At 45.8% G+C, this 127,825-nt stretch overlaps 2 protein-coding genes and 1 long non-coding RNA gene across 5 annotated transcripts; 1 reads left to right on the top strand and 2 right to left on the bottom strand.

Moving 5' to 3' along the window:
- Nucleotides 1-6,245: 6,245 nt before the first annotated feature.
- Nucleotides 6,246-40,821, bottom strand: LOC8030095 (UBX domain-containing protein 1). 2 transcript variants are annotated; one of them, XM_042287389.1, is made up of 10 exons: nucleotides 40,587-40,821; nucleotides 40,428-40,481; nucleotides 40,233-40,327; nucleotides 35,460-35,598; nucleotides 33,012-33,143; nucleotides 26,086-26,205; nucleotides 19,227-19,298; nucleotides 17,154-17,304; nucleotides 10,658-10,838; nucleotides 6,246-6,442 (listed from the first exon to the last, which is right to left on the bottom strand). In XM_042287389.1, the coding sequence occupies exons 1-10, from the start codon at nucleotides 40,637-40,639 to the stop codon at nucleotides 6,399-6,401; spliced, it is 1,041 nt and encodes a 346-aa protein (XP_042143323.1). In that variant the 5' UTR covers nucleotides 40,640-40,821; the 3' UTR covers nucleotides 6,246-6,398. The 2 variants fall into 2 exon arrangements, with proteins under 2 accessions (XP_042143323.1, XP_042143325.1); XM_042287391.1 differs by having other exon boundaries at nucleotides 35,460-35,574.
- A 633-nt stretch (nucleotides 40,822-41,454) lies between these two features.
- On the top strand, nucleotides 41,455-109,500 carry LOC8030094 (two pore calcium channel protein 1). Of its 2 annotated transcripts, none has more exons than XM_029976976.3 (19): nucleotides 41,455-41,730; nucleotides 44,998-45,292; nucleotides 53,021-53,103; nucleotides 58,856-58,976; nucleotides 63,425-63,676; nucleotides 67,458-67,576; nucleotides 70,832-70,933; nucleotides 71,030-71,156; nucleotides 82,773-82,974; nucleotides 86,098-86,242; nucleotides 90,663-90,827; nucleotides 92,086-92,153; nucleotides 95,690-95,771; nucleotides 95,875-95,944; nucleotides 98,155-98,368; nucleotides 99,552-99,642; nucleotides 102,066-102,179; nucleotides 106,187-106,365; nucleotides 108,521-109,500. In XM_029976976.3, the coding sequence occupies exons 1-19, from the start codon at nucleotides 41,651-41,653 to the stop codon at nucleotides 108,649-108,651; spliced, it is 2,640 nt and encodes an 879-aa protein (XP_029832836.2). In that variant the 5' UTR covers nucleotides 41,455-41,650; the 3' UTR covers nucleotides 108,652-109,500. The 2 variants fall into 2 exon arrangements, with proteins under 2 accessions (XP_029832836.2, XP_040354932.1); XM_040498998.2 differs by having other exon boundaries at nucleotides 41,679-41,730; nucleotides 44,831-45,292.
- Nucleotides 63,238-99,676, bottom strand: LOC121833771. Its single transcript, XR_006076859.1, has 3 exons — nucleotides 99,535-99,676; nucleotides 99,135-99,166; nucleotides 63,238-63,510 (listed from the first exon to the last, which is right to left on the bottom strand). It is a non-coding gene; the product is annotated as an uncharacterized LOC121833771 (long non-coding RNA).
- Nucleotides 109,501-127,825: the final 18,325 nt, after the last annotated feature.

Genomic DNA, 127,825 nt, shown 5'->3' with positions numbered 1-127,825 from the left:
CGTTTGCTGGAAGACACCCGCGTTAGACTCACTTTCTATTCTAATCATTTTGGCAATTACTTTTATTTGTTTCAACACATGACATGGTGGACTCATAAGCTTAGGTGGACTGAAACCACAGATTGTACGGTCTTCAGATTACTTGCTTCGTGCATGTAATGAAATAACTGCTGCGTCTTTTTTTATTTGACGCCATAACAACCGTAATGCGAAAAGAAAAAAAACAAAAAACATATGAACCAGGAAAGATCAGGATACGAGGTGCCACGATGTTATAGAAGTAATGAATATACGACGGATGCCATAATAATAATAATAATAATCCTTTATTTGTACACTTTTCACTTGTTCGTACACTTTTCAGTTGTTGGACGTTTTACATGTTGAACTTCGCGTTTATATGCGTTTGAAAATAATATAACATAGACAAGGCTTCTACATCTATTGAAGGAGCTTTTTCAGAAGTACCGATGCTCCAACTTTGTTCGTGGTATTTGACGAGCTCGGTTGTTTTACAGAGCCGAGCGGGAGAGAAAGGCAGGACTTTGCATTGATGGCTCTTAGGAGCATCGCGATGGTCTACATCGAACATAAGAGATCATATAATAATATCGAGGAAAAGGCCCATCATCTTTTTGTGCTTTGCAGTCGCCTCGAAATGGCAATACACGGAAGCAGACATCGTCGGTCCCGGTGAAACAAAATAGCAAGTTTTGTCTGTCATCAACGCAAAAGCTGGTAAAACATCATTTGCAATGAGTCAATCAGTCAGTCGGAGTCTTGAGAGCAAGGACAATATTTAGTGTCCTTCTGCTTCATTTCCACAGAAACAACCGGCGAAAGTCACTGTATCAGAAACAACTCACTCTGACAAACAGTTGAACAAAGGCAAAGCGTAGATGCAAAGAGAGTGCGTTTCGCCTCGTTCTGTATCTCGGGACCGACGATGTCAGCGTCCGCAATTCCCCACTCTTCGCAGCGAATCCCGGAGAAAAGCTCACCGGAGAAAAGCTCACCGGAGAAAAGCTCACCGGAGATAAGCTCACCGGAGAAAAGCTCACCGCAAAACCGGCGGATGCAGAGAAAAGCTCACCGGCCATTGAGCGTATGCGGAGAAAATTTGCTCACAGATATTTTTGCTTCTTTTTATGTGGAGGCTGTTGGATCGAGCGTAACATATATCAATTTGTTATCATTAAAATTCGTCAGCTTTGTAAAAAAGAAAATGTCCTCTTTTGTAATATTTGTTAAGCTTATTGGGTATATTGCTCCCAAATTAATAATTGCGGGAGAGTGTTTTTTGTGGCTTTCTATGCAACGAAAGCCTAACTAAAATCTTTATGAACTTAAAAACAGAAAAAAGATAAAAAAAAAACAAAAAAAAACGTAATGATGACTGCCTAAAACCTAAAAATCAAAGGTGTAAATGCCGAAAATCCAAAAGTGCATGCGCAACAACACGGTGCCTGAAATTCTCTTTGAAGCTTTTGTTAACATTTGAAAGCAGGATAAAGCTGTCAATAGGATATCGAGGCTTCTTTTTTTCCACGGACATGCACGCTTTCTAGCCGTTCGTGCTTCCACGGACATGCACGCTTTCTAGCCGTTCGTGCTGCATGGTGTTTCCACACGCTCCCTTTGTGTGATAGCGCCTTCTACGGTGAGCCACCCATGACCCTCAGAGCTGCGCACTGTCACCGTTGTTACTCGTGAGCTATATAAGAACTATTTTGTTTGTAAGGTAGGTAGCGAATTGGGCGAGTTGGTAAACGTTATACATGATGCAAACCGCGCAAACGACGACGACGGAGTGAAGACAACAAACACGACACGACGAAGCTGTTCTTGCAGCTAAAGTTTTGTCAGTGAAATTAACAGAAAGAAAACAGCGTAGCCGACACTGATGACATCAACAAACATCTACTTATCTATTAGGCACTACACAATATTTGGACCTCAAGCGATTCACACACCGCTATTCATATTGGCTCGCAAAAGCAAACCTCTTTATCTGACAGAAGTACCGACGGCGCACCCTCAGCTGTCAATAAATTGTTGCCTTTTTTACCGGTGTACGATGTTCTGATTTTATACTTGCGGCTTCAATAATTTACAGAATAGGTGATTACTAATTTCTGAGGAAATAGTAAATATGCCCGTGAACCTCAAGAATATTACAAAAACGAGGACATATGTTTAATGAAGTGACGAATTCGAATTGTGTTAAATTGCCAAGTTTGACGCAGAATCAAGCTAAGCTAAGAAAATATCGGTGAGCTTTTCTCCGCATCTGCCGGTTTTGCGGTGAGCTTTTCTCCGGTGAGCTTATCTCCGGTGAGCTTATCTCCGGTGAGCTTTTCTCCGGTGAGCTTTTCTCCGGTGAGCTTTTCTCCGCCGCCCCTTCGCAGCTGCCTGCCCCGCTGACCTCGAACTAGACGTGGTAACCGAAGTCACACTTTCCCTCACTGCATGACAGCCTTCCAAATACACCACGGCTGGAGAACTGCGGTGGGTTGCTAACTCCACAGAACAAATCTTTTTATTATATAAAACATAAATCTCGGGACGCACTGCAATATCCTGAGTCATTACCCACCCCAATTTTTGGGTCTCTGCTCTCAGCTAACGTTCAAAATCGAGAGTGAAGTCGCACCTGTCGCCATAAAAACCATAACGCACAGAAAGAAATATGAACGAGGAAAATACGAGGTACCCTGGTGTTGTGAAAATGACGAATGTACAAATTATATTACGGAATATTTTTGTGTTGCCGCAAGAGACCGGTTTCTTGTGCTTCGCTGGGGTTATTTGACGAGCTCGGCGGTCCTACGAGAGAGGTAGAAATTTATTATGACTCTTGTTACGAAAGGGGTTGGGTGTGTCTCCCAGGTCTAGAGTGCCTTCATGTGCGCTTTGCATAGAGTGATGCCAACTGCCTGTTTCCCTTTCCCACACCCTCTTCCACCGCCATTTTGTTCCTCTCAATATTTCCCCGTGCGCCGGAAAGTGGCCTTTGTGTCAATCGGTAATCCCATCCGAGGGGGAAAATGCTAATCCTCCCTCCGTGGGTTCTACAACGCTGCTCCGAACTTCTGAGATAAGGTGCTTGATTCCGGGAGGGTTATAAGCCCCACGGATTATCGCCGAGGAACAAAATGGCTGCTGGTTTGTCGGCGAGTGGTAATACAAAGGGTGGCATCACCCTAGCAAAGCGCACATGAAGGCTCCCTACCCAGGTCGAAACAAAAACGTTCAAGAGTTTTTTTTCTTTTTTTTTTTTCTTCAGAACAACTAGGCACGAGACCCCAAGGATTAGTAGGCCACTTCACTAAGCGAAGCTATAGAATGTTAAGAGTGCTTCGTTTTCTGTTAGGCGCACAGAAACTTCCCACTTTTAGCTTCTTTGTGCTGGGGAAACCGATAATCCGCAGTGCGAACAAAAACGACTTATCGGGGTGCCCAAGACATCGCTTTTGACCGCGTTGTAGATTATCATTTGCGTGGGTCAGGGTTTGAAAGGAATCGCGATCGTTGAGGCGTTTGCTATGCGTCGCTGCAAACATGCAGCACCTTCATGAGCGTATCTCGAAGGGAAATTGATTTTCTACGCCCGGAACGTTTGGCCGCCGTTTCCTCTGCGTGACGTTACCGGCGGGGATTTCGGAAGTAGATTTTGAGTTGGGGGGGGGGGGGGGGGGGGGGGGGGGCTGAAGTCAAGCATTTTGTTTTTATATATTTTATTATAAGAGAGAAGGACTGGAGCCGAATTTTGTTATTTTATTTTTACTTATTGTTTATTAAAAAAAATAAAATATTATTTGCATGAAGTTCCTTACGTAGCATGTGCAGTCACTTTTCCTTCCTCCTTTTAAGCAACAGTAGAGAGTTTTAGTGGCTCGTACGCAAGAGCCTTGCGTAATTGCGGGTCGGAAATGCACACGCGTAGGACGCAATATACTGCGTTTTGCACATGCACCTTCCGATCCTCAAAGCCTTTACGTACGATCCAAACTCTCTAACATCGCGAAAACGCTTATGCATAGTGCTTCAGACAATTTCAAAATCCCTACAAGGATACACAGCATTGCAAAATTGAGTTTGCAGAGAGTCACGTTTATTATTCTTCAAATGCTCATCCCAAAAAGACATTCACGCTATGAAATAAACGAGTAAGCCAAGAGAATTACATACTGTAAACGACTTATATATAGGCCCCAAGGCAATGTGTGTTGGTCGTCTCAAGGAAGACCAAAGGTCGCCGCTCGCTCAGCAGTCCTGGAGACAAATTCCTTGGTGATGTCGCCCAGGTTGAGCGCGTAAAAGTAAAAGCTGCGCAGAGAGTCGGGCCAGATCAAAATCACATGCATGCGCTCCTAGGGCCTCTTTCAGATCATCTGTTGTGAACTGTCTTCCCCCGGCGGCGCTATTCAAGGTGCTCTCTAGTTTTACTAGCTGCTTCCTACCAGGCTGTTCAAACCGCCGTTGAGTTTCGCTCATAATGCAGTCTACAGCCGCCAAGTATACTCCTTCCGTAACGCTGCCTTGCAATCAAGTAGAACTGGCGGAGAAAGTTTGTTGCTCATTTCAAACCTTCTTGGCAGTTTTGTCGGCCTTGCGCTGCAAGGGTCCTTCAAATCTAGTCACATTGCAGTTGAGCTCGTGCAGTCCTACAACTCTTCAAACGCGACTTCAGATCGAAGACGGGACATTGCCTCGCAGAGAGTCTCTGCAGCCTCTTTGATACCTGCGGTGTGAAACGTTGAACGTTGCAGCAGCCCTGCAAGTTCTTTGCAGAAGCGTTTCAAACCTTTCCAAAAGCCTCTTATAACGCTTCAAAATGGCCCTGCTGTTGTCTGCAATCGAATATTCTCCTTGTAGCAGCTCATTCAGTGTCTCCTGAACTCTAGCATAGTTTTGAAAGAACCCTTTCATTGACTTCACTCCGACAGTCTACCTTGTTGGGCAAAGCGGAAGAAGGTTATTTAGCGTTGATCCGGCCTCTTTCGCTGCCTCGCTGACTGGAGGAGATACAATAGATCAGTGGTTCTCAAATGGGGGTCCACAAGTCCCTCAACAAAATTTTTTTTTTTTTTAGTTGGCACGTTTTGATGAATTTACCAAAATGAAGTGATGTGGCACCTTTGTTTTATGTTTTTCTGCTACGTAGCAATAGAAGGCACCTGTTCCATGCTCCAGATGTGTTAATTAACTTACTAACGGCGGTTCGTCTGCTTTCTAATCCGCTCCGGCGTGTGCATCACGAGGCCAGCTTTCGATGCGGTCGGCGTCCGCCGTGTGCGTCCACGATGCAAATGCTTTGCAGCGTGAGTGTTTATACTTAGTTCCACATTATGTGCGAGCGAAGTCAGAACTGGAAGCGCGAGCCCGTTGTTCTGTGCGCTCCTGGCTTGCATGCGCGCTCGTGCGATCTGCTGCTGCTGTTTATTAAAAAATGCGTTGCGCACCGCCAAGTCCTTCACGGTGCGTCGTCTAGAGCGTCTAAATTCTAGTCACTTATTTTCTGCTGGGCAACCAGGCGTTCGTTTATAATAATCTCATTCAATTCCGACCATACCGGTTTAAAAGTCTCCCGTTAAGCGCTGTTTCAAATAACAGTGGGTGCCGCCATTACTTTCGGTGCACACAATCGCGTTGCCACGGAAATGTAATCGCAACGCGGTTGTTTGCACCGAAATTAATGGCGGCGCCTACTCACTAGGCTTCCCATTGGTCAAGAAGTGCTCGTTGCGGCTCGTGGCCACGCCTACTTCCGTTACACTTCGCTCCATGCATTAGGGATAGGGACGCCACCTCCTGCCCATTATAACCTCCTTGGCGGCTCTCCCATTTGTTGCTAAATCTAGTAGCTGTAACTGGATCTAGCCTGTCATGCCCTCAATCTAATCCAATTCAATCCAAGGCTTGGACTGGATTTGTTGGCTGGTTCCCTTTTCATCGGGTAGCACACTCTACATCGGCCGAGCAGAGCCCGCGCTTCGCTCTAAGCAGAATTTATTGCGTATATTTCTGCCCAAGTCCTCAAGTCTTTACTCAGGGCACTCAATGGCGCTCCAGGATCATTTTCCCTGACTGGGCCCGTTTTTTGAGAATATCCCTGACAATTCCCCGATTTTTCTTGGCAATTAAAATTTCCCTGACAATTCCCAGTTTTCCCGGTAACTAAACACCCTGTCAATACTAAACTGCTATCTGTAGATGGACAAAAGACAAGAAGCTCGAGCCAGTTTTGAAAACAAAGAGTGGTGTTTGCTTGAACACCACAAAGAATTTATTAAAACACTTTTTTTTTATATACCAAAGTATGATACAGGTGGGCAGATTTTGCACAGCAGATCCCTCTGATGGCAATGAGCGGCTCCCCGTGCCTTTCCAGCTGGTCACTTTGCTTTGGTCAGAAATATGACAGCTGATGGTACCAGTCCTGGAAAATGTTACAACATACATTGATTCAAAATCAAACTTCCAACAACACAAAAGAGAAGACTGTACAGTCTGCAACACAGCCTAGGACCTCTGAAAAGAAAAAAAAAGTGTTTTTTAAACAGCCTGGTGTCAAAAAAATAATTTTACGCAAACCTTTTTTTAGAGCAATATTTATTTTAAGTGTCCTGCACGCAAAATCCATGATGTCACGGAATGGTCATGCACTCTTTCCACCTTAACGAGATGGTCATACCCTCTCTCCACCTCAACGTGATGGCCAAAAGGATCCACCTTTCCTCCAATCACCCGAAAGGCCGAGAGAGAACAAGTGGCAAGGAGGTGACTACCAACTAATCGCATCTTGCACCGTAAATATTGCAATTTCTTTTTAGTGTGTGTCCCAACCAGACTAAAAAAAAACACTTTTTTTTTCTTTTCGGCTTGAAACCAAAATTTTGAGCTCACAAAACAAGGCTGGATGGATAGGCGGGACGCTGCAAAACCCAAAAACATCACTCGTACAGAAATATAGTTGAATTTCGTTAATTCAAACTCTCTTAATTCAAATTTGAGGATAATCGCATCAAACATGCAGGTCCCATCCTATGAGTCTCTATGGGAGGAAACTGCCAATTTTCTTGACACAGGTGTCCCAACCAGACTGTTTAAAAAGGAGAAACCTTTTTTTTCTTCAGGGGCCCTTTAACACTGCGCATGTGTAGGAAAGCAAAAGCTACTCTACACGTAAGAAGTGTTCTTCAGTTGCTAGTTTTTCGGGGTCACAAACAACGCCAGCGGTGCTTCATGGGACAGCTAATGCTTTTGCATTAAGAAAACAAAGAAAACCTACAGCATGTTTTAAAATGGCCCCAGACAGTCCAGAAAACAATTAATATTTTTCACATAGTCACGAAGAGTGTTCCTGATAACCATCTTGAAAGTTGCCTTAAAACCGGCGCCTCTATCACCATTTCGGTCGTCATAAAAGTGACATTTCATTAAATCTGATATTTTTACGTGTGAAGATGGGCCAAGGACAGTTTGTTACTTCTCAAATGTTCGGAGTTTTGCGTCGTCATCGTGCGCAGGAATCGGAAAGAACCGCACAATTGCCCACTCAATATCTGGAGATTTGTATTGAAAAACTAGGGTCCGGTTAGGTCTGGGTGCAAAAATGGAGAAGAGGCACATAACAGGGTGGGCTTCACTGCCCAGCAGTGGCACGCTAGGAGAGGGCGGCCACCATGAACAAGCTTTCCAATTAGCTAGGTGGGCCTAGAAGTCCAGGGTAGATGCTTACCGTAGTGTCGTGATGTTGCACGACACAAAGATGCCACGTGACATGACATTGCACGACTGGGACATCAAGTGACGCCATGATGTGCAACATCAGTTATGTTACATCACATACACACGGCACATGCCCAGCTCATACTGTGCTCTTTGTCAGCATGATCGAGCTAGTGTAAATTAATTGTTCTTCTTGTACACCATTAGTGATACGATTCATCATAACCATACCCTGACCAATGTTACTAGATCAAGGTTGGTCGACAAGCTTCCCAGAACGCCCGGCGCCCTTTCGCGGTGCGCCCGCACAGGTGGAACCGGGGGAACGCCGGATGCACGTTGCATGTGGAGGAAGGCGATTCCGTTGTGGTTTTTATGGTGAACAATGTTTGCACAAGAAGAGCGTCGTACGATAAAGGTCCTTCTTTGTCGCTCGGTAGAGCGGTGCCACCGGTGGCGCTAGGATCGTTATCTGCATGTACCTGCGTGCGCGTGGGCTATTGAGAAGGGCTGCTTTCGAACGACACTTTTCAGTGGAGCTTGTCAACCGATAGATCTGAGAATATCTACCCTGACGTTGGGTTCCGACTAGTAAAGAGTCCCATTCAAACACTTGTGTTTGCTTACAAGCAAGCTTTTGTGATCCTTTACGACCAAGAACACGCTGGAGTCATCTATGAGGCGACCCTGAAACTGCATTTCACTAGCAAAGGTTTTGCAGTATTTGCAGGATCAAATGTACTGTGTCTACACAAAGGTAACAGAATGTTTTTTATCGAAATCACGCGCTCCAAGAAACATTTTGCATTATATTCGGAATCGAGCTCGCCCACAAGGAGCGCGAGTCGGCAGAAAGCCATCCATCTTCCGACCGAATGCATGGGTGCAAAGAGAAACGGTGCGGGGAGGAAAGGCATTAGTTGTTGCGGCGGCACGTAAAGGGAGGAACAGGGAACGTCGAAAGCGTTCTCTGTCCTTTACACGAATGTACAATGCACGCGACCGCAACAACACGACTCTCTGCGTGGGATTGCAGGACACTGGCCAGTTCGAGCCAAGCCGAGCCTAGCGACGCCGAATCGGGACACAAGCCAAGCCAATGCAAGCCGGGTTTATGCTATTACGAAACACGAGGCGGGTGTTTATGCAGAGGGAGTGTAACGAGGGCGAGAACGATCGATCGTGTACCTCTTCCAGCGGTCTACGTTCCGTCTGCATTTTTTGGTTTCTGCTTAAGCGTGCTTCAGGCCTTGTGTTTGTGCTTCGTAAGACAACCGACTTGACACGGTGTGCCATGGTTCAAGAGCTTGTCAACAAAGAGCTCACCTCGAAGCAAAGGAAGCTACGAGATATCTCCGAAGTCACGACAATGAGAAGGTCAATTCCCGTCCCCTTGCCGCCTTTGCGATGCCCTCGAGTGCAGTAACTTTATGTTCCGATCATAATAGCAATAGTCTTTTGAGGGGGGGTGAAGAGGGTTTAAAATTTGTTTTGCATTACAGTAAAACCTCGTTAATTCGGATCTCATGGAACCGGCAAAAATGTCCGAATTATCCGAAAGTCGAAATATCGAAAGCACAAAGAAAACTGTGCAAAAGCGTTTCCCTGTGACATACCTTTATTTTGAGAAGAAATCCGTTATTACCGCCTGCTTTCTGGACGACACTTGGGCGGAGAGGGCAACTTTCCTTAGCGCGGTCGAGTGCTCCACCGCACTCGCACTGCCGGAGCTCCCGTGCGCGGACAATATAGCACAGCAAGGCCTCTTCTAGTTTCGGGTGCACCACCTTCCAAGGCCGCTTTCTTTTCGTGCTGAACTTCTCGCTCTCAAAAGCCCGTAGGATATCGACCTCAATTTTTCACGTACGTGGCCAAACTGCTTCTCTTGACGTCGTAACCTTCCGTCACTTGTCGAGAGACGCCGTCCTTCAAGGCCCTCAGTATTTCCCCTTTCGTCGCTAAATTCTCAGCCTAGTACAGCTGCAAAGGAAAAAGAGTAGCACAACTGACCAATAACCGGAATGGCGAAATCACGACACCCGGTGCTATTTTTCCCGAGCGCACCGATAGCGAGTGTGTCAGTCACGTTGCATTTTTCAATGCGGGGGTGGCCGACGAAAAATTGAGGGACAAGATAGCTGTTAAAATAGCGGGCTTTAGGATCCCCAGCATAAAACGTGACTGTCACTCTCGTTATCGGCACGCTCGGGAGCAATAGCCCCGCGTGTCGAGATTTTGCCATTCCGGTCGTCGGTCACTTGTGCTACCCTTTTTTCGTTGCAGCAATGCTTCTGCCGCTTCCGTGCCAGGAGAGTAACGCGCTGAAGCACGGCAATCCAGAGAAAAACTGGTGCCAAACACGGAGAACCGGAAAAGCGAGGAACCATGGGAAAACCGGAAAAACTATGTGTGCACCTCGGATGGATAGCGGTCATACCCTTTGGAACGGACGGTAGCTAGCGCCACCTGCCGAATTCGTCCGAATTAATCGTACTGCGCCGCGTTCCCTTCGAATTAATGAGCGTTTGCTGCCATTGACTAATACACACGTTTGACGGCACCGGATCGGCAGTTCAAATTATCCGAATTTCCGAATTAGCGGTGGCTGAATTAACGAGGTTTTACTGTATATTGGTGCAAATACAGTAGATACTTTCTATGAGAAACAGTCATTTATACGTGTCAGAAGCCTACAAAAAAAAAAAAAAAAAAAAAGTTGAAATTTTACGGAAATGCATCTGAAGGGATGGGAGGCCAGAATCTATTAGAACGCCCAAGGCACCGCGAGACGTCCAACGGTCACCCAACAGATGGCGCTGGCCCGTCCTCCCGTCGTAAGTGATCCCAAAAGGTTTTAGGCTCTCGGTCATAAGTAGTCGCAAGTGAGCGAACGAGCCCAAAGGGGCGAGAGTGTCCAACCCACCTAGTGCGCTGAGGGGCTTGACGTAGTCCTCCTCCACAAAGACCTTCCGGGGAAAGTTAGTCATGAGGCAGAAGGGAAGCTCCCCGTCCGTCCGGTTCAGCTCTATGTACAGCCGCACCGCCGCAAGCTCCTCGTGTGCGTTGAATGTCTGCGTCAGTGTCTGGCCATTGGTCAGCCGGATCTGAAGGGATGGGAGGCCAGAATCTATTAGAATGCCCAAGGCACTGTGAGACGCGCCGTATTTACCTGCGTAACAAACGCACCTTCCAACCGAAAAAGCTGACACATGTTCGAGGGGCGCGTCGATGGACGGGGTAATATTTTGTGCATTAACGTGAGGACGCTACCTGGGAGTGTCGACTCTTGAACCCCTAGCTTAAAATGAATCGAATTAACGGCACAGACTCTTAGTCACAATAAATGGAAGGAAACTTTTTACGACAGTTCCTATCAGGGGTACACCAACATTCTTCAGTCAATCTATTATTAAACAAACTAACGCAATACTCGGCAGTTTTCCCTACTAGTTACAAAGCAGAATGTCTTAAGAGTAAACCCGTGGAAATAGTTTTCTCAGTTGTAATTTATTTCTCTATAAATATTGTTTTGCAAAAGCACTCAACTTTCTTAAGCTGTTTCTAAGTGGATGTTAAACTTTTTTTTATAAAAGGCAAAATAAAAAAACAAATTCTACGGGTACATTTCTTATTAAATTTCAGTCAGGAAACACGAAGAATGAGCCTTTCCTTTAGTCCCACTAGATAAGCAGAGATTGCATATTAAATTTACACTGCAAACGGGGAATGAGTAAAAATGCATTCAAAGCGTCAAGATCTCGTATGATTTATATAGCACCGAGGCACTGAAAATAATTGATAGCCAGTTAACCATGCAGTGGAAAAATAAACCTTTGTGGAAATATTCCTCAGATTTAGGGCCACCAACATCTGAAGATTTCCACAAAGTTACATTCATTTCTGCTGCGTAGTTAAAGGGATTGTCCGGTCGAAACCGGAAGTACATGTTTTTGCCCTCGTTACGTCGAGGGAGCCTTCCTGTAGACAAACGCCAATTTTATTTTGATATATGATCCCCCGTTATTAATAAAAACTTTCATGAGCGTATGCACGAAACTGCACCCCGAATTTTGCCAGTGTCAACGGCTGACATCCGTAGCTGCTGCGTCACGTCACAAAACACAAAGGTTTGTCGGATGGTCGGGATAACAAGCGTTGGTCGATGGATGTCTTGTATTTTGTTTCAAATTATATAGTCTCCTAGGCCAGTGGTTGTCAAATGGGGGTCCGCGAAGCCCTGCCTCATCAGTCAAGCCCAACAACAAAAGTTGTATTTTTTTTTTTTTTTTAGGTCGAAAAGTAATGTTTTAGTTTTTGGGCGAGTTTTTTCACGTCAACGTTTATAAGAGAGGTCTACTTCACGCTAGCCCTTAGTTATATCCATTTATTAAATCAGTATTATATTTGACCTACACCTTTCCTCTCCTCTCACCACGAACGGGGTCCTCCATCATCTCCGCCGATCCACAAGGGGTCTGCTAAACATCGATGGTTGAGAACCACTGTCCTAGCCTGTACCCTACTGAAATACGAATCTTTTAATGCAGTTCTCAAGCGTGTGCAAAAACAGTCACGCCTTCTAGCAGAATATTACTCGAAAACAGCCATAAGCTTCGAGCAAACGTATGCCGTTTTGCGCAAACACAACCGCGACGGCCACCGATCGAATTAGGAGCGCCTGCAAAGCAAAGGATGCAGATGAAGCCTCTGAAGCGGCAACTAGGTACACGAAGCGGCATCTGGGTACATATTTCGGCGGATCAACTGGATCGGTGATGAGGCTGCAGGTCCTTCCCTCAGAGGCAATGACCAAGGGTCGAAGGCAACCGGCGAATTGTTCAAATGCATGTCGTCACTTGACTTGGACGAGCTTGGTGAATCGTAGCCACGCTCTATTTGCACATGCGGGTCAAACAGAATTTGGCTGCACGCATGCTAAATACAACTACTGGTATCATTTCCAGGTGGTCTAGCTGTTGGTTTCAGTTTCGCTGCATAAACAAATTGATTGATCCGATTTGGGTGAGGAGTGGATGGACGTAGTTTAATATCGTTGGCACCAGCATCACATCTCAGCTTACGAGCCTTCTGTCCGCTTAGAGCTCAGCTCGTAGCTCTCTTCTGTGAGATGATTGCTGCATAAGTGGGATCTCGATCTTGAAGGCAACCCAGTCGCTACGCACGAGACGTGCAGTCACTGCACGTCTCGCGGAAAAATGTGGAACATCATGTCTTGGCTCGCATGTGTTGCCCGGTGGTTGTGGCACCCAACCGCGCAACAAAAATCTCACCCAACCACGAAACAAGTTGAGCACAACAACAAAAACGAAGCACGCTGATGCGTTCACTCGCAGGTAAACAATGAGACAGAAATGCTGGCTTTGTGTTGTGTGACGTCAGAGCTCCCATGTTGCCACCGAAAACAGCGTTTATGCTAGAGTGCGATTGGAGCAGTACAGTATAGACCACCTACAACGTAACCGCTTATAGTGCAGGACTGGGTATAACGCGGCTCTTTTAAACCACCGGTTCGCCTGCCATAGAACTCCATGTAATTACATACCGCTTAAAATGCAGGGAAATACCGGTTATAGTTAGGGTGTATACTTTCCGGTGTTTATGACGAAAATCGGCGGATGTTTATCGGTGTTTATTTATTTCACCAATACCGGTTCTTTTCGGTGAATTCTCTCGTGCAGACGCTAAAAACGGTGATTATCGGGGGGAGAAATTGCAAATGTAAACCACCACTGAAGACGAAAAACAGTCCAAATTTTATTTACATCTTTTACACAACCTTTTTCACATTTGATTATTGTGGTACAGTATAGACCACTTACAACATAACCGCTTATAGTGCAGGAGCAGGTATAACGCGGCTTTTTTAAACCACCGGTTTGCCTCCCATAGAACTCCATGTAATTACATACCGCTTAAAATGCAGGCGCGTGAAAGGAAATACCGGTTATAGTGCGGTTTCTGAAACAGGGCGCCAACCGGCGCAGCGAGCACGCTTCCCTGTGCGACACTAGAAAACCAAGATAACGGCGCTAGCTGCAAGAGGCACTCGCAGCAGGGCAAGGAGGTTGCTCGAAGAAGCGGGGAGAAGCAAAGAGAGAAGCTTCAGTTGCCATAGTGACGGAGTTTGCCATAGCGACGGAGGGACACACGCACGTGTCGTTCACGTGCGTGCGTCTCTCCACTGCGTTAGAAACAAACGCAACGACAGACCAATCGCAGATCAAGGAGAAGTGTTCACGTGCGTTGCATGCCGGTCGCGGGGCAGCTGGGGCAGCTTTTCTTCAATCCGCAAACATGGCGTCGGTTGTGATCGTCGATGTAGACGGCGTGCTGAAAGCTCATCATTCCGCGTAGAAGCGCTATCCTTGGCTGTGAATTTTTGTTGTGTGTCGCTATGATAACCCAGCACGTACTAGAAGGGAAGGTCCAAATACTCGTGCGGCGATGTCGTGGCGGCATTCTCAAGACGGTAGAAACGCCCGTGTCATCGTGTTTGTTTACTTCGACTACAGTGGTGCTTTCTAAGCATTTGTGTTTTCGAACATCGCCCGGATTTCTTATTTGGAGCATTTCATGCCTGTGCTCAAATTGAAGGTATTAATGGCGCGTACCGTATAAAGAATGCGAATTTTCACGCGTTTTCATCACCAGAGAAAAGTGATTAGGGTTAGCAATCCTCAACGCTCGCAACGTTCGTTCGCAACCCGTGACGCCGTTTAAAAGGCTGCGGCAGGCAAAAGTCGCTCATTTTTTTCAAAATGTGTGACACACTTGAGAGAGAAGTGTACTAGTCAGGTGAAATAAAGACTTTCCTCAAACTAAGCTTTATTTTTCATCTAACATAAAATAAATTGTTTTACAAAGGTAAGTTGTCTCATGGCATGTATTTTGGCCTGAAAAATTGATGTTTTGGTTATAGCGCGGTACCGCTATAATTCGAATTTTCGCGACTTTCGCGACATACATTATATGCAGTCTACACTGTATAAATTCAATTACTCACACAGAGGGGCATATAAAATTCAGATATTGCATGTACAATGCCTCTTGAGGCAATAACAATGATATTACGTTTTCTCGAATACTAGATTTGACCGGACAGTCCCTTTAACTTGCTATCAATTTGCTATCTTAAAATGTTTTGTGTAAATGTAATTTTACCTAGGTCTCCTTTGTGGCATGTCTCCACTGACAGGTGCGCCACAGTAACCATGCTCTGTGCACTACGAACCCTTTTTCAAATGCCTTCGGCCTTCTTTTTGCAGTAAAAGAAAGCGCCCTACGATGCTCAAAGCAAATTCTGCATCAGCAACACTGGGCACGGAAAGCGACGCGGCCTTTGCTAGGCCTGTTTACTTTTACTGCCTGAAAGTGGACCACATGTGTCTTCGTAGGACAAGTTGAGACGCACCCTCACAGCAAAACAGGGTTGAGCCTTTTGTCAAGCAAGGCAGAAGGCCGTTGGCCCCCACTACTTAACTGAGTTACTAAACGTGAATGTATAATTTTTTTTTTTTTTTTTGCGGAATTTGGAAAAGTTGTTGTGAATAGATGAAGGGTTTCGTTCTAAGGGGAAGTGCATAAAGTAACACAAAGGGAGGAACACAAACACTACCATCTGAAGTAATTACCAACTCCATCCTTCGCACACTACAATTCGGGAAAAATGTGCAGGGTGTCACAAAAGAAAATTTACACAGTCTTTTTACCACAAAAAAAAACAACTAGGCATCGCCGAATGCTCATTCTCCGCCCAAAGGTAGCGCTAGAGGTCACAACCAGATGGCAAAGTTTCAGCCCGATCCGATAACTTAATCAAAAGTTATAACTGATTTTCTGAAAATTTCAATGGGAAGATGGCAGCCGACGGAGTTTTCGAACACTCTGGTGCTCTATGGCACCAGAAACCGAAAATGGGCAAAAATGGGCGCCATTTTCCCATTGAAATTTTCAGAAAATCAGTTATAACTTTTGATTAAGTTATTGGATCGGGCTGAAACTTTGGCATCTGGTGGTGACCTCTGGCTCTACCTTTGGGCAGAGAATGAGCGTACGGCGATGCCTAGTTTATTTTTGCGGTAAAAAAGATCATGTAAATTTTGTTTTGTGACACCCTGTATTTCTGTATATATGAGTCAGAAGGTTAAAGAAGAGCAAAGACTAATAAAAGTAAAAACTGTGCCTTGCGGGGTTCGATCCATGTCCTCCAAGCGGCAGCCGCATGCATTGCTAACTACGCCACACGTGCAGCATTTGGCAGACAAGTCTAAAACTGAAGATTAGCGTTTAGTGAGATGAGCTTGGGCCTTAAAGTAATCATGTGTCGGCGACGCAAGGCTGACTGACTTCAGCAGCGAACTAGAATTGCGTTTATGCGCACGCTATATTGAGGAAGGTTCAAACCAAAACACACAATAGCAGCCAAGAACTGGTATTTTCCATAAAAATAAACATAAAAAAAAAAAAGCAGTCTCCTCATAACCGATAGCACAGTCACAGCAATTGCTGCAACACGTCACGGCGAAGTCGTTAGGCATCGGCGTCGCAGCTATGCACCGTGGGGTGCGTGAACAAAAGCGTTTGGATCAAAATAGACATCTGTCGAGACTTCTTGTTGTTTGGTTCATTTTTTTTATTGTTCCGTGTCTCCGGCTACTATGGATGTTTCGTTCCAAACGATGCTGTGTTTTGTTCCATAATTCAAAAACCCCCAGACTGCAGGTATCGACACACACGCTCAAGTCTCAAACACAGCTGAAATTTTATTTTCCAGAACCTGGTTAAATAGGAAAATAAAACTAACAAAAAGGGGGGAAAAAAAATGTGTCGTTACCAGCAGTCTCAGGGTTTTTGAATCATGTTTAATATACACCATCTCATTTGTGCCAAAACACTTATTTTGTTGTTTCATTTTGTTGCAAACGCTCTTTTGTTCTGGAGCGTGTGAGAGAGCGTCTCCCGGCACGAGCTCTTGGCATTGAAAGTGCTACGATGGTATTTTGTTACAGGCTATTTTTTTCCCACAGAGCGCATTCAGTGAGCATCAGGTACAACAAAAACTTTAAGTATAGAGCGGGTTGTTAACGCTGTGCCATAGGTCGGTTAACACTTCTGCCACACACGCAGTAGACCCAGGTTCGATTCCCGCGGGCGACGGACAATCTTTTTCGAGGGTTCGGCAACGTCAATGAAGGACGCCCTACATCGTCAACTACAACGTTGACGACGACGACAATTTTGACAACGGACGTCATCTCCAGTGGTGGGAAGAGCCCCTAACAGCCCTCGCCGTAAACTGTGCCTGCAGTGAGGTTCGAACCCCGAACCTTTGCGCGGCAGCTGCGTGCGCTGCCCCATGCGAGCAACAGCACGATTCGTTGTTGCCCGTCGGCACCCACCTGGAGCTTGCACTGGTCGTAGTCCTTCTTGGGGGCGACTTCGACCTGTGGCGGGGGAGACGGCTGACTGGTCGTGGCGGGCAGGGGCTCCATGTCAAACTTCTGCCGCCGGGCAAGCTTGTCCCGCTCAATCTGCTCCAGGATCTTTTGCCTGCGTGTGGGAACGCAGATCCGGCCCATTTCAATTACGAGCTCAATATATGCAAGACCCTTTACGAGCACCCTGCGCATTTTCGCATCGGTATGTTAGTTTGTAACCTACGAAGCAGGCGGCACATATCCGTTATACAGGCTGTTTCACGAAAAGTGGACAAATTCAATATTGCAAAAACTACTTTTCGCAACAAAAAAAGGCTTGTGTCATTTTGGTCCTTGGCCAGGGGTCTATTTAGGAAAATTATTACTGTCCCGAATAATGAGATTGTTAAATATTTTTGCGGAATTAACTTTTTTAATACTGTGTTTAAAGGGATGCTACGAAATTTCAATGCTTATTTTATGGTCTATATATGTTCAAAGGAGCAGCATAACATCGAACACACCAATATCTTGTTAAAAAAGTCACGAAAAGGAATTTTAAAACAAATTAAACGATTATCAAAAAGCACCTGGGGGATGTCGCTAAAGCCTCGTTTGTAATGCCCGTCTGAGAACCTTGACAGCTAGTGACGGTGAGTGTCTCGCCTCCGGCCATGACGAGAGAAGAGGGGCAGGAGGAACTCCCCTCCTTCCGAGAATCCCTTTTGTGTATTCCAGAAGTAGCTATTGTCCCCCTACAAAATTACAGAAGATTAACCCGGAACTCAAAATTCGCACAAAAACAGCCGCTTCGGTGGCTGGAACGACTAGGCCATCCCCTCGACGTCAGCCTCGCCGTAGCTTTGCTCGTCCCGAGACGACCTACGTCACGATTGTGTTGGATGTCACGTGGTCTCCGCTGGGCCTTCTCCGAGCGCTTGCCAGAGTGGGCCGTTTATAACGAAAAATACAGCCACCAGGCTCAAAATACAGACGTGCGATTGTCATTTACGGATATTGTGGATCATATTCAACCTATTTTTGAACACGACGGGAATATTTCAAATTTCGATAAAGTATCCGTTTAAGGACATGGTTTCAATTAGAAAATTGCTAAGCATCGTCGAAGAACACTAAATAAAGAAATTGCAGAAGGATAAAAGGCACGCGAAGCATTTTACGGCTTTCTGAACAACCGCACAAATTCAACAGGTTTTTAAGTTTCGGTTTGCAATCGGAGCGCATCTCGGCCCCGACGGCACCGCGCCCCATGGAGAAACGGTGCAACCAGCATCCACTGCGTCGCGCGATGACAGTGCAGCAGAGGTTGGTTGCATTATTTCTCCATGGGGCGCAGTGCCGTCGGGGCCGAGATGCGCTCCGATTGCAAATCGAAACTTAAAAACCCGTCGAACTTTGTGCTCTTTCATTTTCCCGGCAGATTTCTGCGACGCACTTCCTGCAACCCCGGAGCGTCTCACACAAGCTCATCTGCGTAAAAAAGCAGCGAAGGAAGCGAGGAAGCGCCTTGCTTTGAACCGGGGTGCTCCAGTTGCAAATCCAACGCTGAACCTAGAGCCAAGTTAGGCTTCACAGTAACAACGCTTCAGCCGTCTCGGCGACTAAAACCATTATTCGATTGTCTGAAGCTTTACCTGCAATCGCAGGAAAGGCTTTTCTGCCCCCCTGAGATGTTAAAACAGTTGGTGACCGATAAGAATTATGTCGCCACGGCATCCGGATGTTGCATCTAAAGCCGACACAGTCGTATTTTCGAATTGTAAATATTGTCAATTGGGCCCGCCCTGCACAAAGCATCAAAATGGCGGCGGCGCTCACATGATAATCAAGGAATGAGGTGCTGAGTGATTAGGCGAAGCTAGATCGGCGTCTCTATCTAAACAAACTGTGCCGAGGGTGTGCGCGGGAAGAGCGAGCCTGAAGGGTCATCACGAGGCAGTAAGCGTAGTCGTACGTCCGTGGGAAAGCGCGCGGGTCGACCTAGATCAGTTGGATCACAGAGCTAATGCAAGGAAGACAGAGGCGCCGACGTACCTCGCCAGTTTGTCCTCCATCTTTTCTCTCCTCCGTTGTTCCGCAAGCTTCCGCATCTCCTCCTCTTCGATCCTACAAAAGAAAAAAAAGTTGTGGTTCTGCGAGAATCCATGGTACGGTCGGACCCAAATGTATCCGTACGTATCCTGCGCCTTACGTGGAAGAAATGTCGCCAATGCATGCTCGGAGAATGACTCGCTCGTCTATTAGCCCCGAGAAGTTCGCGTGGCGCCCCCTTACGGTGAACCGGGGTGACGTCACGGCGAGGAGAGAATTTTTCCCCGACTCGCCCCGCTCGCCTTGTGGAGACTGTGACGACGCTAGCTGTCGGCGCGCTAGTTTCGATTTAATTTCTTTTGCGAGTTTTTCTTAGGAAGTGTAGATTATTATAAGTGACTTACTGAGGTATGGCCTGTAGCTACAGGGGAAACTTCAACCAACATTTTAAGCATGGTTGACACGGCAGGCAATGCATGAACCACAGCTGGTATATGAAAATAAAGAAATATGGCCACAATTGCCGGAGCATCACTATAGATTTACATCTCGCACAATAAATGCTGCTGATGGTCTGAATGAATTGGCAGGTTATGTATACTTTTTTTGTACCTCTGTTTTTAAACAAGATCGCCGAAGCAGAAAAGCTGCATGCTGCTCAAGCAACATGCTAAATACAGCCTGGCCATGGGGAGAGAATCACAAGTAAGACAGCCCAACTGCAGGCGCAAAGTAAAAAAACAAGCAACATTTATTATATACATAGCTCGCGTTTCACCTTTGCTGGATTCAGATAGTATTTCAATGGGCTCCACTGGTTGTATCTGTACTCTTGTTTATATCATCCCTCAAGTAATCTACAACAAATGTAAGCGAAGGTGTCTATTTCGTTATTAGTCCCTTAAGCCCTAAAATTGAGATTTGACTTAAATCAAAATGTCCTGAAGCTAAAATACCAGAAGCTTTTCTCACGCAGACTGTCGCCCTTCACACGTTCTACATTTTCTGCTACTGGTGCTGCATGTACCACTGGACAGACGTTCGAATGCTTGCTTTTACTCCTGCTTTCCTCTGTTGTCCGAGTGTCCAGCTGTAGGGAGTTTGGAGGCTGAGGAAGCTTTTGGGGACCTGCAGCAGTGTCTCTTTTAATTGGAAATGACAATTCAGACTAAACGGTGTATTCTCCGAATACCCAAGGCTGGAATAAAGAATGTCAGGAAAAAGTATAAGCATACCGAATTACGGCACTATTGCTGTGCATATTTTGAGCAGTTCAATATATATCATACAGGCAACTTGGGGCGATTCGGCCCTTTTTGGAAACTAAGTTCCAGTAATTGTGCATCTTATAAGAAATATGCCTGCATTCGTGTATAAATTATATAATTAATTCAGGAAGAAGCTACATTTATGTAAAACAACCCTGTTCCACGAGCACTTCCAAGATCATCAGACACAGGGCCTTTAAAACATCTGCGAACCAGCGCATGCAGAGTGGCAGCGCAGAGTCGGCGTCGCGAGCTAATTTGCTGACCACCCAAAGGCCCATAATATAAATGCCATTTCAAATGTCTTGAAAGCGGGATGTAATATCGTCCTAAATCATGAACATGCAAGGAACAGAATTCCAGCGTCTGAAACACTTGCGCCACCGCTTCTACGACCCCTCACAAGATTGCCTTGTGTCGTGTGGACGGACGGGGAGGTTCATCGGCGGAATTGCCTACGACGATAGCTTTCGGGATTTGTAATCCAATTTCAAAGGTAAAGGGGTCAAGCAGGCTTATAAAATGTACGGAAGCACGTCAATACCGACCTAGCTAAACGTCATGTACACCGGGTAAACGAAGTCCAGCTCCTCAAAGAGCTTGCGGCATGCAACGCCAAACCAGGAAACCGGTGCTGGGAAGCGAGCCGATGCGAGATCACGGAGCGGAGTCCTCCCCCTGACGTCACGGTACACCTCACCCAATCAGGGCGCGGCGACCGCAGCGACGCTTGTGTTCGCTCTCGGGGCTAATAGCCATGAAACTATCTAGGCGACTACTAGCAGACGACACCACAATGTCCCGTCACGTGACACCCTGATCTCAAAAGACGTCACTCGACATCATGATGTCACGTGACTGTGGCACCCTGGTGTCACGGGTGGTTCTTATTTGAACCCGTTCGCATTTCTACCTTCTCGTTCTTACCTTCTCATTTCAACCCAGCGCAACACAACTTTCGCGTTTCTCCCTTTCTCATTTAAACCATTCTCAAAACAAACTTTCGGGTTTTGACCCTTCTCAAAACGACTTTTCTCATTTTAACTTTTCTCATTTCAAATTTTTTCAAAACATACTTTCTGGTTTTGACCATAGTCAGAAAGCCTTTTCTTATTTTAACCTCTCTCATTTCGAACCCAAATTAATTCAACATCATGATCTTGCAATCGTTCTGCGGTATTTATGGCGAATTCGGGTAATTAATTGGCTTCGAGCCCTTGCCTGTGGCACCGGCGACCAAAAACGCGCCAGCGGCGCATCACGTGACCCTCTCCACCCGAATGCAAAGCACAATAAACTGGCGTTTTTATTTGACTGGGTCGCGAGTGAGCTCTGTTAACTTCTTCTTCGATCATTCTATGGTACCATGAGCAAGCTGCATACGCCAACAACATAAATTACGACTCTAAGATGTGTGTAAACAGAAGCGGCTTCACAAAACTTTTCAAAATATTGGCATTACCACAGTCCGTACAGCTGACAGAATATTAAATATAAAGTCAATGAAAGGGCAAATGTATAAATCAGTGTGGTGCAGCCTGCACGCGCGTCAAATTTCAATAAACTTTGTTTGGATTTTCGATTAACTGTTGCCACGGAGGCTTGCCAGCGTCGCTTTCCATATTCTGTTTACTGTTAGTAGAGAGTTCCCATGACTCCGATAACGATACCCGATACTCCGCCACAGCCTCCCTTGCGCATGCATAGTATCGTTATCGGGGCTATCGTGGGTATCGGAACGATCTACTAAAACTCTCTAGTACCTTTTTTGGAATCCTCAGTCTTCTCATTGCATCCACCCTCCTTGAAATTGTAATGCATGTTCAAGTTTCAAACTGCATCACTATGCATACTTTTTCTTTCAGCGGTGTAATAACTTGTTATTACAGAGTTGTAAAATAAAGTGATGTATGATGCAGCCCGTGTCTCAGAGCAAACAAACCTTGCTCAGGCTGGATAAAGTCTTCCAAAAATGTTGACTTTCTATGAAACATAAATTATCTTTCTCTTCGTTGTTTTTGCTATCTTGTCTCAGAGCACAAAAAAGTGCCTGTCTCGATGCCTTCGTTTGCCACCCGAACCCGCGATTTGCCGCCTCGGCGAGCATTGTTTCGTTTGGTTCCCTATTCCGATTCGGATGTGACGATACCGGATACAGTATGGCAGACAAGCTGCCCGACCTCTTGGAGCTCGGGAAAACTTCTGCTGGTAAATTGCCGGTACACGCCTGAGAAGCGCAACCCGAAAAGCTTGCACCCGCCAGCCTTTGACCACGCGAACGCTCTTGCCAAAGATATGGGAAAACTTTTTTTCAGGGAAAATGACCACCCGAATTGGCCATTACAAGCACTAACACAAGACTAGCACAATGATCCATCCGTTCCACACGACGACATCTTAACGACATAAATGAAGTACCGAATCTGCACTAGCACTTTTGAAACTACGTCACCATGTGACCACGTAGCTACGTCAACAGACTCGGGGTGGCACGCAGGCATAAGGAAAATTGTTTCATGTGCTATGCAAGAGATGGTGCCGCTTCGCTTCATCTTCAACCTTCATCCTTCAACTGTTTTCCCTTCTTTCTATACCTCACTACGGTGTTCAAATGACAACGGGTTCAAATGAGAAAGGGTCGAAACGCAAAAGGTTAAAACGCGAAGGGCGTTTTGCGAATGGGTTCAGACGAGAAGGGTTCAAATGAGAATGGGTTCAAATGAGACGGGTATAAATAAGAAAAGGTTGAAACGCGAAAGGTTAAAACGAGAAGGGCGTTTTGCGAATGGGTTCAAACGAGAAGTGTTCAAATAAGAATGGGTAGTTTCGAGATACACCCGGTGTCACAAGACGTAATGTGAGGTGATGATTTCGGCAGTTCTGTCTAGGCCCGCTTCAGACGGGGCAACTTTTCCAGCAATTTTGAGGTTGCTGGCGGGTTGTTCCCTAGCTTTCCCTACATCGACACGAATTGCTGTGATTGGGTCTGGCTCGAACAAGCGAGCAACTCGAAGCAATTCGAAGACGGTTGAAGCGGCTGCAGCCAATCAGAGACGTGATATTTTCACGTGACACCCCTGTGGAGGTGATGATGACAGCTATAAACTTGGTTCTGGTTTGAAATGGATCGTTTTTGGAAATAAACCTTTTCACAGAAAGACGAGTTAGTATTGTCAACGCCATTCAAAGATAGATATAAAAAGACGTTTTTAGTGCATCAAAGTCAAATTTGGGCGTTTTACGTGACAAACCAACGGCGGGCATCTGGCATGCCCCAGCGGAGGACTGAGGATTAATTTCGATCACCTGGGGATCTTTTGATGTGCAACCGAAAGCTCGGTTACACGGCGTCTTCTTTGCAATAAGCCTCCGTCAGATTGCGGGCACCTAGGCCGGGATTCGAACCCGCCACATGGGGATCCGTAGGCCGACGCTCTCGCCTCGGAGCCACCGAGGTGGCTACATTTTTAGTGCGTAGCTGTGCGTCTAAATAGTGTAAGAAAAATCAAATTTCATGATGATGATGGAAAGTCATAGCAATTCGGTTGCTGCGTGTGAACGCGGACGGCCCGTGTTGCTGGAGTTGCGACGTCAAGTTGCTGGGTGAAATCGCCCCATCTCAAGCGGGCGCTATGAATTGTTATAACAGGTCCAACCCTGTTATAACGTAATTCGTTATACCAGGGTTAAACTCTACTGGCTTCCAGCAGTTCCAAACGCTGTGCGACAAGAGGGTAGTTTGAATGCAGGTGACGTGCATTTTCTATAAAAACAATTGTTGAGTCGGGCGACTTTAAGCATGCTGTTTCCTTATAAAGCTTTATTCTGTTTTCAAACATGAAGAATTTGCTTAAAATCGAAAACCACATTTTTCAAAGCACTTCTTTCACAACAAAAACTATCATTTCATAGCAACGCTGCATCAGGATGAAATACTAAAGAACCATTTAGCCCAATCAAAAGCTGCATAATTTGAAATATGAAGGAAAAAAAAATTGCCTTCTATATACTCTTGTAAAGCTTTGCTTTAGACTCTTCCATTTCAGAACCTTAGCATTACAGACAGGATGTGAACAAGTGAGGGGTTGTGGGGACTGTGGTTCCGAACGCTTGTCGTGGCACAAGCGTCTGTTCGCCACTGCAACCACGCAAAGGGCCCCAGAGAGAGAATAGCACAGTATTCCCGATGGGAAGATGGGACGGCCCTCCATCTCCCCTCGCAAATCAATATCCTTGGACCCCCGAACGAGAGCATGCCATTTTGCTCCCGTTGCCTACTTAGTCCCGGCATCCCCGCAAAACCAGCGGGAACCGCGAGAAACGGTCTTGGGTCTGGGGCTCCCACCACGGCAGCTTCGGCTCGTGGCACGGGATTCAGGAGCGCACAGGGAGAACGTCCCGGTGGAACATGACCAGCCGACGAGCGGACATCCAGTGTTCAGACTCCCTTTTGTGACTGACCGTCCGAACGTTTGACTTCAATGGCCGCCGCTACCGTAAAGTTCCATAGGAACACCCTTCTCCGAGAGATCGCCCATCCCATTTTTCTAGCTAATTATCCGCAGACTAAAAAATTCGGAAACGTCGCGCAACCTCGATTTCCGACGAATCAACTGCACAATGTGCAGCGCCGGTACATGCAATGAGCGAGCTCAGAGTGTCGCATCACAAATTCCGAGTCTGTGGTGTTCGCAAGCTTTGTCAGCGACGTCGGTCACCGCGACTGCGGGCTTATTGCACCGTAAAACACGAATCTGCGGTGCTTGCAATATGCAGCATCAGTTCCCACGCCGCCATGCGGTCGATGATCATTCCCGCGGTGTTTAACGGACACCTTTTTGTCGAATCTCGCCGTCTAATTTTCGAAGCTTAATGACCTAATATTTTCCGTTTATCTATTCAAAATGACTTTGTGCGCGTACCGAGATTTTAGGTAGTGCATAGCACTGTTTGTTACAATAAACATCCTTACTCTCGTCGAGTCCAGCGCTGGACTCGTGCTCCCGGAGTGCGGCGAGCGTCGCGACGATGAACTTGCTTTCATGGTTGAGCGTCGCCGCGTGGAGTTGGGACTCCCGAGGCGTAGGACTAATGAGAGGATCTCGCGAGGTCTTTCGGTTGCCTCGCCTTCAGCGCAAGCCCCCTACATTCAGTTAGGCCTCAGAGTCTTGTCAGCTTTGAGCGTATATATGCGGCAAAAGCATGAAAAAAAAGGAAACAAGTGCTTGCTGAAGACCAGGCAAGAGACGTTCTGCCGTCCTCATCCTGTCATCGACTATAAATGGGCACACACCCCAAGGGCATCGTGGGATGGCGGCCATGGTAGTGCGTGCACTTTGCACGCCGAGCGCAGCGAGGCAAGAGATAATGTGCGCAAGCCCCCCCGAATCTGCTTCGCGACGCTGCCACTACTGGGCAATCGACGATGACCCGTCCACCTTCCCATAGATCGTGACTGGTCCCACTCTGTTGTCACACCCGGTCCGATGATACACCGTGCGAGAGTTTATGATATCTTTCATTATTATTATTATTATTATATGGATGGGGAATGTAACTCCATCCAATCGCGAGGGAAGGTGCAAGGGGCTCACTTTTGGCGTGTGGACGAGATCTCCTGGCCCATCTTCCGGCGCATCTTCTCCCTCTCCAGCGCCTCCTTCTTCTCCTTCTCCTCCCGTTCCAGCCTCCGCAGACGGATCTTTTCCTCTAACCTGGTCCCAACAGAAAGCAAACCAGTGAGCGCCTCTTTTCTCAAACTTGAAACACGTCCAATGAGGGGCTACAAGTTGGACGCTCGGCGAGATCGCAGACTGCGGCAATTGGTAGGTGCTGCACCGCGATTAGCCAGCACCAGGGTAAAGCGTAGCGCCGTCCAATTCCGGTGATCGGCGAACTCGCCGAATTTCTCACCGGGTGTCCGACTTAGAGCCCCCGGATGCGCAACAGTGCGAGTCGCAGTGCTTCTAAATAAGCCACGCGTCCGAGTAACGACACTTCGGTTGTCTTGTTGCTTCAAATCAATGTTGCTGGTCATCCAAAGCTTCACTCAAAATCCCAGGAAACGCTTTTTCATCCTCCGGAAATCTTAGCACAGTCCTCAACGGAGCAAAAAAACGTTGCCCGAGGTTCATGACACCGCATCTAAACCTAAGAAAGTTTTGTTTTAAAAGTGCAACTTTCGCAAAAATCCCAAAATGCAGCATGAACACGCTCCTCCTTGCCGCCACAGCATCGTACACGTGCCTGCTCGCCGTCGCCGCCAAGATCGCCTCTGTTGTCTGTAGAGCCCTCCATATCCCAGATTATCCGCGGATGTCCGCAGTAAACTGGCGGATTCGGATAACAATTAGACGGATTTGGAGGGATTGCGGATCGGATGCAGATGTTAGGGGCTGCGGATGCGGATATCCGCAGATCCGGATCTATATTTTTGCCCGGAAGGCATTCAGTTCGTCGACTGATGTTTCATCTACAGATTGTTTCGTCGACATGCAACGGTTGATCGAAAGGCTTCTTGTGTTCGTTTCATAGAAAAACCTAAGACATTTCGTCGCACACAACCCTGCTATTTTCGTAACAAACTTTTTGCGTCTCGCCTGGATTACAGGGGGGAGGGAGACATGGTTTAATTAAGCACACCTTAGTGAATCGCGCGCTAGCTTTTAGTGGCTTAGTGAAGAAATACGTTGTCGACAAAACGTCGCAGGGGCATGTGCCCACAAAGCGTACAGCGTCGACGAACCGTGTGTCCATGAAATGTATGTCCACGAAATACATTTCCACAAAACGCGTTTCGAAGAAACAATAGGGATCCTAAGAAAGATCTGATTCTTACTGAAGATCGCTTCAGTTAGTGCATTTCATTTCGTCAAAAATGTTATCTATAGGAAAAGTAAAAGTAAAGAATGCAAAGCATGAATCGTCCCGAGAAAGCTAGTTCTTTAGCAGGGAAAGAGCGGAAAAATTTCTTGGTCAAAGAAAACCTCAAACGAAAAAGTTACAAGAAAGTAAAGGAAACCTCCCCTCTCTGCAGAGAGTGGTGTGGTGATGACACCAAAAACAAAAGAAATGCTTCGACAGCAAGCGCGACCCCGTGGCGCCACGGTTTGCGAAGTTTCGGAATCAGCGGCACATGCACATAGGCAACCCTTAAATTGCCTGTTTCTTTTTTGTCTGCTTAGAGTTCTAGCCAAGAAAGTCTGGGAGTTCATATTCGTCCGGTTACAACGCCAGGGCGCCAGCAAAGCAAAAAAAGAAAAAAGTTTTCTTTCAATATATATATTTGGGCGTCTGCGGGCTGCGATCTTTCTCAAACAACACGTTAGCCAATCTGATCAGGCCTTGGACTCTGACTTAGCAGCGCATCTGCCCACTGGCTGACACGAAACACCATGGTACTCGAGGCAACCGCATACGCTCGGTAACATCACAGAAAGGATTTTGTCTTCCTACCACTGCTTATCTTCCTCTCTTTCCGAACTTTTTCTTCTTTTAATTTTTTTATGACCTTTTTTCAGGCATTCAGACTTCCGATTCCGCTGATTTTGCTAGTCGATTTTGTAATCGTAACCTCTATGGGTTAGCAAGAACATCCACATGGTTCCACATTTTGCGGATGCGGTTCAGATGCGGATACAAAGTATGCGAATGCAGATCGGATACAATAATGTAAAAAGTTTGCGGATGCGGATACAAAGTCTGCAAATGCGGATCCGACGCGGATACTTAAACTGCTATCCACGCAGGGCTCTAGTTGTCTGCTACGGCCGGTTTTACCTCACGTTCCCGGCATTCCTTTCGGCGCCGCGGAAGGCGCTACCAGCTTTGCAAAGGGCTCATTGCATCCTACTGCGCTAGGCAACGGAATGGTGGCACCCACGGAACAATTGAGAAATCAAGCGTAGGTACTTGGAGCGTGGTTTATTTAGCAGTTTTTGGTATGACTCAGAAACAGAGACGAACGGCCAGTTTTCGAACCCCCATTGCAAGTTTCTGCCATGTGGCTTCTGAAGCCGCTTGTGAAAACTGTCGCGGCTACAACATCTAATGGGTGCTGTCCCGAAAGACCTTTTGACAAGTCACCCAGTACCAGGGAGAATGCTGGGAACATAGGTACATGTGCTCGCCTTATCTGTATAGAAGACGAAGTAAATGAGGCATTGACAAATGCTTGCACAAAGTGGCGTGGCTTTAGAATAGTTACTACTGCAGATGCCAGCACGTGCAGCACAGGTAGCTACGCTCTCCACGTGCTCCTTAGGGTTTTATCGCAGTAACTGCCATAAAACCAGAGTCAACTGTTCCCGTTTTTCATCCTGTCGACTGTCGCAAGAAATTTATTAGGGGTGGAACTCGCGAAATGTACTTGGGAGCAGCCACGGGAGCAGCTAAAACTGCATTCTGGAGGGAGCAGCTCAGATCAGTTTATATTGCACTTCAGCTTGTGTCTTAGACAAGCACGGGAGCAATTTCAATTGTGCTTAGCAGCACAGATGAACATGAGTTGTTAGGAACCTAAGTAAATGGGATAACAGTGTAACAGATGCGAAAACTTGAAACTTTGTGAGCCCTAATGAAAACCAAAAATCAAGTACCATGTGTTTCTGAAGATAGTGTCTAAAATTTTCTGAGTAGCTTCACCTGCTCAATATGCAAACCAGAATTGCTTATCGCACAACCCACACGTGCTCGACATAATAATTATATGTGCGGACCATGTGACGTGTGTAAGCAAAGGGCGTGCAGTTGCGCGGAGGAAAAAGGTAACAAATGTTGAGTTTATCCTATTGTGCAACTCAATATCGAAGCAGCAGACTACGATTAACAGAGTTATCATATACTAAGCGATAAGCAGGAGCGAGGTTGAAGTACGCCGAGCAGACTTACCGCTCGTGTGAAAGCTGCTGGCCGGCAAGGCTTCGGATCGGACCGCGTTTCAGTTCTATAAAATCACGATTTATCTTGCGGGAATGCGGTTCCAACATCTAACAATGAAGTGCTAAAAGGAATCTCTTGCTCAATTGTTTTTAACTGGCTGACGTCCGGATCCCGGGCCGCAGAGCCTCAGGCAATCAGACGCTTAACGACTCGACCTCACCTCGGCTGACTTGCTTAACCGCTGATGGTTGAAGAATAACAATCCAGTCGCAGGTGATGTAGCGCTTGGAATGTGACCCGCGAGTTTTTTCCTGCGCTTTCGACTCGGCATACACAGGGAGAATAAACAGAACAAAGGATTGTAAGGCCGACCAAGCTAAACGCGCTCATTGTTGCCAATCGGGTCGATAAAAACCGAAACCAAGACAAATCGAATTTTTTGGACGCACGTTTTGCGATTTGGTGCATAATGGCGCGAGGTATTGACTGTGGCGCAGTTTCCGCAACATGGCACAGGATGGCGCAGGCAAATGCATCAGGCGAAAGATGGTGTAAATGGTGCAGCCGTTCCACCCCCGATTTATTCTGCTACAAATTTGCAGCGAGGCTCGAGAGAACACTTAATTTTCCTGATCCTTTAGGCAAACATTAAATACAATGCAATGATTCCAGGCCCTTCCCGAAGTTCCAGGTGGCACTTATTCAAGTGCGACCTCCAGGAAAGTCTACGCTCGACGGCAGAGCTTGGGCACCGTCGGTGTTTGTGCAATGAACAATGCAACTGTTGCAATAGGATCAGTTGGCGAAAAATGCCGGCGAGGTGACGAAAACAGCAGACCACCTTTGTTTGGCGGGAGGCGTAACCATTCTAACTGAAGCTCTGCCACTTCAGCTAACACACCACATCTTTCGGTGTTCAAGTTGCAGTTCAATCCCAAAATTTCCGTTGGTGCGTTTTATGCAACAGTGCAGACCTTAACTGAGCAAATTGGCTGTGCAGGTCATATATCTTGTTTCATTCATTGATGAGAATATTGAAACTGGCTCCTGTTTCCGCACGTATCGCCATCCCAATACACCTATGTGGGTTCATCAATGCAATTTTACCGTGCCGACCATACAAATATACTAGTGAACTCATACAAATATGCAACTTATATAAAGACCTTTTTTGTAGAGGGGTGCAACTTAGTCAACTAGTGAAACTAGTTAAGCTGTTTCAACAGCATTTTTCCTAAACCCCCACAAATATTGTACTTTTTGTTGGAAAATAAACTTATTATTATTATACAGTGATGCAACTAATAGACCAGAAATTATGGTAATTCTGCCTGGATAAATGCCATCAGCAACTTCCGGAAGGAAGAGACCAAGGTTCTTCTCGTCGATTTAAGAATAAACAGCCACCAGAAACATGGCCTACAAAAAAATAAAAGACTGCACATAGGACAAGGCATTTTAGTCTGGGAGCCATTGACTGTCATAAGCAGATATGCGCAACCTTCCACAAAAACACAGAGGCCAAAATTCCAAAATTCACTCTCTCTCACTCAAGAGTAAAGATTTCATACCCTGGCATTCAATAACTTCTTGTGCATTGGTTCACAGAACGCTCCAGCCTAGTTCTCCTATATTCACCCATCTCTTCCCTTCCCACTGCTATAACTTTTCAGTCTCAAATACAACAAAACTCGATTTGAAAGACAAAAATTAAGTTTGCCTGGAAACCTTGAGCATACAGAGTAAGAGACCGCTCATAGAAATGGTGCTCCTTTTGTAATTTGGCACGCATTGGTGTGCACAGAGAAACTACTTAACTGCTGCGAGTTGTCTACTTCACCACAACCTTGAGGATCGCTACAGCCTCTAACGTGACCCGGCACTCCAACAAACGCATATCCTTTCTCGCGGTACTAGCCAGATATTGCAGGTAAATGTTGAACGGCACATGCGTACCTGCCAACCTGTGGACTTTCGAATTCGTAAAACTTCGCGCGGCCGCGAAGGGGGGGTGTTTATGAAAAGCAATGTGCAGCTTAATGTCAGCCTTGCCACCGTGCAAAACGCTTAGCCATCACACGTGCATGTGCTAGAAAATCCAAACTTCTCTCCCTTTTTGGACGACACAAAGTACGGGAATTCTGATGTGTAGGACTTCAGGAACACCTGAAAGTACATCTTTTGAGGTTTGGAGTTTGCCATTGCACCGCGAAGCTACCGCGACTAGGGGAATGCTATGATTACATGCGCAACAAACACGGACGCTTCACTTCTCGCCTCGAAACTAGCCGAAACAGAGAGGCCCAACCACGTCTGAACACGCCGAACCAATGTGCGAGATCGGTGGTGCCGTTGAACACACAAACAAAGGCTTTGGGCTTTGAATTGGTTTTGGATCCGTGGCCACCGGATAGACGGATAGTAAAAACCACGACTCTGCCGTGGAAGGTACCTACCACCCTCTTGTGGCGGTGCAAGGTATTGCCAGAAGCAGTCTCTTTTCAGCATTTCTTCGTAACTTTTTTTTAGATTTTTTTGGTAAAATTTGAGGCAATATTCGTAAAATTGTAAAATTAGTCACAATTAATACATTTTACGAAAGATTCGGAAGAGTTGGCAGGTATGCACAAGGTACCCTCGGCACCGCCTACTGAACGTTGCAGAGAGCTCGATGCGCCAACCTCTGTCTGCTCGTCGTCTGCTAGCTGGGGACTATGGCCGAACATTCGCCAGCAGACGACGGTAGTTTACTGAGCAGAAATGCAGAAAGTGGCACGCCGACGCCTCGTCCTCAGCATCCATCAAGTGTGGCCAGAGTGCTTGGCAGGTGGTATTGGTGGTACCATGCACCATTGCTCATAGTGGGCACAAGACAACACCTAGCTACCTAACTAGCTTACAGTGTTATAATTGTGCTTACTGTTCTATTTGTTTTTGTTCTATTGCCACCCCCTCGTATAATGCCCCACGGGCCCTCGAGGAAAATGAATGATGACGACGACTACATATTTGGTCAGAACCCTAGGTTGTAGCTTCCATTGGGCAGAACAAGAGCAATTGTGGGATGGTATTAAAGGCCACACACAATTACCAGAATTCAGCATCCCGGTGCGAGACTAGCAGTCTCGCATACCTAAAGAAATGCGACATTTTCTCCCAAAACGGAAGGTTATCTGTGGAGATGCAGACCCAAGTGCGGAATGAAAGTCACCCTACTGCCTGGCCCCCGAGTTGTACTGACGCCGCGGAGCGTGGAACACGTCTCCAATTGGTGCATTTACCGCATCCCCGTTTGCAGCTCCTCAATTTCCGCCCGCCGCCGCACTTGCGTCGTGCCGTCGCCTGCCACGATCCCGGCGGCGGTGGCAGACGTCCGTTCTGCCGCAGGTTCCTCCCCGGCATAACGGTCGTTAGAAGCTTAGGCAGCCATGACCAAGGTGACATTTACATTGGCCCATTCTTTTTGCTGGACCTTTTTCAAGCAACCACCGGGACCGAGACGTCTGACGTCACGACCTCAACTAGTGCCACTTCGGGACCGCTTCCGACGCGAGGGGTGCGCGGGACACCAGACGCACCGCGAGCAACGTGCTAGGGTTTCTCGAGACAGTACTTGGGTCAAATGCAAGGGAACCAGGACCTCTTCTTCTGCTCTAACTTCTCCTCCTCCGTGAGGGGCTTGAGTTCCTCAGCAGACTCCGAGAAGCTCTGGTGGCCAGACTTGACGGCGTGGAATTCCACTTCGGCCTCGGTTCGAAACCTTTTGCCACACCTTGGGGGGTCGAAAAGAAAAGGAAGTCATTGCTGGCGTCGGTACTCAACACCTCGAGGCGGGTCAAAATGCTCGCGTTTGGTTGCAACCAATTGTGTTGCAAAGCCTTGTGCAGCCTGAAAAGACACACTGACACGCTGCTGCCATCTACGAGATAACCCCACAAGGCAAGACATACATAGGTGAGTACACACAGCATGGCAAACGCTGCGACGCGATCGACCAGATAAAGTCCTATTGGTGGGAGCCTGAGGAGCCTTAGCCGATTGCGTCCAAACAATCCATCCAGACAACAAAAATTAAAAAAAAAAAAAAAAAAGTTTTGTGTTTATGGCATTTGGATGGATGCTCCCTCTGCTCCGAGCGTCTGCCCTGACCTTGACGGGCGCCGGACCGAACACCACGGCAGAAATTCCTCCGCTTCGATGCGTTCGAAAAAAAATGTTATTGCCGCCGCTAAGGCACGAAAAAGTGTCAATGACAAAGATGTGCCTAAGAAACATGTATAGGCCAAGTGCCAAAGTCTATATGACAAGGTCCACTCGGAAAACAACTTTCAAAACAAGCGTGTCCCCTTGGAGAAGCGTGCGAAACCGGGATTGCGAAAGGCTGCCAATAGCTGCATGTCGAGGAGCCACCTGGTGCCACCGCTTGCAATACGAGGCGAGGACTTCATCTGGCAGCTGCGACATGCGCGCTGTCCACACCTACATATATTTTACACCGTGGGTAGCCCTGGAACTGCACTTAACTAAAGTGAAGGTTTTACGGGATCTGTGGGATCAAATGTATATGCTATCTATAAAAAATTGCTGTTTGTAACATTGTCACGAGCTTTTCAAGCCTATGGAAGAAGGATAATGTGCAAAAGATTTAAGAAATATATGCAAACGGCAAGTGTACTCTTCGTAAGCAATCACAAGGAGGCACAAGGCTCCACAATGCACTCGGTTACAACCAAACGTTAAGTGTGAGAACCAGCCTTTACGACTCTACTTCGTTTCACCTCACGATGGCTCGCAGAAGATGCTACGAGCCATTCCAGCCAATCCAATGCTGCGAGTCACGTGACACTTCGGAAAGGGCGCAGCGACGCATGTTGCGCCTAGTCACACAATAGTTTCACGGTACTTGTTTAGCTCAGATAGCTCGTAGCGTCAACTGCCATCCATCAAATGGTGAAATAGAGTGAATCGCTTCCAGTTCTCTGCTTTACGTTTTTGTTTTTTTTTGCGACTTCAGCAGTACACGCTAGCGTTCATTCGGCGCTTATTGAAAAACATTTTGACGAGTCTCGTCGGCACGCTGAAAGTGGCCAGGAAAGCATGTCGATCCAAAGGTTTGACAAAAGTTTCCGACGTCCTTAACTGCAATAAAATTTTGAAGTTCCCTGGCTATTTGAAAGAAATTACACAACAAATTTGCAGAAAAAAAAAAATGAAAGGCAAACAATGAAGATTGCGACCTTCTTCAGACTGTGCGAGAATGCTCTACTTTCTTCGAAAACATAGAGCCGTGTAACAAAACGCCTACAGCCTTCGCAAGCAGTTTCCGAGGGAACTAGCTCATGCCATAAGCACAAACTAAAGCCGGGGCAAAACTAACGGGGCCAACAAACTATGACAAGTTCAAGATCAACAGCCGAAGTGGACAAAGCCCTCCCATCTTCAGACGGGGCAATCTTCTCCAGCGTCTCGGCTTCGCAACACCAAGACACGCCTCTCGAGTTCGGTTGTAGCAACCGCCAAAAACTCGAATTAGTCCATTTGGCAATCATGATGACGAAAACCGTAATATTCTTTAATTATTTCGACACAATGTTGTGCCTTACTAACGTGCTTTTATATATTTAAATGGCACTGATAACATAGTAAACTGCTTTGAGTTACCTCTACATCATTTCAGCCTAGAGGGATCGCTGTAGCTTCTGTGATGCAGCATTTCAAAGGATGCTTGTATTTTCTTGCGGTATTAACCGGTCTCCAAGGAACTACTTAGTTACAAGACAACACATTGCAAACCAGAACCAAGTGAAACCCTGTGTCTAGATGGCATTACCACTACCACAGGAGGCATCGCACAAAAATACTGCGTCTCCCAATGGCTGTTGTCACTGCCAATGTCTTCGAGTTATTGAAATGTCTGGCCCCTTTAGAGGCGGGATGCAGCCCTAGCAATTTGTGTTGCAGCAAGAGGAAGCAACCTCGATCTTGCTGGGAAAATCGCCCCGTCCGAAGCAGGTCCAAACATGTCCGTGAAATCACTAAACTCGAGATGAACCAAAAATGAAGGAGAGCGTGGAAGTGCGAGACTCACTCGTCACACTTGAGACTCTTGGCGGAGGCCGGCGAACCCTCGGCAGACGTCGGCTCGGGGCTGGGGGCGGCGGCGTTGGTCGGCTCCGACCCGGCCGACGAATCCTCCGTTTTCCCTGCAACCTCGTCACTACAGTCTCCTGTCGACACGCGCAGCAAACAGTGCACGCTGTTGACTCTTCGAGGCGCGACCCTGCCGCGTATCAAAATCCCAATCACCATTACGAAAAATGGTGTCGGCAGCGGCATGCACCTTTCCAGTACGAGAATCCCAGGAAGAGAATGTGTGAGCGTGACACACAGTCCTCAAATGTTCTTGGATTACAGCAGTCCAGGCAGTGCTGGAACCCAAAACATAACCCCTACCCCTCCCTACAATCACTAGACAAGCTACGCATAGAGCGCCGACAACTCTTTCTCAGATTGCCTTGTGGGCGCCACCACCTGGGGAGGTTTTCCAATCAATGCAGCTTTTACTCCCAGAGGCTAAAATAGCCCCAGAAGGAATTTTTGGGTCATGTGACCGGCTCAAAGGGCAGGAAGTAGCTAGTGTTCCAGAAGATTGCGCACAGAAGACATAAGCCTTGCCTGTCAGCTTTTTTTAATTCTCACTTAACACAACCTTCCCCGAAAATAACTTTACATGCTGCCGCTAAAGTACACAAGGGCAGTTCATTTTACATACATTACGAGCCTCCTCATCCTTTTTCTGCGCGCAGAATCCGGTTTTAACAATTGAAGCGAGGACAGAATAAAGGCAGCCACTTGCTCGTCTCGGCATCGACTATTTTGTGCTGTATAGTCGAGGTTGGCTTGGCTTCCACAGTGTTCTAACTCCATCAAAACCACTCGCACGAGCGCGTCGCTTCGCACGATAGCACGTGCGAACGAGATGCGGGACGAAGCAATGTGCTCAAGTACCAGTGTCGAGGTGCGGCACTGTGAGAGCTACGCGAAGCTTGACAATGTAGCAGAAAACAGATGACACGGAGGTTTTTTATAGGCACCTTGTCCCCGCAAAGCCAGTCATGTGACCAGAAAATTCCTCTTATAGCTATTTTAGCCGTCGGGAGAGATATACCAGCATTTAGATGAATATATGAAAATGACTGTACGCTTTATAACGGGCAGTAGCTTGCGCCACCTACAAACTGCCCCTCATTGCTTAGTGCGGAACGGGCCCAGTTGTGGTTCAAAAATGCCACTTTCCGAGCCTAAGACAGGGTGTTGGGAAGCTTGGCCGCCATTGCAATGCTCTGTCGGAGACCGATTTAGCGATTCTGAGGGACACAAGTATTTCTTGCAATTTCGGATAGAGCTTTCCGAGGACTTGCAACAATGATTTTCAACAATGAGATAGTCAAGGTGTTGTTACCACGAAGCATGGCTCGTTTAGCGGCTCTAGCAACTGGACGCTAGGAGTTCCTGCCATTACCGTTTTGCTGAATTCTCCAAGCTTTTTCTTCCCTCACAACATTTGGTTGTGAAGGAAGAAATTATTTGGGAGAATTTCGACAAAATTCTCCCAAATAATCTCGTGCATCAATGAAACACACACATAATAATCGGTAAAAATAATGCAGCATGCCAAACTCGAGAATAAGGAAGACTTGTAAATTCAATAAAAAAAAATCGGAGCCTTATCTAAAACGACCAAAAATGTTCCAAGGACTTCTGCAAAGCGGCGACGGACACCGCACAAAACTGCCTATATGGGGCATTCCAAGACTCGAGATCCGTCAACTCTTTTCACTTACAAATCCATATGCCATTTTGCCTTACAATAGACATTAGCAGGCGGCACAAGCTATACCAACCAATCCAACACTGTTCACATATCATGACACTGTGCACTGCATGTCCCAAAGGATTAGCTTAGATGGCTCGAAACATCCACCATGGTTCATCGTACGGTGAAACGGAGTATGCGGAGCGCAAGTTCGTCTGCTTGTTTAGCAAGGGTTGTGGTAACGTCAGAATGGCGAGCTCTGATTGGCTCTGATGGAAGGACAGTGGGTAGACCTCAAAGCAAGCTGCCTTGAGGTCTACCCACTATCCTTCATTCAGAAGCAATCAGGGCTCGGCGTTCTGATGCCACCACAACCCCTGCTGAAGAAGCAAATGAACTTCCGCTCCGTATAGCTGACATGTCCCCCAGTTCGTGAGAGGGTGCAGAGGTGTTTCGCGGAACAAAAAGCATCGAGATGATCGACACACAGAAAGGGTGTGCAAGTCATCTGCATTTGGTCATTTCTGAGCGATGCAAGCACTCGACCACAGTTAAATTTTGAGGTTTTACATGCCAAACCAACGAAGGGCATCTGGCACCTGGGGATCTTTTGATGTGCAACGGAAAGCTCAGTTGCCTCAAACCCACCACCTGGGATCCATAGGCATAAGGACTCAACCCTTCATTAACAAATAAAAAAGCATAAGATAAAGGCTTCTATTTGTTTTGGGGAGAAATGCTCATCGAAGCTCGCGAAAGAACTAGAAAACTCACTGCGGCACAAATACTCATTGAAGCTCGCAAAACAACTTGAAAAATGAACTACAACATGTCACTCTCCAAAAAAAAAAAATTACGAGGCTGACCATGTCTACCGGAGCTGCCCGTACCAATGAATTGGTAAGCAAGGGTTCGTGCCAAACGATTTAGTTTTTTTTTTTTTTTTTTTTGCCAAAATGCAGCACCAGCAGTCTAAATTAGATGCCAAAGTTTCAGAACTAGCCATTCTCAATAACAACTTCTAAGTGATTTTTATAAGATTTCAATGGAAAATGAATGGATGAAGAGCATGAGAGTTGAAAGATGTGGCTGTGATGTCTTCGTCCTAGATGTTTATTGTTTCCAATCTTGAATGGGAAAATCGGGCCCATCTTTGGTAACTGCCGTTATTCAGCTCCATATGTTCGAGAGCTTTGTCTAGCTGCCATTTTCCCACTGAAAACTTAAGAAAATTGCTTATAACCTTTCACTAAGGCCCGCTTCAGACGGGGCAACTTTTGCAGCAATTTTGAGGTTGCTGGCGGGTTGTTCCCTAGCTTTACCTAGATCGACGCGAATTGCTGAGATCGGGTCTGGCTCGAACAAGCGAGCAACTCGGAGCAATTCGAAGACGGTTGAAGCGGCTGCAGCTAATCCGAGACGCGATATTTTCACGTGACACCCCTGTGGTGGTGATGATGACAGCTAAAGACTTAGTTCTGGTTTGGAATGGATCGGTTTCGGAAATAAACAGTTTCAGAAAAATGAGTTAGTATTCTCAACGCCGTTCAAAGATATAAGAACGCGTTTTTAGCGCGTAGCTGAGCGTCTAACTAGTGAAAGAAGAATCAAATTTAATGATGATGATGGCAAGTCGGAGCGATTTGGTTGCTGCGTGTGAACGCGGGCGATCGTTGTTGCTGGTGTTGCGACGTCAAGTTGCTGGGTGAAATTGCTCCGTCTGAAGCGGGCCTAAGATAACGGTTAGGCCCATTTCAGATGGGGCAACTTTTCCAGCAATTTTGAGGTTGCTGGCAGGTTGTTCCCCAGCTTTCCCTAGACCGACATGAATTGCCGAGATCGGGCCCGGTTCGAAACGGACGAGCAACTCGGACAACTTGGAGACATTTGAAGTGGCAGCAGCCAATCAGGAATGCAATATTTTCACGTGACAGCCCCGTGGTGGTGATGATGACAACTGAAGAGTTGGTTCTGGTTTGAAATGGATCGTTTTTGGAAATAAACTCTTTCAGAAAGATGAGTTAGCATTCTCAGCGCAATTTAAAGATGTAAAAACAAGTTTTTAAAGATATAACTGGGCATCTAAATACTGCAAGAAAAATAAAATTTCATGATGATGATGGCAAGTCGTAGCAATTCGGTTGCTGCGTGTGAACGCAGGCGGCCCGTGTTGCTGGTGTTGCGACGCGAAGTTCTGGACAAAATTGCCCCGTCTGAAGCGGGCCTTGATTCAGAAACTTTGGCACCCGATTCTCACCGCTAGCAAAACATTTGGGTGGAGAATGAGCGCTCGTCGATGAATACTTCATTTTTGGGTGCAAAAAAAGTCGTAAATTTTTGGGGGGATGCCCTGTACAAGAAACGACGAGTAGGTCGTGGGGCAAACATGCAGAGTAATTTCGCTGATCACAAAGCGGATTCCAAATACGCATTACCCCAAGAAGTAACCGATATCGTGGTACTCCCGCGAGTTCTCGGCGCCGATAGTGACAGGAAACGCGACACCCACGAGAAGCCAGAGCACACCTCGCGATTCGGTTGGTATTCGACACTAGGTCGGACTACGTTCCACAGCGTCTCGCGAGATCTCTACGACCTACCGTAAATCATCTTTGCAATGACGCAAATGGTCGAGATCATAACTCGACAAGAACCGAGAACATGCACGTCGACGTGCGACGCTCGCTTCATCAACAGGCACGGGCTCGTACAAAAAAACAAAAAAGAAAAAAAAGCGTGCGCGAGCTTTTTAGAATTGTCTACATCGGAGCCAAGGGCACAGGCGCGTGAACATAGCTCAGCAGAACACTCTGTCTGTACGAGAATTCCCACGGCGCTTTACTAGTCTCGCGCTCGGGCCCTCCACACTGCAGATGTTTGTGAGATGGAGTAAGCTTTCTTTGGCCCGAGCGAAGTGGAAGAAAACGGACAAGCACGATCACAACAGCTACAAAAACAGCTGCTCTCCACCGAATCCTACTCTGGGATGACTTGCCCAATCTAAATGAATGACGTGTTGTTGTGATCGTGAAGTAGTGCCACTACCTCTTTCCGTGTTAGAAGGGACGTTGGTTGCCGGTGGATTTACTGCGGGGACGAGTTCGTTGGTATCCATGGCCTCATCTGCATGCGCCAAAAGCCTGTAAAAAAACACAAAACAAACAAAAACCAGCACGATGTGACCATCTTTTTCGAAACCGATTTGAATTGTTCTGCGCGTTACGAGCGGGCATTCCTTACCATTCCATAGCGGCCTCGACGCCTTGGCTGCCGCACACTTGCAGGGCTTTCTCCCTGCGGAACAAAAGAGGAAGACGGTGCATTTGAAGCGCTTTTTGTTCAGACATTCGTGGCTGACATCGTAACATGAGGCAGGCAAGGCGAGCAAGCCGAACTCACGCCCTCTGTTCCGAGAAGCCCATCTCCTTGAGGATGTCCAGTTCGGACGACATGACGGGACCGTTTCAAACGTACCCAACTTGCGAATCTGTGATCACGTAGTTCACGAAGAAGCACCGCAAACTCTACCGGCACCGGTAAGCAAGATACGCGGTCACACACACAAAAAGACGCTTTTTTTCAGCCGTACTCTCGAGTCTCGAGAAGCTTGTTTTTGCACTCAGCGCTGCCGATGCGGCTTTCGCGAAACGGCGGAGATCAAGTTTTGTTATTGTCACCCAGGGTTACGGACATATTTCGGAGCTTAAACCTTGTGCTATGATTAACCCGCGAAATGCGAACCCGGGTTTGAACCCTCACTGAGGTTTCGAGGTACAAAATCAGAGTATAACGCGAAAAATCAAGCATTTTAGTGGCTTTCCCCGGGATAACCCAGAAGGAAAAGGAGATGATCTCGAAACAATGAAGAGCCGCTCGAAACGACGCACAAAAGGAGAAAGAGGGCCAGCAAGGCCGAGATGCGTGTCGCAAATCTCAGACTCCGTGTTCGCTTCACCCTATCTCTTTTGAGCTCTTCCAATGTCCAAAAGATACAGTATTTCAGGTTACCGATGCGACGAATTTCAAGATAGGGCAACACCGAAAGGCCGAAGTGATAACCGGATAACTCGCGATAAGACACCGAAACTGAAACCTATCCTAGCGCGATGCAAATTTCCAAAGCAATGCAAATAAGGCAAAATACTAAAAATAAACAGAGAACCCAACAATTTCGAGTTTTTTCTGTAATCCGAAGGCTTATCGGGTTATACTGTAGCAGCCGTTTTAAAATGTGGTGCGTGCCGCCTCCAATGTGGGGGGTGGATCCACCTGTCATTCAAGCCACGCCGCCGCCACCATCACCGCTTCAACAACTCTTCGCGCGGCGCAGCAGCAAAAGTTCGACCATGTTTACGTCAACGTTATCATGGTTATCGTGACCCACAGCCTTTGGTGGCCCGTGTAGAAGCTTGCAGCTGAAATTGAGAGTCGTTTAAAAGAGATTCGATTAGTTGATTGCAATCATGTTCAAATCATACTCGCGGCTTGTTGAAGGTGGATCTACGAAGAGACTGGCTGGTAGGGCCGGTGGCGTCGACAACAGGTAGCCCTTTGCGGTTTGTATTTCGGAAGGAAGTTTTGCCGTTCTCCAGGGAGCCAGCTTCCCAAACGCTCTCTTTTGTGCTCGTTGGTGTCCGTTGAGCTTGACTCAACCCGAAAGGTCTCTGATGTTGTATGCCCTGGAAACGGCATAGTCGAAAGAAAAAAAGAAAAAACAAGCATCTCTTTTTGGGGTCTCCAAACTTGAATTACTCGTAACTTGTATCACTACTTCGTTGCTACCAGAAGTTTCGCGGTCGAGCTTCAGAACATGCACTGGGGTTCGCGCGAAGTTGCAACAGTTGACGCAGCGAATCCCTGTCTGGTGAATCTTCGGGGGCGTTCAGTGTCTTGGTGCATCTTTCAGAGATCATGATGTGACGGAATCTGCCGTGGTATTTTGTGCACACTTCGTTTACCAGAGGAAATTTGCATCAAATTTTGCCCTTTCTGTCTTTGTGTTCGAGATATTTCTAAAGTTCAAGCTGATATAATTACAAATTTTGCCCGTTAGATTCTAGCCGAGTCGGTTTTGCAATGTATTTTTTCCCCCTTTTGAACTATGAACGAAATTTGGATTCTACCTAACAGTTCCTACACACTTGGACTTGTGCAGCCTCCTAAAGGGAGCACTGTTTGATTGACACCCTATATATAAGGCACGCTGCAGGTGGTTTTTATATTTTTTGACACGATGAATGGCAGCTGTACGAAGCCCTTGATGGAGCTACGGACAAAGAACTTGTAACGCTGACATGTGTCCTTGCTCCTACATCTCTCCATCCACACATGTGTTGGAAAGGGGCAAGAAGAAAATAATCAAAAGAAAAAGCTCTACCTTTGCACTCTCTTTGGATGGCCATTTGAATGTCGACTTGGTTGACTTCAGTCTTCCTTCCAACGATTGCTTCTCTGCGTGTGGTTGTTTTGTTAACTGGTGTTTTTGTGTGGAATAGCAGCACCGGGCCAAATCAGCAGCCATGATGCGAAATATGATCCTGGTAGGAATTTGCTTTTCTTATGCTTACACTCCGGTTTCTTGGCTCAAGATGTTATATGGAGTAACACATCATGAACTGCAGGATTAGTGCCACACTCTTGGCAAACCTGCTCTTAGATTGTTCACTGTCAACTTTCTAGCACGAGTCAGGGCTCTTTCTTTTGTTTTATTTCCTGTATCTTGAAGTGGTTTCTATGTGCTTATCAATACATGTTCCGAATCGCCTTTCTCTAACCGCCGAATTCACAAACCTCACTTCAATTGAGGGGCCCCTCTACTTCCTCGAGGAAGTGGAGGGGCCCCGCAGTTGGAGTGACGTTTGTGAATTCGGCGGTAAGTGTAAGCTCTTTGCCAAAAAGTTCCTTGATATAACAACACTTGAGGAAGTGGAGGGGCCCCGCAGTTGGAGTGACGTTTGTGAATTCGGCGGTAAGTGTAAGCTCTTTGCCAAAAAGTTCCTTGATATAACAACACTTGAATCTTGAAAGTTTGTATGTTTAGTTGCATACATTTAAAATAAGGTAGAACTTGATTGCTAAAAGAGTTTGTAAAAGGTTTTGTTAAATGATGTTTGTTATATATTTTAATAAATGTTTGTTAACATTAAATTGGAAGCTTTTTTTTTTTTTTGCATAGCTAAGCTTCTACAGAGTTTGACACTCTTAGTGCAAACAAATGGTAGCTGGTTTCCTTTGTTTTCCTTTTAAGTTCTATAAGTGGTCATCAATGCTACTATAGTGTGGTGGAAAGTGCTCATTAGTGCACTAATCCAAGTGGTAAAATTTGATACTTGCGAATGCCATTTCAATGTAAAATGCAGAACACTGCCAATGGTGTTTGCACCAACAGTGCCATGCAGCATACAGTTGCAGCACACATTGTACAATGAAAGATACAGCTAGTGCGAAAACGACTTTGACCACTTGCCGCATATTGTACAAACAAGGTGTTGACAAGCGTACCAACCTTAACAGTTTAAATTGAACCCCAACATCACTACTTTCCACCATAATGGTATTTTTAAGTGCAGCCTTTTAATCGTAAGAGCTAAACAAGGAAGACTTGCGATCGCTTGTTTGTGCTAGCCGTGTCGTGCTTCTTACCTCTTTCAATATGATTAATGGAGCATTATCAATACTCAGAATCGTTTTACAATTGACACCTGCATGTAGAGATCTGAAGTTTTCACCAAAGGTGTATTTTAGCAGTGCCTTTTACGTCGGGGAAATTTAAAGACAGCTTCCTTTTTGCGAAAAATAGGACCAACATCCTTGCCACGGTCAACGGTGGATGACGACTCACATGACTGAGTGCTTGCTTGCTAGAAACTTTTATTTACGTGTATGGGGTTAGCGCAGAGCAGACAATAGTGTCATGTGCTTGACTGCTCTTGACTAAGTGTATTGCCTGCTCGCTGTGCTTATCGGGAAATGGCGCCACCAGCACAACCCTCCTGGGTCACCTGCATCGTCGTCTGCCATTGATCGTGGAAAGGGTGTATGTCTCATTATCCCCAGGAAGAGAGCTTTTTCTTGGAAGTTTTACAAGGTAAAACACACCACTAAAATACACCTCGGATGAAAATTTGAGATCGCTGCATCGATTGATTTTTAGAGTGAGCCTGGTATCGATAACACCCTGTACATACCGACCTTGAAAAGATACTTTTTTAATGACTACCTGAAGGCAGCTATACCCCTTCTTGAGACATCGGCTGCCACTCTAAAGCATTCGGGAGGTCTCTTCTCAAGATCTTTTGTAGCGAAAAATAACTCGTTAGCTTTGACTGAAATAGCAGTCGCACAATGCGTGAATGTGCCCAGATGAAAATTTGTTCAGTTGGCACCGGTCCCAGCTGGATCCAGCCGCAACTGCATCTGGCTTGACTAAGCTAAATTTTGGTTCAGCCTGATCCAGTTTCGTCCAGCCGGATTAAGTCTCGTTGCAATCCAGCTCGATTAAGTATAATTTCGATCCAGTTGGGACCCAGTTTTATTATCCAACTCCAGCCGGACCAATGCTTACGCACTTGCCGCCCGCCCACTTTCGCGGAACTTGGGGATTCCGCTTCGCTGCACTGAACCCACATCCACGTGTCTTGCAGTCGCAGATGATGTCTGGCTCTCGCCGGGACAGCCTAGTCCCGGAGGGCTTTGTCCGCGCACGCCGGGACAGTCTGCTGGTGGAGGCGTTTGCGGGCGGCCGTCGGGAGAGCCTGCTCCCGGTCCGGAGGGACAGCTACATTCCCCCCGAACTCTTCCTTGGCCGCAGGGTCAGCCTCTGCCCCGACACCCTGAACAGAAGACTGAGCGCGGCGACCGCTGGACTGCGGCCGACGTCCGGCGCCGCCAGTCCGGCCGAGGACAACACGCCGTCCGGAAGCTACTCCAGCTTCGACGCGGTGGTTCGCGACCGGATACTGGCCGACAAGAAGACGGAGGTGAACCTTATCGGAGAGCCCGTGGTGACGTTTCAGAAGAAGGGCGACCATGCGGGCATCGAGCTTGACGCCAAAGATACCCTCGCGGAGCTGCGCGTTGGAGACGAGGCCCCCGTCTTGGAGAGGGTGAGATACAGTTTTTTTCTTTTGATGGACCATTCCGGAAATGTGCAGCACCTCCCATCGCCTTTTTTGATGCACTAGGGCAATCTGATGAATGGCACATGAAGGAGTGCTCATAAACTGGAGCATTCAGATATAGCATTTCGCTATATCTGAATGAAAAGAAACTAGAATGATGACAAAATGGGGTATGTACCGTCTTTGTGATGTGTTCTGAACTCGCAGTGGTAAGAGAAAAATAATTCAGCCACTTCATGGGTGTATGGAGCCTACGAGCTGGCTTGACGGTACATCAGAACAGCCCCACAATTTCCCGCGCCACGCAGTGCAATGTCGGATTGACAAGAGGCCTTATTGAATTTTTTAGAAAGGCTTATTACTAGTGTTGTTTGCTCTGTTCGGGCCGGTTGTGGTAGTGAAAAACTTCCCCCCTTCCTTGCACTACCCTAGCATTCCCACAGCCCCTTGAAAACCTTAAAATACCCTCGATTTGTTTTTCGAGAGCCCTCGAAACTCCTTAAATGTTGATGCACTACTTGCATTCCTTGAGACCTTGGTAGAAGTGGTTCGGTTGACTGAAATCGAAGGGGCTCTGTGAGGAACACGGAGTGGAAAAGCTTTGGTACGGAGGAGCCGACACGGAAGGAAAATGTGGCAATAGTGCACGTCGCAGACGTTGTGGGCACTTTGCGTACCGTACAATCTTGTTGTTCGCTGTTTAAAAAGGACTATATTCACTAGTTTTGCCTTTGCATATATGGCATACCAAAGCTCGCACCTGTTAATAGTTGTCTAGTCGTACGGCAAACTGGGGCCAGGGTAGTACAAGGTAAAGCCCGTCGTAAGTGGTTCTGACTTTAGTTTGTTAAGATGCCAGCTGAACATTGGAAGGACACACACACCAGACAAACAAAAAGGCAGACACATCGCTGGCTATAACATATATATATATATATATATATATATATATGTTGTGGCCAGCGATGTGCTTATAACAAGCCTGAACCAACGAGCTCAGCTTCAAGCCATCACAATTGTTCTGACCCTACTCTTTATAAGTTGCAGATGAAGACCAAACTCCCGAATACATCAATGTGTCTGTGAGCATCTGCAGATAGCTTCTCTGGGGATGCCAAATCTAAAGATGACATCGCTGTCCTTTTTAAGGCTTAGTTTGAAATGAACAGCCAAAAAAAAAAGAGGCAGAGATTACCGCAGTGGTTAGAGAACTTGCTGCTAAAGGGGTACTCCAGCCATTTTTTGAGCTACTGAAACAAATTGCATTTTCTGACTACCTGGACTTCAGTCTTCATGGTATGCTATTTATTTTCTTGAAATATTGGAATTAAGGAAACAGTAAATGAAGATGATGCCAAAACCAACAGCTAGATTTCTGCGTGCTCTCCAATAGTGTGATGTCACAAATGGTACAGACTTTCAAATCATGCAGGTAGTCTTAAACACAGCATGTCGAGTGTTTTTTTGCATACTTTTCAGTGAATCAGCTCCCAAGTATTCTTTTCCCATCATCAAACATGTTGTAATCTGTTGGGAACATGGCTTACTGCCCTCTTTGTACCATTTCTGTTGGAACACTTTAATGTTGCCATTAGGGGCTTCCGGTTTGAGAAGCACAATGAAAATGAAATTCAAAAATTCAATAACTTCGCAAAATGTTTTTCTTTTCACACAACACTTGAGGAACTGGAAGAGCCATGTCTATGAATGTGTTGAGTCATTTTGAGGTAGGGTAACCACCCGTCCCGCGAGTCGCGGGACTGTCCCGCATTGAGAGCTCGTGTCCCGCGTCCCGCGAGAAATTTCTGAAATCTTCAAAATGTCCCGCATTTCACACTGCTGTAAAATTCACTCCGCAACTCATGGTGCTGCCAAGCAACGGGGCACAAGGAAGCGCGGAGGTCGCTGGTAATCGTGTGAATAGAAATGGTACGCCAGTTTTTATTCAATCATTGCAGGAAGCGATCGTCGTTCTTGCAGGAGAAGCAACGCTTATGCGCCGTTGGTGGCAAAATATCGCTCGAAAAATTGCTCGCCAAATGTTTAAATATAAAATATTGTAATTATTTTCAAATCGCTGTGTCAATGCGAAACGGTTGCTGTGCAGCGGTGTAATCAGGAAATATTTTCGGGTGGTGTTTTAAAGTGCTGGTACAATCACACACACACAATAAAAAAAAATTTGCGAAGGTTTTCAAAAATCCTAAAAATTAGGGCGTTTGAAAACAAAAGAAACTGTCTTCGAGAACAAACTACAAGCCACAGCGTCAGGAATTGCCAAAACACATACTAATTAGCCAGCGAATTAATTAAAATTTGTTACTTAACTTTTTAATTAGTGGAAATAGACATATGGTTCCAATTAGAAAGTTGCTGAGCGTTATCAAAAACCACTAAATCAGAGTAGCGATGTGGGCGAGTTGGTTCATGCTTAGAAATAATGGAAACAGCGCGCAAACGACAAGGACGGGAGGAAAAGGAGTACACAGGACGAGCGCTGAACTGACAACTGAATATTTATTGAAAAGGACCCAACGAAGAAAACACCCACAAAAAACACACACTCGCATCAACACGTGTCTATGAAAGTAATCTCCTTCTTATGTAAATACACAGAAGTTTGACTCACGCAGTTCTGTTCCCCCTCCTTCTTTATTCCATACGCTTCTAAAATTTCCCTGGCTGTTTTATCAGCTCCCCTCCCCATGATTGTGATCTTATTGAAATCAGGATGACACTTGCATGTTCCGCAGTGCAGGGGCAAATGCCCTCCTGCTGTTGAACTAAGCGACCAGTCATGTTCGCGAACATGACTGGTCACTTAGTTCAACAGCAGGAGGGCATTTGCCCCTGCACTGCGGAACATGCAAGTGTCATCCTGATTTCAATAAGATCACAATCATGGGGAGGGGAGCTGATAAAACAGCCAGGGAAATTTTAGAAGCGTATGGAATAAAGAAGGAGGGGGAACAGAACTGCGTGAGTCAAACTTCTGTGTATTTACATAAGAAGGAGATTACTTTCATGGACACGTGTTGATGCGAGTGTGTGTTTTTTGTGGGTGTTTTCTTCGTTGGGTCCTTTTCAATAAATATTCAGTTGTCAGTTCAGCGCTCGTCCTGTGTACTCCTTTTCCTCCCGTCCTTGTCGTTTGCGCGCTGTTTCCATTATTTCTAACCACTAAATCAGTCATTTTCAGAAAGACTTTGAGCGCTTGGGAAGAGTAGTAGCGCACTAAAGTTACCACTCGTGGAGCAGGTTTAAGGCTGGGGCTAGATAAGAGGCGAGAAAATCGCGCCGGCGCCTTACCGTAAACGCTAGCCTTGTACCTGCTCCACGAGTGGTAACTTTAGTGCACTACTACGCCTCTCACGCGCTCAAAGTCTTTCTGAAAATGACTGATTTAGTGTTTTTCGGTGACGCTCAGCAACTTTCTAATTAGAACCATATGTCTGTTTCCACTAATTAAAAAGTTAAATAACAAGTTTTAATTAATTAGTTGGCTAATTAGTGTGTTTTTGGCAAATCATGACGTCCGCCATGGTTGGTAGTGTGTTCCCAAAGACTGTTTCTTTTTTTTTTTTTTTATTTCAGACGTTTTAATTTTTAGGATTTTTGAGTCTTTGCAAAAACACCCGGTTTGGATTCAGGCAACGAGGGGCAATCATATTTTTTTTTTATTTTGTTTCAAATTTTTATTTTTCGTGGCGCATGTTCCAAGAAGAACAATCCTTTTTATTTTAATGTCCTGACATGCTTAGTTTCTGAGAAAAATATCTCAAAGAAGCGGGAAAGAACGACGAGGTTTTGACAATTGTCGTGTGTGGCGTTTTTGAATCGGGAAAGAACGACGAGGTTTTGACAATTGTCGTGTGTGGCGTTTTTGAATCACTCTCAATCTCAAAGTAGTCAAAAGAGAGCTTCCATATTTTTTTAGTGTGACATATATGCAAGTTGGTAAAACGACATTATAACTAATATTTATTATTCCTCGCTCTAATCTTTGTAAAAATCCCCAAACATGCCTCCGTGAACAACTGTGACCCAAAATTGCGGATTTTTTTTATTGACTATGTTAAGTATTGTTTTTAAAAAAATACCACGTGTGAAACCTTTCATTGCCTTCCAAATTAAACAAAGTTTGTGTTTTATCTTGTACGAGTACTGAGAAATAAATTATAAAACAAAGAGGAATTTTCCTTTCCGTTCAATTTTAACTCACTGTATGTAAAAAAATTTTTTTTTCTTTTTCTCGTGTCGCGTTTTCTTTACACATTTCTTTTAGCCAGAATTACATCCCGTTAGAGGTATTTGCCTTGGTTTTGAGTTTTAAGCCCCTAACTATGCTAAAAAAAGAGTGAATGCCGATGGTGGGTTTTGACGATTTTCGTGTATGACGTTTTTGAACCGCTCTCAATCTCAAAGTATTCAAAAGAGAGCTTCGATATGTTTTTATTGCGATATATATGCAAGTCGGTAAAACGACATTCCAACTACTATTTATTATTCGTCGATCCAATCTTTGTAAAAATCCCCTAACATGCCTCCGCAAACAACTGTGACCTAAACTGCAGATTTTTTTAGTCGACTATGTTTAGTTCTGTTTTTAAAATAATACCACGTGTAAAATTTTTCATTGCCTTCCACATTATCTAATGTTTGTGTCTTAATCTCGTACGGGTACTGAGAAATAAATTATGAAACAGAAAAGGTTTTCACTTTTCGTTCAATTTCTACCTGCTGTATTAAAAAAAAATGTTAACTTTTTTTTTGTGTTGCGTTTTTTTTTGTTTTTTTTATCCAGAATACATTCCGTTACAGGTATATGCACTGGTTTTAGTATTAAGCCTCTAAATATGCTTAAAAATGATTCTATTCTGTTATCAACATGAATTTCGCATTAAACATATAAAATTTCGCATTTAAAAATCTAGGTTTCCAATAGGAAGTGTATTTTACTCTAATGTATTACAATATTATACTTTTATATTTCTAACGTAGTATAGATTATGTAGCGCATAGGGTTTAGGTTTAAGGCCTCTCCAATCATGGCACCGGCGGAAATCGTCTGAAACCCGCTTTCGACAGGTGCGATTTTATAGTGTTTCGACGTTTGGGATTGCAAACTTGTTATTGTACGCCTAACGACATTAATATCTTTTATATTAGTATTCATTCGACGTCCCTTGGATTATTATAACAAAAAATAAAATATACAGGTATAACTGATAAACCCACCATCAGCATTTTTTTAGCATATTTAGAGGCTTAAAACTCAAAACTAGTGCATATACCTCCAACGGAATGTATGCTGGCTAAAAAAAAATGTAAAAAAAACGCGACAAAAATTTTTTTTTTTTTTGCAGCGTGTTGAAATTGAGCAGAAAGTGAAAACTTTCTCTGTTTCATAATTTATTTCTCGGAACTCGTACATGATAAAAACACAAACTTTGCTCAATTTGGAAGGCAATGAAATGTTCTACACGGTAGTATTATTCTAAAAACAAAACTAAACATAGTCGACTAAAACAAAAATCTCACAGTTGTTCACGGAGGCATGTTTGGGGATTTTTACAAAGATTGGATGAACGAATAATGAATAGTAGTTGGAATGTCATTTTACTGACTTGTATATATATCACAATAAAAAAATATAGAAGCTCTCTTTTGAATACTTTGAGATTGAGAGTGATTCAAAAACACCACACACGACAATCGTCAAAATCTCGTCATTCTTTCCCGCTTCTTTGAGATTTTTTTTCTCAGAAACTAAACATGTCAGGACATCAAAATAAAAATGATTGTTCTTCTTGGAACATGCGGCACGAAATATAAAAATTTGAAGCAAAATAAAAAATATGACTGCCCCTCGTTGCTTGAATCCAAATGAAACCGCCCATATACAGTATATAAAATAAAGAAAAATTAAATTGGAAGAGGGGATTGCTCTGACGCGGGGGGGGGGGGGGGTGTTTTGACACCTAAACATCCCCCTAACTACGAGCCTGTTGCGTTTTATATTTTTTTAGTTAAGATCATTACATTTGCAATGATCGCAAAAGATTATAATGTTAAAAATTTGTGTAGGACCATGTTGATAAAAGTAAGCATTGACAAGCAACAATAACCGGAAAAAGATTTGGAAAAAAATCCATTTTATGCATTGAGTTCTGATACAGTCGATTTTTATGCTTTCAACTTCGACACATTCAATAACATATTTGGCATTTAAAAAAAAAATATCACTGAAAGCGAAAAGTGCTTTTGCTTAATTGCTGCAATGCAAATAGCATGTGTATAAACAGCACAGGATAATAAATATGTTAACAGAGCCTCAGTTTGTTGTGTGCGTGTTAATAAATTTCGTCTACCTCCCCCTCCCCCCTCCCCCATGTGTCCTGCATTTCGCTAGCAGGAAGGTGGTCACCCTATTTTGAGGCAAATCAGCGACCATGAAAAAATCGCTGGAGTGCCCCTTGCTAAGAAAGAGTTGAAGATTTGCTGAGTCATTGAGTCAATAAATTTGTTTAAACCTTCCTTGGCTCTTGCCATTTGGTATTCTTGAAATCCTTTAATTTTTCTAGAATTTTATGTCAAATATTTGTATGGACCTTGCTATTCTGGCTAAGGCAGAAGTAAGACTTGCTTAGCGGCAATGTTTATGACGAAGGCAGTAGTAACGCTGTGATAATGACCGTAGCAGAAATGTGACAAAGGCAGTTTCAGAAACTTCATTGAACAGCCTCTGATTTGAAGAGCTTTAATCTCCCTGCCCATTGGAATCGTGTTACACTGGTGAAGTCATAAAAAAAATATATGCGAGCATGCACACCCATCAAACGTGAGATTGTTTCCTTTTGGTAATGCATGCTGCCATTATTAAACAGCAGTAACATTGTAACAAAGGCAGTAGTAACATTGTGACAAAGGCAGTTGTAACATTGTGACAAAGGCAGTAGTAACATTGTGACAAAGGCAGTAGTAACATCGTGACAAATGCACTAGTAACATTGTGACAAACACAGTAGTAACATCATGACAGAGTCAGTAGTAACATCATGACAGAGTCAGTAGTAACATCATGACAGAGTCAGTAGTAACATCATGACAGAGTGAGTAGTAACATTGTGACAGAGTCAGTAGTAACATTGTGACAAAGGCAGTAGTAACATTAAGACAAAGGCAGTGGTAATATTGGGACAAAGGTAGTAGTAACATTGTGACAAAGGCAGTGGTAACATTGTGATAAATGCAATAGTAACATTGTGATAAATGCAATAGTAACATTGTGACAAAGGCAGTAATAATATTGTGACAAAGGCAGTAGTAACATCATGACAAAGGCAGTAGTAGCATTCATGACAAAGGCAGTAGTGACATCATGACAAATGCAGTAGTGGCAGTGTCACGTCAGTAGCGACGTTGTGACATCACTAGTGATGTTATGACGTCAGTTGTAACCTTGTGACAAAGATAACAGTAACATTGTCATAAAGAGTAACATTGCGACAAAGACAATTTTCAATATGACAAAGGCAGTGCGGTAACACTGCTGCTTCGCCGTTATGTTGCATGCATCACAGCAAAGCAGCAGAAACTGCTTCTCCGATGTGTAGGTGGGCCTTTGAGCTTAGGTTGTCAAATTTTGGTTCCTCTGCTCAATGGAGTTTGCAGTGGTCGCACATTTCTTACGGCAGTACTTTCATTTTTCAGGACCTCATATTGGCCGGCGCACTGGTCCGAGATGCCATGGATAGCTATCACTCTGATTTTCAGATGACGGAGAGAGCGGTGAGGTGTGTGGACCTTACTTTGTAGGGATGACACCGAGTGCTTATGTTTTAGGGTTCTCTAACACTGCTCCTAGGGACACTGCGGTTCCCCAGAGTTCCCTCTCAGGTTCTGCGAGCTCCTCTTGACCATTCCTGCCCGTAAACAAAGTATATTTGCAGTTTAAACTTTATTTTAGCGCATCTAAGTTGCCCATCGATGCCTTACTATAAGCCAAAGACTCTTTGGTGTAGTAATTCTTGTTGGCAAGCTATGTAGGCCCCTGAACTGCTTTATTGCATGAATGCCGCGACGGGGGGGGGGGGGGGGAGGGGGAGGGGGAGGGGGAGGGGGAGGGGGAGGGGAGGGGAGGGGAGGGGAGGGGAGGGGAGGGGAGGGAGGGAGGGAGGGGGGGGGGGAGGGAGGGAGGGAGGGAGGGAGGGAGGGAGGGAGGGAGGGAGGGAGGGAGGGAGGGAGGGAGGGGAGGGAAAGGGGTTTTTGATCATTCACCATTGCATGATATGGGTCCTAGTAATATATGCTTACACTTGTTATCAGCTTCTTTCTGCCACATTCTTGAGGCTAGCCTTTCTTTCTGCAGTGCGAAAGCTACATCCTTGCTTGGGTGCATGGCCTCACTTGGTGTCTCCTTCGTACGAGAGTGCATACGAATGTGACGCAAGACGGAGCCACGCGCTCTCGTGGCTTCGTCTGCAGCGCTATGGAAGCTACTGTAGCCTCGACATTGTTGCACAAAAGAAGTGGATGCCGAGTACAGAAATAATAGCCGTCGACGATGGCTGTTGGGACAGTTTCGTCAATGTTCATTGCCCAGGCGAAAATTTTCAGCTGGGACCAATTGGTCCCAGTTGCAACTGGTTTATGGAACAATTCCCAGTTGCAACTGGTCCCAGTTGGAGTTGGTCCCAGCTGGAATTGGTCCCAGTTACAACTGGTCCCAATTGGAGTTGGTCCCAGCTGGAATTGGTCCCAGTTACAACTGGTCCCAGTTAGAGTTGGTCCCAGTTACCGCTGGTACCAACTCCAGCAACAATGAAACACTGCACAAAATGGAAGGTTGACAAGACTTTATTGTCAAAAACTTGGAGAATGAAACTAAATAATAGGTTTGGTGACGTACTCGCTCCGGGTTTAGCCACTTGCTTGCGACGGTTGAATCGCTTTTTCAGAAATAGTATTCGTGAGATGAAGGAAGATCGGCCGCTGGCACCCTGTTAGTGAAGATGTCCTCAGCTTCTCTCCCCATCGCGTGAAGAAAGGTGCTCACCCGTGATCCCGTGTTGCGCAGGTGAAGGCCTGATAGGATGCGGTAGCGCTCCCACCTTGCAATCTCTGTCACAACAGCCGAATATTTTCGAGGTACACCTCCCACCATTTTCGCCATTGTGCTCTCCGCGGCGTTTTCTTCCGTCCGGTCTATGTGCGTCCGGTCTTTCCTGGGTGCCCTCCGATCGCTGAACTGCATCTTTCCATCCTCGAGGTTCACCGCCGCCACTATGGTGTGTGTACAGTTAGGTCCAAAGGAGCGCAGCTGTAGTTTTGACATTTTCATAACGACGCCAACTCGGGCGATGGCGACCCTTCTCTACCGCGTCCGTCCGACTCTGGCATCAGCATAGGCAGAGCCATCTGTCGACAGCGCATACCACCATTCCGCACCCGCGTGCCACGGCGACCGGCTAGCTCATGGCTAGCTCTGATTGGCCAAAAGATAAATTTATTTATTAAAAGAAAAAAAAAAGTTCTGTAGGTGTTTAAATATATGTTTGAATATATTTTAATGGTGCACTAAATGTTCATTTAGGTGAACACATTTGGTCACTAATTATATTTTCCAATTAAAAAACAAAATTTAGTTAATTAAAATTTTTATATTTTTATAAATATATAAATGTACCCAGTAATTAAAAATTTCCCTACTTGTATAAATCTAAAAATTTAAGTGTTTTTAGTTTTCTTCATTAGCAAAGGTCATTACACCCCAACTTGTCAAAATTGTTGCCCCGTGTGAACTGGGAACGGGAAAGGCATTTGAAGTCCGACTGGGAATCGCTCCAACCAGTTACTTCCCTAACTGGTTTCAGTGCACTCCATTCCCAACTGGGAGTCAAACCAGTTGACTCCCAACTGGGAATGGTTCAAACTGGTTGACCCCTCAGCTGGTCCCAGTTGGACTCCTATTGGTCCCAGTTCATTCCCAGTTGGTACCAGTTAGTCCCAGTTGAAACCAGTTGAGGTGCCAACTGGTCCCAGTTAGGCCCGCTTCAGACGGAGCAATTTCACCCAGCAACTTGACGTCGCAACACCAGCAACACTGGCCGCCCGCGTTCACACGCAGCAACCGAATTGCTCCGACTTGCCATCATCATCATTAAATTTGATTCTTCTTTCACTATTTAGACGCCCAGCTATGCGCTAAAAATGCGTTCTTTTATCTTTGAACGGCGTTGATACTAACTTATTTTTCTGAAACTGTTAATTTCCGAAAACGATCCATTCCAAACCAAAACTAAGTCTTTAGCTGTCGTCATCACCACCACAGGGGTGTCACGTGAAAATATTGTGTCTCTGATTGGCCGCAGCCGCTTCAACCGTCTTCGAATTGCTCCGAGTTGCTCGCTTGTTCGAGCCGGACCCGATCTCAGCAATTCGCGGCGATCTAGGGAAGGCTGTGGAACAACCCGCCAGCAACCTCAAAATTGCTGGAAAAGTTGCCCCGTCTGAAGCGGGCCTTAGAAATTTTCGCCTGGGTGACCAACTACAGTATAGACCACTTATAGTGTTTAAGTTATAAGTATATATACAAAAAAAACGTTCAGCCTTTCCACTCTCGTGAAGAAGGAAGACCAGTGGAGCTGTACTCAATACACTGCCGCAACGCGCACGCACCCGTTTCCTGCTTCTTCTTGTCCGACACGCCGCCGATCGTGGATATGTCTCCGGCGAACCAGAGTTGGTCGCACACTCCGCACGTGACCACAAACGGGTTCGCAACAAACTCTCTGCGGAACCTCACCGTCGCACCCAGGAACTGTTCAGCCGGCGTGGACAGCTGTTGTCGCCGGGCCTCGCGCTTGTGCTTTGCCTCCATGGCACGATTGTCGTCCGTGGCTTTGGCTTGCCGGCGCCCTTTACATTGCTGGTACTGTTCTCGGCGGCGGCTTTCCAGGCGAGCAATGTGCTCTTCTTTGGCAAGGGAACCTGAAGCGCTGGATGCAGCGGATATCGAGGCAACAGCGGCTTTGCAACGGTTCCGGACGCATTTGCGCTGCTGCGTACGTCGCCGCTCCTCCCGCAGCCAGTCTCCTTTTCCCTAAAGGGTGCGCGGCCGACCCATCCCGAGTCCAAACCGAAACTGATAAGAGCGTGGAAAACAGCGCGCAAAACAGACGAAGACGAAAAAACACACGTGACGAGCGCTGCGCTCATTACGTGTGCTTCTTCATCGTCGTCTGTTTTTCGCGCTGTTTCCTGTGATAAATTTTCACCAATGCGCCCAACTATCCATTTTTCCATGATAGCTGGAAATGTTGCCGCCATTTATGAGTGACGGCGGTAACCAGACTGGTTGTGTCCTTGCCGCCACCGCTTATAGATGGCGGTAGCTGTCCAGACAGGTTTGTGTTAACATACTGGACACAATCCTGGGGAACCTAGCCCTTAACAGTTCCGCTGTAAAAGAACTCCAGACGGTCAGTATAGCTCAGCCTGTACGCCAGGTCTTCGGGGTGTGAATTCTTTTAATTGTAGTTTTGAAGCCATACCTGGAGTGGTTGAGCGCTGCCACTGGCGTTGCTGCATGTTTATCGGCTTACCTCTTTGCCAATTTTGCGTACAGAGTGGGACGAACACATTGTAGGCTTAAGGACTGTCGCACCATAGGCTTTTATTATAAAAGGTAGGCATGAGAAACGGCGGTTTGATGTTCGAACGTGTTTGCATGGCATGCGGAACCCTTGTCCGGTCTCGTGCCTCGCGTGCTTGTGTGCTTGCACCAGCACAGCGTTGGGGTCAATACGCTACACTAGCAATTTTTGGGGGGGGGGGGGGGGGGGCATGTGCTGCGGCAGATCGGCCTTCGAAAGCTTGGCAGCCCATTCAGCTCGCCGAAGAGGGATGTAGCTACATTTCGATGCTTCAGGGAGACACTGGGACACTTTCTAGTGAAGGGGGGTCTCCATCAGGGAGTAGAAAGGCTCACTCGCATCGCACATTACCATGTTAACATTGGAGGGGCTCACTTCAACGTACAACCGCCGGAGACTGGGACACATATTTGTGCTTCAAATGCTCCCAGGGTGAATTTTTTTGCGTCAAACGAAGTAACATACATTTTGAGGTATTTCCGGTCTTTTTTGTCCGTATGCCGCATCCTCATTCACGAACTAGCAGTGGATTTTTGAGAGCCACAGAAAGGCCTTCCCCAATGGCCACGGAGAACAGACAACACCGCTTTGTTTACCTCCGCCAGTCCCAGAGCTCCCGCCCGGAGCCATCCCCTAATCAGAGCGCGGCGAAGTGACGTCGCATCACGGCACCAGCCTGCACGGAAGAGTGGACGGCTTTCTTTTTGTATTTACCCTGTTTACCGGAAATGTGTTTTATATATTGGGGTATTGATATTAATGGGGTCTGTATCATCGACACATGACTGGAACTCAATCTGCAAGCTCTAAGCATTATAAAGAAAACCAAGTTTACATTGACACGTGGCCTATCATCCTATTAAACCTGGGATCAAAGATAGCGACATGCCTTTTTTCCTGCAATTCGCCACAGAAACCAGAGGGCACTGTCGAACATGAGGCAGCCAATCATGCACATTCGTAAATCAGTCCGCCTCTCGTCGGCCCCCTTGCCGCATGGGAAGTGATCATTTACGATTGGCTGTCACACATGTGGCGGCGCTGTTTAGTTTCTTCACTGAATCGCAAAAAGAAGAGTGTGTCGCAATTTTTTATTCTGTTTTCAGTCGGGAAATTGCACTCATACCAATCTACTCTTTAGTTTTAAAGTGGTAGCTTTTTAGGCCCAACCAGCCTCAGGAGCTGCTTAAGCACGAAATGTGTAGGTCGGTCAGTTCGTAATCGCTAAACGATCTTGAAAAAAATAGCAGCCGGTACCAGGGATTGAACCTTGATCATCGGCGTGGAAGCCGAGTGTGCTGCTCACTGAGCTACGAACCCAGCACGCAGGAATGCGTGGAGCAGAGGCAGGTGGTGTGAGAAAGTGCGCGGAGTGGAAAGGGCAAGAAAGAGGGGTGCAGAAACAAGTGGTTTGAAAGATTGCGTGGAACAGAGTGGAAAGGGCAGGAAAGCGCACTTCCCCTCTCTTGGTTACCCAGAAAATTCAGGGGTTGCTGAAGGGAAGTGTGCGCAGCGTCACAAAGAAACAATGGTGTGATGTAATCTGTGTTCATACTAAACCTTGCCCTAGACACCACCCGAACTAAGAGCGCCACCCGCTCTATAAAGCTACCACATTTAAATGCATATGGCAGAATGGCCAAACATGCAGTCAATTTTTTATATTGCTTTGAGCCTGTTGATTGAGTTATGACCGTAAATAGACAATCTCCGAAAACACTTTAATGTTCCCGCTATAGATTAAGCTAACAGATTAAAGCTTGGGGATTGCAACTGTGGCTCACAATTCCTGGTCACCAGAACGTCATTTACCTGAGGAAGGTTGCGAGAGCGCATATAACGAAACATTTCCCAGTTCTGTCCGCGATGTGTCCCGCTTCGTCTGCCGCAGGATCTACACTATGTACCACCACTGGGCGCTGCAGCTCCTGCTCTATGTCTTCATCATGGTCCACCATCTGCTGGCAGTCTTCGAGAGACCCGCAGTCAGCGGCTGGGAACTTCCCATTTGGGTAGGCTTTTTGTGCCCGCAACAGTAAGCAAAGGCGTGCCAACTCACCATGCCGATCATGTCGTCACTTTGAAAGTTGGGATAACCAAACGTTCATGGTGATGATGGTGAGCAGTAGCATATTTCTTAGACTCGTCCGGAAACTATACATGTTTAAAAGTTGAAATTTTACGCTGTGCAGTCTGTCCACAGGTGCGGACTTGTACAAGAATTTGTTTTTTCTGGATTGCTTATTGTGCAACCTATATTATACTTCTTCATATTACCCACCCGGTTGTACTTTGTGTCAAGTGACATACTTCACTTGAAAGGTTATAGAATGGGAGGGGGTTTAATGATGAGGGAGATCGAAAGTTGACTTGTTTTGAAGATTGTCTAAGAGCCAACTGCCTCGCACTCAAGCTCCTTGCATAATCCTTGCAGCCAAAGGTGGCTTTTCCTCTGCTTTTTAACAATATTAAGCTCATGAACAGCGTGGCTTCTCAACCTGAACTCTCGGAAATGTGGGGGTTTTACTGTAGCGTTCCCGGGAGCTTCCTCAAATGTCCAAATTTCCTCGATCGTCTCCCCGCTCATTTGAAGGGCCTTTTTCAGTTTAACTCTTCTTGCCACACCCATAGGGCATCCATCGCTTATGATTGATAACTTCTGCAGGTCGCCGAAATTTGTATTTGGCGATAATGATGATGATAATTGTAATGTGTTGGCTGGTGGCCAGGAGATGCCATTACCTAACACTTGGGCTTTCGAAGCATGGGACTGGTGCACAAGTTTGACATTTGTGGTGCCGTTAAAAGTATGGCCGGGTGCTGCCCAAGGTTGAGCTTGAGTCCGCCCGAGATATTTAATAGTGGTGATAGTGCGGCTTCTCTCCTTGTAGTGGGCGAGCTCGAATAATCTTTGTGCCCTAGCCAAAATTTAAAAGAAAAAAGATGAAAAAAAATATCCCTTATTGTCCGAGAAATTATGCCACCAGCACTCCAGCCTTGCCTTCGTTCCCTGTACGCATTGTATGCATCAACTACCGTCCTGCCACGCCCTTTGGTAGACAAATGTGGCTGCGTTACCGGGGTTGGAGTTTGTACTGGCTGCCTTGGCGCTGCCTGTATCCACTAGAGGCACCGAATAAGGTACGCTTCAGAGTAACTACACTTCAGCCGTTTCGGTGATAAAAATTATTGTTGTCAGTTGCCTGAAGCATTTTGAGACCGCAGAAAAGGGTTTTCAGTCCTTCAGAAAAGTAAAAATTAAGGTTGTGCAAATACTCGAATATACGAACTCGAATCGAATAGGAAGTTCCCAAATAATTCGATTCGCGAATCGAATTCCTAGTATTCGGTTACTCGAATATTCGACATATTCGGCCAAAGACGCGCGGTCCGCACGGAGCAAACGAAAAAGCTATTTTTTCTCCTGATGTAAGCGCCGTGATGTTAGACAGACCATGCCAGAAACATCTCTTGGTCCTACCATTCCACAAAAGTCTAATGCACATGTTGGAAAAAAGAAAAGTAACGAACGCCACAAACTTTATAGCACGCAGATTTGCTCACAATCGTGACAAAATCTAGCCTTGAATCACAACCGAAACATCCCGTTAGCGCCGCTTCCCGAGAGGAATTGTTGGGAAGCTGGAATTCCACGCCAATCTTAATTCTTTTCACGAATAAAGCCCCTTGTTTCAAATTAAAGCGCCAATGTAAAACACACTTGCCGCACTCGCAGAAATCGGCGACTGCACGATCACAGAAAGAAAACCACGTTACCATGCCAATGAAACCAGCCAAGTTATCGTCATTATTCTCTTGCTTCTCTTGGAACCAGTGCTGCCAACTCAAAAATTGAAAACCCGCAGTCGGAATCCCAAAAACCGCTAAATCCAAAACACAGCACAAAAATGACCTTTTAACAATTTTTGTTTTGCTTTATTTCTTGGCCTAAGGTATAATAACACTATAGATCATATCAATGCGATCTGAAAGGAAGCTTTCCTTTTGGTATGACTAGAAATCTGTCACGCCATGCCACAGTTCACCCAGCTGATCCGAAGCCAAAATTGCCGAGTGAGCTCATACGAACATGGCAAGGGACCCTTCAGCAGTGCGTGACTCGTCAGACTTCCGTTCAGCTCATAGTTATCTGCCTCCCTGAGGAGAAAGGTGCAGCGGCCCAAACATACTTCTTTGTTTCAGCGTGCGCGACGAAATCCACGTGCTTCGCTGATAGTTCCGTTCTGCAATAGCGGCACCTGGCTCGTCTGCTATCACCAGGAACCTCCAGCAGCCAGTCTTCTCTAAACTTTTGAGTGGACTTCACCCTGCCCATTTCACGAAGCAGTGACGAAAACGTCAAAGGAACATTGGAATATTCATGCTGTTCAAACGTGCGCACACAAAATGGAGGCATGTTCCGATATTTAACGCCTTAATGTTTCGATAGCGTCACTGACAAGAGCATTACTGATAGTGAGCAAAGACGACTGTGGCTGGTTAGGGGTATGACAGGTGCATAGTTGACAGTATATCGATATAAAACTTCTATATCTCTAAAAAACCGCCAAGATTACATACAACCGGCTAAAAAACCCGCCGCCCGCAAAACAATTATTTACCCGCTAAACAGAAGCAAAAACCGCTAAGTTTAGCGGGGAAACCGCTAAATTGGCAACACTGCTTGAAACCGCAAATTCTGATTCGGAACGAAACGGAACGGAAAAATAGTGTGCCTAGATTTGAGAGGGTTTCCAATAGTTTGATAGCCGCATTTGAATTACGAACTGCGAAAAGGTGACGAAAAGACGAAAGCGTCGATCGGGATCGGGCAGGGAGGGCAGGCATCGTCGCTCTTCTGTTTGCTCGCCTTCTTTCCACGCGAGAACACAACACATACGCACTCACGATCAATCTGCGGTGGAGCAGTCTCCGTGATTTCAGTTTCGGTTGCTCCCTCTTTTAAATCAAGGCTCTCTAAAACGGGATAGATAGACGAAAAAATGAATGCATAGCGGCAGTTGGACGGTGACTTGCGCCACCTAACCATGTTCTTTTTCTTAGTTGCGATTATACTGTTTAAGCCTGTTTACTCAGATTTAACACCTATCTGTTTATTTATGTGAAATCAAATCCCGGGCGCCAACTATCGCAAAATGCCCCTTTTCCGAGATATATAAATATGTTTAAAAAGGCGCGGTATTTTTAAAGAGAAAAAAAAGGCACGCGTGGCTGTAACTTTGGCTTTTTGTGAAGTTTAGGGTAGATAGATTAGGTTTGCATCAATAATTGGGATCTTTAGTGCCCAACGTCCAACAGCAACTGCTTTTTTTTTTTTTTTTTTTTTCTCGCCAGAAATCTTTTTAGATTTTGGCTTTTGTTTTGTACAAGACGCATATTCTGCACCAGGAGCATACTTCGCACATATAATAATCTCATTCGCATCACACTTTGAAAAATTCCTACAAATAAAATCACTATTCAATATTCTATTCGATATTCGGCTTTTTTTCTTGATTCGATTTGGTATTCGATTCGAAAACTACTATTCGGTATTTGCACACCCCTAGTAAAAATAGTTTGTGACAGAGCAGAAGAATATCGCCCGAGCTTCCCGGCATCTCATCTAAAGCTTGGAAAGTCACATTTTGTAGCCGTAACAACCGCCAGTCATGTTTCAGTCGTAATGACCGCCATTTTTCAGTCGTTACGACCGCCAGCACGAGACAGTCGGGTAATGAAGCGTCGATACTCCAAGCATTGACTACTCAGCGACTCTAGTATTATGTTGTTTGCTCCTGGTGTCATTGTGAAACCGGGAGCGTTTGCTATCGTCATCTCGGGGTAGGGCAGGCAATGTCTCGTCGTAGATGGCAGCACGTGCTCGCTTAGAAGCACCAGATGCTCCACTGTCTCAACTTTTTTGCCGCAGGTTTGACATGGCCTAGACCTCACCTTGGGGTCAGATAGTTTTCCGTAGGCCACCTTCGGTAGGCTCGAGCCTCAAATGGCTGATGACCGCCCAAACTCTTGTCCTATTTGATCGCCGAAAAGAATGTTTTTTTGGAGTTTAGTGTCTGTTTAATCGTCATCTGCACTACCGCTTCTTCGTCATGAAGGCTGATTTGCACATACAGCACTGTAGACACGGCGCTTATTTCCAGCTGTATCTGTGCTCCGCGGCATGCAACTCTGCCTTTTTCTGCATGTACATACGATGCTGTGCTAACTCTGCACTGACAGCTTTTTGTTATTTCCGCGCTATGCTGCTTGTGTGAACTGGCCTTTGTCGTCGCATGTTAACATGGCCACAACTAGGAGTAAGATCAAACTGGGTAAGAAATTGATTGCGATTAAAGCTGAAATTAATTAAATGAATAGCTAATTGATCAGTTGTACAGTCCTAGCACTGCAGTAAGCATCCCAACCAGTGTTCTCGAGTGGCGTCGCACGTGCGCAGGCCACGATGCTGGTGGAGTCCTGCTGCCTGGCCTTCTACACCTTCCGGCTGGTTCAGGCCGCCAGCTTCAGCCGCGCCGAGGTGTTCTGGAAGGACGCCAAGAACCTGGTGGTCATGGTGGTGGTGGGCGCGACCATCGTCGACATGGTCATTTTTGCGGCCATGGCCGGCAGCGGCTTTGGCATGCTGGCCCTCCGGTGTACCAGGCCACTTCGACCACTACTCATGGTCAACTTTGCCGAAAACAAGCAGGTCGGTGTCGTCTCGTCTGTTATTTTATTTCTCCACATATCAGTGTTTAGATTAAGATGCTTCCTTATCAGCTTACCTGCATACTTTTCTTTGATGTGACGCATACCTTGCCTTGAACAAGTGAAATCCTGAATCCCTTTCTAGCATAGTTCAAAAGCACGTTCATCTGGGAAAAGAGCACAGTGCAGAAATGCAAAGAGGTGAAAAGAGGGGTATTGTAGCAAATCGACGAAGGCAGAAATGGCCGGGCTGCCCGACATATTGCGTCAGTCATGTCGGGTGTCAGTTTCCGGATATAACAGGCGGGAGGCAAACTCAATAAATAAGAAATTAAGGCACATACGTCTATGGAAAGTCCGCGGGATCGGCATTAAGGAAAGTTATCTCCAGAAAAATGTACCGGCCGGAAACAATGAGATTAGGTTCTACTATGTTGTTCTCTTGTGTTGGGTTGTTTTCTAGCTGCCATTTGTTTCTTCCCTAAATGTGATAGCTTTTTTTCAAAAAGGTGCTGTTTTTCATCCCTAATGCTGGTATCTTTTTCCCTTTATTCCTGTCCTAAATGCACAATATTGTTTCTCTAAAGGTGCAATGTTTTCTAAAGATGCTATCTTGTCTCTTTCCTAAAGGTGCTATCTTGTCTTCCCTAAAGGTGCTACCTTGCTTTTTTTTCCTGAAGGCACACTGCTATCTTCCTAAAGGTTGTTTTTTCCCTAGATATGTGCTTTTGCTTTTCCCTAAAGGCACCATGTTTTGTTACTGCTGATATCACATTTCTTCCCTAAATGACTATCTTTCTGCTCTACATGCAGCATGCTCTTTCTCTAAAGGTGCCATGTTTCCCCTAAAGATGTCACCTTGTTTCTTCCCTAAAGGCACCATATTGTTTCCCTAATGGTGCTACAGTGTAGACCGCATACAACGTACCGTATTTGCACGAATATAACGCGACCACGAATATAACGCGAGGGCAGTTTTTGATGCGCCCAAAAAGAAAAAAAATATTATTACTATTATAACGCGAACCGATGCCGCGTCAATTTCTCGCACTCGGGGGCATAGCAGAAGTGAAAAGTCAATGGAAATAGAAGAAATATCAGTTTATGTTTTGACTGCACTCATCCTCACTGTTCAGGTCCTTCCGTTTACAATCCACTTGGCGACTACGCAGGTATGCAGCAGCACGGCACCTGCTTGCCTGGTAGTTCTTTTTTCTTCCGTGGGAGCTCCTCGGCAGCCCACAATCCAAACAAGGCACGGAAGCAGAAGCACCAACACACAAACACCAGACCACTCTGGAGCAGAAACTAAACAATGCGCAGGCAGAAAAAAAGACTGCTGAACCCGATACACGATCACACTTCTTGTTCTGATCCCTGTTCGTAAACAAATGCCTCGTGTTGCACGATCGCGTAAACGCGGTCGGTGGTCTTGGCTTGGCTTGTGTTGACTTGACTTGGCCCGGCTTGGCTTGGCTCGAACTGGCCGGTGCCCGCATTCCCGCATGGCGCGCGCGCGTGCGGCGTGCGCGGGTTGTAAAAACACAAAAGCGATAAAAATGCTTTTTTATGTTTTCTATTCGCCCCTTCACGTGGCCCCATGGCTAGAAAATGCCCCTCCACACCCCCACTTCTTTTTCCATTGGATCTTTTGCATTGAGCCAGAGGGATTACTTTCCCCTCTGGCTTTCTCCAGACTCGCGCGCCTCGTGGCTGAACTCGATTCCGAATATAACGCGAGGTGCGTTTTGGAGCACGTAATTTCGAAAAAAAACTCGCGTTATATTCGTGCAAATACGGTATGTCGCGGGAGTCGCGAAAATCTGCACTATAAGCGGTACCGCGCTATAACCAAAACATCAATTTTTCAGGCCAAAATACGTGCCATCAGCCAACTTACCTTTGTAAAACAATTTATTTTATGTTAGATGAAAAATAAAGCTTAGTTTGAGGAAAGTCTTTATTTCACCATACTTGTCCCTCAAGTCTGTCACACATTTTGAAAGAAATGAGCGACTTTCGCCTGGCACAGCCTTTTAACGGCGTCGCGGGTTGCGGACGGACGTTGCTAACGTCAGAATTGCTAACCCTAATCACTTTTCTCCGGCGATGAAAACACGTGAAAATTCGCATCCTTTATACGGTACGCGCCAGTAATACCTTCAACTTGAGCACAGGCACGAAATGCTCCAAATAAGAAATCCGGGCGATGTTTGAAAACACAAATGCTTAGAAAGGACCACTGTTGTCGAAGTAACAAACACGACGACACGGGCGTTTCTGCCGTTTTGAGAGTGCCGCCACAACATCGCCGCACGAGTAGGTGGATCTTCCCTTCTAGTACGTGCTAGGTTATCATAGCGACACACAACGAAAATTCACTGTCAAGGATAGCGCTTTTATGTGGAACGATGAGCGACGATCACAACCGACGCCATGTTTGCGGATAGAAGCAGCCGGCCCGTGATTGGCATGCAATGCGCGCGAACACTTCTCCTCGACCTGCGATTAATCTGTCGTTGCGGTTGTTTCCAATGCAGCGGAGGGACGCACGCTCGTTTACGACACGTCCATGCCTCCCTCAGTCGCTATGGCAACTGAAGCCTCCCTCTTCGCTTCTCCCCGCTTCTTCGAGCAACCTCCTTGCCCCGCCGAGTGCAGCTCGCGGCTAGCGCCGTTATCTAGTGTCGCGCAGAGAAGCGTGCGGTCAGCAGGCTGTTCCAGAAACTGCACTATAACCGGTATTTCCCTTCGCGCGCCTGCATTTTAGGCGGTATGTAATTACGTGGAGTTCTATGGGAGGCGAACCGGTGGTTTAAAATAGCCACGTTATACCCGGTCCTGCACTATAAGCGGTTACGTTGTAAGTGGTCTATACTGTATCCTGTTTCTTCCCTAAAGGTACCATGTTTGTTTTCTAAAGTTGTTATCTCAGTTCTTCCCTAAAAGGGCTATCTTTCTTCTCTAAATGCACCGTGTTGTTTCCCTAAAAGTGCCATGTCTCCCCTAAAAGTGCTACAGTGGAACCCCGATTACACAACTTTTACAAGACCGCATGCAATCATCGTATAATCCGTGAGTCTTATCATCCGAAAAACGTTAATTAGGGATACAGTGATCAGCCTCGCGAAAAACAGGCAAGTGTAGGTTTTGAATGATGTCTAAGCTAATAATGAAGGGATCCTTGTCGCTTTTTATGTTTTTCGAAAGCGGTAACGGCGGGAACCAGCAGAAGCGTGCTCAATCCTGGGAGAAGTAACGAGTTGGAAAAAGTGGTGCACAGAGGAGTGAGAGGGTCAACGAGAGACAAGAGAATGATGGGACGAGTATGGGATGAGCGGAGCAAGAACGCAATGTGAAAATGCTGACGCATTTCACAACCCAGGGAGGAGAAGGGAAAGTACTGTCTTCTGCTTCCTCCAGGCACTGCGGCTGTCTTGGGACCTTCTGAAACGGTGCACAGGTGGCACAAACATTACTGCACCGCCTCCCCCCTCCTCATGCAGCCGTCGAATTCGTTGCTCGTTTCCCACTGAAACATCGTATGATGCGGGATGCATAGAATCACGCGTCGTTTAAACCAAACTTTTAATACATTATTTCTACGGGGAGTTCATCGGGACCAAGCAAATTCGTCGTAAAATGTGGGGTGTTGTATAAACCGGGGATGCATAATCGAGGTTCCTCTGTATCTTGTTTGTTTCCCAAAAAGGGCTTCTTGTTTCTTCCTTAAATGTGCCATGTTTCTTCTCTAAAGGTGCCATGTTGTGTCTTTCTCAAAGGTGCGTCGGGCCGTGCGCAACATTCGCAACACGCTCAAGGAGATTGTGTATGCACTCATCCTGCTCTTCATGAGCATCGCGCTCTTCTCCCTGCTGGCGCTCAAGCTCTTTCAACGAAGGTACCTGCAGCTCTCTGCTTTTCTGGGTAAAAATGTAACCAGTTTCCTGTAGATCATCAAGCTCAGGTGTCGCACACGAAAAATGGGGTGCGCAAAATGCACACCACGGTGGCAGTGGTAACTGCAGCTGCTTTGTGCACCTTCTCTCAATTGTGAGCTCTGATGATGTATTACTGCACATCCTTGCTTTCAGGTGGCACCACATTGCTGTTCCAAGATATCTTTTTATTCCTTCTACGTGGACTTGTGTGCACTAATTTTTTCACACTTTTGGTTTGCATTTACACGCTTTGCTTCAGTGTTATTAGATAGAGAGGTATCTTTAACTTTTGTACATGTCGATAGACAGATCTCACCAGCCAGTTTGACTACGCCACCGCTGCCGCAATGCATCGAGGGAGCTTTGGTCTTTCTGCACGTGCAACAACCTCGCTGGAGCTCTGCGCGTGTGGAGCATGAGGCGGCACGAGCCGTCTTGTGCACTGCTGCCTGCCTCGTGCAAACTAAAGTTATGGCGGCGTCACGCATGCGCCAAACGCTTGGTGAGATCGGTCTATTAAAGCGGCACAACAGACAAGGACAAAAAAGGAACATACACAACAGGACATGTGGTGGCTAGCAACAATTCATTTTTTACGTACATGTGCATCTTCTTTTATATAAGTACAAAATGAGCAGGATTTCCTGAAAATGACAATGAAGGGCCAGCACATGCCATAGTGAGCATCTAATAGGGGTGGAAGATGCACACGTGGCTTGTGCGTTGCTTGTTTGTCTTTTCTATAGGTGAAAAAATTAATAGTTGAGTGTCAGCACTTGTCCAGTCGTGTATGTCCCTTTTTTGTCCTTGTCCTTTGCACTAGTTTTCATAACCATCCACAATAGCTACCAACTAGTTCAGCTTTCAACTTTATTATTTTCAACTTTGTGAGTGGATGCTCACTGAATTCTTGTGCATCGCGGCTACGGTTCCGTAACACTGGTAAATACCGACGAACCCTAAGTACTAACTCCGTATCTGCTTGCTATAAAAAATTGTGGAAAAACAAAAAACGTTGACTTGGAGCTGCCCTGGAATGAGAGAAACTCAAGTAGGGTGGAAAGTTGGGCTAGGTAGTTATTCATCTTGGTTTTAAAAGCGCACAAAAGACGAGGACAGAGTAAGAAACACAAACGACGGATGCTTTTTGTGTTTTCTGAGATTCCAATAAAACCTATCAGTTGCCAGTGAGCGCTTGTCCGTCGTTTGTGTTTCTTACTCTGTCCTCGTCTTTTGTGCGCTTTTAAAACCAAGATGAGAAGCTCAAGTCTTGCGGAAAGAAAATTTGTATCCACGGCTTTATTTTCTGTTGCTTCGGAACACTGCCTCGAATGAACTGCCTGCAAGACTGCTTCATTCTTCGGAACCCCATCCCTTACCCTTACTTCATTGTTTTTCTTTATGGGGGGGAGGGGGGGGGGGGGTGTTTTTCAAGTATTTGGGTCGCGCGTCCGGTCCCCGGGGGGGAAGAAATCCTACGCCCATGTTTTATTAGCAGTAGTAGTAGGAGCTAGAATCCCTTTTTGCTGTTTGGGTAGCTGTTGGCCGAGCGCGCCGATATTCGGCAAAACCCAGCGAGATATCCAGTGTCTCAAACAAAGTGAGCCTGAAGCTTCTGACTCTATCTGCTGCATTCTTTTGGGGACTATTTCCTCAAATATAGGTCAACGCCCTTATATTTAGGGTGTGTATTTTCCGGTTTTAACCGAAAAACACCGATAAACATCCGTCGGTGACGAAAATATAAAATCGGTTAAAACCGAAAAACACCGGTGGTTGGATTTTTTCGTTCTGGTTAAAACCGAAAAACACCGGTCGTGGCATGATTCCGACCTAGCGAAACCTTTTCCCCGTAGAGGTTCGTCAAACGTGTTATCTCGTGGATCCTGCATCCTTCCAGTGTTTATACATGGCTTGCACTTGGCGTCAGTGCGCCCTCCTTTCTGGGGGTCAAAAGCGTTTAGTGAACGCAGTGGAAGCTAAGCTCTCACACGCCTTCCCTCTATTGTGTCTCCCATGGCCCCCTTTTGTGGAAAAATTAACGCGGTGGAGGGTAGGCTCTCTCGTGCCTTTTCCCCATTGTGTCTAGCCAAGTGATGTCGGTGCAAGCCATGTATTCAGAGGTTGCTGTGGTTCCTGGAAGACACTGCCAACGTCCGTGTCATAGAGGACCGTGCGTTTTCATAATTGTGGGTTGTGAACCGCAAGGAACGTGCTGCCATGACGGATGCAAGCCTCTCAAGGTATGCTTGCATCTACTATAATAACCAAGTGTGAGAAATAAATGCTTCCTAAAAAAGAAGTGTATGAAATATGTGAATATAATTGGAACTCTGTGTCTGTGATCAAGCGCATTTTTTTCCACCGATAATCACCGATTTTAGCCTCGTCGTGAGACGTTCCACCGAAATACACCGGTGTTTTGAAAATAAATAAACACCGAAAAACATCCGCCGATTTTTCTCACAAATAAACACCGGAAAGTACACACCCTACTTATATTTAACTTGCCGAGAACAAAAAAAAAAAAAAAAGCACATTCAGCTACTTTTTTTTTTTATTGTAAGAACGGAGGGAAGTGTAGGCAAAGAGAGAAACAAATTTTTATTTACGGCACTCTCAGCTAAATTGCAGCTTGATGCCAAAAAATTTGTCATTATCGGAACTTCCGGACTTGTCGTCGTCGAAAGCTTCGTTGGCTTCATCGACATCCTTGCCACCCCGGCCAACGTCGTCTTCAATGCGTTCGGACGCATTCAAAATGCAGCAATTTTTGACGCCAGTTTTGAAGATGAGATACAAACTCGCAACAATACCTCGCTGACATCCTCGCGAAATGGCGACAACGTCAAGGAACGGAAGAAGGTAGAAACAGGCGAAGCTACGAAAGACAAGAAAAAAAAAAGAAACAAAGGCGCTAGGAACGCCGCGAGTTGTCCGAGCGGCAACAAGTTTTTTTTATTTTATTTTGCTACATGTCCGTGATGGGGGGGTTGGGTGGGCGAGGTGCGTGGCATTGCGTGGTGCATTGCAGCACGTCCACCTCCCTTCTTTTCTCCCCCTTGCGGTGCAATGGCCCACGCTTTTTGTGTTCGATCGTAGACCGACTTCTGACTGTATCGAGTTTGTTTTTGGAACTCTGTTGCTGATTCCCATTTAAACTGGCCATTTGCTTATGCGACGGGATGGCTGACAATCTTTCTTTTTATGAACAGGTCCCTGTTTTATCCCGACGGGCGGCCATATTTTAGGGATTACTTCGACATCTACTTCAGCCTCTATGTTCTAGTCACCACGGCAAACCATCCGGATGTGATGTAAGCATATCTCCTTTGCGGTTCGGACAAACTTCCGGCGCATTAATGTGGATCCCACTCGAATGAGAAACAAATTGTTTTGTGTTTCTTTTTCAGGATGCCGGCTTACAACGATAATTCTCTGTTTGCAATTTTCTTTGTCGTGTACACCCTCATCTGCTTGTATATCTTCATGAACATCATCTTGGCCGTCATCTACTTTAACTACCGAGAGAATCTCAAGGTAGGAAACCACTTGCCCATCCTCAGCAATTACCACATGTTGGCCGCAGCTGTTACTAATGTGACAGCTAAGTAGATATTTGTTTCGTGTTTTTTTTATTAATTGTGGTCCTTCATATTGACATGAAATTGGCATGCCGCATGAACTCCATGAAATATCGGGCTCTGGGTGTAAGTGAGCCTAAATATAGCGTATAATTTTTAGCAGCCTTGCTTGCATTGACTGCGGTTTCACTTGAGTTAATAGCTGGGTTGAGACGAAAGTGCACATTGCTCTGCTTCATTTACAGTGTAGACCGCATATAACGTATGTCAAGGGAGTCGTGAAAATCCGCACTATAGACCGACACGCGGAGCGGCTCTGTTTACCAACACGGCCGGGAGGCCGCGCATGCGCGGTAGCTGTGTGGGCAAAAGAACCTGGCCCTCAGTGTTTTCGCCATTGCGTTCTGTGGCGCACGCTCGTTGTTGACGTTGTAGGGACGCTTCTAGCTTTGTTTGTGAGTCGTATTTCCTGGCAACATATGTCGTATGCTATGCCCGACTATTTGAGCTCGCTACATGAGCCTGAACGACGGCGGTATCGAAACAAACTGTGCATGGACGGCATTGCCTACGAGGATTCGTATGCCGCAAACAAGGCCTGCTGGACTTTCGACGTGAAGTGGCTGCCATCGAAGTCGACGGCTGACGTCGTCGTTTATTTAGTTTTTCGCCAAGCCAGTTCACGGCCGACACGGAGTAGGCGTAAGAGTCTCCCAAGGCCTACGATTACTTCGAGAGGATCAGCAGACTGTCGGTACTCGGAAGTGTATTTATTAATTAAATAAATACACACAGCGTCTTGAAGTCAAGGTATGCTATTTTTCCTACTCTCATGACCACAAGGCATGACAAACAGTAACGCGTTGTCCGTTCTGCAGTCTCAGCGGTAACACGTTACAAGTAACGACGTTACCAGGAACGCGTTACTTTTTTCAGTAACGTAGTAACCTACTCGTTACTTTTTTGACACAGTAACGGGTAACATACGTTACTATGTGAAGTAACATAGTTACGTTACTCGTTACTACAATTACACTTCAAGTTTTTCCGTCTTTTTTGGCGTCAAGCCATGTTTTTCTTTGCGTGTTTTCTCGTCAGTCTTTAGGTGAAACCGTAGAAAGAGATAAAGTAATTATGTTCTGTTTGTGCATGAACATTATGTTTTTTGATATGTGAGCTTATGCATACCTGTATCGTCAAAGCCGTAAAACGTGTTAAATCACAATTTAAAAAGTAATGTGCGTTACTTTTTATCAATAGCGGTAACGCGTTTCTTTTATTTTTAGGCAACATAGCTCAGTAACGCGTACCTTTGATTTGCAAGTAACGGGTAACGTATTTCGTTACTTTTTTTTTTTTGGTAACGCCTACAACATTGCCGTTCTGTCGCCGATCCCCTTCTGCTGGGTAGCACGGGCCTAGTGAGCCTCCGATGAGCGCTTGGCCGGTGCTTTGTGCGCGAACACCGTGGGAAGGAAATCCGGGTGGTCTCGATCAGAGGACGGTTTCCCTGCACATAAGCAAGCCTCGGGACAGAGATTGAAACGGAAGCCACACTTGCCTCCAAGAAAGTGCTTGCCGCACAAACGCGCGAGGTGACCATAATTTTTGATTCACGGATATTATTCACCTTCTATGCCTTTCAGAGTGTGCCGGGAACTTGTAGAAGCGCACTCCGGCACTTTTCTTGTACATTTTGGTGTGATTAACGGCAACACAGCTTCGCGGCATACTGAAATACTATGACGCCCATGCGAAACGTGCTCCCTTTTGCCCACACCCCTCGGCTCCGGCACGATCGCAGCGCCGCCGCAGCGCCGTGACGTCAAGCCCTCGTGTCGGTCTATAAGCGGTATCGCGCTATAACCAAAACATCAGTTTTTCAGGCCAAAATACATGCCATGAGACAACTTACCTTTGTAAAAGAATTTATTTTATGTTGGATGAAAAATAAAGCATAGTTTGAGGAAAGTGTTTATTTCACCAGACTAGTACACTTCTCTCTCAAGTGTGTCACACATTTTGAAAGAAATGAGCGGCTTTTGCCTGGCGCAGCCTTTTAAGAGGGCGCGGTACCTCTATTTATTTGTCCGTTTCAGCCACCAGATGGCCCGCGGCTCGAAACGTGGTTGAACGCGCAACTTCTAGATGGCGCCAGTATCGAGGTGTGAAAAGGCCCGCGTTATCCGCTGCGTGAAATAGATCCCGAAATGTGCCGTGTTCTCCCGGCGGAGGAAGTTTCTCCCTCCCTCGCGCGCGCTTGGTATGTACGCGCGGTGGCCGAGTCCGGCCTCTGCGCTGTGTGATGCAGTGGGTGGCGCTCGTTTCTGTTCGGAGGTAGGAATAAAAATGCCGCTCCCCTTTTTTACAACGCTCGTTTCTATAGCTTGGTTTTCTTTTTTTCTTTCTCAAGTGACCTACAGTACCGCCTGTTCAAAATCGTCCTTTGCGGTGAGCGATTGAGAGTCAGGTTAGCATTTTATTTGGGTCAGCACTACACGTTCAATGGAGACCTCGGGCGGCGATGTAAATATGCATTGCTCCCCAAACTGTGTCCAAGGTGCGCAATGACAATCGGAAAGGGTATTGAAGGCGCGCGACCGTCGGTTGGTAAAATACGTGCGTTAGATTCACTTATTCAGTCTAATCATTTTTGCCAAGGTCTTTTATCCGTTTCGACAAATGACATGGTCGTGTCTATTGATAACCTTAGCTAGATTGGACGTACGAAGTGTCCGGGCTTTAAATAAATTTGCTTCGTTTATGTGAATGAATAACTGTTTTCTCTTTTCCGTGCTCGGTGCTATGCAAAAACCGCTGACATGTTATGGTAGCTCAGTGTGGTGGCGTTTTGCACGCTGACTCGCTATTGCATTCGCTGTGCACAATATGTGTTCAGATGGAATGTGCTAAATCGTATTTCCGATCGATATGATAGATTTACTTTGCTACAGTGTTAATTATATTTTCCCGATTTAAACTGGTTCGTCCCTGATCTGAGCCTAAGTTCAAATTCGAAGGGCAGACAGACTTAGCGTCGTAACAGCCGTAATGCCGCCCACAAAGAAATTAGTAGCATGAAAGAAAAACAAAAGGATACGAGGTGGCTCAGTGTTATAGAAGTAATCAGTGTGCAAAGGATGCCATCGTACGTGTTTTTTTGTTTTTGTTTTTTTTAACTCTCCGCATTGCTGGTAAACGCTCAAGGTACCAGCAAAGACAGCGAGCTGGCGTGAAATTTCCATCGAGCGGAAAACGAGTGTCATTTTTATTTTATCATGCGCTTTCATTTTGATATGGCTCAAAATGGGCGCGAAATAGTAACAGGTAAGGCAACAAAATTTAGATGTTAGGTCTGGAGAACCGCCATACTCAGCCGTGTTGGGGGCATCTCTCGCGAGTCAATACGGCAAAGGTATTGCGCGTCGAACTGTACGTGAGAGTTATCCATTTCAGCGAAACCTTGATTTCGCAAAACTATTGTGGCTCGAGTCGTGGCTTCCAGTACTTGGAAGCCACGAGCGAGAAATAAATGACAGTTGATTTTGAAGGACAATCGCGACGTGGAAACCCATAAAAGAGAGTTCCAATAAGACGAGAGCTTCCCCTTCTCTTCAAGTGCGTGGGTTACGCTCTCAATCCTGCACCTGTGGTAACACTGCAGGCTCCTAAAATCGCTTTGAAAACGTTCCTGATCGCAACAACTTTTTTTTTTTTTTTTGTCGAGGCGCTATTTTATTTTTTTTCTTTTTGTCTACCTTGATACCCCATGAACGCAAAAACTACCATAAACTAAAAAAAAAAAAAAAATATATAGTGGGCATACAACGACAACGCACCCACCGGGACCCGAGTCAAGGCAAGAACAACTGACTACTAAAAGGGGAAAAAAATCATGCTCGCATACACAGACAGAACGCCTCCATCGAAAGAAATGAATCATGCGCTTGTTCTGCCAGTCTCGTTGTGCGTCTGTCAAAAGCCACAAAGGAGGAAGACAATCAGCGCCTACACCACTCCCCTCCCCTCCCTCCCTCCCTCCCTCCCCCCCCCTCCCCCCCCCCGCCCCACCACCACCCCTAAAAAGAAAAAAAGAAAGGTTTCTTGGGCGCGCGCGCGGTCGCCCAAGCGATGACCTTGGAAGGGTATGCGATTGTAGCACGTTTGTCCCCCGGTTGTGCCCCTGTCTCAAATGCCACGGTCCGTTTCTCCCAAGTGCCCGTCTTATCTTCCCGAGTATCAACTCCACAGTGATTCTGAATCATTCCGATGCTTTCCAACGTTGCAAAACTGTTAGACGAATATTTGCACAGAAGTATACACTGTTCGCAGAACTATCTAAGGCGCTAAAATTCAAAAGCGCCGTGTTGGATTCGGGAACTCGTGTAGGTTTAGCTCATTGTTGGAACATTCTTATTCGCTCGATGAACTCCACAAAACGTGTAAATATTGGAATGAACTTTCCAGAGGACGATAGTTGTTGTCGGGGTTCCAGGCGACCGGACAGGTCGCAATTATTGGCTGATTAAAAATTTTATTTCATAATCACAGTCGTATCATCAAGGGCACGCCATTTCGTCATCACTTCTTCTACGAAAAGAGTTGCTGTATTCGTAGCACACACAGACGGAAACGGTTGAGACTGCCCAAATAATATCTTCTTTTGGCAGGTACTGCGCAGCGATTACACACAATGCCTCTAACATAAACATGCTGCTCCACATGTCTATTCACAAGATGCAATACATCGTTCTACCAACTTTGTCGAAATGGGCATGAAAGCGCGTAACCGTCACTTTTTTGAAGTTCTACTTAGAGGTAAAGTGATTACCGTAAAAAGTCGTTAATTATTTATTTTTTTCCGTTCCACTACAAAGCTCGATTCACTTAAATTTTTGTTTTTATATCGTCTCTACAGCGCTTTTACGTCGGTACTTTCGTGTTAGAGGACATCACATAATGTGCGAAAAAAAACAAAAAAAAAAACGGTAGGATCGATGCTGCATAGCCTTTTTTTTTTGTGGACATCAAGAAAAAAAAAAAAAGATAGTAGTTGTCTTCACTTCGCACTGCATGTTTTAGCACGGAAGTTCCTCTTTGGTTATGATGTCTTTACTTTCTTAAAAATTGTATACAGTAATTTAAATTACCGAATTACAAAAACATCGAAATTGTATAATTGCTTTTCGTTGGGACGCCATGACGACAACGACACTCGTGTTCCCTCGTGGTTTTCGCCAGCATTTCTACGATGAATTGCCAGGATCGCGAGATGCAACAGCGTGACACTCCGTCTTCTGTGACGTCATTTGTTGCACTTCGGGACCACTTTTGATGTATGGCCAGCATAAGACGCTAAACACACCAGTCGGAGACGCGCTGCAGGTGCCATAGTACAGCTCCTAAAAGTAGCTGTCACGTGCTTTGCTCCGCGACTGTGATTCCCTCACAGCAGCTCTGACTGAGGGTTGCCAAATTACGGTCAAACGGAGTATAGACAAAACAGACCGGAAACGAGCTGCCAGCATACGATAGTCAAACTCCAACAAAAAGGATTAGTTTCTTCCCAAGCTGGACGACATTTACCGGGCATCTTTAGAGCTGCGAAGCTCAAAATCACGCATACTCATAATATTTTTTTTTCTCGCGTGTTTGTGATTTTTATGATGTCTTGCAAGCAAGAAAAAAATATATATGGTGAAGTCACTCCGAGGGGGTACCGATAACTGCGAGCCACGAACATGAAGGATTCGCTAACATCCGTCAGGAGTGTGAACGGTAAATCGTCACGCAAACATATTCTCACAAGCTGCAAATATTTATTTGGCTTAGCAAGTAGAATACTAGTATACTAACGACATGTGATTATTGTACACAAGATACCATTTCTCGGTTCTTCAAAACCATTTCCCTAGTCTGAACGGTCGCGCTACGGGCCGCGGCTAGCCGTGCCCTCGATAGACTACGGAGCTGCGTTGTGTCGTCTGCTACTGTACCGCCAACAGGAGAGCGATAGCTCTGTGTGCTACACAGATGCGTGTTGCGGTATAACTCTGTATGTCTGTCCTAGAGGAAGACAAAAAGATAGGCTCTGTGACCCCCTCCTAAGCTAACAAAAACAAACATAAGTATACTCGTTTGGACTGAAGGGTTTACAAAATAGTGACCAGGCATTGGAAAAGCATATGTCACAGAACTTGGTTTATGAAATGGCATCATTGTTTCGAGCAAGAAATCACCTGCTCACCACTGGGACGATGAAATCGTCACTATTTATTGCGTCAGGTATATTTGCGCTCATGAAGAAAAATCTGAACACATCCTTCTCCCAAAGTCCTGTGTCGAATAATAAACACTTTTTTAAACATCTATGCACAAATAACTCATTTTTTTCTACACTTGTATATACACGTTAATTAAACAACGTCAAACCGCATTTTTGATTAGATCTTGATGTCTACACCAACTGCATTCATATTTTTTAGGGCTTTATTGAACGATAACTTCAACTATAGTTAATGGAACACGATGGCTCGATCTCAACAAAAACCTCAACGTGCGAAGCTTCCACAGACGGTCGCTTGCGAGTATTCTCAATGTGAGACTTCAGAAGCTTTCGCTTGCCATAGGGAGCTTGCTTTCGACTACAGCACTGCACGGGCCCGGAAAGCGCGGAGCGCGCTGCTGTGGGGAGAGGTTGACTTACAAGATGACGTGTTACGTGGTCACGTAAGATGGCGTCATTTCGTGCAGCGTGGTCACGTAAGATCACGTCATTTCGTGTAACGAGATCATGTAAGATGACGTGTTTGTGTCACGTGATCACGTAAGATGACGTCAGTTCGTATGAACTGACGTCACCTTACGACAACGCCAACAACATTAGTGCCGTCCGGAACCATTGACCTTAGAAACGCGTCTCTTCACTTGAAGAGCTGATATGTGTTGATTGTTATTTGTTTCTTTTGCCTACTACAGACCATTCAAAAACTCGCCTTCTGGGTGCCACCAACTTCGTCTACTGGGCTGTAAAGCGCGTTTGAGCGTGCGCAATACCTCTCTAGGCCGAAAGATTGTACACTGAGTATGCGTTCACAGCTCAATGACTTAGGCATTTTTCTTCAGGATAAATGCTCCCACGAGAAGAGCGTAATGGATATGTGAATAGAATTGGAAATTTAAAATGTTCTTGTCCAATCGCATTTTTCTTTGGTTATCAACGCTTTTTAGCGTCATCACAAGACGTTCAACCCATAATACACTGGTGATTAAAAAATAAGCACCGAAAAACATGCACCGATTTTCGCTCAAAAATAAACACCGGAAAAAACATACCGTAATCATTACCCATGTCACCTTTTTGGGTGATATGTGAATTTCCAGAAGAACAGCGAGTTATCACCCTCCCTTAGGAATACCCTGACTACAGAGCAGGCGACCCGTTTTTCCCCGCGTTAGATTGCGGTGACCACGAACCGTACGGAGGTCGCAGGACGTCCGTGAAAAATAAAAAGGAGGCAAACAACGATCTACTCTGTGCACGCTTCATCCCCGATTTCCCCGACCCCAAGGCCGAAGGACGTTTGTGTGAAGGATAACGATAAAATAAAACTTTGCGTAAAAAAAAGCCCGTTTTTAAAAGAAAAAAAATGTAGAAACAAGCACAACGCGTTGACGGACTGCGAGGTTGTGGAACACCTCGCGGTCTGCTTGCCACAGGACGGTTGTCTTCGACCCATAGCTCCATGGTGAATTTGCCACTTGCGAAAACACGGAGACCTACCCAGCGAGAACCAGGAAGGCAAGACACGCACACTGATGCCTCGGCGTGCAGAATGAAACAGGATACGGGCGCGGAATACGGCCGCAGAAGAACACCTCGCACAGTGCCGATCCGGCCGATCTCCGAACGGACGATTTCGCATTTTGTGGACAGCGAGCGCCACCGCACGGGAGAGAGAGGTACCTTAAAAACGACGAAAACAAGCACCGACACCTTGGTTCTTTATATTTGCTGTAGTTACGGAACAAATCGACTTACATGAACAATTTGAATATTATTCGATTCCGTAATAAATTTAGAAGACACTAAGCGCAATACCTCTTAAGTTTGAATTTATATAATTTTGTAAATTCGCTCCGAACGCAAGAGTGCCGAATTAGCCAATTTTGACCATTTTCATGATTTTTAAAGAATATAATTAAATTTATGATGAAACATTTGTGGCGCTTAGTGTCTCGATAATGACTCAATGTCTTTAAAGCCGAAATTTTCAAGAAGATCCGCGCAGCCGTTATTATCTGAGAATTTTTTTAATTTGGTGAAAAACCTCGTGTATTCTCTATGGGGCTCTGAGGTGCGCCCCCTCTTAACGGCGTCGCGGACGGATGTGCGAGCGTTCAGGATTGCTAACCCTAATCACTTCTCCGGTGATGAAAACTCATGAAAATTTGCATCCTTTATACGGTACGTGCCAGTATTACCTTGAACTTGAGCACATGCATGAAATGCTCCAAATAAGAAATCCGAGCGATGTTCAAAAACACAAATGCTTGGAAAGCACCACTGTAGTCGAAGTAAACAAACACGACAACATGGGCGTTTCTGCTGTCCTGAGAGCGCTGCCACGACATTGCTGCACGAGTAGGTGGATCTTCCCTTCTAGTACGTGCTGGGTTATCATAGCGACACACGACGAAAATTCACAGTAAAGGATAGCGCTTTAACGCGGAATGATGAGCTTCCACCACGCCGTCCACGTCGACGGTCACCACCGACGCCATGTTTGCAGATAGAAGCCGGCCCGCGACCGGCATGCAACGCGCGCAACCAGTTCTCCTCGACCTGTAATTGGTCTGTCGTTGCGGTTGTTTCCAACGCAGCGGGGGAAAGTTGGGCTCGCTCCAACTCCTTGCATCGTGAATGACATGTGCGTGCGTCCCTCCGTCGCTATGGCAACTGAAGCCTCTCTTTGCTTCTCCTCGCTTCTTCGAGCAACCTCCTTGCCATCCTTGCCCCCGCGAGTGCCGCTTGCTGCTAACGCCGTTCTCTGGTGTCACAGAGGGAAGCGTGCTCGCTGCGCCGGTCGGTCGGCGGGCTGTTTGAGAAACCGCACTATAACCGGTATTTCCCTTCGCGCGCCTGCATTTTAAGCGGTATGTAATTACATGGAGTTGTTTGGGAGGCGAACCGGTGGTTGAAAAAAGCCGCGTTATACCCGGTCCTGCACTATAAGCGATTACGTTTTATGTGGTCTATACTGTATAACAAAGAACATACCGTTCAAAGCAGTATGTATTGAGTGGGCCAGGCAATTTCTGCTGTAATGAGGCAGTGTTGCCTAGTGTGCTGATAGTAAGCTTAGTTGATTATAAGTTCTTAGTTGTCTACAGTATAGACCACTTACAATGTAACCGCTTATAGTGCAAGACCGGGTATAACGCGGCTTTTTTAAACCACCGGTTCGCCTCCCATAGAACTTCATGTAATTACATGCCACTTACAATGCAGGCACATGAAGGGAAATACCGGTTATAGTGCGGTTTCTGAAACAGCCCGGCGACCGCGCCAACTGACCGGTGCAGCGAGCACGCTTCCCTGTGTGACACTAGATAACAGCGCGAGCCGCAAGCGGCACTCGCGGGGCAAGGAGGTTGCTCGAAGAAGCGGGGAGAAGCAAAGAGAGAGGCTTCAGTTGCCATAGCGATGGAGGGGTGCACGCACGTTTCGTTCACGTGCGTGCATACTTCCGCAGCATTGGAAACAACCGCAACTACAGACCAATCGCAAGTCGAGGAGAAGTGTTTGCGCACGTTGCACACCGGTCGCGGGCCGGCTGCTTCTATCTGCAAACATGGCGTCGGTTGTGATCGTCGACGTAGACGGCGTGGTGGAAGCTCATCGTTCCGCGTAAAAGCGCTATCCTTCACTGTGAATTTTCGTTGTGTGTCGCTATGATAACCCAGCACGTACTAGAAGGGAAGATCCACCTACTCGTGCGGTGATGTCGTGGCGACATTCTCAAGGCGGCAGAAACGCCCGTGTCGTCGTGTTTGTTTACTTCAACTACAGTGGTGATTTCTAAACATTTGTGTTTTTGAACATCGCCCGGATTTCTTATTTGGAGCATTTCATGCCTGCGCTCAAGTTAAAGGTATTACTGGCGCGTACTGTATAAAGGATGCAAATTTTCACGCGTTTTCATCACCGGAGAAAAGTGATTAGGGTCAGCAATCCTCAACGCTCGCAACGTCCGTCCGCAACCCGCGACATTGTTAACAGGCTGCGCCAGGCAAAAGTCACTCGTTTCTTTCAAAATGCGTGACACACTTGAGAGAGAAGTGTACTAGTCTGGTGAAATAAAGACTTCCCTCAAACTAAGCTTCATTTTTCATCTAGCATAAAATAAATTATTTTACAAAGGTAAGTTGTCTCATGGCATGTATTTTGGCCTGAAAAATTGATGTTTTGGTTATAGCGCGGTACCGCTTATTGTGCGGATTTTCACGACTCCCACGACATACGTTATATGTGGTCTACACTGTACCTCTGTTCACATGTATGAAACTTCACAAAACTTTTTTCTTCATTGTACTCTAAATTAATATCTTTTCATTGCATGCAGTTGGTTTCTGTCAAGTTTGCAAAGTTGCAACTATATGGTAAAGGTGTTCTTTCTGTTCACGAGTATTATTCACTGAAATGGGATATCCTGAAGGCTGGTTGCAGTCATATCAGAAACCTTGATATACTGAAAACGACTTATTTTTTCTAAAACCTATTTTCTGTGAATTTTACAGAAATTGCAGAAAATTGCATGATAAATTTTAAAAAATTTATCATGCAAAGATTTCATCCTATGGTAACGAATACATAGCATACCGCTCCCAATCGTAAAATTTTGTGCCGGCAAAATATTTCCAAACACACTTTTGCAAAACTCGCGAAATATTAAGCATGCGGAAATAAAGTCGTTTACTTTATTAAAAATCTAAATTCAATGAAATCTTCAAGGCCTCAGTATGATCTTGTCACAAAATCAAGGGTCAACTGTCTTGAAAAATTTATGGAAAATTGCTAGGTTTGTTGTGTGCATAAAACATCCTAGCATCACAAACGTTCGGCTATACTCCAAGTTCCCAGACGTCAGATGCCTACGTTCACGGCACTCTTCATCAGATAGTTTAACATGTACCATATGTACACTTGACAGTTGTTCCCAGAATGAAGCAATACTACCACTATTTGGGCTGATAAACCTGGCGATCTTCAAGAGCCTTCCATACTCGCAAGCTCCTCTACCTCGGTGCACACAAGTTGTCCAGCTTCTCCTTGCCTGCCCCTTTAATCACGTGACCTCCCCATTAACCAGTCGGCATCGAGCACCTTGCTCCTTCTCCCTAACCGTCAACTAATCGGTGTCGAGCCTCGCAGCCACGCTTTTATCCAGGCGTCGCGTAATGCCAAACACTTAGCCAAAGAAAGGTTCACGTTAAAAAAAATTCAATATAACCGACTGCCACACTCTTCTATGTGACCGCAAGTAGCTCTCACACTGATTGCACTTCGCAGGTAGAGGTTCAGAACATGGTTGCTGTCAAGCGTGACAACCTCTCGAAGGCCTTTGATCTGTTAAAAGTGCGAGAGGGCGACAACTTTGTCATCACGTTCAGCCGCTTTGCCACACTACTCGACAAGATTCCTCCTGCGAGGAGTGAAACCACAAAGAAGATTCTCTGGTACGTTCTGGACCAGAATGGCGACAACAGAGTCGGTGAGTGTCTCTGGCTGCAGTAAGGACCGCATGGTGGGGGGTCGGTTATGGGCATAGTTCGGTTACAGTTCAGTTATAGGCGCAGTTTGAAAGGAAATTGTGCAGACAATCGCATGACGTGATGCAAATGGACAGCCTCAGCTGGTGCGACGTTTCAATTATATTGCGTCGAGACAGAGTGGAAATTTCGGTGATGTGGCGTCAAACGGTGTAACATTTTATTGTCTCTTTTGCGTTGCGCTGTGATTGTCAAATCTGTGCCATTCACCTACACACTAACACTGCGTAGGCATGCAGCTCACACCTTGAAGGCAGTCAGCTCACTGTCCAGGTACGACGATTGAAGAATCTCGTGGTAAGCCACCGACAAAGACACCAGGTCTCGTGTAAAGTACAACCAATCGCACAAAGAGCAACTACTACTAGCACTAAACGTGTTCTCGTGGATGCGCCGCACGAATTCCTCGATTGCTCCAGCGTGTCCATTCTTCTTCCGTGAACGCTGTTCCCCCATTCTTGCATGCAAAGGCTACGAGCACCGAGAAAATGGGCGACCAAAGGCGAGAGGGAGCAGGTGGCAAGGGGCACAATCCCACGGCCCCCAGTGCAATCGCTTTTGGCCGAAAGCGCTGGGCCTCAACCGCAATATTGATTGTTAAATAAAGGATGAGTATTCATCCACCTTTTATTCTTTAAATTTTGACTCCAACTTTTAATTTTGTATTTATATGCTTATCTAAGATAGTCAATTATTTTTTTGCTCATTTATAAACAGTTATTTCTTTTTCAACACTCGAGGCAGCGACAGATACCCGATCTGGCCCCTTAGCCAGAATGTTTGGAGACCCCTGACGTAATGATATGGACATTGGTGGTGTGTATGTCGGGGTATGCCCTGCCGCCCTTATCCTTTCAGTAACTATAGACACATTTTGGAAATGAAACTACAGTTATGGACAAAAATAGTGCAAATAAGGTAAAGAAGCAAGAGGCGGCAGGGGGGAAAGAGTGCTGACTCACATCTGAGGTTTTAATAAAGAGTTAGTAAAAGGGAAGATAGATGGCAGGTGTGGTAATATTAATAAAGTAGGGAAGGGAGAGGAAGTAAGTTACAAAAATTAACCTCTGTCTAAGAGCCATTTTAAAGGAACGATAATTTACATGATTACCCAAACCCAAGTGAATACACCTATGTACAATTATTCACATGTGAACTACAAAGTTGACAGTGACCCAAACGGTACTGGCTTTCACAAGCAGGAAAAAAAGAAGGAAGAAAACAATAATTTACAAAGCAAGATGAAAAAATTCGAGCTCTTTTGCCGTCAGAGCAATCGAAGGCCCACTTTTACAGGTTATGCCCTTATTCGCGATCTTGCACACCTCGTACACCGCTCTAGTCTTTTGTTTCTTAAAATGTTTAAGCACCTTTGTCTTGGAAAACATTGGTGTGCACCCGCAATCTCTCACACGCACAGCAATGTGTTGCCAGGGTTCTGGCAACACAAGGCCAGGATTCGCACCCTGGCCTTCCGCGTGGAAGGCAAGCGCGATAACCGTTAGGCCACGCGCGTGCTGCCTACTTGGCCCGCTGCGAGCGCGGCAATATGATGCCGCTGTGACATTCCACGAATTTCCGTGCATGGTTGATTTTACATAGGTCATGGGTATCAACCATGCACAGAAGTTCATGGAATGTCACAGCGGCATCATATACAAAATACCGTTGTCATGTGAAAGGGTGTGTCTGGGACAATCTGGGATGTGCATCAATGTGAGACTCGGGGAACATGCACTTTCTCTAAACTCAACGCCAGCGGGCCATCTTGCTGTGCATGTGAGAGATTGCTAATGAACACCAACGTTTTCCGAGACAAAGGTGCTTAAACATTTTAAGGAACAAAAGACTAGAGAGGTGTACGAGGCGTGCAAGATCACGAATAAGGGCCTAGCCTGTAAAAGTGGGCCTTCGATTGCTCTGACGGCAAAAGAGCTTGAACTTTTTAATCTTAGCTCCTAAATTATTGTTTTCTTCCTTCTTTTTTTTCTTGTGAAAGCCAGTAACCTTTGGGTCACCGTCAACTTTGTTGTTCTTTTTGTGAATAATTGTACACAGATATATTCACTTGGGTTTGGTTAATAATGTAAATTGTCGTTCCCTTAACATGGCTCTTAGAGAGAGGTTAATTTTTATAACTTACTAACTTTTCCTGCTTTACTTTATTAATATTACTGCACTTGACATTTTTCCTTTTTCTTCTTCATTAAAACCTCAGTTGTGAGTCAGTGATCTTTCCTTCCTGTTGTCTCTTCCTTCCTTACCTTGTTTGCGTTGTTTAAGTCAATATGTGTAACGAACTCGCCCAGCAACTCATTTTGCTATGAAACTACAAGCACCGAAAAATTCAAACTAAAAAAAACAACAACAAAAAAAATGTAGTATAGAGCACGAAAATATTTTCCTCATGGAAGAACCCCCATCTTTCGTAGCTGTTAGCCGAGGAACGCCTCCTATTTATGGCACTGGTACAATAAAGCTGTGGAAGCCTACAGATCATGTGAACAATGGTTGCACTCGAGGGAGTGCTTTTGGCTCATAGTTACGCACCGGCGGACGACTCGGATCCACCACACCAACCAGAAAGAACACTTTACTGAGCGGGCAGAGACGGTCGGGGAAATTTGGGAGTTTGGGGAACCTGCGAGGGCGCTCTGGTTTGCCCCCTGATACCCGCACCAGGAAGCAAGGTCCCGAGTGGCAAACGAGATACCATGACTATGATGGCAAGAGATGTCGAACGGTCAATAGCCCTTTAGGTGCTCATTTTTGTCCTCTGATTTGCCAACTGCCCAAAACCAGGAACTCTGTCTAGTTAACATGAACCCCCTTATTACGAATGCCTTGCCATAAAGGCGACATTTTCAGAGAAGAACTGGGTAAATACGTGCACTTTTGTCTCGTGATTTTCGGCAACTCGCATTAGGGACAGTTTTTGGGGGGGGGAACAGAGGTGTTTGTATTTACAAAACATGACTGTATGTTAGTAGAGCATGTTGTGCACCATACTGTACATGCTAAAACTTTAAAATTGTTTCAAGCTCCCACATGTTCAATTTGTGCAGACCTTCCGGATTTTATGTACCTGGCCGACTTGCTGAATGTGAGGGTGATTGAAACCGAAGAGAGTGAGAATGCCTTTCAACGAGTCATGCCCGGCGTCTACAACAGCACCGTCTCCATGCTGATCCGCAACATGACTGCGCACATGTGAGTGGGGTTGCCTCACGAGCCTTAGAAAAGTTCTTTCAATGTGTTCCATTCACCTGCAGCTCAGATTGTTGGTAAATTTGCATGCCTTTAAATCCACGAAATGCTTTTAGTCGCTCGGGTAGGAAAGTCACTTCTCGATAGAGAAATCGAGACACTAAGATTTTCTTAGGGATAAGCAATTTGCAGTGTGCATGTCTAGTTGCCTTTGCGCTTTTTGCTTTCAATTCTTTCGTTATCTGTTCCTTGATTGATCAGGAGGTGGGTAGTGATGGGAAGTTTTGTGTTTGGTAAGGTTCCTCCCCTTTTTGATGTTCCAGAAAGAGGCACTTTGCATATTATGTTCAAATTAAAATATCTCGCACATCAGAAAGAAATACAAAGTTGTGCAACGACTATGCAGTAAAAAGAAAAATAACAGCTTTTCAACTTCGGGTTTTGTTGCAGTCAAAAGAATTTGAGAAACGTGTCTAAAATAGGGAAACATCAATATAAAGCGTGAATGTGACTCGTGCAAAATAAAGATCAGAAAGTATTGTCCTTCTCATTAAAGCCACGGTCTTCACTGTTTCGCACGAGGTCGTACTGTGCTTACTCAAATAAAAGCCGCATAGCTTATGGCAGTGGTTCTCAACCATTGATATTTCGCAGACCCCTTGTGGATCGGCGGATGTGATGGGGAATGGAAATGTTTAGGTTCATGGTAAGGGGAAGGGAAAGGTTTAGGTTAATTTTGATAATTATTCAATAAATTGACATAAATAAGGGCAAGTGTGAAGTAGACTACCCTTATTGACATACACACGAGAAAACTCGCCCGAAAATCGGAATGTTTCTACTCAATTTGAAAAGAATACAACTTTTATTGCCGAGCTTGACTGATGAGACAGTGCTTCGCAGACCCCTAAGGGTGCCTTTGCAGACCCCAAAGGGTCCGCGGACCCCCATTTGAGAACCACTGGTTTATGGCAAGGACTTTACGTCTGCATCCTTTAAAAGCATGCAAAAGGGCCAGTCATTACAACTACGCTGGACATATGGAAATTGCGGTCGGTGTTGCCAAGCAGGTGGCACTGTTATGCAAAAACGTTTTCTTTACTTCAATATTCACTCAAATTCTTTCGTGGATTCCTGCTCTTTGCTCTTTCGTCATGTTCTTTCGTATGCTGTTTCGTCGCATGCTGCTCTGTTGCTTGCTGTCCTGTCCCTTTCCCAAATGTGCAGTTTGGCTGTGCCAGCCACGAGGAATAAAACAGACATCTAGAGCTTTCATTCAGCATTTGATGTGCTTCGTACTGAGAGTTGGGAGAATTTTTGCTAGCCTGGCATCATCAATATCGCTTTTCGAGTGGGATGTAAATCTTTGCTGATTTGGGCACTGCCTTCCCCAATAATTTTGCCTCTAAAGTGTGTGGTCCAGACTGCATTGTTACCAGGAAACAGAAGTCATGTCTTAGAATGTTCATATTCTTCCACTTGACACAAAGCTGGTGTTATGGTGGAAAATTTTAGATCTCGTCGTCATCACCTCACTACCTATATTTTATCTGTTGTGTGAAGCTGCATTGTTTTGTTCCCAAAATTTCCGTCGATGCGTCTTCTCCAACAGCACAACTTCTTTGCAATTTTTTTGTATGTATATGAACCTTAACTACACAAATTTACCATGAAGGTTTTCGCCCAATTTATTGCGAGAAGATTGTAAATAGATCCCACTTGTACATAATATTGTGATCACACTACACATATGCGGGCTTACAAATGCAGTTTTGCCACACCGACCTTTTAAATGTTTACCAAGTGTGACTTGTGTTGACATTTTTGTGAAAACAGGTGTTTAGGGGGGGAGGAAAGGGGGGGGGGGGGGTGGGCAACAACTTGTAGGCCAAGGAATATGGTAGTTAAGCTTGGAGTTGCAAAGCCATGTTTCCCTCTTGATAGCATTCTTTATTCGTCTGCATTTTGTAGTGTATGAGATTTCTTGTTGAGGAGTAGGTTCCCTTTGATATGTATGTACCGTATTTACTCGCAGAATGAACGCACTTTTTTTTCCGAAAAATCGATGCAAAGTTGGGGGGAGCGTTCATTACGCGAAGTAAAATTTTTGGGTCCCTATTTACTCACATAATGAAGGGACCTTTTATCCTGAAAAAATCGAAGTAACTTCTTATCTCTTTGCGCGCGGCGCCCGACCCCGTAACCAAACTAAGATGTGCAAAAAAAAAAAAAAAAAACTCCTAGCTCTTTCTTTTTTTTTTTCTTAGTTCCTTTTTTTTTTTGCCGCCTTTCGCAAGCTGTTTTGTTTGCTTAGGCGTTGCTTAGGCGAGGGCTCTCCGCTTATCTTTCTTATCTCCTTGCGCGCGGCGCGCGACCCCCTTCGTAACCAAACTGCGCTGTGCAAAGAAAAAAAGTTTTTTTTTTTTTTAGTTCCGTTTTTTTTTTTTTTTTTGCCGCCTTTTGCAAGCTTTTTCGTTCACTTAGAGCGCTTCTCCGCTTCTCTTTCTTACCTCCTTGCGCGCGGCGGCGTGCGAACCCAACGTCCAGACTGCGCTGTGCAAAAAAAAAAAGCTCCTCTCCATGTTTTTTTTTTCTTGCTTCCGTTAGACCTTTGCGATTTTTTTTAACGCCTTTTGCAAGGCGTTTTGTTCGCCCACGCTGCCCATGCATTCGCGACCTCGCTGCACCAGGAAAGAAAAGTGCGTTCATTTCGCGCGCGTGGGGGAGGGGGTCAGAATTTTGACGTCCCAGTTGGGGGTGCGTTTATTACGCGAGTGAAAAAAAAAGTCGAAATTTTGAGAGCCGACTTGGGGGGTGCGTTCATTGTGCGAGTGCGTTCATTGTGCGAGTAAATACGGTATGTAGTATAACAAGACAACGTTGTGCACTTTCAAGTATTGTGCGTATGAGCAAAATACTCCTCGCTGAAATTGATGTCAAGACGAAAATGATAAATTGGTTCCTTACCAGATTTGTTAATTATACTTCTTTGGTATGGAACCACGTTCCGGCTTCTGTTGCGTTCATTGTTAATGATCCGTTGTTTTGAAAATGCTGTTTACACCCTTCACTGTTTTAAATCTCCATGAACTGCTAAGTGTAAAATTACCATCGTTTGTTCTTCATTGCTATGTTTTGTTGTTCCCACACCCCTCTAATGTGCCAGTGGCCCTGGGGTTATTTAAGTAAATAAATGAATAAGTTAGTACTTATTGTTCAGTGTGCTTATACCTTTTTTCATCTTGAGTACCGTATTAAAAAAAAGTATGGCCCCGTGCAGAGTGTTACTAATTCCCCCTTTTATGTCGTGAGCCAAGATACTTGCATCTGCGTTTAAGATAAGTGATATGTTATTTTATCGAGGCAATCTCATCTCATTTGGAATGCATGAGGCACAGTTATTTTCTTAGACAACTAAATCTTGTGAGAATTACCTCACAAAGCGTACATACACTATTATGCGCTAAACTAGCTTTTCTCTTGAGCTAACTGAGTTTAGATTCTTTTTTCAGCATTAAGGGCATTTCTTTTTTATCACAGTGTTGATGTAGGGGCCTGCATTTTCCAGCATTGACTCTATGAATGCCATAGTTTTTAGATACACTTTTCATGTCTAGAAATAGTAATTAGGTAGTCGACTTCCCTGGGCATAGCATAGATGAGCATGTGCAATTGGCATTGGCATGGAACAATTCTGAGCTGAGCAGGAGAGAGAGTAGTATTAATTGACTCGAAATTGACGCAGTTCAATTTCACTTTAGTTGCAGAAAGGTGGAATCCATCTGGGCAAAGAAATGGGCAAGACGGTAACGCTGTTGAAATCAGGCCAGAACTTGAAAGAGCTATGGTGGGGCTGGGGCAGTTTGTAGAAGAATATTGGTGTTAGGCAGCATGAACACTCCTCTCGACCATCTTTCACTTGTTACATGAAGAGCATGCTAGGTTAATTTAGAAGGTTACATATGGAGATTTGTATGGGAAACAAGAACCTGCACATTTTCCACGGCTTGTGAAACATGACTTGGGCTCTTGGAGACTTGGTTGTCTGCATGCACATAATGGCTTTTGATAGATTGTTGTCTCTCCTTTTCATCTGGCTGGTTGGAGAATGTATAAAAGTATTAGCGAGCTAGTGTGGCATCATTGGAATTTGTGCAACATAGTGTGAAATTCCTAGGCATCATTTCTAGTGAAGCCACTCAAAAGAAAAAATGACACAGATGGCCACAAAAAAGGTATCATTGCAGGACAGAGGTTTTGAATTGGGAAAAGCGTGCCCTCTTCATTATTTTCCATGGGCTCCCCCCCCCCCTTTCCCCCCTTGGATACTTGGATTCGTGCCTGATTGTAGCACTGCATCCGCAGTTACTATGGGTCCACATAGCTAACATGTAATCAAAGAAACGGTCCCATTTCGTTCCAGGATTTTTCGCTATGTCTTTGACCTGCTAATCCTGATCAACGCCATTCTGATTGGACTTGACGTGAATGAAGCAGAGTGGTTTTTCCTTACTGTTTTCACGCTGGAGATCCTTTTGAAGATTTACACGTTTGGCTTCATCAGGTTTATAAAGCAAGCCTGGAATGTGTAAGTAGAATTTCTTCTATCTGAAAAAAGATTAATAGGCTGAGATTAAACTTTTTTCCGCAGCAGTGGAGACTCCACTTTTAGGCAGTTCTTGCAATGCAGAAAGGAAGTTAGAATGTCTAGTGAAAAGCTGGATGTTTATCTCCATTTTTCATCAATGCTTTGTGTATTGAAATTTATAGCATACACTTAAGGCGCGTTCACACCGGCAATGCGATTTAGTTGCACAATAACTTTCATCGCAAAAGCGACCATCGCAGAAGAAAAGCCACACGATTTGGGCAGTCACTAGCTGATTCAACTTTTTACGATGCGATCTAGTCGCGGAGCAGCTGAACCAATCAGTGGCATTTGGAGCGGGAGTTTTTGAGAAGCGACTCGCTCATCGCACACACCAGTGTGATCATCTCATTTTTTTGCGATGCGATCTAGTCGCATCGCGCGACTGCTTTACATCGCCTGTGTGAACGTGCCTTTAGTTATACTTGTACTCCATATTCATTGTATGTTCCAATTCCTTTTTCAACTCTTCGATGGATTGGCAGTACTTAGATAAATATATACACAAATTTTGCAAGAGTTTGTGTGTTAACAATTAGAGCGCTGGTGTTTTAATGATATTTAGCATTAAAATCTGACCTTGACCTAGCCTCCCTAAACAATTCGACCTGTCTATCCGGTCAGTGAGCGCTGGACAATGTTGAAAGCTTAACCTATGCGCTTTCTGGCTGCAACAACCAAAATGTCTAAACTTTTAAATGTTTCAAAACGCACTTTGTTTTTGATGGGACCAACTTAGAGCATTGCGAAATGTTGCAAGGAAAACGTAAGTGGGCCAGTTGTCTTTTACGAAATTCCGCATCCCACAACTGCATTCGGATTACTGACCTCTCGCTTGGAAATCCAACTCCATATTCACTGCACTAGGTGAATGATGGTTAGGATAGTTGGTACATGTACAACAAAAGCTTTGTTGCACGTTTTGCGTCTCCCAGCTTTATCGGTGGGACTAAGTAACATTTGAATTTCTTTCTGTTGTCTTCTCGATCACCTCATACAAACATGGTTAATTTTGTCCCCGTTTTCTTCTTCGTCCTCTGCCCATTTTTGTATCGAATTGTCGGTGATACCCGAAGTTTTTTAAAAAGCAGTGAGCCAGATGAATGCAAATATTTTCCGCTTGTGTTTCATTCTATCTCGTATTGATGAGTAGCCCCGCATAGTAAGAAAATGAGCACTTTGTCTTCCGTTTTCGCAGGTTCGACGTCGTCATCATTGGGTCGGCCCTCATCGGGGCGGTGTACGAAGAGATTATTGGCACTTCCCGTGAGTTTTGCGACAATTCGTCCGATGTCGTGCTGCTGTTTCTATGAATTCATGGCCACCCGAGCTGTATACCAGCATTGGTTTTGTGTCGGCTTTATGCCAAAAGCCAGACCTAAAGATATAAAATAACTTATAATTTATGTCTCGAGGCTGGTTCACATATTTGCATTTGAGTGTAATGAAGTGCGTGCGTTACCTCGTAATCGCTCACGAGGAGTGAAAATGCTGGCACACTGGCATCGTGTGTCGGATAGCCCTAAATTACTTCTGATACGCCGAAGATTTTGTATCTGCAAGATCGAACTACAGTTGAACCTCAATATAACGAAACCCGATTTTACGAGTTTCCCGATTTAACGAACAAATTCGGATTCCCCGCGCAGCCTATCCCGAAGAATGTCTTTCTCGACTTTACGAAGTTCCCGATTTAACGAAATAATTATTGGGTCCCGGTGACTTCGCTAAATCGAGGTTCAACTGTACGCACTATTGACGAGAAACAGTCGCTCATAACGTCTCAAAATCATTTCAAGCTCGCGGTGAAAGGATGATGCTTAAAACGACATGTAGGTCGCAGATGTTCCAGGGCTGCCTGATAGATGGCGCCAGTGTACTAGCGTGTTCTTAGAGAGCCTAGATTGGGGAGAGGGTCCATCTCAGACCATGGGAAGCATCTGCAATCGAATGGCGGACGCCTTCCGCAAAGATTGACAGCGAGTGCGCACGGGCTGTGTTTTCGCATGGTGAGGACAAAGGGGGGGGAAAGGCTAGCGGACGATCGACGGATTTGTTGCATCCTCGCGGTTCGTATAGCAAACGCAGTCCATGAGCCACGAGACTCCAGTCGATCAGTTGGAAACTTTTTGTATCCAGGCACTATATGTATTCTTTCATGTAAGCAGTCACAATGGAATGGAATATGCTCAAACGCAACTGGTAAACCAGCATTTAGAGTAACGACACTTCGGCTACCTTGTTACCTAAAATCATTGGTTGCCATTTGTCGGAAGCTTTGCCTGAAATTGCAGGAAACGCTTTTCTTTCTTCCGGAAATGATGAAACAGTCCGCAACAGAGCAGGGCATCGCCTGGATTTCTTTATGCCATATAAAGCTCTGGAAGTTGCATTTTCTAACTAACCATTACTATCGCCAATTTTGCCCGCTCTGCGCTACCGTCAAATCCCGAGCAAGTGTCCACTCAAAATTCCAAGATTGTTGTGTAAAACTGGTGGATGGACGCTTCCTAGGTCATTATTATGGAAAGATATATCTTTTGCGTATTTTCCAAATGTTACAAAATTGAGGGGTGGGTGCTTTTTGTGGGATGGGCGGATGCTCGATATTTGATGGTAGTCAACAAGATGGCGTCACCCAAAAGAGAATCGGGGAGTGGAATGTTGATACTCTTTGCATAGTACAGTGTAGACCGCATATAATGTATGTCGCGGGAGTCGCGAAAATCCGCACTCTAAGCGGTACCGCGCTATAACCAAAACATCAATTTTTCAGGCCAAAATACATGCCATGAGACAACTAACCTTTGTAAAAGAATTTATCTTATGTTGGATGAAAAATAAAGCTTAGTTTGAGGAAAGTCTTTATTTCACCAGACTAGTACAGTTCTGTCGCAAGTGTGTCACACATTTTGAAAGAAATGAGCGGCTTTTGCCTGGCGCAGCCTTTTAACGGCGTTGCGGGTTGCGGACGGACGTTGCGAGCGTTCAGGATTGCTAACCCTAATCACTTTTCTCCGGAGATGAAAACGCGTGAAAATTTGCATCCTTCATACGGTACGCGCCAGTAATACCTTCAACTTGAGCACACGCATGAAATGCGCCAAATAAGAAATCCGGGCGATGTTCGAGGACACAAATGCTTAGAAGTCACCACTGTAGTCGAAGTAAACAAACACGACGACACGGGCGTTTCTGCCGTCTTGAAAGCGCCGCCACGACATCACCGCACGAGTAGGTGGATCTTCCCTTCTAGTACGTGCTGTGTTTTCATAGCGACACACAACGAAAATTCACAGCGAAGGATAGCGCTTTTACGCGGAACAATGAGATGAACGCCGTCTACGACGATAGTCACAACCGACGCCATGTTTGCGGATAGAAGCAGCCGGCCCGCGACCGGAGAGAGAGAGAGAGAGAGAAGCGTTGTAATAGAGGTTGGGGGGGAAAGGAGAGAGCGCACTGGGCGCTTGGTCACTGGCCGGCATGCAACGCGCGCGAACACTTTTCCTCGATCTGCGATTGGTTTGTCGGTGCGGTTGTTTGTTTCTTCGTTGCCAGCGCAGTGGAGGGGCGGAGGGATGCACACACGTGAATGACACGTGCGTGCGTCCCTCCGTCGCTATGGCAACTGAAGCCTCTCTCTTTGCTTCTTTCCACTTCTTCGAGCAACATCCTTGCCCCGCGCCGTCAGCGCCGTTATCTAGTGTCGCACAGGGAAGCGAGCTCGCTGCTTCGGTCGTCGGCGCGGTCGGCGGGCTGTGCCAAAAACCGCACTATAACCGGTATTGCTTTTCGCGCGCCTGCATTTTAAGCGGTATGTAAATACATGGAGTTCTATGGGAGGCGAATTGGTGGTTTAAAAAAACCGCGTTATACCCGGTCCTGCACTATAAGCGGTTACGTTGTAAGTGGTCTCTACTATAGCTTAATTAGTAACTCTAGTCGGACCGGTGCGAAACGTGCAATGGCACACGATGCTAGGCCAACATTGGGAACATTGGGCTCATTTGATTACCTCCACCTCCTGCACTAGCTGCACCCTGTGCACACCACCGTATTTGATTTACGGCTGCAGCGTATCTCAAGACCCAATCGGAACGTATATTGCCCTGCACGTTTCTGCTCCACGTTACACTTTTCTGCACCGGTGCAGGATGGGGCACGTAAATCAACAAGGCCGATGCTTGGCCGACGTTGTGGATTCCCTGTACAACCTGCCTAGGCAGAGTACTTGAAATAAAGAAATTGTTTTTTCAGTTTAACATTATTGGCCACGGTAGAGATCAGGTGTAGAGTGGCATATATTGCTTTTTGCTGTTTCTTTGAATGTGAAATTGGAATTTGTTTTTTTAGTTTTGTATGGTAGGCTTCGGGAAGCCTAAATTCGACATTGGACGGCACAAAGCAGAATCTTTGTCAAATCTAGCAACTGTTTTGACAACCTATTTTACACCTACCATAAAATGCCACAGCAGCAGCCACGTCGTTCAAGCACCCACTACTACTATTACCATTTTACAAACTGGGGAATTCTGCAAATTATACGTTAAGTGCTTGATTTGAATGGACAGGTGCCCATGTCTAGGTAAACCCAGTTTTCAGTGAAAGTGGGGTATTGTACGGTAGTATTTTTCAAAAATAAATAAACCCAGAAAATTATCTCTAGACTTTTCTTACAAATGAACACGGGAAAGTCTATGGCCTATTACCTAGTAAGACTGAGTGTTGTCGAGTAGGCGATTGCTTCTTGTGTCGTATGGTCCGAGTCTTTCCAATATTTCTGGTCCGCTACATTTCAGATGAAAACAAAACCATGACCCTCGACATCCTGCTTGTACTGAGGGTTCTTCGTTTGGTCAAGCTCATTCGCAACTTTAAAAAGTAAGTACTTGCGAATGAATGCTCTGCACCTCTTGTGTGCCAGTTAAAGCTCACGGGAGGTCACTTCTTCGGGCTGACAATTCCTCTTTTCTTCCTTGCTTAGATTCCGAGGGATTATCAACACCATCACCAATCTCGGTCCATCCATACTGACGTTTGGTGGTGTGCTTTTTGTGAGTCAAAAAAGTGTTCACCAATCTTTCTTTGTCCAGTCAACCAGTGCTTAGAGCACCTTGACCTGCTTTGGTTTGTTCAGGAAAGAGCCGTAGTTGCCCGTGCAAGAGCCACCCTTCTGTTTTTTTTTAATTGTAGTGCAAATTTTGGGGGAACTGTAATTGATACACTAAAAAAAGAAATTGAGGCACTCGTTTGATCTATTACCCAAATGTCCGGTATGCAGAATGCATCATGCAAATATGGACATGCTATAAAACATATGCACACGCTCTATTTTACCTATTTTTTATCGGATTGAGAGCTCGAACTCTTGGCAATACATTGCGTGGCCCAACGTCACGTGATATAGTGACATCGGGTCGCTTGACATCTGTCAAAGTTTGGGAGGCCTTTAAATATTGGCTATTTTAGACAGGAACAGGCACTCTGATTCTATGTATGGCAATCTCCAGAAGACTCGAAACACCTTGAGCATGGTACTTAGCCCACTTACGAGCGAAGTCAGGTTTCATGCACAAGTTTGTGAACGTATCTGCTCCAACTACCGTGGCATACTATTCCCAGCTATACCCTGTTCCCCCCTAAACTGACAACACGATGGAAACTATGCGCTTGTTGAAACAATCAACCGCCTCTCTTTGATAACGTCGCCCCGCTTTCTCCGCGTGGGAACGGTCGGGAGCGTGATTTTGTGGCAAAAGACGGTCAAGTAACCAATCCAATGAGCATGTAGCTTCAGCTGCACTATCAGCTTAGCGGTGAATGGAGTATGGTCTGTCCCACTAGGAAGAGCGGAGAGAGAAAAAATACCTTCACCCTCTCACCCCGCTCATCGTCTGCTTTGTCGAGTGGGCTGTACTTAACATTTGGCTGGCGTTCAAACTCGGTTTAAAATCGCGTCATTTTGGAACTTTTGACTGCAGATGTGCAGATTGTGACATGTAGGTTATCGTGTAATGCTATGCTCAAAAGACTAACTGGGTCCGATTGCGCCGTTACCTGCGTGCAAATAAAAAAAAAAGGTCTCTCCGGCGGAAAGTAAATCTGGTTGCTATAGGTGTTTTTACTATACAAAGTTTGTACTGGTGTAGTCCTTTAGCGACATTGAGTGGAAGTCTGGATTAATAAATAAAAACATGCTCTCCTGACACAATAGATGCAGTGGTTGAGAATAGTACTGCCGGCTGTCTCGACTGCTATTGAAGTAACGGAACAAGTCACGCTAGTTAGTCATTTAGTGAAATAAAACAACAGCGCTATAGGTTGATTTTGGAGTAGCCATAAATATTCTAAGAATGCGAACCACATCGCAACGGCAACCACGAGCGAGAGTTCGATGCTTGGTACAGCCTGCCGTACAGCCCGAAGATAGAGAACGGTAACCTCCTGGTTTGTCGTCTGCTAGCGAAATGAAGCATGTGCCCTCTCTCTCATTTTACCCCGCCAAACCTGCTGAACTTCCCGGACATGTGGAGAGGGCGTTGTGATAGAACAAAATTGTGCCGCCCTGAGAGTGCTAAATGGATTGGCCTATAGTGGGAGCTAAAAGCACCGCCATACTGGTTGTTCACACTGACCAAAAAGGTGTCCGCCTTCATCCACCCGGATGTGGCATCGTCTGCCCACTCGAGTGCTTCCTGTCTTTCTCCCTCGCTTCTTTCTGGTACTCTAATTCACCTCGAAATGGGCCAGAGCAGATGCCACGGTAGTTTTGGGAGAGTTAATGCTGTCATTCTACAAGGGTGGAAGAAATTTTCATTAACCGGCACGACTTCCATCACCTTTGCTTGAGGTCGATGCTATCTGAACCCAATTAGAGCTCTTTGCAACACCTCAAAAATATTGCCCAGGGCACAGTCTCCTTTACAAAAAGTCTGAGCTTTCACACAAATTAAAACGTTTGCCAGTGACAGCTAAACAAGAACTAGCCTTGAATCACATGTATTGTAGTGAAGAAGCTACTAAGCAGTATGTCATGCATCTTCATGTGGAAGGAAAAATTGAAAGGGTCCTCAGAAATGAAGGCCTGACCGCTTAGTCCTTTGTCCACACTGGGTGGTCGGAAGTGAGAAAACAATAAAGTTGCTGAATCACAATTTGCACCAGAGCATCTCTGTCTCGGAAATGCTGAGGAAAACCGGAACTCGAGAAACTTGACGCTACCAAGATGGCCTTGCACGCGTTAATTCGTCTAATCCCTATCCAGGCGGTGTACTACGTGTACGCCGTGATCGGCATGGAGCTCTTCCAGGACAAGATCAGCTTCTTCGGGGACCACAATGCCACTGTGCCTTACTGCGGCAACCCCAAGCTCCGCACTTCCGCCTTCTACGCCACGGGTTACTGCAAGAACAACTTCAACGACATCTTCAGCTCCTTCGTCGTGCTCTTCGAGCTCATGGTCGTCAATCAGTGGCACAATATCCTTTTCCGAGATGCCTCGCCGAAGCGGATTCCTCTGCGGTGCGCACGTTGCCGCACGTGTGGCCGAGCGGGTGACACAGATAACTTTCGAACAAACGAGCAGAGTTCGAACCTCGTTACACTGTTTCCTACTAAATCCGATTGCAGTGAACGCTACGTCACCCAATTGAGTCAATCGAGCGTTAAAAGTGCATCGTCGCGAGGCTTGTCATCTTTGCGCATTCTCTATCACCGTCTAAACCAGTCCCACGCAGTAGAAAGCGCCGGATCACTACGTATTCACTCAGCAGTGTGAATACGACGAGTGCCATGACAATCCACTTTCGGTGCCACTTGATCTGTCCGATCGTAACGTTGGCCACTGTTGGACTTAATGCGAGTTTGAGCGCGGCTTCACATTAAGCAGTGAGTGTAGTTTTACTATTCTTTGCTTCTCTAGCAAGTTTGTGCATTCTTTTCAGTAACTGTGTCCATTTAGGTTTAGAACCTTCGGGAACAGAGAACTTGTATAAAAGCAGCCGTACCCGCACTCTGTCGGGTCGGTCTTACGCTAGCGCTCGATCCCGCTGTTACACCGAGACATTGACATCCGCGATGCTACGTATTTACCATTGTATTTTTTTTTTTTTTTCGATCATTGTCGCTACATTAGACGTTTAGTTTCTCAGTGTTTCTTTTTTCTTTTATTGATTCTTTGCTTGTCGTCTCTGACAAAACTACTTACTGATAATTCATCAAGAGTGAAAACTGGAAGTTGCTCACTTGTTCATTGCAGCGGCTTCAGAGTCCAGAGTCTTGAAAAGAAGGGAAGACAAAATAAGCGATTAAAACTAATACTGCCGAGAACAGTGTAAACATATTGTTGGGGTGATCTGGAACTGGGGGTGAGGGACACAGTAAGCAAGATGAAAGTAAATACATAGCCACACAAGTGCCTCGGTGCCATTTTCATCTTACCATTTTCCCACTTTTGAGCGGAGCTGACCCGGCCAAAGAATGAAAGTTAAACACCCGACTACAACAAACATCCAGGTTTCGGAAATTTATTCGGTGCAGTGTAGATGATGGTTAGCATTCTGATCCTGAAAATGTCTGGGGCCCTCAAAAGACCTTCATGCTGCCTTCTGAGAAGCAGTGCAGTGTTTTATTTATCAACTTTTACCTTGACCTATTGTCCACTTCTTACCGAGGGGTTTGTCCACGTCACCAGCAAAGGGGCACGGCTCTATTTCCTGCTCTTCCATCTCTCCTGCGTGGTCATAGTGCTCAAGTGAGTTCTTCATACGCAGGGTGTCTTGTTTTCAATAATTCCAATATGTAAAAGAAAAAAAAAAACTCATTGGGTTTTGATTTTTGCTTGCAACACATCAGGGCCTCGTCAAGCTACACTTGTTGCAGGGTTTTTCCCCAATCACCCTTTTTTTTGTAGAAAGAAAAATAAGACGATTGAATGATTGATGCATTGATTGATCCAATGGCACATTCCAGATGCAGTGCAAAATCTCGGGAGAGACTGTGAAAAGTATTTTTGTAAAATGTGATTTATTTTTCTAACAACATTGTTCTGAAAAATCTAGCAACTTTTGTACCTTTCAAGCCCTTGACAAAGTCTTGGTAATATTTTTTTTTTATTAAAGGTGTCAATAAAGTGGGGAAAAAATTGACATTTTCATTCTTTATTAAATTTCAGTCATAAAAAAAAAACCTTCAAAGGAGCCTTTTTTTTTTCGTTTTATTTTTAAATGATAGGTTGCCTAATTAAATTTACCTTTGCTGAAAAAACTGGAATGGAGGAAAATGCATTTGAAGTATCCAGATGATAAGTTAACTATGCAGCAGAAATGAATGAAACTTTGTGGAAATAATTTTTATGTTTTGGCCATGTCCCTCCCTTAAAGGGCAACTCCGCTTCTTTTCCAGTAGTGCAAAACTATACAGTTCTCTTTGTTATCATCTACAAAACCCCCATGGCAAATATTACGACGGAATTGCGCCTAGAAGTTCATTAAAATCGCTGTCAAAGTTTGACAAGCACGAATCCGCTGGTTTTGGATGAGACGTGCGGGCCAGACAACACTGCCCGGCTGCATTTCCGCTTCCTCCAAATTCCTTCTCCCGGCATTTTTTTTTCAATTTTGTTTTCTTTCCCGGGGAGAGCACGGGTGGCGCCAGCGCCTTGAAAGACGTGAGTGACGCGCTCGGCCGGCCCGGCGCTCGACTATTGATACTACTGATAAGCCGATCGCCTCGTTGAGCGCGGCTTGTGTTACATCGCATACTTTTGAACACCAATTAAAAGGAGGAGAGGGAAGCTGCTTTTGTAAGAATTTTTAGTGACAGGTTAATCTTCTATAATCTTCTGGGAGGAGAATAGCGACGCCTGTGCTAATCCAGGAGGCACAAAGGAGAATCCTGATAAGAGGGGAGCTCCTTCTTCCCCTTGTATATCACGTGGGTGTACATGTTTAGTGATGCCGAATATACAATGTTGTCCGGCTTTGCCACCGTTTCGGTTTCGGTTTGTGATCATGGCTAGAGTAAAATTACACGAAAAATATTTTATTTTTCGTGAAACAAAGGATTGGGGATTGTTTTTGAGTGCTTCAAAAAGCAAAATCGGCCACTATCTCAAAATTTTTGAAATTAAGCGGAGTTGCCCTTTAAATTGCAACTCCGGTTCATTTTAAATATTAGGAAGCCAATGCAATTCTTTTTAGTATCGCCTAAAAAGACCTCATGCCAAATATTTGGATTTAATTTTGCTTACAAGTGAATGAAACTGGCAAACAAAGTATGGTGTGCGAAATTCCCAAAATCTGCTAATCCTAGTGGGCGAGGTGTGGCGCAGCCAACGGCACAGTCAATACCATTATGTCTGCGCAGACGATCCTGCGCTACCTACATCATGCTCGTCGTGTTTTAGTACGCCAAGGTACAAAACCTTTACCCTGGAGTAAAATTGAGTATATTTTGGAACATAGGGTGTTGTTTCCATCTTTCCTGTTGAGGGAAATACGGCAATGAGGAAAGCAACGAGAGTAAGGTTACTCCTTTCTGCTCGTTGGTCAGTCTTTGAGGGCTTCTTGGTTGAGATCACACCTGCCACAAAGCTCGCACATATCTCGTATGTTTAACAAAAGCCAAACATAGTCGCCCATGGAATGAACGGCAGGGCCCGTTTTTTTCTAACGCCCAGTCTCCGTCGTGTGCTCCACGCCTTCCACCATGCTCTGGCTGCGCGCGCGTGCTGAAGGTGCATGAGACGCCGAGCCATTGTCGAAGATAGAAAGCTTGCGCTGGAGTCGGTCCGACTGAAGCTCCTCCCTGTCGTTCTCACCTTGCAGCATTACTATGAATCGTGGAGGAAAGTCAAGATTTGCCTGTGCCACAAAAGAATGAATTGGTTGTGTAAACTTCGAATGTCTTTTTCCTACACAAATGGGGCTGGCCAGATTGGTCGACGCATCGAAACGTCTCGCACGTTCTCTCCCCATCGTCCCTTCTCTCTCTCTCGCTCTTTTCACTTAAGGAACACCACCAATCTGAATACACGGGCGACATGTTGTCAGACGAAGTCTCCTGTACAGTATCTGAAACAGAAAAGTGTGCGGGTACCTGGAACTTCCGGGAACTCTTCCCATTAAAGAGAACTTGCACCCTCGACATCTGCTCTTCCTCTTTTTGTTTTTCCAGCATTTTCACGGCCTTTGTGCTGGAAGCCTTCATCTTGGAGTACACGATTGACAAGACAAAGCTCGAAAGTGCCGTCGAAATGAAGATTGGCGAGATGGGACTCAAGCTCGGAAAGTGAGTAGTGATTCCTCCCGTCTTTGCAAACATACTCTCGTTTGCTTTCTTACACGTAATTCACTAGTAAAAAACAGCTATCACGAAAGACAAAGGACAAGCAGAGGACTGGACGGCAAAAGCACTTGTACCATCTAGTCATCTACTTGTCCATTGTCTTTTGCGCTATTTTTGTGATATTTAACGAACTTGGGCCATCCTAATTCACTCCCAAGCACCATGCCTTGGGATTGGGATCGGTGGACAAATGGGATGTGTAGCAAGTACTCTCTGCTCTGGACACTCATAGTGCTTGGCCGGGTTGTCCAAGTTTGGGAAACGCCCAGCTCATGAGGATCTTGAATGTTGTGTGACTGCCCACCATGGCACACATACCAATGGTATGTTGGTGCTAAGTGAACCAGTTCAACTTTGGAAGGCCTTTGTGACTTAGTATTGGTTGACAGACAGCGTCTGAAATCAAAATATCACCAGCTCGCCTGCACTCTTACTATATTTTCTTTAGGATATTTCATTCACAATTGGGTCAAATTACTGCATAGTGCATATATTATGATTATATTCCTCTGCTCTTGTTGCCTTCAGCTGTTGGGAGTAATTTTCGATTTCCAACAACTGGTCATGCCTGCTTGCCAATATCAGTCAATGCCTTAGCATAAGGTGACAGATAACTTGACACTCATTAAGAGCAAAGAGACAGTCAGTGAATTCATAAGGTGCAGGCTGGCTCTTCACCATCATGATTTTTTTAAACTGATCATGGGGTGAGGCTAGTCACTGAACCCATTTGGAAGGAATAAAGAAATCAGTAGTAACCCTTTGAGTGCCAGGTGTTCCTCCTGCATGCCAAAGGTAAATTTCGGTCTCAGTAGCATCATAGCCTGCTTTGTGAAGAATATTTATTTATCTAAGACATATTTTTGTATATAGGCAAAAAGTCTGCATGCCTCAAAACTAGGACAATAGCTTTAGTATTGTACTTATTGCGACTCGGTACCATGCAGTGGCACCTCGACCTCACACCCAGAGGTCACTTTTGAGCAACCCTAGTCGCCCTCTTTCTTGTTTATTTAAAACTAACTTTTTTGTTTTCACACTCCTCAAATGCAGATTTCATTGGTAATTTTTAGATCTCTGTGTTTGTCACAAAGCACAAGGTTGAGCTACATACATTCGTCACTCTGTAACAACGAAGGAGCATACCCCTCGCTCAAAAACGAGTTGGTACGCCACTGGTCAAAGGAATCGATGGCGGTTTGACGGGACCGCATGATCCAGTTTCTTAACTTGTCGCGCTGTGATTTTCTACAGAGGTGCTGAGGGTGGTGCGTTTATTAATTGAGAGTGTGAATACATGCAACCTCCAGAGTCAAAAGGAAGAAAATAAAGTGTTTTCTCTAGGAAAAAATTATCTCTAAGCCTTTTTTTTCAAAATCATCAAAGATCGTTCTGAGCTATTCTGGCATCAAAAATTGACGAAATGGAAAGAAAATACAATTGGCCTACCCATTTTTCACTTTCTTTGACCCAAATAAGTGCCGCAACAACACAAAATATTTTTAAGTGTACGTAAGAAGTATAGGGAAAACATGTGATTTGCTCCGGTCAGTCAACCTTTCCACAATTTTAGCAAAAGCTTCCACCACTTTTGGGCACCTCTGTAGTAAATCCTAGCGTGATACATTGAGAAATCTATATATACGGTTCCTTCAAACAGCCATCGATACCTTTGATTGACGTGGAAGAATGCAATCCAGTGAATGAGGCTGAGGATGCATCATTAACGAGATAGAGTAAATGATACATTAAACCACTTATCTAATGGGAAATGACAGAATGTATGCATTTCTGCTGTTTAGAAAGCTGCTTCAAGCCACAGTCCTCAGTCATTTCTAAGCGAGCTGGATGTTTTTGTTTAGGAGTTTATGATCTTTATAGTTTGTCTTTGTCCAAGGTATTTCATAAGAGCCATGTTGGAGATTGTATTGTCTATTATGTACCATATTTTTCAGACTACAATCTGCACCCAGTGTAAAGTCCACAAAAACAAATTTTGGCTGATAATTTTTTTCCTGGATAGTATTCCACATTTTGTGCATCATTCGCACCTAATGTAAGAAAATTCTCCTAGATGGTACGCATGGAAAGTGCCTGCTTTATTAACACGTGGATGAGCTTATACGATATAGGATTAAATTATGTGTCCTTCTCAAAATTCACCACTTCTCGTCAAAATGCAGATTCTTCAGAAAAACAAGTCCTTGTATTCTAGTCAACTCCTGCATATAGTTTGTACCACATAAAATTTCAACTTTTAAACATGTTTAGTTCATGGGCAGTTTCACGTGACATACTGGGTCAGGCCCTAAGGACCCCATCGGGCACGTCTTGCAAAATTCAGATTCCAGACGTACCAGGTGCGGTCAGAAAGTTCCAAGACCAATTTTGTGGCATAAAAAGAAGAGATAGCACAGCGATGCGTGCGCAGTAGTCAAAGGCAAGGACCTTCCTGCATCATCATGCCAAAGGGTGTCACTCTGTGAACATTTGGGGCTGCACTACACGAGTTTGTTTGACCACAGGCATGGGCATAATGGCGATTTCACCATAGACTGAAAACCGAAGCAAGAGCGAACATAAACTTTGCATCAAACTCGGCAAATCCAAAACAGAGACCTTTGAAATGATTTAGAGGACTAATGTGAAAAACTGAGGAGACGTGGGAGGGGTTTTGAGTGTCGGTCGCGCTTCAAGAATGCAGAACGTCACTGACGTCAAAGAGGGGTCGTATCAAGTAGCCCTACCACTCTTCGTCTTCCAGCGATGTTCTGCCGTTCCTGAAGCGCGAGTGCCACTTAAAACACTGCACTGTTCACTGCTTTTTGACAGAAGCCTGCCAAATCATTTGAAAGGTTTCCGTTTTATATTTGTCGAGTTTGACGCAGAATTGCATGATGTTCACTGTGGCTCCGGTTTGCAGTCTATGATGAAATCGCCATCGTGCTCGTGCATGTGGTCAGGAAAGATAGTGTAGTGCAGCTCCAAATGTTCACAGATCGACACCGTTTGGCATAACGAGACACGGCGGTTCCTTCTTTTGTGTGCTGCCCACACATCACTGTGCTCCCCTCTCTTTTTCGCTAACAAAATCGGTCTCGGAACTTTTTGATCGCACCTCGTACGTGCCTGAAACTGGAAACGCAAACGTCATTTCGCAAGGAGTTTTATGTTTAGCCTTTCTAGAGTTCAACTCGGAGATTGTGGATTATTGAAAGTAAAGCGAAAATGGTGGTCATGTATTTTTTATGTCCTATACCCGCCTGTTGGTCGTCTGCTCGCTGTTTTGCTGAACGCGAAAATGTCGAGGGCACCGTAGCAGAGGCTGGTGATAAGCAGGATACAGTAATTGTAATAAGTGATAATAATTATTATCTTTATTACTTGTAATAATAGCAGTATGTAATAGAGTAAAAGGTGAGCTAATTGTAATTAATGTAAGAACTTACCAAGTAAAAAAAAAAAAATAGATATCTGAAATCAGCACGAAAATCTGAACAAGATTGTGCTGTTTCATTGCGTTTGGTCAAAAAAGAGAAGTCAACCTGTCGGTCGCCAAAATAGAAAAAAGCGGGGTAAGCGTGGGTTTATGGAGCCCGAATGATCTCCAGTCATACTTACCGAGTTCTGTCATCCACGGAGCCAGTTGCTAGCTGTGCTTGTGTGTTTCACCAATACTAAGAAACGACGCCAGTAACTAATCGTGTGCAAGCAAACAAATGAGGAAAGTGCCAGATGCTGCTCACCAACACGGTGGGAGACAACTTACTGAAAGTCGAAGTGTTTCCAGAAAATGCAGCACTAGGAGGAAGTAGCGCAACTAGAAACATGGGCAGATTGCGTCTTATCTCATTATAGATAAGAATTGAAGGTTTTGCCTAAAATACTCAATTAACGTAAAATGGGGAAGCGAATAGCTCGCATTGAACGCGTGGACGGCTTTGATGCAGGAAACCGCGCAAAGGAGCGGAGGACGGGGCAGCGGACGCCAAGGTGAACCATTCCATGTTCCACGTTGACTCGGATCACAACGTTCTGGAAGAGCAGACTGACAAGCCGGACTCTGCACGGAACCCCAATGTTCCCGACATGTCCGGGAGCGTCCACAGTCGTTTTCACATCGTCAAGAGTGAGTGCTCTGGGACACCAAAGCTACCTCCGAGAATGTTGTTTTATTGTGCAAACGTGACTACATACCCTAAGTGTCCTGGAAAGCTTGAAAATTATTCGTGGCCTCTTCTCTATTAAAAGTTTGACCGAACATCTCCTTACGCATCTTCTCAGAGACTTATCTCAGGAAAAGGCAAATAACATCTAAGGAAAGGGGTAACAAGGATTCATTACAATCGTGCATTGCGTTTTCCCAATTAAAATGTGACCACTGATGTTTGCTCACGCTTTAATGGGGAAAATGCCGCGCATGACTCATATTGGGTTTTTTCGGATATTGGGGTGCATAAACTGAGTTTGCACTCTTTTCCTCATTAAAAACGCAACCAAACATTGTGTTGCATCCATTTTCTGATATATATCGCAGAAAATTTACGATGACATCCAGCCTAGGTATTTGCATGATTGAAAGGAGGACCATCAGGCTTGCTTCTGCCAACTTGTTTCATGTCCCTTTGAAGGACAAAGGCTTCCCATATTCTTTCATACCCACCTCATCCTTTATGCCTTATATTTTCTTTGACTGCTGCAGGTAATGTGAGCATAACGATTGCTGTATTCCCTAAACCAGGGTTTCTCAAACCTGTCACTCTCAAGGAACCCTTATCGCCATTGACTGACAGCCAAGGAACTCCTTTCAGGCTCGGTGTTAATTCAATAAAGCAGTGTGGAAGCCTACCTTGTAAACAGTAATGTGCAGACTAGAGAGAGTTGACTGATGGTTATACAGCAACAAGTGGTTTAGAATTGGAAAATGCCTAACCTGGTCGCAGGAATGGTCAAGGAACTTTGAGAGCTCAGGGAAAGCCATGAGGGAAATCCAGGGAATCCTTGGATATCTAGGAACCCAGTTTGGGGGCACATGCACTAAGCCAAGCACACTCTGTTGTCTGTTCACTGCGTCTATCGGAAGACAGCGCCACAAGTGACATGCGTCGCTAGCTTGGTCTTCAGTAAACATGCCTACTGTTTACTTTTGCAAGATTCGTGGTTTCATTCCTCAAAAGGTGAAAGGCACCACCTCAGTGCACGTTCAGTGAAAGTTTGAGCTTTCGATGTGCAGGCACTGTTTTTTCCACCTCAATAGTCAATTTACAGTTAAGATCCACTGGGTGGATCCGGTCGGATCAAGAAACTGAAACCTGGTCTTTCGTGCCACTAAGATAAACTGCATTGCAGAAAGCTGGAACTCCTTGAGAATGTGACGCTAGCAGTGGTGATAGAATGCAAAGGTTTGAGAACATGGCATTGCCTAACTAAAAAAAATGAAGAAACAAGAAAAAATTATTTATTTTAATTTTATTAATTTATAGATACTACTTCCTTCTCTTGGAATGTGTTGTTGTACTTGGTTTCAAGGCCTAATTAATAGAATACAATAGACAATTTATTACTGAGAAACAAAAAATATAAGTGGCAGTTATACAGACTGCAGTAATGAATGTGCTGCGCCATTTGTGCCAAATTGCTCCGTGAACGAAGGTCTTCTACATCTTACACCAAAATGCCATTTTTGCTAAACATTGCACTGCACCTGCACTAAAATGAGCTTAAACAAAGAGGGCAAAAAATTTAATTATTGGTTGAAGCTAGTTTTTATAGTAGAAGAAAAGGAAATAGGTACAAAGATGTATTCCGCAGCCAGTGTCTCCACACACTGTATAGTTTTTTTTTCATCTTAGGTAAGAGCACTGTCGAAGGCTCAAGCACTCGTAACACCCACACGCACACACTACATGAGTAGTTTTATGACATGACTAGCTTCCACCAGCATGCCTACACACTGGTCGTCTTTTTGGATACAACTGGGGTTCTCTCGAAAGCAAAAAGATAGGAATAAATTTTTTTAGAAACATTTGTGTTGCATAGGATATTGCCAATTCTTGTTTGGTAATCTAAGCATTGGGAAATAATTGACAAGCATGTTAGTAAATCTTGATGCAGAGGGAAAGAATGTTGGTAAATTTCGTGAAATAGGCGAAAGCGATAACACTGCGTTCGTAAAAGCAACATTCGGCAAGGATGACAAATATTTTGTGGAGATTGGATAGCAGTATGATTGTAACAAGTTTCACCAGACACTTCACGGTTTGCCTATGTTGTCTGACTTGCAGAGCGACGGGTGGAAGACATCCTGGTGATGATGTTTGAAGATGAATTGGAAGAGCTGGAGATCATGGCCCTGGCTGCTGCCAATGTCTCCTGCACATGCCCATGCACTTGCGGGAAGAAGCAGGCCGTGTAGTGGCGCTAGCCAAGACGGAAGTGCAAGTGGCTGCGAGATCCACAAAGTGTGCAATTTGATCATTCCATGAACTTTGCAGTCTATTCACAGTGCCGCTGCTACTGGTATTTTTTTTTTCTTTCCTCATTTGGCAGGTTTCTGCCACTCCAAACATTAATTTGAAATGTAGGAAGTAGGCTGAATGACTCTGTTTAAGTTGCTCAGCGTTAGATTTACAGCATTATGGCGATGGTTTGCTTCTTTGCCATTTACAAATGGAATGCGGTTGTTTTGGCTGAATGGTATTGAGACACAATCAATGCGGAGAATATTTGAAGAGGTGTGTGTGCATTTTCAAAATAATCGTATTCTAAGGTACAGTTTATTCAGCGTAACTTTTGTAATAACCGACCGGAAGAGGGAACAAGAGCTTTTGGTCGCATCTGTTGAAGACAAGCACATTCCAAGCCCAGAACAATTTTGGAAACTTGGAATCCTGTTAAGAGATTGTTTTTGACAAATGAGCAGTCGTTTTGACTTCTAATTGTCGTCGTATATACACCTAGATAGCTGGTACTTTTACTTATAATTGTTGACGTATACACATCCAGGTTTAATTTATGGTTATACAAATAACTCCTTTGTGCCAGTTCTGTTAATCGCTAAAAACTTGAATTGTTTAGGGCAGTGTGAGATACTCTTGGTGCAGCTTTATGCACGAGTACACTTTTTGTACCAATCCCGAACATTTCTGATGCAAGGAACTTAGTTTTCCTTCAGTTGTAATAATGTGAAACTAGTGCTTTTTGACAAATGTGATAGTGCTTCCAAGTGCGCCATATTTAAATAAAGCAAAGCCCTTGGCTGTCAGCAAATGTGTTTTGTTTGTTATAAAAAAAAATTAAGAATATTTGATGATTTCAGACCATACTACTGTTAGGATTGGTTTTCTTTATCAGTTCAGTTTATTAGTCGTCAAAGGCACTTCCATCACATGAGGGGGGTTCTAGTAGAAAATTTAACAGTGAGAGTTGTTAAGTAAATGTTTGGTTAATTGTGAACAAGATGCATATTATGCAGACAATATAAAAAGCACAGGTAAAGTTTCGGGATAAAAGAGTGCAACGGGACACGGACAAAGTATAGACGACAATATTCGGCACAGTTACCCTAGCCCACATAAACTTCTCCTAAGGAAACAGTAAATAAGCCGTGGATGTGACCACTTAAGGATTTCGATCAATGACAAACACCTTTGAGATCTGCCTAGCAAAGATAACCAAATTTTTCCTGGTTAGTTTCGAGTGCAATCGTTTCGGGGAGAGAATTCCAATCATTAACAACTAGAGTTTTGAAATTTATCGGTTTGCATTTTCTTCTGACCAGAACCTTTCATAAAATAAGCAAAATCCTCCGAACTGTAACCAGATGGGTTTAATTCATTCCTTATGCTCTCAGTTCTTCTTCGGCAAGATTCCGTGCTCGACCCCCGCCCGATATATGTGCCTTGGAGCGTTCGAAATCTGTGCAGAAGGAAAGAAGTCCTAGTACTCGCCGTGGGCCCAGAAAGAAAGGAATTAAAGGGACACTGACACATTGAGATCATTTTTTTCTATTATCCGAAACGATTGAAAATAATGCCGGGACATTACCCTCAAAATTCGAAACTTGGGAATTCAGTATTTGTGGAGTATAAAAAAAATTTCCAAATGCCGAATTCGAAGTTTCCGCGCGATCTGCGCCAATGCATTGACGATAAATATTGCGGAGTCCTGAGCTTCTACTTTCTTTCACGACTCCGCGCTGTTGCCACCGCGACCCGAAGTGAGGAGGAAAAGAGGCGGCAGATGAACGGCGCCGGCGGACCGGACCAAGGAAAACCGGTTTTATTCAGTGCGAGCGGTGCTGCCTGCCCTGGCGGCATGTTTTCCGAGGGAGGTTACAATTCCAGAAGGCGACATCACACCGTACTGCGATTTTTGGTATGTCAAAAAGAAGGGCCGTGGTGCGTTCACAATTACGTTAAAAAACGTGTTTTATGATTGCCGTTATTAAATGTTATAGAAATGTCGCCTACAAAGCTTCTATATTTCATGATTCTTGAATTCACGAACCAAAAGAAGCGAGGAGGCGAAAAGCGGAAGAGGAAAACACCAAAAATAAGAAGGCGCGCGCGCGTGTGGGAAATCTTTTCTCCTTCCGATGCGGTGTTTTTTGGGGTCTTTTTTTGCGTTTCTATAACTACATCTTTCATCGTTTTAGATGATTAAAAAAATGCGACCCTTGGGGTGTCAGTGTTAAGTGGCCAAGTCTCCCACCCCCTCAACTCTTTGAAAACAGGGGGTTCAAGGTAGACGAGTGTCTTTTTAGGGTAAGGCGCCTTGCGCGCGTGCCCAACTCGCGTGTCTGCGGCATCCTAAAATGTGGTCTCTCAGTTTCCTCCCGACGACGTCGTGTGAGTGTCACACTGTTGCCTGCTGAGATCCCAGTAGGGGCACTGTAGCGAAGAGACGTCTGCACTGCGGCAGGCGTCTCTTCTGTTGTAGGTCGCCCTCCGGCTTGACAGTTCTTGGAGGCGTTGGCAGCCAGGAGTTGGGACACTGCAACAACGGCGGTGCTCGCTATCGCTCGTACATTTTTGCCGGAACTTCTACAACCAACTGCGACGCAGTCTGTTGCACTTTGGGGCCACTTTCGATGCTTGGGCAGTGTAGGACGCTAAATGCACCATAAATTAGTGTGAGGAAGAAAAACCATTATAAAATAATATACCTCTCGGTATCACCTGGAAAGGCACAACCAATTTAAAGCTGATTTGAAATAAAAAGAATAGGGTGGCAATTCCACCAAATTTTATTTTTGGAAAATAACCAATTGAAGGGGTGAGAAACTAGGTGGTTAAAGAGATGCCCTAGTTAAGGGGTGTGGGTCTGATCAGTGGCTTTCAATGTTTGTGTGTTTTCTTTACAAGAAAAAAAAATACCCTAATTTATATTAGTTTTTAGTTTTGGGGTATCGTCTGGGGTCCTCGAATATGAGAGGTTCAAGATGAGAACACAATGTTGGGGTAGTTGAGTCTTGTTCTTGATTTGGTTTCTGTAAAAATTAGCTCATTAAAGGGCAACTCCGATAAATTATAATGTTGAGAAAACAATGCGGGCGTGTGTCGTATCATCTGAAAAGCCTACACGTAAAATATTGCGGCGCTATTTCACCCAAAAGAACTTCAACCAGCCAACTAAGTCAGCGGCTCCACAGTCGCCAAAATCCACCCAATCTCGCAAGCGACACGACACGCGGAACAGCGCAGTCAATGTTGCTGTGTGGACACAGCCAACACTGCACTCTGTCTCCGCGAAGTGATAATGGATTTGGCAGGGGTCTGGGTTTTGCTGGCGACGATGGAAAAGGAAAAGGTTACATACCCGAAGAGGCGATTAAAAGATTGGTGGAAATTATCACGGGAGAATTTAATGATATGCAACTAACTAGCATTGCTGGGAGCAGGCACACAAGAAAATTGGGACTCCCTCCCACGTGGCTTCAACCCAAAGTCTCAACCCTGTTTCCCAGTGGATCTGGTGCTGAGGTAACGCCAATGTTTGACCAGAGGAAAATTGGCGCCTCCCTTGCCAGGGGGAAGAGGTGGGGAATGGTGTTCTTAGTTTTTTTTGCCGATCCCCCGGAAGGTCGTCCTGGTGATACCCCACACTGCCTGGTGATAGTTAGGGGGAGAAAATTGGTCTTGGAAAGGTGGGAGGAATCATATGTTAGGCCTTTTTAGACTCGGGCTAGCTGGCGCAAGCTACCGCCCATTACAAAGGGCACTGTAGCGTCCATCAATCAACATCTGGAACATCCATCGATCAACATCTGTGTGTGTCTTGCTTTTCGAGGCGCGAAGCGCGAGGGCGAGAGAGAAAACGGGCGGAGAGACGACACGCGACACTGCCACTTCGCAGCTGTGCTGGCTCAACACTGCCTTTACGCCGTCTGTCACATTCGTTGATGACGTAGGCTGTGTTCCAAAATTTACTCGATCCAACTCCGGAGTAAAGGTGTCGTACCGTGGCGTTTCAAAACTTTCTCGCGCTTACTCGACGACGTCGGAACTCGCATTCCAGAAGCGGGTTGTTTACTCCGGAGTAATAACTCGCGCTGCCTTCCTCAATTGGGGGGTAACGTCGGATCATATTGAGTAAATACGTCGCATCTATTCGTCGACTGCTTTCTGCGGCTACGGCGGTCAAAGCCAATCAAAGCTCGCTTGCTTCGTTGGCTTTGGTGGTGTACGTTCGAAGTGAGAAAGATTGAGGTGCGTGGTTATTGCGATTTGCTGTTTTCAAGGCAGGATTTGGCTGCATCACATCCAAACCGTGCACCTTCCCTGGGAACGTATACCTGTTGCTATTATCAGAGTGCGAGCGTAAGCAGGAGCTCCTCCGCATCCTCGTCCTCGGCGTTGGTGGGAATGCCGTATTCTCACGTTCAAGGCTGAAAATGTTTGAACGCTGTAGATGATGTGGAAGTATATTTGTTTCCCCCAGAGTGTGTGTAATGAAAGGATAATGCTTGTAAAGTAGTGAAGGCTTTGGAGATTTCATGTACATGATCAGTCGGCAACCCCTCCCAACCTCCCTCTCCAAGAAATTGCCTATAACGGTTTTGAAGTTTTCTTCGTGATTTCGTAATCATATTCGCGTCAAAGCGAACGTAAGTTACATATCAGTGTTGAGAAAGTCCCCTGCACTGTTCCGCTGTTTTCTGTGTTTACGGCAGCTATACTAGATTTACAGCAATCGCGCTGATTAGTAAGAAAAAATTTTTGATGTCTCACTGAAAGGAGTAAGTAATTTTGATCTTAATATACAGCCGAAAAGAAAGGTGAGCAAAAGGAGCTGGTGGGGCCACCTCAGAAAACACTGCGCTATCATTAATATTATTGTCTCTTCGAGTGCTTTCTCCATTATTAAAAGAGGTTGTGTGCTATTTTCTGCCATTGCTGCTGAAGGGAGAAAGGGAAGGGGGGTACAGATGAAGCTTTTATGCCTCCCAGCGACAACGTCCAGTTGTTTCAAAGTGTCGACTGCTATTGAGGCAACACTTGTATACAATATTTGTTGTAGGATAGTTCATATTGCCAATGGCCAAGAGAAAATGCCAAATGCAGCTGCGGAAATATAATTCGATATTGCATCTAAACTTCATTTCTTGTTTTAGAATTTTTGAAAATAGAAAGCCCCTTAAAAATAATCTCAGAATTTCAAAAAATTGGGAATCTAACAAAAATTAAACTGCGATAAACTCGGAAATTCCAGCGAAAAATAAACTCCGAAAAAAACCCTCTGAATTTCATGACGAAACAACTCTGAAAACACGGAATTCCAGGTGTTTATAACCTGTAACATACTGTAAGGCCCTGGATGGATGGATGCATGTGTTTATCACAATGATTGAAGTTGGACTGCGATGGTGCGCCCAGGGTGACGTTCGATGCAGATCCGAGCGAGCACTGCTCACTCACTGCCGTCCGAGCCCCATTTCTTTCTTCCTAACAGTAGACCTCCCTCGGAAGGAAAAAGCCACCGGCCACGGACGTTAGAGTTGGGTTGCAGCATCGGGATGTGGACGATATCGGTTGATTTAGAGCGGTGGTGGCAAAGCAAATGAACCGGTGTGACTTCGAGGATTCTAAAGGACAGCTTACGAGAGATTTGAATTCGGAAACACCTTCTTGCCAGATTGGAAGGTGCGAAAAATGTGAGAAACGGATATGAACGGCCCTTCAAGCGTTTCTCAAGTTTTTTGCACCTTCCAGACTGGTGGGAAAGTGTTGAGACAAGAACCTTGTCGGCAACTTTGTAGGAGACGGGAGGGTGGTGTTCGCCTTGACGAATGATCTGTTGCTGTTGGGATTGTCAGACTTCTTCAACAAGGGGGAGAGAACATCTTGGAGGAATGTATCGACACAACAGTCATTGACGTATTGTAAATGCGTATCACTAATGAACATCTGCTTTTGTGCACATAAAATATAATAGGGAGAAAATCCTGTAGTAGCCTCCCGGCTAATATTGTAGGCATGCGTTACATAGAGCAAAATCGAGTCCCAATTATCCTGATCATATTTAAGATGCGTCGAAATCATGTCGACTAGAGTGTGATTGAACCGCTCTGCCAATCCATTTGTCTGTGGATGGTAGGCAGTAGTTATATGATGAATTGTGCTTGCAAGGTGGCAGACTTCTTGAAGAAGGGTCACCATGAAGGCTGTTCGTTAGTTCATGATTATGGACACAGAAGAATTTTGTGTACTAAGAAGTCGGCTGCATGAATGGCTGTGGCTGCTGGGAGTGCCTTTGTTTCAGTGCATCGTGTTAGGTAGTCGATTTCTACAATTATCCATCGACTTCTTGTTTTCGTTAGAGAAGAGGGTCAGGGAAGTGAATTCCTATGCATTGAAACGCTTGGGAGGATGGAGAAATTGGTCGGAGAGGTGCGGGAGGCGATTGAGAGGCTTGCTTCGTGGTTTGACACGAGTGCCAGGCCCGCAAATATTTATTGATCGTTCGCAGTGTGCCGGTCTACACGAATTTGTCACGAAATTGGAAGTATGTTTTGGAAAATCCGAGGTGCCCAGTAGTGAGACTGTCATGGTTAGCTTGAATTATGTCTTTTTTGTAGGTGTCGGGGTACTACAAGAGCCCATATTGCCGTCCTTGGACATTATTTCGAAGAGAAAAGAGGTGGGCACATCCCTGGGTATGCTGAGAACAAAATGCTGATAAAACATCTACTTCTGTAGTTTAAATAAAAAAAAAATAAAAACCGTTTACAACTCCCTGTAACACAACATTAAAGCGCAGCTCTTGAGGAGGAGGAGGGAAGGGTACTGAGGGAAGCGTATACGCCTCCTCTTTCCTCATCCTGCTTGCTACTCCACCCCGAGCGGCGTCGCCGTCGGCGTAAACGTGAGGTTACGTGACCATTGTGACCTCACAGGGGCCACGTGACGTCACTGGGGTCACGTGACCTCAGGGGGGGTCACGTGACCTCACGGTTACGCCGCCGACGACGCCGCTCAAGCCGGAAACGGGCGCCTAAGAGCTGCGCTCTAAAATTGTGTAAGGCTTTCATGAGGGTTCGGCTGGCATGTGCAATGACATGCTGCGGGTTGTTGTCATGTTGAGCAAGAACAGCACCTATTCCGTCTGTTCTGGCGTCAATTTGAATTTCAATGTCACGACCTTCGACGAAGCGATCAAGAGCAGGGGCTGTTGTGAACGCATTTTTTGAGTGTTCAAATGTCGCATGTTGGGCTGGGCCCCATTGAAAACATGCCATTGCATAGCAGTTGATTTAGGTTCAGAAACGTAAAAAATCTATGAATAAACTTTTGAAAATAGATGCATAATCATAGAAATGTTAGCAAAGGTTTAATATTTTGTGCGACAAGGAACTCTGATGCAGCCTGTACCTTGTCAGGATCTAGGCACATTCCATCGGTACTAACTAGATGGCCGATCACTTTAATTTTCTTGGCGCCAAAAGTGCACCTCTTCCAGTTCAATTGGGGTCCAGCAGTATGAATGCATCCTAGGAATGTGCAGAGTCATGAGATGTGTTCTTCAAATGTGCAAAGACAACATTTTTGTTGAGATAACAGAAATAAATATTCCAAGATGAGGCACGAAGAAGACCATTCATCATGTGCTCGAATGTTGCAGGTGCATTATAAAGCCCGAAAGGCGTAGCCTTCAAGTGGTAAAGGCCAGTCCACCAATTGTGGAGCAAACAGCACTGAAAACAACTCGCTGCTCGTAGTTGCAAATGGCGACCTGCAGCACTCGCACGTTCTACGGCCGACGCCAAGGTATGTGATCAGTTTACATGATTTACATAAACGGAATCTTTGTAAATTTATATTTCTAGTGCTCTTGAAAGTTCAGAGATGGTTAATAATGCTTAATATTGACAACAGTATTAGCATGGGTTGCAGTGGTCGCTTTCCAAACTGTGTGTCCGCGTGGGTGGACGCTGGGACCCAAAACTTGTGACTTGATTTTCGCGATGACCATATTTTGCTCGCTATCAATGTCAAACACTCGCGACTTGAAAACAATTGGTTAGTTTGACTCTGTTATATATTTCAGGACTAACAACAAGTCAGGCTGATGCCATTTTAGACAGTGTGTGCGGTGCCACAAGTTCTGATGTTGACGACTCTGACGATGAAATTGATTTTGTGGCAGCAGAAAATGAAGTTAGAGAAGATTCTTCGTCTTCCGACGAATCAAGTGATGAAGATGAATCGCGGCCGCCTGCCAGGAAAGTTTGGAAAGCCTCTGCCAGCCCCCCATCCAACTCTGGCTTACAAATTTTGGAGACTGGGTGCCGACATGATCCAAGCAAGGGAACGTTCACACCTGGCGACTACTTTCGGCAGTACTTCGCTTTTAGCATGTATGAGACACTGGCTGAAAAGACTAACATTAGGATCCTGGAGCGAAATGGGACGATCGCAAAAGTAACAAGGCAAGAGGTTCAACATTTTTTTTTGGAATATCTATGTTGATGAGTACAACTGGGTACCCCCGTCTTCGTTACTACTGGAAGGCTGGACTTGGAGTGCAGTTGATAATCAACGCCATGGCCCGAGACAGGTTTTTCCGGATCCGTTCTAACCTCACGTGCACAACAGAGATTGAGGTGCCTGATGCAGTAAAGAAGGAGGACAGGCTGTGGAAAGTGAAGCCATTTGTGACCATGATTCGGGATGGATGCCTCTCTCTGCTGCGGCCGAACTGTTTCTCGATCGATGAGCAGATGGTCCCTTTTACGGGAAGAACATCACTCAAGCAGTATGTTCCAAACAAGCCGCACCCATAGGCCTCAAGAATTTCGTCCTTGCGGGACAGGATGGATTGGTTTACGATTTTCATCTGTACCAAGGAAAATCTACTTTTCCAGACTATGGACTTGGGGTGTCAGGAAACTCCGTTGTACATCTGTGCCAAACCATCCCACAGGATTCCACACTTTATTTTGATCGGTGGTTCACGTCTGTACCACTTCTCGAAACACTGTTTAGGAAGAAGATATTCGCAACTGGAACGATAATGAAGAATCGGATCCCGAAAACAGCAGATCTGGCTTCAGACAAGGAATTAGCAAAAGAATCTCGTGGGAAATCAGATGCTGTTCTGAAACACGATGGCAGTCTCTCCATAACCAAGTGGTATGACAAAAAGGCAGTCACACTTGCATCCACAGCATTTGGTGTTGAACCCGTTGGTACGTACCAGCGATACAGTAAGCAGGAGCACAAAAAGGTCGCAGTCCCTCGTCCAATGGTGGTCCAAAAGTACAACGAAAAAATGGGAGGCGTTGACCTCTGCGACAGGATGATGTCGTTTTACAGCCAACGTCGCCGTACCTCAAGATGGACCCTCAGGACGATGATTCACCTCGTTGACCTGGCCTGCGTGAATGCATGGATTGAGTACCGTGCAAACAAGAAGTATCTGAAGCAACCTGCCATGCAGTACATCGAATTCAAAATCAGTGTGGCTGAGTCACTTCTCAGTACCATACTTGAAGAGGATTCAAACTCCAGCGATGAAGACACGGTTGAAGTTCCACGCAAGAGAGTCAAGCCGCTGCCAAGCTTACCAGTCCGGACGTCACAGGCACTTCACATGCCAAAGAAAGAAAACATCAAGAACGCTGCACGGGGCAGGAACCCTGGCTGCTCAAAGAAGACTCGGCACCGTTGCACGTCCTGTGACATCTACCTTTGCATTGAAACTGACCGGCACTGCTTCTTTGATTTTCATACCAAGAAATGAGTCATTTCTTTGCCTGTATCGCTCCAGTTTTGTTATTTGTCCTCCCAAAGCCTAACCTGGAAAAGTTAACTCACAAAATGTTGAATAAAGTTTGTGTTCATTTTCCTGACTTGAAGTGTAAAGTCCCACTGTCCATGTGGGTGGACATCGATTTTTACTGAACCTGCATACTAATAGTGCAAAAAAAAAATCACAAATGCTCAAACTAACCCCTAATGAAGCAGTTAATGTTATTTAATCTTTAATTCCTATGCCGGATTTTTCTCGGGTCCCACGAGGTTATACAACCGAGCAAGACCGAGAGAGGCCAGACCGGTTTTTAAGCCTCTTGCGACGTCTTAGGAGTGGATGCGCGCTGCGGCGGAGCTGCTCCTAAAGGCTCGTTCACACTCTTGCAACCGAGTACGACCGAGAGAGACAAGACCAGTTTTTAATCCTTTTACGACGTCTTAGGACCAGCTCCGCAGCAGCGCGCCCGGTTCTAAGAAGTTGTAAGGGGATTAAAAACCGGTCTTGACTCTCTCGGTCGTACTCGGTTGCAAGAGTGTGAACGAGCCTTAAGACGTCGCAAAAGGTTTAAAAACCTGTCTGGTCTCTCTCGGTCTTACTCGGTTGCTTATGTGTGAACGGCGCTTAAAGGGGCACTGACACATCAAAATCATATTTTTTTTATTATCCGAAACGATTGAAAACGATGCCGAGACATTACCCCCAAATTTGAAATTTGGGAATTCAGTATTTGTGAAGTGAAAAAACAATTTCCAAATGCCGAATTCGAAGTTCCCGCGCGATCTGCGCCGGTGCGTTGACGTCAAATATTGCGGAGTCCTGAGAGTCCACTTTCTTTCACGATTCCCTCCTGTTGCCATGGCGACCCAAAGCGAGGAGGAAAGGAGCCAGCGCCGGCGGGCCGGTTTTGAGCGATGTCGCGCCTGTTTTCCGTGGGAGGATTCAAATCCAGGAGACGGCACCACAACGAGCTCCCGATTTTTGGTATTTCAAAAAGAAAGGCCGTAATGCGTTCGCAATTGCGTTAAAAAACATGTTTTAGGATTACCGAAATGTCAGAGATGTCGCCTACAAAGCTTCTAAATTTCACGATTCTTGATGTCACCAATCAAAAGAAGTGAGGGGGCAAAAGACGCGGGAGAATCAAACTCCAAAAATAAAAAGGCGCGCGCGCGCGCGGGAATGTTTTTTTCGCGATGCGGTTTTTTTTGCGTGTCTATGACTGCAACTTGCATCGTTTTAGACAATAAAAATATACAACCTTTGTGGTGTCAGTGCCCATTTAACATTATACAGCTGTGCATGGCATTCAAATAGGGACCTGATGACTAGTGCCTCAAACAAATTTATTACGTAACAGCATGTTTTTCTTGGCAGGTCCCCATTATAGACGCTTTCAGCGCGCGCCAGATTGAGCCGCCATAGCCGACCTTCTCTTGTCTTACCGAGATGCCGAGCCACTGAAGCGGACTTTGACAAGCCTCCACAAAGGCCTTGGCTGGGGAGAAGGACACTGTAGCACCTAAAGTGGCAGTAACCTGTCCTGCTGTCGCAATGATGAAGTGAAGCGAACGGAATAAGAGGAAACAAAAACTGAAGGTCGGTTATGGCGGCGCCCATGCACAGCTGCCTGAAAGCGTCTATAAAGTCTGACCGTACCTTTCCGGTTTGTGTACTTCCAAAACTGACGCGCCCCATCGCGGCAAAATACCACACAGTGCACTCTGGGAACTAGTTGGCCACTCAGTTTCGGTTTCGACTGAGCAGCTTCATCTCATGCTATCACGCCTCGACCGAACGCGCTATTGCGTTTTCGACTGTCTGACTTTTCACGAATGTACAATACACTCATTCTCGAGCAATACAAAAACGAAGACCGGGGCACTTTTCTTGGTTCCTGAAAAACCGGATATTGTGCGTGCGTATGCAGACGTAATAAGACGTGGCTTCATCACCCCACGAGTGCATCTTTGAGCTCATGTCAGTAATTTCGTCTAATACCAGTGAACTACAACTGAAATTCGGTCACTTTGAGCCTTACACGTATTTTGTTTGCCAAACGTCCGCTTCTTGTTCATTGGGCGAAAAGCAAGCCGCACCCTCACAGGAGTATCAAAGTTGAGCCAGCGTTGGCGCATTAGCTTTTAAGGAAACGCAATAAATTCGACCTCACTACTGCACAAAAGTTACTATGATGTCTTCCTCGTGTCATGCACATACCTCACACTCAAAGTTTATGTTGATATAAGATTAAGTTAGATCGGCTAGGTACGACAGACGCTGTCCCCTACTCCTCACTAAGCCTTTTTGGATGAGCTTTTACTGACGCCCCAGGATCTGCGTCTGAACGGTGTGTCTGAAATTATCTCGGCATACTCAGTGAGAAAGAAAGCAAACACATAAGAAATATTATGGCCATCAGCAAACGTCAAATGCGCTTTGAATAATTTTGTTCGTTCGGCGCACCGGCCGTCACGCCCGTCCGGCGAACTTCCACCAAATGGTGCGACATTCTTCACACAAGTGCTCGACTTTTGCTTTCTTAAAACGGAATTTCTACGTGCAAATATGCCTATATGTTTGCAGGATAACTTTATATACACGATGTTGAATATTAGTGAAATGCAAGCGGGTGGGGCACGAATTCGTGCAGTGCTGCGGGGCAGTACAGATAAGCGATCAGAAGTGTGTTCAAATGGAGCTTTTCAATGGCGCCTCCGAGTTTTACCTCGCATACTCGGGCGTATTAAGAAAAACAGTAATTGCAAAAAGTTATATTTCGTCTATGGACACACGAAACAAACAAACTTCCTGATCAACAACAGTAAAGGCGCGAGCTCGATGTATGCATACTTACTGGTGTCTACAGCTTGTTGATTCGTACACAAGCAAGATCCCTGAGCTTCGCAGCGTCGAGATTCCCAGCACTGGCTATACACATACCTTGAAACGCTAACAGAAAGGCTTAAGTACAAAAATACAACAAGCATGCGTACAAGCTATATACGTCTCGGGCTTGTGCTAAAGATTCGAGGTCTGGCCATTTAGGTTAGTTTAGAGACCACAAATGACGCCTCTCGGGATCAGAAAACATAAAATAACGGCCTCTCGTCGACGTGCCGATCGAAATCGAAACCATGGCACTCTCCTCCCTGGCCAACTAGTTCCCAGAATGCAACGCGCACCATGTTGCATGCAGGACTTTATGGAAGTAAGACTACTTCCATAAAGCCCTGCATGCAACACGGCGCGCGTTGCACTCAGGGAACTAGTTGGCCAGGGAGGAGGGTGGCATGGTTTCGGTTTCGATAGACACGTCGACAGGAGATTGTTTTTTGGTCCCTAGAGCGTCATTTGTGGTCTCTAAACTAACCTAAATGGCCAGACCTCGAACCTTTAGCACAAGCCTGAGACGTATAGCTTGTCTTAACACATGCTTGTTGTATTCTTGTACTTGAGCCTTCCTGTTAGCGTTCCAATCGAGGTATGTGGACGAGCCAGCGCTGGGAATCTCGACGCTGCGAAGCTCGGGGATCTTGCTTGTGTACGAATCAACAGGCTGTAGCAACCAATAAGTATGCATACATCGAGCTCGCGTCTTTACATTAGTGTTGTTGATCAGGAAGTTTGTTTCGTGCGTCCATACACGAAATATTACTTTTTGCTATTACTGTTTTTCTTAATATGCCTGAGTATGCGAGGTAAAACTCGGAGGCGCCATTGAAAAGCTAAATTTTAGCACACTTCTTATCTCTTATCTGAACAGACCCGCAGCACTGCGCGAAGTGAAGTTCCCACCCGCTTGCATTCCACTAATATTCAACATCGCGTATGCGCATAAAGTTATCCTGCAATCATATAGGAAAATTCGCACATACAGACCGTTTTAAGAAAGCAAAAGTCGAGCACTTCCGTGAAGAATGTCGCACCGTTCGCCGGAAGTGCGTCGGACGGGCATGAACCCCTATGCGCACCGTATAGGGGGTTCATGCCCGTCCGGCGCACGACGGTGCGACATTCTTCACACAAGCGCTCGAACGAATTCAAAGCGCGTTTGACGGTTGCTAATGGCCATAATATTTGTTATGTGTTTGCTTTCTTCCTGCCTGAGTATGCCGAGATAATTTCAGACACACCGTTTAGGCACAGATCTTGGGCGTCAGTAAAAGCTCGTCCAAAAAGGCTTAGCGAGGAGTAGGGGACGCAATTGTTAGGGGCTCCGTCGTAGCTAGCCGATCTCAACGTTTGCGAAAAGTTAATCTTCTATCAGCATAAAATTTGAGTGTGAGATAGGTGATGACACGAGGAAGACATCATAGTAACTTTTGTGCAGTAGTGTAGTCGAATTTATTGCGTTTCCTTAAAAGTTCATGCGTAAACGCTGGGCTCAACTTTGATACCCTGTGAGGATGCGGCTTGCTTTTCGCCCAATGAAGTAACAAGAAGCGAACGTTTGGCAAAAAAAAAAAAATACGTGTAAGGCTTCAGATGAACAAATCTCAGTTCTAGTTCACTGGTACTAGACGGGATTATTGAAATTGAGCTCAAACATGCACTCGTGGGGTGAGGTGACTAAGCCACGACTTACTACGTTCGCATACGCACGTACAATGTCCGGTGTTTCGGGAACTAAGGAAAGTGCCCCGGTCTTCGTATTGTATCGCTCGAAAATGAGTGCATTGTACGTTCGTGAAAAGTCAGATAATCGAAAACGCAAGCAGCGCGTTCGGTCGCGGAGTGATAGCATGAGATGAAGCTGCTCAGTCGAAACCGAAACTGAGTGGCCAACTAGTTCCCAGAGTGCACTGCGTGGCATTTCGCCGCAATGGGGCGCGTCGGTTTTGGAACAAGTCCATTATGTCATGACCTCTCCCCGCCTTTTAAACTCCTTGGGAGAGGGGAGGGGAAATGGAGGCGCGTCTCTCTCCCTCTCCCCCTGGGTGGGAGCGGGGATTATTAGACCAGCTCGCCTGCACATTTGCTTTAGTCTCAATATTCAATCTACGCTTCTCTACATTTGACTCTCGCTGTAAGAGATCCAAATAACATCGTCTTCTACACAAATGCTTGTAAAACTCGGTGCTTTACCCTTTATTGGAAGCGTGCTAGTTTCCTGTTCACTTACCTCCCCACCGAGCATGTCGATTTCGCGTCTGAGGTGGGTTCAAAAAAAGACAGAATTTTTGGGCATCGCTTCTCGGCCTTTTGGCTAAGATCAAAGTGTAGCGGGCCGAGTGTTTTTGAGTCTTAAGCACGTTCCTGGGACCCCGTTCGTTGCGTGGTCCCCGGGTTTTTCTTTTTCGCCAGTCATGGCGACGCCCTCCGTGCCTACGAAGGCACAGTGTTTTTTCTTCAGTGTCCCCAACGACACTTCGGTCGACGCGGTAATGGACGCGTTCCAAGTAGCCACCGGCCCCGGTGGCTTGAAGTACCTCCAGCACCACGGTGGGGTGAGGTTTATGGCGGCCGTTAGCAGCATGGCTGTTGCCGACCGTCTTGTAGCTCAAGGTCACTTGATGCTTGGTGACGTGGCGGTTCCTCTGGAGCCCGTTGGCGCCCGACTCCTCCACGTGTCTGTCTACCGTTTGCCCCCTTACGTGACTGAGGAAGCCGTCGTCCAAGCCCTCAGCATGTATGGAAAAGTGAAGGGAATTTCCTACGTGACATTCCGGGACCGCCCAGACATCATGACTGGCACCAGGGTGGTGAAGGTGGAGATGACCAAGCCCATCCCCAACTTTATCAGCATCCAGGGCCACCGCGTCATGGTAGACTACAGGGGAATGCGGCGGGTATGCAGTAAGTGTGGGCAGGAGGGCCACATTGGACCTGCCTGCAAAACCCCACGGTGTGATCGGTGTGCGGTCTTTGGCCACTCAACGGCAGGCTGCACGGAACCATGTCAGCGGTGTGGACATGCCCACGCAACGGTCGACTGCACACAACGCAAGACCTACGCTGCCGTCACCCAGTCGACAGCCGCCCGTCCATCTTGCGTGCAGCCCCAGGAGACTGCAACCGCCCCCGTAGTCCCCCCGGCGTCGGAGCAACGAAAGGACGACCCAAGTCCGCCCGTCTGCCCTCAAGACGTGCCCCCGCTCCAAGGCAACCCGGTCGCTGTTGACAACTCCCAGTTGAGTGACGCGGGTAGCCTGAGTTCCGATGCTGACCGCCTCGTCGTGGTCGAGGATGACGAAGTGACGCCCGGCCAAGGGCATCCCCCGTCTTCCCCCACCTCTCCTCGTGTTTCGGCGACTCCCAACACGCTGGAGCAGCTGAGCGCGAAAGCTGCGTCTGCAGGTACACCTGCCGGTACGCCTGCTGGAGCGTCGTCCGCCGTCGACACGACGATGGAATGCGACCGACAGGAGGTCAAGCGTGGATTCTCGAGTTCCAGCAGCGGCTCAGACGCGCCAATCCGCTGTAGCCAAGAAGAAGCGTCTGGTGTGCAAAGACAGCAGCCCGGGAGACTCCGACCTGGAGGGCTACAGTGACCTCGAATTCTAGGTTCCCTATGCATCAATTTTTCTTCACACTGCTGCAGATCCTCACCCTGAATGTTCAAGGTTTTCGCAACCCAGACAAGCAGCGTGAGGTTGTGCATTTTGCGCGCTCAGTTAACGCGGACATTGTTTTTCTTCAAGAAACCAATTTTTTTTCAATGCGTGACGTTGCAGCGTTTCGTGATCTTTTCAATCTCGACTGTTTTTTTTCCTTTGGCGATGGTCGCTGCCGAGGCGTAGGCGTGCTCGTCTTTCGCCGCTCGCTTTGTCGTGGCTGTTCTTGCGTTTTCGACCACGCAGGCCGTGTGCTCGCTTTCGATTTTTTCATTGGGCAGCAACGTTTGCGCGCTGTGAATGTGTACGCGCCCGCTCAGGCGTCTCTGTCGAACAGCTTTTTTCAAGAGTTAGATGTTTTTTTGCTAGAATCTCACCCTTTTTTTCTTTTAGGGGATTTCAACTGCGTTCTAGACGCTTATCGCGATATCCGCGGGCCAGGCCGGGGCCGAGCAAACTGGAACGCTCGGGAGCTCGGGCGCCTTGTCGGACAGTTCGATCTACGTGATGTGTGGTGCGAGCTGCACGGCTCCACCTTTGCCGCCACGTGGTCTCGCGCCGCCTCGAGCAGTCGCTTGGACCGCGCATACTTCCCGGCCGCTCTCGTGCCGTATGTTTTGCGGTGCGAGGTCCTCTCTTTCCCCTCAACGGTGGGATACGTTTCGGACCACGACCCCCTCTTGCTGTCGTTAGACATTCCGGGAGCTGACAACGCCCGTTGCATGCTCTGGCGTCTGGACGTGCGGCTCTTGCGCGATCAGGACGCAGTGCGGTCGCTCCGCCGGGATCTTGTTGCGGCGCTCCAGGACATGGGGCCAGACCCCGAGCGCTGGGACAGCCTGAAAGTTCTTTGGCGCACCTTGTGTGTGCGCGAGGGTAGGTGGAGTAGACGCCAGCTCTCTGACAGGCTCGCTGAGGTCCTCCGCCGTATACACATAGTTCAACGAGGAGGCTCCACGACACCACTCATGCAAGAGTATTTAGATATATTACGGGCTCGGTACTCGCGCATCTTACGTGGGCACTCGGGCATTGCGGCGTTACAGTCCCTCGACAACCGTCCGGTGTCTGACCCGGAGGTCCTTCGTTACCTTCGAATGACTCGCTCGGGTGGCGACATGCCGCGCCACATTCCGTCTGTCACGCTGGCCGACGGTGCTAAGTCGTCGTTGCCCGGAGATATCGAGCGGGTCTTTTATGGACATTTTTCGGCCTTATCCGAGCCTGATAGAGATCCCCTCGACGGCTCTTTCAATTCCCGCGTCCTTTCCTTTTGCGGCGCGCTCCCCCTGGTACCTGAGCCCGAGCGAGACTCCCTTGCTCGGCCAATCACGCTTCAGGAGGCATCTGAGGCCCTGAGGTGCATGAAGTCTGGATCTTCACCGGGCACGGATGGTCTTCCTACGGAATTTTATCGAGAGTTTTGGCCTCAGATAGGCGCTGCGCTTGTCGCCGTTTTCAATGCATTTCTCCGTGGCGGCGGTGTCCCGGACTCGTTCAGACGCGGCCGCATTGTCCTACTTCCCAAGGAAGGTGGGGATCACTCCACACCCAACGCTTGGCGCCCGATAACGCTTCTCAACACGGACTATAAGATCCTGGCTGCCATCCTCGTCCGGCGTCTCCGCGACATCTTGCCGGGGCTCATCAGCCCGTACCAGACTTGCTCCGTCCCCGGACGGACAATTTTTTCGTCACTATCTCTTACCCGCGACGTCTTCCAGTACGCCACATCACGCGGCCTACGGGGAGCATTCGTTTCACTTGACCAAGAGAAGGCGTTTGATCGCCTAGAACACCATTTTCTCTTTTCCATCCTCCGGGCTTTTGGTTTCCCGGCAGATTTCGTCCGCCTCTTCGAGGTTCTCTATGCCAACCTGGTCAGTGACCTTGTTATCAATGGTCGGGTCACACCATGCTTCCCAGTGGCACGAGGTGTACGTCAGGGCTGCCCTTTGTCGCCCTTGCTTTTTGTGCTTTGTTTGGATCCACTGCTGCGTCGGATCAACGACCACCCCTCGGTGCGCGGTTTTCCCCTCCCTGGATCAGGATCTTTGAGGGTGTCAGCCTACGCAGACGATGTTTCGCTCTTCGTGCGGGACTCGGATAGCCTTGTAGTCATCTTTCGGCTTTACGAGGAGTACGCTGCCCTTTCCGGGGCCCGGCTGAACACGTCAAAGAGCAAGGCCCTCATTTTTGGTGGCTTTTCTGACCCACTTCCGGGCGGCATCCCGACGACTGCGGTTGTCCGGGTTCTAGGTGTTCTTTTTGATTGCTCCGGCGTGTCGCCCGACACTTGGGCCGGTATCGTTGCGGATGTAACGCACCAAGCGAGGTCGGCGGCTTGTTTCTCACTTCCCTTGCGTGATCGTGCGTACGTGGTGAAATCTGTCCTCTGTGCGAAACTCTGGTTTGTGGCGCGCGTTGCGCGTTTGCCTCCGACCATTGTCCGCCGACTTAACTCTGCAATTTTTTCGTTTTTCTGGGCACAGCGTACGGAGTTAGTGGTTCGACAAGCTCTTCGCCTCCCTCGTACCTCCGGAGGTTGGGGACTACCGTGTTTGACTACATTTAGTCGAATCCTCGCACTTCGAGGCGTCTTGGAGCTGCTTGAGGATCCCGACTACCCTGGACGCAACCTTGTTCTCTACTGGCTGGGCACTCATCGGCGCATCTTGGTGCCTCGAGGTCTTGGCAACCTCTGCCCCACCGCTGAGGCGCCGTCGCCGTTTTATGTCGCAACAGTCCGCACTCACCAGCAACTTGTAACCGACGTGCCGG

This window comes from Ixodes scapularis, unplaced genomic scaffold (genome assembly GCF_016920785.2).
Source record: "Ixodes scapularis isolate PalLabHiFi unplaced genomic scaffold, ASM1692078v2 PGA_scaffold10__122_contigs__length_95168666, whole genome shotgun sequence".
Lineage (NCBI taxonomy): Eukaryota > Metazoa > Arthropoda > Arachnida > Ixodida > Ixodidae > Ixodes > Ixodes scapularis.
Note: the sequence above shows the minus strand (reverse complement) of the source record. Positions and strands in the feature narration are given on the sequence as shown.

What these genes read in the sequence shown, in the direction of transcription:
- LOC8030095 (XM_042287389.1), bottom strand. Translation starts at nt 40,639, where the DNA reads ATGTCGTCCGAACTGGACATCCTCAAGGAGATGGGCTTCTCGGAACAG. An exon ending in GGCTTCTCGGAACAGAGGGC is followed by an intron (nt 40,482 to 40,586) that starts GTGAGTTCGGCT and finishes TTTGTTCCGCAG; the next exon opens with GGAGAAAGCCCTGCAAGTGT. An exon ending in CCCTTCTAACACGGAAAGAG is followed by an intron (nt 35,599 to 40,232) that starts GTAGTGGCACTA and finishes GCGTGTCGACAG; the next exon opens with GAGACTGTAGTGACGAGGTT.
- LOC8030094 (XM_040498998.2), top strand. Translation starts at nt 44,837, where the DNA reads ATGATGTCTGGCTCTCGCCGGGACAGCCTAGTCCCGGAGGGCTTTGTC. An exon ending in ACTTTGCCGAAAACAAGCAG is followed by an intron (nt 63,677 to 67,457) that starts GTCGGTGTCGTC and finishes TCTTTCTCAAAG; the next exon opens with GTGCGTCGGGCCGTGCGCAA. An exon ending in ATAAAGCAAGCCTGGAATGT is followed by an intron (nt 90,828 to 92,085) that starts GTAAGTAGAATT and finishes CCGTTTTCGCAG; the next exon opens with GTTCGACGTCGTCATCATTG.